Genomic DNA, 144,179 nt, shown 5'->3' on the forward strand with positions numbered 1-144,179 from the left:
AAAAAACGCCATACTATACTATGACGTTTTTTATGACATTTTGAGGTCGAAAAAAATTTTGACTTTTTTTGGCCGATTTTGACGCCATACTATACTATGACGTTTTTTATGACTTTTTGAGGTCGAAAAAAATTTTGACTTTTTTTGCCCGAAAAAAACGCCATACTATACTATGACGTTTTTTATGACATTTTGAGGTCGAAAAAAATTTTGACTTTTTTTGCCCGATTTTGACGCCATACTATACTATGACGTTTTTTATGACATTTTGAGGTCGAAAAATATTTTGACTTTTTTTGGCCGAAAAAAACGCCATACTATACTATGACGTTTTTTATGACATTTTGAGGTCGAAAAATATTTTGACTTTTTTTGGCCGAAAAAAACGCCATACTATACTATGATGTTTTTTATGACATTTTGAGGTCGAAAAAAATTTTGACTTTTTTTGGCCGATTTTGACGCCATACTATACTATGACGTTTTTTATGACTTTTTGAGGTCGAAAAATATTTTGACTGTTTTTGCCCGAAAAAAACGCCATACTATACTATGACGTTTTTTATGACATTTTGAGGTCGAAAAAAATTTTGACTTTTTTTGCCCGATTTTGACGCCATACTATACTATGACGTTTTTATGACATTTTGAGGTCGAAAAAAATTTTGACTTTTTTTGGCCGATTTTGACGCCATACTATACTATGACGTTTTTTATGACATTTTGAGGTCGAAAAAAATTTTGACTTTTTTTGGCCGAAAAAAACGCCATACTATACTGACGTTTTTTATGACATTTTGAGGTCGAAAAAAATTTTGACTTTTTTTGGCCGATTTTGACGCCATACTATACTATGACGTTTTTTATGACATTTTGAGGTCGAAAAAAATTTTGACTTTTTTTGGCCGAAAAAAACGCCATACTATACTATGACGTTTTTTATGACATTTTGAGGTCGAAAAAAATTTTGACTTTTTTTGGCCGATTTTGACGCCATACTATACTATGACGTTTTTTATGACATTTTGAGGTCGAAAAAAATTTTGACTTTTTTTGGCCGAAAAAAACGCCATACTATACTATGACGTTTTTTATGACATTTTGAGGTCGAAAAAAATTTTGACTTTTTTTGGCCGAAAAAAACGCCATACTATACTATGACGTTTTTTATGACATTTTGAGGTCGAAAAAAATTTTGACTTTTTTTGGCCGATTTTGACGCCATACTATACTATGACGTTTTTTATGACATTTTGAGGTCGAAAAAAATTTTGACTTATTTTGCCCGATTTTGACGCCATACTATACTATGACGTTTTTTATGACATTTTGAGGTCGAAAAAAATTTTGACTTTTTTTGCCCGATTTTGACGCCATACTATACTATGACGTTTTTTATGACATTTTGAGGTCGAAAAATATTTTGACTTTTTTTGGCCGAAAAAAACGCCATACTATACTATGTCGTTTTTTATGACATTTTGAGGTCGAAAAAAATTTTGACTTTTTTTGCCCGATTTTGACGCCATACTATACTATGACGTTTTTTATGACATTTTGAGGTCGAAAAAAATTTTGACTTTTTTTGGCCGAAAAAAACGCCATACTATACTATGACGTTTTTTATGACATTTTGAGGTCGAAAAAAATTTTGACTTTTTTTGGCCGATTTTGACGCCATACTATACTATGACGTTTTTTATGACATTTTGAGGTCGAAAAAATTTTTGACTTTTTTTGGCCGATTTTGACGCCATACTATACTATGACGTTTTTATGACATTTTGAGGTCGAAAAAAATTTTGACTTTTTTTGGCCGAAAAAAACGCCATACTATACTATGACGTTTTTTATGACATTTTGAGGTCGAAAAAAATTTTGACTTTTTTTGGCCGATTTTGACGCCATACTATACTATGACGTTTTTTATGACATTTTGAGGTCGAAAAAAATTTTGACTTTTTTTGGCCGAAAAAAACGCCATACTATACTATGACGTTTTTTATGACATTTTGAGGTCGAAAAAATTTTTGACTTTTTTTGCCCGATTTTGACGCCATACTATACTATGACGTTTTTTATGACATTTTGAGGTCGAAAAAAATTTTGACTTATTTTGCCCGATTTTGACGCCATACTATACTATGACGTTTTTTATGACATTTTGAGGTCGAAAAAAATTTTGACTTTTTTTGGCCGATTTTGACGCCATACTATACTATGACGTTTTTTATGACATTTTGAGGTCGAAAAAAATGTTGACTTTTTTTGGCCGATTTTGACGCCATACTATACTATGACGTTTTTATGACATTTTGAGGTCGAAAAAAATTTTGACTTTTTTTGGCCGAAAAAAACGCCATACTATACTATGACGTTTTTTATGACATTTTGAGGTCGAAAAAAATTTTGACTTTTTTTGGCCGAAAAAAACGCCATACTATACTATGACGTTTTTTATGACATTTTGAGGTCGAAAAAAAATTTGACTTATTTTGCCCGATTTTGACGCCATACTATACTATGACGTTTTTTATGACATTTTGAGGTCGAAAAAAATTTTGACTTTTTTTGCCCGATTTTGACGCCATACTATACTATGACGTTTTTTATGACATTTTGAGGTCGAAAAATATTTTGACTTTTTTTGGCCGAAAAAAACGCCATACTATACTATGACGTTTTTTATGACATTTTGAGGTCGAAAAAAATTTTGACTTTTTTTGGCCGATTTTGACGCCATACTATACTATGACGTTTTTTATGACATTTTGAGGTCGAAAAAAATTTTGACTTTTTTTGGCCGAAAAAAACGCCATACTATACTATGACGTTTTTTATGACATTTTGAGGTCGAAAAAAATTTTGACTTTTTTTGGCCGATTTTGACGCCATACTATACTATGACGTTTTTTATGACATTTTGAGGTCGAAAAAATTTTTGACTTTTTTTGGCCGATTTTGACGCCATACTATACTATGACGTTTTTATGACATTTTGAGGTCGAAAAAAATTTTGACTTTTTTTGGCCGAAAAAAACGCCATACTATACTATGACGTTTTTTATGACATTTTGAGGTCGAAAAAAATTTTGACTTTTTTTGCCCGAAAAAAACGCCATACTATACTATGACGTTTTTTATGACTTTTTTTGGCCGAAAAAAACGCCATACTATACTATGACGTTTTTTATGACATTTTGAGGTCGAAAAAAATGTTGACTTTTTTTGGCCGATTTTGACGCCATACTATACTATGACGTTTTTATGACATTTTGAGGTCGAAAAAAATTTTGACTTTTTTTGGCCGAAAAAAACGCCATACTATACTATGACGTTTTTTATGACATTTTGAGGTCGAAAAAAATTTTGACTTTTTTTGCCCGAAAAAAACGCCATACTATACTATGACGTTTTTTATGACATTTTGAGGTCGAAAAAAATTTTGACTTTTTTTGGCCGAAAAAAACGGCATACTATACTATGACGTTTTTTATGACATTTTGAGGTCGAAAAAAATTTTGACTTTTTTTGCCCGATTTTGACGCCATACTATACTATGACGTTTTTTATGACATTTTGAGGTCGAAAAATATTTTGACTTTTTTTGGCCGAAAAAAAACGCCATACTATACTATGACGTTTTTTATGACATTTTGAGGTCGAAAAAAATTTTGACTTTTTTTGGCCGATTTTGACGCCATACTATACTATGACGTTTTTTATGACATTTTGAGGTCGAAAAAAATTTTGACTTTTTTTGGCCGAAAAAAACGCCATACTATACTATGACGTTTTTTATGACATTTTGAGGTCGAAAAAAATTTTGACTTTTTTTGGCCGATTTTGACGCCATACTATACTATGACGTTTTTTATGACATTTTGAGGTCGAAAAAATTTTTGACTTTTTTTGGCCGATTTTGACGCCATACTATACTATGACGTTTTTATGACATTTTGAGGTCGAAAAAAATTTTGACTTTTTTTGGCCGAAAAAAACGCCATACTATACTATGACGTTTTTTATGACATTTTGAGGTCGAAAAAAATTTTGACTTTTTTTGGCCGAAAAAAACGCCATACTATACTATGACGTTTTTTATGACTTTTTTTGGCCGAAAAAAACGCCATACTATACTATGACGTTTTTTATGACATTTTGAGGTCGAAAAAAATGTTGACTTTTTTTGGCCGATTTTGACGCCATACTATACTATGACGTTTTTATGACATTTTGAGGTCGAAAAAAATTTTGACTTTTTTTGGCCGAAAAAAACGCCATACTATACTATGACGTTTTTTATGACATTTTGAGGTCGAAAAAAATTTTGACTTTTTTTGGCCGATTTTGACGCCATACTATACTATGACGTTTTTTATGACATTTTGAGGTCGAAAAAAATTTTGACTTTTTTTGGGCGAAAAAAACGCCATACTATACTATGACGTTTTTTATGACATTTTGAGGTCGAAAAAAATTTTGACTTTTTTTGGCCGAAAAAAACGCTATACTATACTATGACGTTTTTTATGACATTTTGAGGTCGAAAAAAATTTTGACTTTTTTTGCCCGAAAAAGACGCCATACTATACTATGACGTTTTTTATGACATTTTGAGGTCGACAAAAATTTTGACTTTTTTTGGCCGATTTTGACGCCATACTATACTATGACGTTTTTTATGACATTTTGAGGTCGAAAAATATTTTGACTTTTTTTGGCCGAAAAAAACGCCATACTATACTATGACGTTTTTTATGACATTTTGAGGTCGAAAAAAATTTTGACTTTTTTTGGCCGAAAAAAACGCCATACTATACTATGACGTTTTTTATGACATTTTGAGGTCGAAAAAAATTTTGACTTTTTTTGGCCGATTTTGACGCCATACTATACTATGACGTTTTTTATGACATTTTGAGGTCGAAAAAAATGTTGACTTTTTTTGGCCGATTTTGACGCCATACTATACTATGACGTTTTTTATGACATTTTGAGGTCGAAAAATATTTTGACTTTTTTTGGCCGAAAAAAACGCCATACTATACTATGACGTTTTTTATGACATTTTGAGGTCGAAAAAATTTTTGACTTTTTTTGGCCGATTTTGACGCCATACTATACTATGACGTTTTTTATGACATTTTGAGGTCGAAAAAAATTTTGACTTTTTTTGGCCGAAAAAAACGCCATACTATACTATGACGTTTTTTATGACATTTTGAGGTCGAAAAAAATGTTGACTTTTTTTGGCCGATTTTGACGCCATACTATACTATGACGTTTTTATGACATTTTGAGGTCGAAAAAAATTTTGACTTTTTTTGGCCGAAAAAAACGCCATACTATACTATGACGTTTTTTATGACATTTTGAGGTCGAAAAAAATTTTGACTTTTTTTGGCCGATTTTGACGCCATACTATACTATGACGTTTTTTATGACATTTTGAGGTCGAAAAAAATTTTGACTTTTTTTGGCCGAAAAAAACGCCATACTATACTATGACGTTTTTTATGACATTTTGAGGTCGAAAAAAATTTTGACTTTTTTTGCCCGAAAAAGACGCCATACTATACTATGACGTTTTTTATGACATTTTGAGGTCGACAAAAATTTTTGACTTTTTTTGGCCGATTTTGACGCCATACTATACTATGACGTTTTTTATGACATTTTGAGGTCGAAAAAAGTTTTGACTTTTTTTGGCCGATTTTGACGCCATACTATACTATGACGTTTTTTATGACATTTTGAGGTCGAAAAAAATTTTGACTTTTTTTGGCCGAAAAAAACGCCATACTATACTATGACGTTTTTTATGACATTTTGAGGTCGAAAAAATTTTTGACTTTTTTTGGCCGATTTTGACGCCATACTATACTATGACGTTTTTTATGACATTTTGAGGTCGAAAAAAATTTTGACTTTTTTTGGCCGATTTTGACGCCATACTATACTATGACGTTTTTTATGACATTTTGAGGTCGAAAAAAATTTTGACTTTTTTTGCCTGAAAAAAACGCCATACTACACTATGACGTTTTTTATGACATTTTGAGGTCGAAAAAAATTTTGACTTTTTTTGGGCGAAAAAAACGCCATACTATACTATGACGTTTTTTATGACATTTTGAGGTCGACAAAAATTTTGACTTTTTTTGGCCGATTTTGACGCCATACTATACTATGACGTTTTTTATGACATTTTGAGGTCGAAAAATATTTTGACTTTTTTTGGCCGAAAAAAACGCCATACTATACTATGACGTTTTTTATGACATTTTGAGGTCGAAAAAATTTTTGACTTTTTTTGGCCGAAAAAAACGCCATACTATACTATGACGTTTTTTATGACATTTTGAGGTCGAAAAAAATTTTGACTTTTTTTGGCCGAAAAAAACGCCATACTATACTATGACGTTTTTTATGACATTTTGAGGTCGAAAAAAATGTTGACTTTTTTTGGCCGATTTTGACGCCATACTATACTATGACGTTTTTTATGACATTTTGAGGTCGAAAAATATTTTGACTTTTTTTGGCCGAAAAAAACGCCATACTATACTATGACGTTTTTTATGACATTTTGAGGTCGAAAAAAATTTTGACTTTTTTTGGCCGAAAAAAACGCCATACTATACTATGACGTTTTTATGACATTTTGAGGTCGAAAAAAATTTTGACTTTTTTTGGCCGATTTTGACGCCATACTATACTATGACGTTTTTTATGACATTTTGAGGTCGAAAAAAATTTTGACTTTTTTTGGCCGATTTTGACGCCATACTATACTATGACGCTTTTTATGACATTTTGAGGTCGAAAAAAATTTTGACTTTTTTTGGCCGAAAAAAACACCATACTATACTATGACGTTTTTTATGACATTTTGAGGTCGAAAAAAATTTTGACTTTTTTTGGCCGATTTTGACGCTACACTATACTATGACGTTTTTTATGACATTTTGAGGTCGAAAAATATTTTGACTTTTTTTGGCCGAAAAAAACGCCATACTATACTATGACGTTTTTTATGACATTTTGAGGTCGAAAAAAATTTTGACTTTTTTTGGCCGATTTTGACGCCATACTATACTATGACGTTTTTTATGACATTTTGAGGTCGAAAAAAATTTTGACTTTTTTTGGCCGATTTTGACGCCATACTATACTATGACGTTTTTTATGACATTTTGAGGTCGAAAAAAATTTTGACTTTTTTTGGCCGATTTTGACGCCATACTATACTATGACGTTTTTTATGACATTTTGAGGTCGAAAAATATTTTGACTTTTTTTGGCCGAAAAAAACGCCATACTATACTATGACGTTTTTTATGACATTTTGAGGTCGAAAAAAATTTTGACTTTTTTTGGCCGATTTTGACGCCATACTATACTATGACGTTTTTTATGACATTTTGAGGTCGAAAAAATTTTTGACTTTTTTTGGCCGATTTTGACGCCATACTATACTATGACGTTTTTATGACATTTTGAGGTCGAAAAAAATTTTGACTTTTTTTGGCCGAAAAAAACGCCATACTATACTATGACGTTTTTTATGACATTTTGAGGTCGAAAAAAATTTTGACTTTTTTTGCCCGAAAAAAACGCCATACTATACTATGACGTTTTTTATGACTTTTTTTGGCCGAAAAAAACGCCATACTATACTATGACGTTTTTTATGACATTTTGAGGTCGAAAAAAATGTTGACTTTTTTTGGCCGATTTTGACGCCATACTATACTATGACGTTTTTATGACATTTTGAGGTCGAAAAAAATTTTGACTTTTTTTGGCCGAAAAAAACGCCATACTATACTATGACGTTTTTTATGACATTTTGAGGTCGAAAAAAATTTTGACTTTTTTTGCCCGAAAAAAACGCCATACTATACTATGACGTTTTTTATGACATTTTGAGGTCGAAAAAAATTTTGACTTTTTTTGGCCGAAAAAAACGGCATACTATACTATGACGTTTTTTATGACATTTTGAGGTCGAAAAAAATTTTGACTTTTTTTGCCCGATTTTGACGCCATACTATACTATGACGTTTTTTATGACATTTTGAGGTCGAAAAATATTTTGACTTTTTTTGGCCGAAAAAAACGCCATACTATACTATGACGTTTTTTATGACATTTTGAGGTCGAAAAAAATTTTGACTTTTTTTGGCCGATTTTGACGCCATACTATACTATGACGTTTTTTATGACATTTTGAGGTCGAAAAAAATTTTGACTTTTTTTGGCCGAAAAAAAACGCCATACTATACTATGACGTTTTTTATGACATTTTGAGGTCGAAAAAAATTTTGACTTTTTTTGGCCGATTTTGACGCCATACTATACTATGACGTTTTTTATGACATTTTGAGGTCGAAAAAATTTTTGACTTTTTTTGGCCGATTTTGACGCCATACTATACTATGACGTTTTTATGACATTTTGAGGTCGAAAAAAATTTTGACTTTTTTTGGCCGAAAAAAACGCCATACTATACTATGACGTTTTTTATGACATTTTGAGGTCGAAAAAAATTTTGACTTTTTTTGGCCGAAAAAAACGCCATACTATACTATGACGTTTTTTATGACTTTTTTTGGCCGAAAAAAACGCCATACTATACTATGACGTTTTTTATGACATTTTGAGGTCGAAAAAAATGTTGACTTTTTTTGGCCGATTTTGACGCCATACTATACTATGACGTTTTTATGACATTTTGAGGTCGAAAAAAATTTTGACTTTTTTTGGCCGAAAAAAACGCCATACTATACTATGACGTTTTTTATGACATTTTGAGGTCGAAAAAAATTTTGACTTTTTTTGGCCGATTTTGACGCCATACTATACTATGACGTTTTTTATGACATTTTGAGGTCGAAAAAAATTTTGACTTTTTTTGGGCGAAAAAAACGCCATACTATACTATGACGTTTTTTATGACATTTTGAGGTCGAAAAAAATTTTGACTTTTTTTGGCCGAAAAAAACGCTATACTATACTATGACGTTTTTTATGACATTTTGAGGTCGAAAAAAATTTTGACTTTTTTTGCCCGAAAAAGACGCCATACTATACTATGACGTTTTTTATGACATTTTGAGGTCGACAAAAATTTTGACTTTTTTTGGCCGATTTTGACGCCATACTATACTATGACGTTTTTTATGACATTTTGAGGTCGAAAAATATTTTGACTTTTTTTGGCCGAAAAAAACGCCATACTATACTATGACGTTTTTTATGACATTTTGAGGTCGAAAAAAATTTTGACTTTTTTTGGCCGAAAAAAACGCCATACTATACTATGACGTTTTTTATGACATTTTGAGGTCGAAAAAAATTTTGACTTTTTTTGGCCGATTTTGACGCCATACTATACTATGACGTTTTTTATGACATTTTGAGGTCGAAAAAAATGTTGACTTTTTTTGGCCGATTTTGACGCCATACTATACTATGACGTTTTTTATGACATTTTGAGGTCGAAAAATATTTTGACTTTTTTTGGCCGAAAAAAACGCCATACTATACTATGACGTTTTTTATGACATTTTGAGGTCGAAAAAATTTTTGACTTTTTTTGGCCGATTTTGACGCCATACTATACTATGACGTTTTTTATGACATTTTGAGGTCGAAAAAAATTTTGACTTTTTTTGGCCGAAAAAAACGCCATACTATACTATGACGTTTTTTATGACATTTTGAGGTCGAAAAAAATGTTGACTTTTTTTGGCCGATTTTGACGCCATACTATACTATGACGTTTTTATGACATTTTGAGGTCGAAAAAAATTTTGACTTTTTTTGGCCGAAAAAAACGCCATACTATACTATGACGTTTTTTATGACATTTTGAGGTCGAAAAAAATTTTGACTTTTTTTGGCCGATTTTGACGCCATACTATACTATGACGTTTTTTATGACATTTTGAGGTCGAAAAAAATTTTGACTTTTTTTGGCCGAAAAAAACGCCATACTATACTATGACGTTTTTTATGACATTTTGAGGTCGAAAAAAATTTTGACTTTTTTTGCCCGAAAAAGACGCCATACTATACTATGACGTTTTTTATGACATTTTGAGGTCGACAAAAATTTTTGACTTTTTTTGGCCGATTTTGACGCCATACTATACTATGACGTTTTTTATGACATTTTGAGGTCGAAAAAAGTTTTGACTTTTTTTGGCCGATTTTGACGCCATACTATACTATGACGTTTTTTATGACATTTTGAGGTCGAAAAAAATTTTGACTTTTTTTGGCCGAAAAAAACGCCATACTATACTATGACGTTTTTTATGACATTTTGAGGTCGAAAAAATTTTTGACTTTTTTTGGCCGATTTTGACGCCATACTATACTATGATGTTTTTTATGACATTTTGAGGTCGAAAAAAATTTTGACTTTTTTTGGCCGATTTTGACGCCATACTATACTATGACGTTTTTTATGACATTTTGAGGTCGAAAAAAATTTTGACTTTTTTTGCCTGAAAAAAACGCCATACTACACTATGACGTTTTTTATGACATTTTGAGGTCGAAAAAAATTTTGACTTTTTTTGGGCGAAAAAAACGCCATACTATACTATGACGTTTTTTATGACATTTTGAGGTCGACAAAAATTTTGACTTTTTTTGGCCGATTTTGACGCCATACTATACTATGACGTTTTTTATGACATTTTGAGGTCGAAAAATATTTTGACTTTTTTTGGCCGAAAAAAACGCCATACTATACTATGACGTTTTTTATGACATTTTGAGGTCGAAAAAATTTTTGACTTTTTTTGGCCGAAAAAAACGCCATACTATACTATGACGTTTTTTATGACATTTTGAGGTCGAAAAAAATTTTGACTTTTTTTGGCCGAAAAAAACGCCATACTATACTATGACGTTTTTTATGACATTTTGAGGTCGAAAAAAATGTTGACTTTTTTTGGCCGATTTTGACGCCATACTATACTATGACGTTTTTTATGACATTTTGAGGTCGAAAAATATTTTGACTTTTTTTGGCCGAAAAAAACGCCATACTATACTATGACGTTTTTTATGACATTTTGAGGTCGAAAAAAATTTTGACTTTTTTTGGCCGAAAAAAACGCCATACTATACTATGACGTTTTTATGACATTTTGAGGTCGAAAAAAATTTTGACTTTTTTTGGCCGATTTTGACGCCATACTATACTATGACGTTTTTTATGACATTTTGAGGTCGAAAAAAATTTTGACTTTTTTTGGCCGATTTTGACGCCATACTATACTATGACGCTTTTTATGACATTTTGAGGTCGAAAAAAATTTTGACTTTTTTTGGCCGAAAAAAACACCATACTATACTATGACGTTTTTTATGACATTTTGAGGTCGAAAAAAATTTTGACTTTTTTTGGCCGATTTTGACGCTACACTATACTATGACGTTTTTTATGACATTTTGAGGTCGAAAAATATTTTGACTTTTTTTGGCCGAAAAAAACGCCATACTATACTATGACGTTTTTTATGACATTTTGAGGTCGAAAAAAATTTTGACTTTTTTTGGCCGATTTTGACGCCATACTATACTATGACGTTTTTTATGACATTTTGAGGTCGAAAAAAATTTTGACTTTTTTTGGCCGATTTTGACGCCATACTATACTATGACGTTTTTTATGACATTTTGAGGTCGAAAAAAATTTTGACTTTTTTTGGCCGATTTTGACGCCATACTATACTATGACGTTTTTTATGACATTTTGAGGTCGAAAAATATTTTGACTTTTTTTGGCCGAAAAAAACGCCATACTATACTATGACGTTTTTTATGACATTTTGAGGTCGAAAAAAATTTTGACTTTTTTTGGGCGAAAAAAACGCCATACTATACTATGACGTTTTTTATGACTTTTTGAGGTCGAAAAAAATTTTGACTTTTTTTGGCCGAAAAAAACGCCATACTATACTATGACGTTTTTTATGACATTTTGAGGTCGAAAAAATTTTTGACTTTTTTTGGCCGATTTTGACGCCATACTATACTATGACGTTTTTATGACATTTTGAGGTCGAAAAAAATTTTTACTTTTTTTGGCCGATTTTGACGCCATACTATACTATGACGTTTTTTATGACATTTTGAGGTCGAAAAAAATTTTGACTTTTTTTGGCCAAAAAAAACGCCATACTATACTATGACGTTTTTTATGACATTTTGAGATCGAAAAAAATTTTGACTTTTTTTGGCCGATTTTGACGCCATACTATACTATGACGTTTTTTATGACATTTTGAGGTCGAAAAAAATTTTGACTTTTTTTGGCCGAAAAAAACGCCATACTATACTATGACGTTTTTTATGACATTTTGAGGTCGAAAAAAATTTTGACTTTTTTTGGCCAATTTTGACGCCATACTATACTATGACGTTTTTTATGACATTTTGAGGTCGAAAAAAATTTTGACTTTTTTTGGCCGATTTTGACGCCATACTATACTATGACGTTTTTTATGACATTTTGAGGTCGAAAAAAATTTTGACTTTTTTTGGCCGAAAAAAACGCCATACTATACTATGACGTTTTTTATGACATTTTGAGGTCGAAAAAAATTTTGACTTTTTTTGGCCGATTTTGACGCCATACTATACTATGACGTTTTTTATGACATTTTGAGGTCGAAAAAATTTTGACTTTTTTTGGGCGAAAAAAACGCCATACTATACTATGACGTTTTTTTATGACATTTTGAGGTCGAAAAAAATTTTGACTTTTTTTGGCCGAAAAAAACGCCATACTATACTATGACATTTTTTATGACATTTTGAGGTCGAAAAAAATTTTGACTTTTTTTGGCCGATTTTGACGCCATACTATACTATGACGTTTTTTATGACATTTTGAGGTCGAAAAATATTTTGACTTTTTTTGGCCGATTTTGACGCCATACTATACTATGACGTTTTTTATGACATTTTGAGGTCGAAAAAATTTTTGACTTTTTTTGGCCGAAAAAAACGCCATACTATACTATGACGTTTTTTATGACATTTTGAGGTCGAAAAAAATTTTGACTTTTTTTGGCCGAAAAAAACGCCATACTATACTATGACGTTTTTTATGACTTTTTGAGGTCGAAAAAAATTTTGACTTTTTTTGGCCGAAAAAAACGCCATACTATACTATGACGTTTTTTATGACATTTTGAGGTCGAAAAAAATTTTGACTTTTTTTGGCCGAAAAAAACGCCATACTATACTATGACGTTTTTTATGACATTTTGAGGCCGAAAAAATTTTTGACTTTTTTTGGGCGAAAAAGACGCCATACTATACTATGACGTTTTTTATGACATTTTGAGGTCGAAAAAAATTTTGACTTTTTTTGGCCGATTTTGACGCCATACTATACTATGACGTTTTTTATGACATTTTGAGGTCGAAAAAATTTTTGACTTTTTTTGGCCGAAAAAAACGCCATACTATACTATGACGTTTTTTATGACATTTTGAGGTCGAAAAAAATTTTGACTTTTTTTGGCCGAAAAAAACGCCATACTATACTATGACGTTTTTTATGACATTTTGAGGTCGAAAAAAATTTTGACTTTTTTTGGCCGAAAAAAACGCCATACTATACTATGACGTTTTTTATGACATTTTGAGGCCGAAAAAATTTTTGACTTTTTTTGGGCGAAAAAAAACGCCATACTATACTATGGCGTTTTTTTCGGCCAAAAAAATGACGTTTTTTATGACATTTTGAGGTCGAAAAAAATTTTGACTTTTTTTGGCCGATTTTGACGCCATACTATACTATGACGTTTTTTATGACATTTTGAGGTCGAAAAAAATTTTGACTTTTTTTGGCCGAAAAAAACGCCATACTATACTATGACGTTTTTTATGACATTTTGAGGTCGAAAAAAATTTTGACTTTTTTTGGCCGAAAAAAACGCCATACTATACTATGACGTTTTTTATGACATTTTGAGGTCGAAAAAAATTTTGACTTTTTTTGCCCGAAAAAAACGCCATACTATACTATGACGTTTTTTATGACTTTTTGAGGTCGAAAAAAATTTTGACTTTTTTTGGCCGAAAAAAACGCCATACTATACTATGACGTTTTTTATGACATTTTGAGGTCGAAAAAATTTTTGACTTTTTTTGGCCGAAAAAAACGCCATACTATACTATGACGTTTTTTATGACATTTTGAGGTCGAAAAAAATTTTGACTTTTTTTGCCTGAAAAAAACGCCATACTATACTATGACGTTTTTTATGACATTTTGAGGTCGAAAAAAATTTTGACTTTTTTGGGCGAAAAAAACGCCATACTATACTATGACGTTTTTTATGACATTTTGAGGTCGAAAAAATTTTTGACTTTTTTTGGCCGAAAAAAACGCCATACTATACTATGACTTTTTTATGACATTTTGAGGTCGAAAAAAATTTTGACTTTTTTTGGCCGAAAAAAAACGCCATACTATACTATGACGTTTTTTATGACATTTTGAGGTCGAAAAAAATTTTGACTTTTTTTGCCCGAAAAAAACGCCATACTATACTATGACGTTTTTTATGACATTTTGAGGTCGAAAAAATTTTTGCCTTTTTTTTGCCGATTTTGACGCCATACTATACTATGACGTTTTTTATGACATTTTGAGGTCGAAAAAAAATTTGACTTTATTTGGCCGAAAAAAACGCCATACTATACTATGACGTTTTTTATGACATTTTGAGGTCAAAAAAAATTTTGACTTTTTTTGCCCGAAAAAAACGCCATACTATACTATGACGTTTTTATGACGTTTTGAGGTCGAAAAAAATTTTGACTTTTTTTGGCCGAAAAAAACGCCATACTATACTATGACGTTTTTTATGACTTTTTGAGGTCGAAAAAAATTTTGACTTTTTTTGGCCGAAAAAAACGCCATACTATACTATGACGTTTTTTATGACATTTTGAGGTCGAAAAAATTTTTGCCTTTTTTTTGCCGATTTTGACGCAATACTATACTATGACGTTTTTTATGACATTTTGAGGTCGAAAAAAATTTTGACTTTATTTGGCCGAAAAAAACGCCATACTATACTATGACGTTTTTTATGACATTTTGAGGTCGAAAAAATTTTTGACTTTTTTTGGCCGATTTTGACGCCATACTATACTATGACGTTTTTATGACGTTTTGAGGTCGAAAAAAATTTTGACTTTTTTTGCCCGAAAAAAACGCCATACTATACTATGACGTTTTTTATGACTTTTTGAGGTCGAAAAAAATTTTGACTTTTTTTGCCCGAAAAAAACGCCATACTATACTATGACGTTTTTTATGACATTTTGAGGGCGAAAAAATTTTTGACTTTTTTTGGGCGAAAAAAACGCCATACTATACTATGATGTTTTTTATGACATTTTGAGGTCGAAAAAAATTTTGACTTTTTTTGGCCGAAAAAAAACGTCATAGTATAGTATGGCGTTTTTTTCGGCCAAAAAAATGACGTTTTTTATGACATTTTGAGGTCGAAAAAAATTTTGACTTTTTTTGGCCGAAAAAAACGCCATACTATACTATGACGTTTTTTATGACATTTTGAGGTCGAAAAATTTTTTGACTTTTTTTGGCCGATTTTGACGCCATACTATACTATGACGTTTTTTATGACATTTTGAGGTCGAAAAAAATTTTGACTTTTTTTGGCCGATTTTGACGCCATACTATACTATGACGTTTTTCATGACATTTTGAGGTCGAAAAATTTTTTGACTTTTTTTGGCCGAAAAACACGCCATACTATACTATGACGTTTTTTATGACATTTTGAGGTCGAAAAAAATTTTGACTTTTTTTGGCCGATTTTGACGCCATACTATACTATGACGTTTTTTAAGACATTTTGAGGTCGAAAAAAATTGTGACTTTTTTTGGCCGAAAAAAACGCCATACTATACTATGACGTTTTTTATGACATTTTGAGGTCGAAAAAATTTTTGACTTTTTTTGGCCGAAAAAAACGCCATACTATACTATGACGTTTTTTATGACATTTTGAGGTCGAAAAAATTTTTGACTTTTTTTGGCCGATTTTGACGCCATACTATACTATGACGTTTTTATGACATTTTGAGGTCGAAAAAAATTTTGACTTTTTTTGGCCGAAAAAAACGCCATACTATACTATGACGTTTTTAATGACATTTTGAGGTCGAAAAAAATTTTGACTTTTTTTGGCCGAAAAAAACGCCATACTATACTATGACGTTTTTTTTATGACATTTTGAGGTCGAAAAAAATTTTGACTTTTTTTGGCCGAAAAAAACGCCATACTATACTATGACGTTTTTTATGACTTTTTGAGGTCGAAAAAAATTTTGACTTTTTTTGGCCGAAAAAAACGCCATACTATACTATGACGTTTTTTATGACATTTTGAGGTCGAAAAAAATTTTGACTTTTTTTGGCCGATTTTGACGCCATACTATACTATGACGTTTTTTATGACATTTTGAGGTCGAAAAATATTTTGACTTTTTTTGGCCGAAAAAAACGCCATACTATACTATGACGTTTTTTATGACATTTTGAGGTCGAAAAAAATTTTGACTTTTTTTGGGCGAAAAAAACGCCATACTATACTATGACGTTTTTTATGACTTTTTGAGGTCGAAAAAAATTTTGACTTTTTTTGGCCAATTTTGACGCCATACTATACTATGACGTTTTTTATGACATTTTGAGGTCGAAAAAAATTTTGACTTTTTTTGGCCGATTTTGACGCCATACTATACTATGACGTTTTTTATGACATTTTGAGGTCGAAAAAAATTTTGACTTTTTTTGGCCGAAAAAAACGCCATACTATACTATGACGTTTTTTATGACATTTTGAGGTCGAAAAAAATTTTGACTTTTTTTGGCCGATTTTGACGCCATACTATACTATGACGTTTTTTATGACATTTTGAGGTCGAAAAAATTTTGACTTTTTTTGGGCGAAAAAAACGCCATACTATACTATGACGTTTTTTTATGACATTTTGAGGTCGAAAAAAATTTTGACTTTTTTTGGCCGAAAAAAACGCCATACTATACTATGACATTTTTTATGACATTTTGAGGTCGAAAAAAATTTTGACTTTTTTTGGCCGATTTTGACGCCATACTATACTATGACGTTTTTTATGACATTTTGAGGTCGAAAAATATTTTGACTTTTTTTGGCCGATTTTGACGCCATACTATACTATGACGTTTTTTATGACATTTTGAGGTCGAAAAAATTTTTGACTTTTTTTGGCCGAAAAAAACGCCATACTATACTATGACGTTTTTTATGACATTTTGAGGTCGAAAAAAATTTTGACTTTTTTTGGCCGAAAAAAACGCCATACTATACTATGACGTTTTTTATGACTTTTTGAGGTCGAAAAAAATTTTGACTTTTTTTGGCCGAAAAAAACGCCATACTATACTATGACGTTTTTTATGACATTTTGAGGTCGAAAAAAATTTTGACTTTTTTTGGCCGAAAAAAACGCCATACTATACTATGACGTTTTTTATGACATTTTGAGGCCGAAAAAATTTTTGACTTTTTTTGGGCGAAAAAGACGCCATACTATACTATGACGTTTTTTATGACATTTTGAGGTCGAAAAAAATTTTGACTTTTTTTGGCCGATTTTGACGCCATACTATACTATGACGTTTTTTATGACATTTTGAGGTCGAAAAAATTTTTGACTTTTTTTGGCCGAAAAAAACGCCATACTATACTATGACGTTTTTTATGACATTTTGAGGTCGAAAAAAATTTTGACTTTTTTTGGCCGAAAAAAACGCCATACTATACTATGACGTTTTTTATGACATTTTGAGGTCGAAAAAAATTTTGACTTTTTTTGGCCGAAAAAAAACGCCATACTATACTATGACGTTTTTTATGACATTTTGAGGCCGAAAAAATTTTTGACTTTTTTTGGGCGAAAAAGACGCCATACTATACTATGACGTTTTTTATGACATTTTGAGGTCGAAAAAAATTTTGACTTTTTTTGGCCGATTTTGACGCCATACTATACTATGACGTTTTTTATGACATTTTGAGGTCGAAAAAATTTTTGACTTTTTTTGGCCGAAAAAAAACGCCATACTATACTATGACGTTTTTTATGACATTTTGAGGTCGAAAAAAATTTTGACTTTTTTTGGCCGAAAAAAACGCCATACTATACTATGACGTTTTTTATGACATTTTGAGGTCGAAAAAAATTTTGACTTTTTTTGGCCGAAAAAAACGCCATACTATACTATGACGTTTTTTATGACATTTTGAGGCCGAAAAAATTTTTGACTTTTTTTGGGCGAAAAAAACGCCATACTATACTATGGCGTTTTTTTCGGCCAAAAAAATGACGTTTTTTATGACATTTTGAGGTCGAAAAAAATTTTGACTTTTTTTGGCCGAAAAAAACGCCATACTATACTATGACGTTTTTTATGACATTTTGAGGTCGAAAAAAATTTTGACTTTTTTTGGCCGAAAAAAACGCCATACTATACTATGACGTTTTTTATGACATTTTGAGGTCGAAAAAAATTTTGACTTTTTTTGGCCGGAAAAAAACGCCATACTATACTATGACGTTTTTTATGACATTTTGAGGTCGAAAAAAATTTTGACTTTTTTTGCCCGAAAAAAACGCCATACTATACTATGACGTTTTTTTATGACATTTTGAGGTCGAAAAAAATTTTGACTTTTTTTGCCCGAAAAAAAACGCCATACTATACTATGACGTTTTTTATGACTTTTTGAGGTCGAAAAAATTTTTGACTTTTTTGGCCGAAAAAAACGCCATACTATACTATGACGTTTTTTATGACATTTTGAGGTCGAAAAAATTTTTGACTTTTTTTGGCCGAAAAAAACGCCATACTATACTATGACGTTTTTTATGACATTTTGAGGTCGAAAAAAATTTTGACTTTTTTTGCCTGAAAAAAACGCCATACTATACTATGACGTTTTTTATGACATTTTGAGGTCGAAAAAAATTTTGACTTTTTTTGGGCGAAAAAAACGCCATACTATACTATGACGTTTTTTATGACATTTCGAGGTCGAAAAAAATTTTGACTTTTTTTGGCCGATTTTGACGCCATACTATACTATGACGTTTTTTATGACATTTTGAGGTCGAAAAAAATTTTGACTTTTTTTACCCGATTTTGACGCCATACTATACTATGACGTTTTTTATGACATTTTGAGGTCGAAAAAAATTTTGACTTTTTTTGGCCGAAAAAAAACGCCATACTATACTATGACGTTTTTTAAGACATTTTGAGGTCGAAAAAAATTTTGACTTTTTTTGGCCGAAAAAAACGCCATACTATACTATGACGTTTTTTATGACATTTTGAGGTCGAAAAATTTTTTGACTTTTTTTGGCCGATTTTGACGCCATACTATACTATGACGTTTTTTATGACATTTTGAGGTCGAAAAAAATTTTGACTTTTTTTGCCCGATTTTGACGGCATACTATACTATGACGTTTTTTATGACATTTTGAGGTCGAAAAAAATTTTGACTTTTTTTGCCCGAAAAAGACGCCATACTATACTATGACGTTTTTTATGACATTTTGAGGGCGAAAAAAATTTTGACTTTTTTTGGGCGAAAAAAAACGCCATACTATACTATGATGTTTTTTATGACATTTTGAGGTCGAAAAAAATTTTGACTTTTTTTGGCCGAAAAAAACGTCATAGTATAGTATGGCGTTTTTTTCGGCCAAAAAAATGACGTTTTTTATGACTTTTTGAGGTCGAAAAAAATTTTGACTTTTTTTGGGCGAAAAAAAAACGCCATACTATACTATGACGTTTTTTATGACATTTTGAGGTCGAAAAAAATTTTGACTTTTTTGGGCGAAAAAAACGCCATACTATACTATGACGTTTTTTATGACATTTTGAGGTCGAAAAAAATTTTGACTTTTTTTGCCCGAAAAAAACGCCATACTATACTATGACGTTTTTTATGACATTTTGAGGTCGAAAAAATTTTTGCCTTTTTTTTTGCCGATTTTGACGCCATACTATACTATGACGTTTTTTATGACATTTTGAGGTCGAAAAAAAATTTGACTTTATTTGGCCGAAAAAAACGCCATACTATACTATGACGTTTTTTATGACATTTTGAGGTCAAAAAAAATTTTGACTTTTTTTGCCCGAAAAAAACGCCATACTATACTATGACGTTTTTATGACGTTTTGAGGTCGAAAAAAATTTTGACTTTTTTTGGCCGAAAAAAACGTCATAGTATAGTATGGCGTTTTTTTCGGCCAAAAAAATGACGTTTTTTATGACATTTTGAGGTCGAAAAAAATTTTGACTTTTTTTGGCCGAAAAAAAACGCCATACTATACTATGACTTTTTTTATGACATTTTGAGGTCGAAAAAAATTTTGACTTTTTTTGGCCCGAAAAAAACGCCATACTATACTATGACGTTTTTTATGACATTTTGAGGTCGAAAAAAATTTTGACTTTTTTTGGCCGATTTTGACGCCATACTATACTATGACGTTTTTTATGACATTTTGAGGTCGAAAAAAATTTTGACTTTTTTTGGCCGATTTTGACGCCATACTATACTATGACGTTTTTTATGACATTTTGAGGTCGAAAAATATTTTGACTTTTTTTGCCCGAAAAAAACGCCATACTATACTATGACGTTTTTTATGACATTTTGAGGTCGAAAAAAATTTTGACTTTTTTTGGCCGATTTTGACGCCATACTATACTATGACGTTTTTTATGACGTTTTGAGGTCGAAAAAAATTTTGACTTTTTTTGGCCGAAAAAAACGCCATACTATACTATGACGTTTTTTATGACATTTTGAGGTCGAAAAAAAATTTGACTTTATTTGGCCGAAAAAAACGCCATACTATACTATGACGTTTTTTATGACATTTTGAGGTCGAAAAAAATTTTGACTTTTTTTGCCCGAAAAAAACGCCATACTATACTATGACGTTTTTATGACGTTTTGAGGTCGAAAAAAATTTTGACTTTTTTTGGCCGAAAAAAACGCCATACTATACTATGACGTTTTTTATGACTTTTTGAGGTCGAAAAAAATTTTGACTTTTTTTGGCCGAAAAAAAACGCCATACTATACTATGACGTTTTTTATGACATTTTGAGGTCGAAAAAATTTTTGCCTTTTTTTTGCCGATTTTGACGCCATACTATACTATGACGTTTTTTATGACATTTTAAGGTCGAAAAAAATTTTGACTTTATTTGGCCGAAAAAAACGCCATACTATACTATGACGTTTTTTATGACATTTTGAGGTCGAAAAAAATTTTGACTTTTTTTGGCCGATTTTGACGCCATACTATACTATGACGTTTTTTATGACTTTTTGAGGTCGAAAAAAATTTTGACTTTTTTTGCCCGAAAAAAACGCCATACTATACTATGACGTTTTTTATGACATTTTGAGGTCGAAAAAAATTTTGACTTTTTTTGCCCGAAAAAAACGCCATACTATACTATGACGTTTTTTATGACATTTTGAGGTCGAAAAAAATTTTGACTTTTTTTGGCCGAAAAAAACGCCATACTATACTATGACGTTTTTTATGACATTTTGAGGTCGAAAAAAATTTTGACTTTTTTTGGCCGAAAAAAACGCCATACTATACTGTGACGTTTTTTATGACATTTTGAGGTCGAAAAAAATTTTGACTTTTTTTGGCCGATTTTGACGCCATACTATACTATGACGTTTTTTATGACATTTTGAGGTCGAAAAAAATTTTGACTTTTTTTGGGCGAAAAAAACGCCATACTATACTGTGACGTTTTTTATGACATTTTGAGGTCGAAAAAAATTGTGACTTTTTTTGCCCGAAAAAAACGCCATACTATACTATGACGTTTTTGTGACTTTTTGAGGTCGAAAAAAATTTTGACTTTTTGAGGTCGAAAAAAATTTTGACTTTTTTTGGCCGATTTTGACGCCATACTATACTATGACGTTTTTTATGACATTTTGAGGTCGAAAAAAATTTTGACTTTTTTTGGCCGATTTTGACGCCATACTATACTATGACGTTTTTTATGACATTTTGAGGTCGAAAAAAATTTTGACTTTTTTTGGCCGAAAAAAACACCATACTATACTATGACGTTTTTTATGACATTTTGAGGTCGAAAAAAATTTTGACTTTTTTTGGCCGATTTTGACGCTACACTATACTATGACGTTTTTTATGACATTTTGAGGTCGAAAAATATTTTGACTTTTTTTGGCCGAAAAAAACGCCATACTATACTATGACGTTTTTTATGACATTTTGAGGTCGAAAAAAATTTTGACTTTTTTTGGCCGATTTTGACGCCATACTATACTATGACGTTTTTTATGACATTTTGAGGTCGAAAAAAATTTTGACTTTTTTTGGCCGATTTTGACGCCATACTATACTATGACGTTTTTTATGACATTTTGAGGTCGAAAAAAATTTTGACTTTTTTTGGGCGAAAAAAACGCCATACTATACTATGACGTTTTTTATGACATTTTGAGGTCGAAAAATATTTTGACTTTTTTTGGCCGAAAAAAACGCCATACTATACTATGACGTTTTTTATGACATTTTGAGGTCGAAAAAAATTTTGACTTTTTTTGGGCGAAAAAAACGCCATACTATACTATGACGTTTTTTATGACTTTTTGAGGTCGAAAAAAATTTTGACTTTTTTTGGCCGAAAAAAACGCCATACTATACTATGACGTTTTTTATGACATTTTGAGGTCGAAAAAATTTTTGACTTTTTTTGGCCGATTTTGACGCCATACTATACTATGACGTTTTTATGACATTTTGAGGTCGAAAAAAATTTTGACTTTTTTTGGCCGATTTTGACGCCATACTATACTATGACGTTTTTTATGACATTTTGAGGTCGAAAAAAATTTTGACTTTTTTTGGCCAAAAAAAAACGCCATACTATACTATGACGTTTTTTATGACATTTTGAGATCGAAAAAAATTTTGACTTTTTTTGGCCGATTTTGACGCCATACTATACTATGACGTTTTTTATGACATTTTGAGGTCGAAAAAAATTTTGACTTTTTTTGGCCGAAAAAAACGCCATACTATACTATGACGTTTTTTATGACATTTTGAGGTCGAAAAAAATTTTGACTTTTTTTGGCCAATTTTGACGCCATACTATACTATGACGTTTTTTATGACATTTTGAGGTCGAAAAAAATTTTGACTTTTTTTGGCCAATTTTGACGCCATACTATACTATGACGTTTTTTATGACATTTTGAGGTCGAAAAAAATTTTGACTTTTTTTGGCCGATTTTGACGCCATACTATACTATGACGTTTTTTATGACATTTTGAGGTCGAAAAAAATTTTGACTTTTTTTGGCCGAAAAAAACGCCATACTATACTATGACGTTTTTTATGACATTTTGAGGTCGAAAAAAATTTTGACTTTTTTTGGCCAATTTTGACGCCATACTATACTATGACGTTTTTTATGACATTTTGAGGTCGAAAAAATTTTTGACTTTTTTTGGCCGAAAAAAACGCCATACTATACTATGACGTTTTTTATGACATTTTGAGGTCGAAAAAAATTTTGACTTTTTTTGGCCGAAAAAAACGCCATACTATACTATGACGTTTTTTATGACATTTTGAGGTCGAAAAAAATTTTGACTTTTTTTGGCCGAAAAAAACGCCATACTATACTATGACGTTTTTTATGACATTTTGAGGCCGAAAAAATTTTTGACTTTTTTTGGGCGAAAAAAACGCCATACTATACTATGGCGTTTTTTTCGGCCAAAAAAATGACGTTTTTTATGACATTTTGAGGTCGAAAAAAATTTTGACTTTTTTTGGCCGATTTTGACGCCATACTATACTATGACGTTTTTTATGACATTTTGAGGTCGAAAAAAATTTTGACTTTTTTTGGCCGAAAAAAACGCCATACTATACTATGACGTTTTTTATGACATTTTGAGGTCGAAAAAAATTTTGACTTTTTTTGGCCGAAAAAAACGCCATACTATACTATGACGTTTTTTATGACATTTTGAGGTCGAAAAAAATTTTGACTTTTTTTGGCCGGAAAAAACGCCATACTATACTATGACGTTTTTTATGACATTTTGAGGTCGAAAAAAATTTTGACTTTTTTTGCCCGATTTTGACGCCATACTATACTATGACGTTTTTTATGACTTTTTGAGGTCGAAAAAAATTTTGACTTTTTTTGCCCGAAAAAAACGCCATACTATACTATGACGTTTTTTATGACATTTTGAGGGCGAAAAAATTTTTGACTTTTTTTGGGCGAAAAAAACGCCATACTATACTATGATGTTTTTTATGACATTTTGAGGTCGAAAAAAATTTTGACTTTTTTTGGCCGAAAAAAACGTCATAGTATAGTATGGCGTTTTTTTCGGCCGAAAAAATGACGTTTTTTATGACATTTTGAGGTCGAAAAAAATTTTGACTTTTTTTGGCCGATTTTGACGCCATACTATACTATGACGTTTTTTATGACATTTTGAGGTCGAAAAAAATTTTGACTTTTTTTGGCCGATTTTGACGCCATACTATACTATGACGTTTTTTATGACATTTTGAGGTCGAAAAAAATTTTGACTTTTTTTGCCCGAAAAAAACGCCATACTATACTATGACGTTTTTTATGACTTTTTGAGGTCGAAAAAAATTTTGACTTTTTTTGGCCGAAAAAAACGCCATACTATACTATGATGTTTTTTATGACATTTTGAGGTCGAAAAAAATTTTGACTTTTTTTGGCCGAAAAAAACGTCATAGTATAGTATGGCGTTTTTTTCGGCCAAAAAAATGACGTTTTTTATGACATTTTGAGGTCGAAAAAAATTTTGACTTTTTTTGGCCGAAAAAAACGCCATACTATACTATGACGTTTTTTATGACATTTTGAGGTCGAAAAATTTTTTGACTTTTTTTGGCCGATTTTGACGCCATACTATACTATGACGTTTTTTATGACATTTTGAGGTCGAAAAAAATTTTGACTTTTTTTGGCCGATTTTGACGCCATACTATACTATGACGTTTTTCATGACATTTTGAGGTCGAAAAAATTTTTGACTTTTTTTGGCCGAAAAACACGCCATACTATACTATGACGTTTTTTATGACATTTTGAGGTCGAAAAAAATTTTGACTTTTTTTGGCCAATTTTGACGCCATACTATACTATGACGTTTTTTATGACATTTTGAGGTCGAAAAAAATTTTGACTTTTTTTGGCCGATTTTGACGCCATACTATACTATGACGTTTTTTATGACATTTTGAGGTCGAAAAAAATTTTGACTTTTTTTGGCCGAAAAAAACGCCATACTATACTATGACGTTTTTTATGACATTTTGAGGTCGAAAAAAATTTTGACTTTTTTTGGCCAATTTTGACGCCATACTATACTATGACGTTTTTTATGACATTTTGAGGTCGAAAAAATTTTTGACTTTTTTTGGCCGAAAAAAACGCCATACTATACTATGACGTTTTTTATGACATTTTGAGGTCGAAAAAAATTTTGACTTTTTTTGGCCGAAAAAAACGCCATACTATACTATGACGTTTTTTATGACATTTTGAGGCCGAAAAAATTTTTGACTTTTTTTGGGCGAAAAAAACGCCATACTATACTATGGCGTTTTTTTCGGCCAAAAAAATGACGTTTTTTATGACATTTTGAGGTCGAAAAAAATTTTGACTTTTTTTGGCCGATTTTGACGCCATACTATACTATGACGTTTTTTATGACATTTTGAGGTCGAAAAAAATTTTGACTTTTTTTGGCCGAAAAAAACGCCATACTATACTATGACGTTTTTTATGACATTTTGAGGTCGAAAAAAATTTTGACTTTTTTTGGCCGAAAAAAACGCCATACTATACTATGACGTTTTTTATGACATTTTGAGGTCGAAAAAAATTTTGACTTTTTTTGGCCGGAAAAAACGCCATACTATACTATGACGTTTTTTATGACATTTTGAGGTCGAAAAAAATTTTGACTTTTTTTGCCCGATTTTGACGCCATACTATACTATGACGTTTTTTATGACTTTTTGAGGTCGAAAAAAATTTTGACTTTTTTTGCCCGAAAAAAACGCCATACTATACTATGACGTTTTTTATGACATTTTGAGGGCGAAAAAATTTTTGACTTTTTTTGGGCGAAAAAAACGCCATACTATACTATGATGTTTTTTATGACATTTTGAGGTCGAAAAAAATTTTGACTTTTTTTGGCCGAAAAAAACGTCATAGTATAGTATGGCGTTTTTTTCGGCCAAAAAAATGACGTTTTTTATGACATTTTGAGGTCGAAAAAAATTTTGACTTTTTTTGGCCGATTTTGACGCCATACTATACTATGACGTTTTTTATGACATTTTGAGGTCGAAAAAAATTTTGACTTTTTTTGGCCGATTTTGACGCCATACTATACTATGACGTTTTTTATGACATTTTGAGGTCGAAAAAAATTTTGACTTTTTTTGCCCGAAAAAAACGCCATACTATACTATGACGTTTTTTATGACTTTTTGAGGTCGAAAAAAATTTTGACTTTTTTTGGCCGAAAAAAACGCCATACTATACTATGATGTTTTTTATGACATTTTGAGGTCGAAAAAAATTTTGACTTTTTTTGGCCGAAAAAAACGTCATAGTATAGTATGGCGTTTTTTTCGGCCAAAAAAATGACGTTTTTTATGACATTTTGAGGTCGAAAAAAATTTTGACTTTTTTTGGCCGAAAAAAACGCCATACTATACTATGACGTTTTTTATGACATTTTGAGGTCGAAAAATTTTTTGACTTTTTTTGGCCGATTTTGACGCCATACTATACTATGACGTTTTTTATGACATTTTGAGGTCGAAAAAAATTTTGACTTTTTTTGGCCGATTTTGACGCCATACTATACTATGACGTTTTTCATGACATTTTGAGGTCGAAAAAATTTTTGACTTTTTTTGGCCGAAAAACACGCCATACTATACTATGACGTTTTTTATGACATTTTGAGGTCAAAAAAAATTTTGACTTTTTTTGGCCGATTTTGACGCCATACTATACTATGACGTTTTTTAAGACATTTTGAGGTCGAAAAAAATTTTGACTTTTTTTGGCCGAAAAAAACGCCATACTATACTATGACGTTTTTTATGACATTTTGAGGTCGAAAAAATTTTTGACTTTTTTTGGCCGAAAAAAACGCCATACTATACTATGACGTTTTTTATGACATTTTGAGGTCGAAAAAATTTTTGACTTTTTTTGGCCGATTTTGACGCCATACTATACTATGACGTTTTTATGACATTTTGAGGTCGAAAAAAATTTTGACTTTTTTTGGCCGAAAAAAACGCCATACTATACTATGACGTTTTTAATGACATTTTGAGGTCGAAAAAAATTTTGACTTTTTTTGGCCGAAAAAAACGCCATACTATACTATGACTTTTTTTATGACATTTTGAGGTCGAAAAAAATTTTGACTTTTTTTGGCCCGAAAAAAACGCCATACTATACTATGACGTTTTTTATGACATTTTGAGGTCGAAAAAAATTTTGACTTTTTTTGGCCGATTTTGACGCCATACTATACTATGACGTTTTTTATGACATTTTGAGGTCGAAAAAAATTTTGACTTTTTTTGGCCGATTTTGACGCCATACTATACTATGACGTTTTTTATGACATTTTGAGGTCGAAAAAAATTTTGACTTTTTTTGGCCGATTTTGACGCCATACTATACTATGACGTTTTTTATGACATTTTGAGGTCGAAAAAAATTTTGACTTTTTTTGGCCGATTTTGACGCCATACTATACTATGACGTTTTTTATGACATTTTGAGGTCGAAAAAATTTTTGACTTTTTTTGGCCGATTTTGACGCCATACTATACTATGACGTTTTTTATGACATTTTGAGGTCGAAAAAATTTTTGACTTTTTTTGGCCGAAAAAAACGCCATACTATACTATGACGTTTTTTATGACATTTTGAGGTCGAAAAAAATTTTGACTTTTTTTGGCCGAAAAAAACGCCATACTATACTATGACGTTTTTTATGACTTTTTGAGGTCGAAAAAAATTTTGACTTTTTTTGGCCGAAAAAAACGTCATAGTATAGTATGGCGTTTTTTTCGGCCAAAAAAATGACGTTTTTTATGACATTTTGAGGTCGAAAAAAATTTTGACTTTTTTTGGCCGAAAAAAACGCCATACTATACTATGACGTTTTTTATGACATTTTGAGGTCGAAAAATTTTTTGACTTTTTTTGGCCGATTTTGACGCCATACTATACTATGACGTTTTTTATGACATTTTGAGGTCGAAAAAAATTTTGACTTTTTTTGGCCGATTTTGACGCCATACTATACTATGACGTTTTTCATGACATTTTGAGGTCGAAAAAATTTTTGACTTTTTTTGGCCGAAAAACACGCCATACTATACTATGACGTTTTTTATGACATTTTGAGGTCGAAAAAAATTTTGACTTTTTTTGGCCGATTTTGACGCCATACTATACTATGACGTTTTTTAAGACATTTTGAGGTCGAAAAAAATTTTGACTTTTTTTGGCCGAAAAAAACGCCATACTATACTATGACGTTTTTTATGACATTTTGAGGTCGAAAAAATTTTTGACTTTTTTTGGCCGAAAAAAACGCCATACTATACTATGACGTTTTTTATGACATTTTGAGGTCGAAAAAATTTTTGACTTTTTTTGGCCGATTTTGACGCCATACTATACTATGACGTTTTTATGACATTTTGAGGTCGAAAAAAATTTTGACTTTTTTTGGCCGAAAAAAACGCCATACTATACTATGACGTTTTTAATGACATTTTGAGGTCGAAAAAAATTTTGACTTTTTTTGGCCGAAAAAAACGCCATACTATACTATGACTTTTTTTATGACATTTTGAGGTCGAAAAAAATTTTGACTTTTTTTGGCCCGAAAAAAACGCCATACTATACTATGACGTTTTTTATGACATTTTGAGGTCGAAAAAAATTTTGACTTTTTTTGGCCGATTTTGACGCCATACTATACTATGACGTTTTTTATGACATTTTGAGGTCGAAAAAAATTTTGACTTTTTTTGGCCGATTTTGACGCCATACTATACTATGACGTTTTTTATGACATTTTGAGGTCGAAAAAAATTTTGACTTTTTTTGGCCGATTTTGACGCCATACTATACTATGACGTTTTTTATGACATTTTGAGGTCGAAAAAAATTTTGACTTTTTTTGGCCGATTTTGACGCCATACTATACTATGACGTTTTTTATGACATTTTGAGGTCGAAAAAATTTTTGACTTTTTTTGGCCGATTTTGACGCCATACTATACTATGACGTTTTTTATGACATTTTGAGGTCGAAAAAATTTTTGACTTTTTTTGGCCGAAAAAAACGCCATACTATACTATGACGTTTTTTATGACATTTTGAGGTCGAAAAAAATTTTGACTTTTTTTGGCCGAAAAAAACGCCATACTATACTATGACGTTTTTTATGACTTTTTGAGGTCGAAAAAAATTTTGACTTTTTTTGGCCGAAAAAAACGCCATACTATACTATGACGTTTTTTATGACATTTTGAGGTCGAAAAAAATTTTGACTTTTTTTGGCCGAAAAAAACGCCATACTATACTATGACGTTTTTTATGACATTTTGAGGCCGAAAATTTTTTTGACTTTTTTTGGGCGAAAAAGACGCCATACTATACTATGACGTTTTTTATGACATTTTGAGGTCGAAAAAAATTTTGACTTTTTTTGGCCGATTTTGACGCCATACTATACTATGACGTTTTTTATGACATTTTGAGGTCGAAAAAATTTTTGACTTTTTTTGGCCGAAAAAAACGCCATACTATACTATGACGTTTTTTATGACATTTTGAGGTCGAAAAAAATTTTGACTTTTTTTGGCCGAAAAAAACGCCATACTATACTATGACGTTTTTTATGACATTTTGAGGTCGAAAAAAATTTTGACTTTTTTTTGCCGAAAAAAACGCCATACTATACTATGACGTTTTTTATGACATTTTGAGGCCGAAAAAATTTTTGACTTTTTTTGGGCGAAAAAAAACGCCATACTATACTATGGCGTTTTTTTCGGCCAAAAAAATGACGTTTTTTATGACATTTTGAGGTCGAAAAAAATTTTGACTTTTTTTGGCCGATTTTGACGCCATACTATACTATGACGTTTTTTATGACATTTTGAGGTCGAAAAAAATTTTGACTTTTTTTGGCCGAAAAAAACGCCATACTATACTATGACGTTTTTTATGACATTTTGAGGTCGAAAAAAATTTTGACTTTTTTTGGCCGATTTTGACGCCATACTATACTATGACGTTTTTTATGACATTTTGAGGTCGAAAAAAATTTTGACTTTTTTTGGGCGAAAAAAACGCCATACTATACTATGACGTTTTTTATGACATTTTGAGGTCGAAAAAAATTTTGACTTTTTTTGGCCGAAAAAAACGCCATACTATACTATGACGTTTTTTTATGACATTTTGAGGTCGAAAAAAATTTTGACTTTTTTTGGCCGAAAAAAACGCCATACTATACTATGACGTTTTTTATGACATTTTGAGGCCGAAAAAATTTTTGACTTTTTTTGGCCGAAAAAAACGCCATACTATACTATGACGTTTTTTTATGACATTTTGAGGTCGAAAAAATTTTTGACTTTTTTTGCCTGAAAAAAACGCCATACTATACTATGACGTTTTTTATGACATTTTGAGGTCGAAAAAAATTTTGACTTTTTTTGCCCGAAAAAAACGCCATACTATACTATGACGTTTTTTATGACATTTTGAGGTCGAAAAAAATTTTGACTTTTTTTGGCCGAAAAAAACGCCATACTATACTATGACGTTTTTTATGACATTTTAAGGTCGAAAAAAATTTTGACTTTTTTGGGCGAAAAAAACGCCATACTATACTATGACGTTTTTTATGACATTTTGAGGTCGAAAAAAATTTTGACTTTTTTTGGCCGATTTTGACGCCATACTATACTATGACGTTTTTTATGACATTTTGAGGTCGAAAATTTTTTTGACTTTTTTTGGCCGATTTTGACGCCATACTATACTATGACGTTTTTATGACGTTTTGAGGTCGAAAAAAATTTTGACTTTTTTTGGCCGAAAAAAACGCCATACTATACTATGACGTTTTTTATGACTTTTTGAGGTCGAAAAAAATTTTGACTTTTTTTGGCCGAAAAAAAACGCCATACTATACTATGACGTTTTTTATGACATTTTGAGGTCAAAAATTTTTTTGACTTTTTTTGGCCGATTTTGACGCCATACTATACTATGACGTTTTTTATGACTTTTTGAGGTCGAAAAAAATTTTGACTTTTTTTGCCCGAAAAAAACGCCATACTATACTATGACGTTTTTTATGACATTTTGAGGTCGAAAAAAATTTTGACTTTTTTTGGCCGAAAAAAACGCCATACTATACTATGACGTTTTTTATGACATTTTGAGGTCGAAAAAAATTTTGACTTTTTTTGGCCGAAAAAAACGCCATACTATACTATGACGTTTTTTATGACATTTTAAGGTCGAAAAAAATTTTGACTTTTTTGGGCGAAAAAAACGCCATACTATACTATGACATTTTTTATGACATTTTGAGGTCGAAAAAAATTTTGACTTTTTTGGCCGAAAAAAACGCCATACTATACTGTGACGTTTTTTATGACATTTTGAGGTCGAAAAAAATTTTGACTTTTTTTGGCCGATTTTGACGCCATACTATACTATGACGTTTTTTATGACATTTTGAGGTCGAAAAAATTTTTTGACTTTTTTTGGCCGAAAAAAACGCCATACTATACTATGACGTTTTTTATGACATTTTGAGGTCGAAAAAAATTTTGACTTTTTTTGGCCGATTTTGACGCCATACTATACTATGACGTTTTTTATGACATTTTGAGGTCGAAAAAAATTTTGACTCTTTTTGCCGAAAAAAACGCCATACTATACTATGACGTTTTTTATGACTTTTTGAGGTCGAAAAAAATTTTGACTTTTTTTGGCCGAAAAAAAAACACCATACTATACTATGACGTTTTTTATGACATTTTGAGGTCAAAAATTTTTTTGACTTTTTTTGGCCGATTTTGACGCCATACTATACTATGACGTTTTTTATGACATTTTGAGGTCGAAAAAAATTTTGACTTTTTTTGGCCGATTTTGACGCCATACTATACTATGACGTTTTTTATGACATTTTGAGGTCGAAAAAAATTTTGACTTTTTTTGCCCGAAAAAAACGCCATACTATACTATGACGTTTTTTATGACATTTTGAGGTCGAAAAAAATTTTGACTTTTTTTGCCCGAAAAAAACGCCATACTATACTATGACGTTTTTTATGACATTTTGAGGTCGAAAAAAATTTTGACTTTTTTTGGCCGAAAAAAACGCCATACTATACTATGACGTTTTTTATGACATTTTAAGGTCGAAAAAAATTTTGACTTTTTTGGGCGAAAAAAACGCCATACTATACTATGACGTTTTTTATGACATTTTGAGGTCGAAAAAAATTTTGACTTTTTTGGCCGAGAAAAACGCCATACTATACTGTGACGTTTTTTATGACATTTTGAGGTCGAAAAAATTTTTGACTTTTTTTGGCCGATTTTGACGCCATACTATACTATGACGTTTTTTATGACATTTTGAGGTCGAAAAAATTTTTTGACTTTTTTTGGCCGAAAAAAACGCCATACTATACTATGACGTTTTTTATGACATTTTGAGGTCGAAAAAAATTTTGACTTTTTTTGGCCGATTTTGACGCCATACTATACTATGACGTTTTTTATGACATTTTGAGGTCGAAAAAAATTTTGACTCTTTTTGCCGAAAAAAACGCCATACTATACTATGACGTTTTTTATGACATTTTGAGGTCGAAAAAAATTTTGACTTTTTTTGGCCGAAAAAAACGCCATACTATACTATGACGTTTTTTATGACATTTTGAGGTCGAAAAAAATTTTGACTTTTTTTGGCCGATTTTGACGCCATACTATACTATGACGTTTTTTATGACATTTTGAGGTCGAAAAAAATTTTGACTTTTTTTTGCCGATTTTGACGCCATACTATACTATGACGTTTTTTATGACATTTTGAGGCCGAAAAAATTTTTGACTTTTTTTGGCCGAAAAAAACGCCATACTATACTATGACGTTTTTTTATGACATTTTGAGGTCGAAAAAATTTTTGACTTTTTTTGCCTGAAAAAAACGCCATACTATACTATGACGTTTTTTATGACATTTTGAGGTCGAAAAAAATTTTGACTTTTTTGGGGCGAAAAAAACGCCATACTATACTATGACGTTTTTTATGACATTTTGAGGTCGAAAAAAATTTTGACTTTTTTTGGCCGATTTTGACGCCATACTATACTATGACGTTTTTTATGACATTTTGAGGTCGAAAAATTTTTTGACTTTTTTTGGCCGATTTTGACGCCATACTATACTATGACGTTTTTATGACGTTTTGAGGTCGAAAAAAAATTTGACTTTTTTTGGCCGAAAAAAACGCCATACTATACTATGACGTTTTTTATGACTTTTTGAGGTCGAAAAAAATTTTGACTTTTTTTGGCCGAAAAAAAACGCCATACTATACTATGACGTTTTTTATGACATTTTGAGGTCAAAAATTTTTTTGACTTTTTTTGGCCGATTTTGACGCCATACTATACTATGACGTTTTTTATGACTTTTTGAGGTCGAAAAAAATTTTGACTTTTTTTGCCCGAAAAAAACGCCATACTATACTATGACGTTTTTTATGACATTTTGAGGTCGAAAAAAATTTTGACTTTTTTTGGCCGAAAAAAACGCCATACTATACTATGACGTTTTTTATGACATTTTGAGGTCGAAAAAAATTTTGACTTTTTTTGGCCGAAAAAAACGCCATACTATACTATGACGTTTTTTATGACATTTTGAGGTCGAAAAAAATTTTGACTTTTTTGGCCGAAAAAAACGCCATACTATACTGTGACGTTTTTTATGACATTTTGAGGTCGAAAAAAATTTTGACTTTTTTTGGCCGATTTTGACGCCATACTATACTATGACGTTTTTTATGACATTTTGAGGTCGAAAAAATTTTTTGACTTTTTTTGGCCGATTTTGACGCCATACTATACTATGACGTTTTTTATGACTTTTTGAAGTCGAAAAAAATTTTGACTTTTTTTGCCCGAAAAAAACGCCATACTATACTATGACGTTTTTTATGACATTTTGAGGTCGAAAAAAATTTTGACTTTTTTTGCCCGAAAAAAACGCCATACTATACTATGACGTTTTTTATGACATTTTGAGGTCGAAAAAAATTTTGACTTTTTTTGGCCGAAAAAAACGCCATACTATACTATGACGTTTTTTATGACATTTTAAGGTCGAAAAAAATTTTGACTTTTTTGGGCGAAAAAAACGCCATACTATACTATGACGTTTTTTATGACATTTTGAGGTCGAAAAAAATTTTGACTTTTTTGGCCGAGAAAAACGCCATACTATACTGTGACGTTTTTTATGACATTTTGAGGTCGAAAAAATTTTTGACTTTTTTTGGCCGATTTTGACGCCATACTATACTATGACGTTTTTTATGACATTTTGAGGTCGAAAAAATTTTTTGACTTTTTTTGGCCGAAAAAAACGCCATACTATACTATGACGTTTTTTATGACATTTTGAGGTCGAAAAAAATTTTGACTTTTTTTGGCCGATTTTGACGCCATACTATACTATGACGTTTTTTATGACATTTTGAGGTCGAAAAAAATTTTGACTCTTTTTGCCGAAAAAAACGCCATACTATACTATGACGTTTTTTATGACATTTTGAGGTCGAAAAATATTTTGACTTTTTTTGGCCGAAAAAAACGCCATACTATACTATGACGTTTTTTATGACATTTTGAGGTCGAAAAAAATTTTGACTTTTTTTGGCCGAAAAAAACGCCATACTATACTATGACGTTTTTTATGACTTTTTGAGGTCGAAAAAAATTTTGACTTTTTTTGGCCGAAAAAAACGCCATACTATACTATGACGTTTTTTATGACATTTTGAGGTCGAAAAAAATTTTGACTTTTTTTGGCCGATTTTGACGCCATACTATACTATGACGTTTTTTATGACATTTTGAGGTCGAAAAAAATTTTGACTTTTTTTTGCCGATTTTGACGCCATACTATACTATGACGTTTTTTATGACATTTTGAGGCCGAAAAAATTTTTGACTTTTTTTGGCCGAAAAAAACGCCATACTATACTATGACGTTTTTTTATGACATTTTGAGGTCGAAAAAATTTTTGACTTTTTTTGCCTGAAAAAAACGCCATACTATGACGTTTTTTATGACATTTTGAGGTCGAAAAAAATTTTGACTTTTTTGGGGCGAAAAAAACGCCATACTATACTATGACGTTTTTTATGACATTTTGAGGTCGAAAAATTTTTTGACTTTTTTTGGCCGATTTTGACGCCATACTATACTATGACGTTTTTATGACGTTTTGAGGTCGAAAAAAATTTTGACTTTTTTTGGCCGAAAAAAACGCCATACTATACTATGACGTTTTTTATGACTTTTTGAGGTCGAAAAAAATTTTGACTTTTTTTGGCCGAAAAAAAACGCCATACTATACTATGACGTTTTTTATGACATTTTGAGGTCAAAAATTTTTTTGACTTTTTTTGGCCGATTTTGACGCCATACTATACTATGACGTTTTTTATGACATTTTGAGGTCGAAAAAAATTTTGACTTTTTTTGGCCGATTTTGACGCCATACTATACTATGACGTTTTTTATGACATTTTAAGGTCGAAAAAAATTTTGACTTTTTTGGGCGAAAAAAACGCCATACTATACTATGACGTTTTTTATGACATTTTGAGGTCGAAAAAAATTTTGACTTTTTTGGCCGAGAAAAACGCCATACTATACTGTGACGTTTTTTATGACATTTTGAGGTCGAAAAAATTTTTGACTTTTTTTGGCCGATTTTGACGCCATACTATACTATGACGTTTTTTATGACATTTTGAGGTCGAAAAAATTTTTTGACTTTTTTTGGCCGAAAAAAACGCCATACTATACTATGACGTTTTTTATGACATTTTGAGGTCGAAAAAAATTTTGACTTTTTTTGGCCGATTTTGACGCCATACTATACTATGACGTTTTTTATGACATTTTGAGGTCGAAAAAAATTTTGACTCTTTTTGCCGAAAAAAACGCCATACTATACTATGACGTTTTTTATGACATTTTGAGGTCGAAAAATATTTTGACTTTTTTTGGCCGAAAAAAACGCCATACTATACTATGACGTTTTTTATGACATTTTGAGGTCGAAAAAAATTTTGACTTTTTTTGGCCGAAAAAAACGCCATACTATACTATGACGTTTTTTATGACTTTTTGAGGTCGAAAAAAATTTTGACTTTTTTTGGCCGAAAAAAACGCCATACTATACTATGACGTTTTTTATGACATTTTGAGGTCGAAAAAAATTTTGACTTTTTTTGGCCGATTTTGACGCCATACTATACTATGACGTTTTTTATGACATTTTGAGGTCGAAAAAAATTTTGACTTTTTTTTGCCGATTTTGACGCCATACTATACTATGACGTTTTTTATGACATTTTGAGGCCGAAAAAATTTTTGACTTTTTTTGGCCGAAAAAAACGCCATACTATACTATGACTTTTTTTTATGACATTTTGAGGTCGAAAAAATTTTTGACTTTTTTTGCCTGAAAAAAACGCCATACTATACTATGACGTTTTTTATGACATTTTGAGGTCGAAAAAAATTTTGACTTTTTTGGGGCGAAAAAAACGCCATACTATACTATGACGTTTTTTATGACATTTTGAGGTCGAAAAATTTTTTGACTTTTTTTGGCCGATTTTGACGCCATACTATACTATGACGTTTTTATGACGTTTTGAGGTCGAAAAAAATTTTGACTTTTTTTGGCCGAAAAAAACGCCATACTATACTATGACGTTTTTTATGACTTTTTGAGGTCGAAAAAAATTTTGACTTTTTTTGGCCGAAAAAAAACGCCATACTATACTATGACGTTTTTTATGACATTTTGAGGTCAAAAATTTTTTTGACTTTTTTTGGCCGATTTTGACGCCATACTATACTATGACGTTTTTTATGACATTTTGAGGTCGAAAAAAATTTTGACTTTTTTTGGCCGATTTTGACGCCATACTATACTATGACGTTTTTTATGACTTTTTGAGGTCGAAAAAAATTTTGACTTTTTTTGCCCGAAAAAAACGCCATACTATACTATGACGTTTTTTATGACATTTTGAGGTCGAAAAAAATTTTGACTTTTTTGGCCGAAAAAAACGCCATACTATACTGTGACGTTTTTTATGACATTTTGAGGTCGAAAAAAATTTTGACTTTTTTTGGCCGATTTTGACGCCATACTATACTATGACGTTTTTTATGACATTTTGAGGTCGAAAAAATTTTTTGACTTTTTTTGGCCGAAAAAAACGCCATACTATACTATGACGTTTTTTATGACATTTTGAGGTCGAAAAAAATTTTGACTTTTTTTGGCCGATTTTGACGCCATACTATACTATGACGTTTTTTATGACATTTTGAGGTCGAAAAAAATTTTGACTCTTTTTGCCGAAAAAAACGCCATACTATACTATGACGTTTTTTATGACATTTTGAGGTCGAAAAATATTTTGACTTTTTTTGGCCGAAAAAAACGCCATACTATACTATGACGTTTTTTATGACATTTTGAGGTCGAAAAAAATTTTGACTTTTTTTGGCCGAAAAAAACGCCATACTATACTATGACGTTTTTTATGACATTTTGAGGTCGAAAAAATTTTTGCCTTTTTTTTGCCGATTTTGACGCCATACTATACTATGACGTTTTTTATGACATTTTGAGGTCGAAAAAAATTTTGACTTTTTTTGGGCGAAAAAAACGCCATACTATACTATGACGTTTTTTATGACATTTTGAGGTCGAAAAAAATTTTGACTTTTTTTGCCCGAAAAAAACGCCATACTATACTATGACGTTTTTGTGACTTTTTGAGGTCGAAAAAAATTTTGACTTTTTGAGGTCGAAAAAAATTTTGACTTTTTTTGCCCGAAAAAAACGCCATACTATACTATGACGTTTTTTATGACATTTTGAGGTCGAAAAAAATTTTGACTTTTCTTGCCCGATTTTGACGGCATACTATACTATGACGTTTTTTATGACATTTTGAGGTCGAAAAAAATTTTGACTTTTTTTGCCCGAAAAAGACGCCATACTATACTATGACGTTTTTTATGACATTTTGAGGGCGAAAAAATTTTTGACTTTTTTTGGGCGAAAAAAACGCCATACTATACTATGATGTTTTTTATGACATTTTGAGGTCGAAAAAAATTTTGACTTTTTTTGGCCGAAAAAAACGTCATAGTATAGTATGGCGTTTTTTTCGGCCAAAAAAAATGACGTTTTTTATGACATTTTGAGGTCGAAAAAAATTTTGACTTTTTTTGGCCGAAAAAAACGCCATACTATACTATGACGTTTTTTATGACATTTTGAGGTCGAAAAAAATTTTGACTTTTTTTGGCCGATTTTGACGCCATACTATACTATGACGTTTTTTATGACATTTTGAGGTCGAAAAAAATTTTGACTTTTTTTTTCCCGAAAAAAACGCCATACTATACTATGACGTTTTTTAAGACATTTTGAGGTCGAAAAAAAATTTGACTTTTTTTGGCCGAAAAAAACGCCATACTATACTATGACGTTTTTTATGACATTTTGAGGTCGAAAAATTTTTTGACTTTTTTTGGCCGATTTTGACGCCATACTATACTATGACGTTTTTTATGACATTTTGAGGTCGAAAAAAATTTTGACTTTTTTTGGCCGATTTTGACGCCATACTATACTATGACGTTTTTTATGACATTTTGAGGTCGAAAAAAATTTTGACTTTATTTGGCCGAAAAAAACGCCATACTATACTATGACGTTTTTTATGACATTTTGAGGTCGAAAAAATTTTTGACTTTTTTTGGCCGATTTTGACGCCATACTATACTATGACGTTTTTTATGACGTTTTGAGGTCGAAAAAAATTTTGACTTTTTTTGGCCGAAAAAAACGCCATACTATACTATGACGTTTTTTATGACATTTTGAGGTCGAAAAAAAATTTGACTTTATTTGGCCGAAAAAAACGCCATACTATACTATGACGTTTTTTATGACATTTTGAGGTCGAAAAAAATTTTGACTTTTTTTGCCCGAAAAAAACGCCATACTATACTATGACGTTTTTATGACGTTTTGAGGTCGAAAAAAATTTTGACTTTTTTTGGCCGAAAAAAACGCCATACTATACTATGACGTTTTTTATGACTTTTTGAGGTCGAAAAAAATTTTGACTTTTTTTGGCCGAAAAAAACGCCATACTATACTGTGACGTTTTTTATGACATTTTGAGGTCGAAAAAAATTTTGACTTTTTTTGGCCGATTTTGACGCCATACTATACTATGACGTTTTTTATGACATTTTGAGGTCGAAAAAAATTTTGACTTTTTTTGGGCGAAAAAAACGCCATACTATACTATGACGTTTTTTATGACATTTTGAGGTCGAAAAAAATTTTGACTTTTTTTGCCCGAAAAAAACGCCATACTATACTATGACGTTTTTGTGACTTTTTGAGGTCGAAAAAAATTTTGACTTTTTGAGGTCGAAAAAAATTTTGACTTTTTTTGCCCGAAAAAAACGCCATACTATACTATGACGTTTTTTATGACATTTTGAGGTCGAAAAAAATTTTGACTTTTCTTGCCCGATTTTGACGGCATACTATACTATGACGTTTTTTATGACATTTTGAGGTCGAAAAAAATTTTGACTTTTTTTGCCCGAAAAAGACGCCATACTATACTATGACGTTTTTTATGACATTTTGAGGGCGAAAAAATTTTTGACTTTTTTTGGGCGAAAAAAACGCCATACTATACTATGATGTTTTTTATGACATTTTGAGGTCGAAAAAAATTTTGACTTTTTTTGGCCGAAAAAAACGTCATAGTATAGTATGGCGTTTTTTTCGGCCAAAAAAATGACGTTTTTTATGACATTTTGAGGTCGAAAAAAATTTTGACTTTTTTTGGCCGAAAAAAACGCCATACTATACTATGACGTTTTTTATGACATTTTGAGGTCGAAAAAAATTTTGACTTTTTTTGGCCGATTTTGACGCCATACTATACTATGACGTTTTTTATGACATTTTGAGGTCGAAAAAAATTTTGACTTTTTTTGCCCGAAAAAAACGCCATACTATACTATGACGTTTTTTAAGACATTTTGAGGTCGAAAAAAATTTGACTTTTTTTGGCCGAAAAAAACGCCATACTATACTATGACGTTTTTTATGACATTTTGAGGTCGAAAAAAATTTTGACTTTTTTTGGCCGATTTTGACGCCATACTATACTATGACGTTTTTCATGACATTTTGAGGTCGAAAAAATTTTTGACTTTTTTTGGCCGAAAAAAACGCCATACTATACTATGACGTTTTTTATGACATTTTGAGGTCGAAAAAAATTTTGACTTTTTTTGGCCGATTTTGACGCCATACTATACTATGACGTTTTTTAAGACATTTTGAGGTCGAAAAAAATTTTGACTTTTTTTGGCCGAAAAAAACGCCATACTATACTATGACGTTTTTTATGACATTTTGAGGTCGAAAAAAATTTTGACTTTTTTGGGGCGAAAAAAACGCCATACTATACTATGACGTTTTTTATGACATTTTGAGGTCGAAAAAAATTTTGACTTTTTTTGGCCGAAAAAAACGCCATACTATACTATGACGTTTTTTATGACATTTAGAGGTCGAAAAAAATTTTGACTTTTTTTGCCCGATTTTGACGCCATACTATACTATGACGTTTTTTATGACATTTTGAGGTCGAAAAAAATTTTGACTTTTTTTGCCCGATTTTGACGGCATACTATACTATGACGTTTTTTATGACATTTTGAGGTCGAAAAAAATTTTGACTTTTTTTGCCCGAAAAAGACGCCATACTATACTATGACGTTTTTTATGACATTTTGAGGGCGAAAAAATTTTTGACTTTTTTTGGGCGAAAAAAACGCCATACTATACTATGATGTTTTTTATGACATTTTGAGGTCGAAAAAAATTTTGACTTTTTTTGGCCGAAAAAAACGTCATAGTATAGTATGGCGTTTTTTTCGGCCAAAAAAATGACGTTTTTTATGACATTTTGAGGTCGAAAAAAATTTTGACTTTTTTTGGGCGAAAAAAAACGCCATACTATACTATGACGTTTTTTATGACATTTTGAGGTCGAAAAAAAATTTGACTTTTTTTGGCCGAAAAAAACGCCATACTATACTATGACGTTTTTTATGACATTTTGAGGTCGAAAAAAATTTTGACTTTTTTTGGCCAAAAAAAACGCCATACTATACTATGACGTTTTTTATGACATTTTGAGGTCGAAAAATTTTTTGACTTTTTTTGGCCGATTTTGACGCCATACTATACTATGACGTTTTTTATGACATTTTGAGGTCGAAAAAAATTTTGACTTTTTTTGGCCGATTTTGACGCCATACTATACTATGACGTTTTTCATGACATTTTGAGGTCGAAAAAAATTTTGACTTTTTTTGCCCGAAAAAAACGCCATACTATACTATGACGTTTTTTATGACATTTTGAGGTCGAAAAAAATTTTGACTTTTTTTGGCCGATTTTGACGCCATACTATACTATGACGTTTTTTAAGACATTTTGAGGTCGAAAAATATTTTGACTTTTTTTGGCCGAAAAAAACGCCATACTATACTATGACGTTTTTTATGACATTTTGAGGTCGAAAAAAATTTTGACTTTTTTTGCCCGAAAAAAACGCCATACTATACTATGACGTTTTTTATGACATTTTGAGGTCGAAAAATTTTTTGACTTTTTTTGGCCGATTTTGACGCCATACTATACTATGACGTTTTTTATGACATTTTGAGGTCGAAAAAAATTTTGACTTTTTTTGGCCGATTTTGACGCCATACTATACTATGACGTTTTTCATGACATTTTGAGGTCGAAAAAAATTTTGACTTTTTTTGCCCGAAAAAAACGCCATACTATACTATGACGTTTTTTATGACATTTTGAGGTCGAAAAAAATTTTGACTTTTTTTGGCCGATTTTGACGCCATACTATACTATGATGTTTTTTAAGACATTTTGAGGTCGAAAAATATTTTGACTTTTTTTGGCCGAAAAAAACGCCATACTATACTATGACGTTTTTTATGACATTTTGAGGTCAAAAAAAATTTTGACTTTTTTTGGCCGAAAAAAACGCCATACTATACTATGACGTTTTTTATGACATTTTGAGGTCGAAAAAAATTTTGACTTTTTTTGCCCGAAAAAAACGCCATACTATACTATGACGTTTTTTATGACATTTTGAGCTCGAAAAAAATTTTGACTTTTTTTGCCCGAAAAAAACGCCATACTATACTATGACGTTTTTTAAGACATTTTGAGGTCGAAAAAAATTTTGACTTTTTTTGGCCGAAAAAAACGCCATACTATATGACGTTTTTTATGACATTTTGAGGTCTTAATAAAATATGACTTTATTTGGCCTATTTTGACGCCTTACGGCCGTATGAAATTTTTTATAACATTTTGAGGTCTTACTAAAATATTACTTTTTTCGTCTATTTTCATGCCTTACTATACTATGACGTTTTTCTGACATTTTGCGGTCTTACTAAAATATGACTTTTTTTGACCTGTTTTGACACCTTACTATACTATGACATTTTTTATGACATTTTGAGGTCTTACTAAAAGAGAATATTTATTACAGCATCATGTAAAATTAACAATAATTATAATAATATTAAAGCAAACAGAGCTCTGGTATCGGAATAGTATCCGTATCGGCAGATATCCAAATTCAGGGATCGGGATCGGATCGGAAGTGAAAAAATGAGGATCGGATTGTGAAAATATTCCAAGACCCACGGACTTGAATTTCGGTACACAGATGCATCATGTCCATACGAGAAAAAAAAGTCTCTTGGAGGAAAGTTCTACGATTTACAGGAAGTCTGCCATTTTATCATTTTTATTTTTCATGTAGTTCACTGGAAAGCAGACCAGATGAAGAGGGAGAAATTGATCAGCATACAAAAGAGAACACAATGACATACTTATATTATGCTACACATATACAGCACCAACTGGGGGAGAAGACATGTCTTTTGTACATGTGTATGTCTCTGTATATCTGCAGAGCAGATGAGATTAGGGCTGTTGGAAAGAAGAGAAGATATTGGAGGCATTGGTGCAGTTGGGCTCCTTTTACTTGCAGCCATAAATGTTATATAATGGAAATGCATTCTACATAGATGTGTTAACATGGAGTTTTCATGACAAGCTGTGTAGATTTAGGATTTTGTGTGGATCTTACATCATCAATCTATTAGCAGGCACTGCAGGGAATTGAACCCCACCTTAGTGTACTAGGTGTACCATAACCAGTGCCTTTTGCTTTTTGAAGTTATGTAAAGGTAAAGCAAAACCTATATTTCAACAACATTTCTTAAATATTATGTTATCAACATATCTAGTTAGGAGATATGGCATTCGTGGAAATGCTGTTGTAATGTAGGAAAGAAAACCTTACTTTGAATAATGTATATAACATATATGTACAGTAGGTATTACTGCTATAGAATCAAAGCATGGATTTATGACATATAATCTATAATGTGTTATGTATTTTTGCGTTACTTCTGTGGGTAAGTGGTGATGTACATGATTGTATATGATTTGAAATAGTTCTTTGTTGAAAAAGTAGAGAAAGCAAAGGATTTGGACATGTAAAGAGCACACAAACACAGTAGAAATGTAGAAAATGCACCAGAGCTCTGTTGTGCTCCAGCAATAAAAACACAGTACATATAAAAATATAAGTTCAGAAAAACAGGTAAAAAAGATTGCAACATATCTCTGTTCTGCATCACCAATAGAAATACAGTCAAAATAAGAATATTAATAAGGACAAATGCTAAAAATGGCAGCGCACATCTCTGTTGTGCATGACAAAAAAACTATATAAGTAAAAAAGGCTGCGCCACAGCTTTCTTGTGCACCAGCTATATAAAACAGAGGAAAAATACAAATTTCATTAAAGAAAAAAAGAGATTAAAAAGGCTGCGACACAGCTCTGTTGTGTATCAGTAATAAACACATAGTAGAAATAAATTCTACTAAGATAAGGAAAAAAGGGCTATGATGCACACCTGTGTACATCAACAAGCCACAACCATTGTAAAACTGCTTTTAATCACTAAAACATTCTCAACCTCCATCCACAAATTCTAACCAACACTAAGGTAATTTACAAATAACACACTGTCCATCAAACCAAACTACGTTTTTTACGTTTTACTCTTAACGTGCAACTTTCTTGTAACCACATTACACATGTAGTCACATAAACACAACTCATTCAAAGTACAAATGTCCATTAAAGTTAACCTTTTCATATATATATCCACAGATATATTTAACCAACATCATCCTGGTATTCTTAACATATGTGGCTGAAAATAACACCATTGAAATGTCTACACAAACTCTAAACAACACTAAAGTAATTTACAAATAACACACTGTCCATTAAACCAAATTACAGAAAATTCCGGACTATTGAGCGCACCTGAATATAAGCCACACCCACTAAATTTAAAAAGAAAAAAAAAAAGTACATATAGGCCTATAGGCCACACTTGACTATAAGCCGCAGGTGTCTACGTTGTAAAGTGAGATATTTACACAGAAAGCTGGTACACCAAAAGATTTTTTAACTTTTGATTAAATAAATGTTTTTTCCCAACAGTGCCTCTAACATGGCAGTAACACGACTGGTTTTAAAAAAAAAAACAAAAAAAAAAAAAAACAAAACAAAAAAACAAAAGAAAAGTCATTGATGCTATCTTCCTCTGACTCCTGCGCAGTAAAACCACTATAGTCTTTTTCAGTGTCGGAAGTGAACAGCCTCAGAATTACCTTGTCACACACTGTCTCAGTCTCTCTTTCATTGGCGCAGCAAGGGCGGCTTTGGACCGGCCTGAGATCAGAGGATCGAAACCCACAACCCTCCGCCTCACAGCCCTCTGCCCCAGCGTCTCTAGTGCATGTGCATGCTTGTGTGTGTGTTTCGTTCACTTGGTGTGGGTAAAATGCAGAGAGTAATTTCTCCAGGAGGAATTGATAAAGTAATTAAAATTAAAAATTAAAAAAATTGTTGTCATCGTTCTCTCTCGTTAACCCGTAAAAATCTATAAATTAGCCGCCTCATTGTTTAAGCCGCAGGGTTCAAAGCGTGAGGAAAAAAGTAGCGGCTTATAGTCAGGAAATTACGGTACATGTTTCCTCTGCACAGATAATCTTCACACTCTCAACTCATTTATACTCATATGGTGATACACTCATAGCGCCCCCTGCTGGGAGGGGGCCATGTCTTTTCTGTTGCTGTATACTGCTGTGCTTCTCTGGGGAGAAGAGCAGGAGAGAGGAGAGTACATAAGAAGACTCTTGCGCGTGGCTGTGCTGGCTGCGACTCCCGCGGCTCCCGAGGGCCCGCCCATCGCTGCTTGCAGCTTTAATTTGATTTGCAGTCACAATTTGATGCTTCAACAAAGTTATATATATATGTAATCAGTTTAAATAAAGAATACCAGCTATGCATGGACCTTTTCTTTGTATTTAAAGAATATGAAAACAGTGCAGTAAATTAAGATACTGCTACAGTGAAAAAAAATTCCATTGTAAAATGTTAGTAAAAAGGATTTTTTTTCTGCCTACTCAAAACAATGCTTTCATAGGTTTTATTGTGGAAAATAGAAAAGTACTTACAGCGAAGGCATGTGGAGGAGTTTCCAAGGCAGGGGTTAATTACACACTCATGCACAATTACCATACAGTCCATAACTATCACACTGAGCAGTTTTATTGCTCTACAGCTCCTCAGTTACCTTCGTAGTATCGTGCAACCTCATTTAAAGCATTAACTGTTTTACTGGCATGAACATTATAAATGTATTTGGCGTTACAACAGAGTTAAATGCACTGCAAAAAGTGAACATATATCAAACAATATAAAAATACTATAAAGTAACCAGCAAGTATGACTTTGTTTTTGCATAACATCAAAAAGGAAACACTCCCTGTGAAGCTCTAAACAGCTCAGTACTTCCCCCTGAGCGTACGAGGGGTGGGGACGGGGCTAGGAGGTGGAGACTGTTGACGAGACCGCAAGATCCGTGAGTAAGGGGTCACATTTGCTTCCTCAACTGCCCGAGGGTTGTATTTACGTGTTGGAGTGCGTGTCGGGAACAGAGACTGGAAAAAGGGCCGTTTCTGTGGGGGCCGGTTTTCAGCATCGCCTGCTGCGGCAGCCCCACAGCCCCTCTTCTTACACGAACCTGGTGTGGTAGAGACAGAAAAGCCAGAAGGGGGCAGCTGAGGCCGTGTGGCCTGTGTCTGAGCCAGGGCTTCTGCTTTCCGCCTTAATTCGGCTTTGACCATCATCAGGCCATTCTGGAGCTCCACCAGGATCTGGTCCTAAGAAGAAGTCAGTCAACAGGGTTAGACAAGACCACAGAGGGGGCAGTGAAGGTGAAGGATAAAGTTTGGAGCTTCAGTGACAGAGTGTGAGGTAAAATGCAGCTCTTTAACATGCTTTAGCACTTATCACCTGGTAAAGATGTTAGAAACCTAGATTTAGTTTGAAAGCTGGCTGTGCATTGAGATTGTTAGAGAAGAAGAGTAGAGGGAGAGAAAAACAAAGAATTTTAAATTGAGAGTTGCACTGTCAACAAACAGACGCTGCTTTAAAATTCTATTAATTGCAGCTTTCCTAAAGTTAGAGCATCCATAATTGGCATCAAAAGGGAGGAAAAACAGAATTACTGTCAAAACTCTGCCCTCACTGAAATTTTAAACGCAGGCATTACAGGGACAGTAGTAAATCACTTTCAATGATTCTTCAGATGAGCTTTAGGGACTGTTGCTTTACATCTGCAGCAGAGCAATAACTTTTTTATATTCCAATTTGAGGTCTTATCCTAACAAAATGATAAACGAGACCTTTAATGAATAAATTTAATTTACAACCGAAGTAATTTAATTTTGCCAACTAACAATTTATTGACATTTGACATGATAATTATTGTTTGTGCAGAATTGTTTTAGTTGAATGTTTTTGGGCGCCTTTTCTCAGAACACAGAAGATAAAGCACCCTGGCTAAATGTTAAGATAAGTTTATTACAATAATATAGATTGCATAGTTTAATGTCATTCATATCTGTGCTTGTACCTGTTTGGCAAGTGTCTCATCTGCAGCAGTCAATGCCTGGCGCAGCCGTTCCCCTCCTGTGTTGCGACAACAGGCTCGTTCACCGGACTGCAGGTCCACCCCCAGCCTCTGCAAATCCAGACGCAGTTGACGCAGGTTCTGTGAGGAAAGAGTCCAAATTTTAGTCTTTTTCAGGGTGAAGACTCACATGCAGGAAAAACAAAAGTTAGTTTATTATGGTGCAGCAGTAACTGACCCTTTGGCCTTCTTCCAGCTTGCGGTCAGCAGCACCACTGAGGGTGCCCGCTGAGCCCGGCACTTCTAGCTGCATCTTTAGCTTTGTCAGCTCTGTATAGATAAACAGAACAAGACAGTCAACTACCATTAACAATATCCTAACACCAACACAAAGCAGCTTTCCGGTCAGACTGTACCTTGCGTCTTTGTGGACAGCTCAGCGCGGCACTGGTCGAGCTCAGCGCGAAGTCGGCCCAGTTCTGTCTGAGAGGTGAGGCGCTGAGAACGTCGAAGCCCGTCTCCCTGTGGCACCAAAGTGGGGACAGCCTCAGCTCCTTTGTTTTGCTCGAGGGCAGCAGACAAAGCTTCAATCTCCTGATCACGCTCCTAAGAGAAACGATGAAAAGAAGCGACAGATTCAAATATCTGAGCACAGATACAGCAGCATTACGAACAGTGCATGAATGCATTATGGGTACTCACTGCATTTGGGAAATATCTCATTTAACTTTCACAGATGTGTTTATTGAAACAAAGTGTCTGAAAGTGATGCAAACAGCAAAAGTTGATTATGAACTCTCACCTTCAGCTCCTGGCTGTAGAATTTCTTCAGATGTTTCTGCAGGTTAGTTATCTTGTCCTCGTACCTCTCTTCAATTAGAGCCCTCTCTGCCTCCAATGTCTCGCTATCGGGTAAAAACACATCACAACTTAATACTGGTATTCACCTCAAAGTCCAACATTTAATTAACATTTCAATTTTATGATTTCCTATAGAGTGAACTTTAAAATAGTTTCATAAATAACACTATGTTCTAATCAGGTTACATAACTACACCATCAATAGCAAGTTCATCAAGAGGGAACTGTTAGTTTCACACTGAAACCACTGCAAGACTTTCAAACCAGCATTTTCATTTAAACAAACCACACACACCTGAAGCCCTCCTGCATCCCAGAGATGACCTCCATCATCTCAGAGACCACCTGCTCTCTCACATTTGCCTCAAGAACCTCTTTCTCTTCCCGTTGGCGCCGCACCTCTCTCTTCAGAACATCGATGGCCTGCAGTAAAGCCTAAATAAAATAGAGTCAGCGTTAGGGATAGGGATGCACCGATCCACATTTTTTCACTTCCGATCCGATCCCGATCCCTGAATTTGGATATCAGCCGATACCGATACTATTCCGATACCAGAGCTCTGTTTGCTTTAATATTATTATCATTATTGTTAATTTTACATGATGCTGTAATAAATCTTCTCTACATCAAGTATGATATGTATGAATGTATGCATGTATGTCCCAAAAGGCAACTTGAGGTATAAGGTCAGAAAAGAAAGTAAAAAAAAACAACAACAAAAAACAGGAAATCCTGTTAACAGTCAATATTTATTAAATTCAAGACAGATACCCATAAAGGGTAACCTTCTTTTAGACTACCCCTCTCCAAATAAAATAGAAATAAAAAGGGCTACTTGATCTGATCAGCACAAATTATTAAGTATACTGGCTCTTGTAGCAGCGACAAATCAAGGTTTTTCAAATCTCAAATATCCTGAGGGGCGGAAGCTCACTCATGGTTCATTTTCTTCCTGCTGTACCTAGAAGGGACATAAGCTACTTATTACAACTTGTAGTTCGCGACGGAGCCTCCGCCCTTGGTACAACGGCATTGCAAACGTTGCAAACATTGCACGTTGTTGTCTTGCTTTGTAGTGTTTTTAGTGCAAAATATCTCCACACAGTGGACATGTTGTGCTGAAATGTTGGTTAGCCACGGTGCTGCTCAATGCTCGTCTGCTAGCTGGCTGCAAACTGTGGAATGGATTTCCTGAACGGCGGCGTGTCTCATTACTCCGTGTCACATTGAGCCACGCCTCCGTTCAGGAAATCCATTCCACATTTTGCAGCCAGTTAGCAGAGCAGCCGGCAGGGAATCACTTGTGGAGTCATTTCAGCAGACAACATTAAAGCACAAGAAATTTCCGATCCGTGAAATATGTTGGTATCAGAACCCGATACCGATAATGGATCGGATCGACCCCATCCCTAGTTATGGCACTGCACAAGTCTTTTCAAGACATTTTAAATGCCCTGTTTACACTCTCACTGTCTGAGTTGTTACTGGTTTTAGATGATCTTAAGTGACATTTACTGCAAGTTAAGAAAAATGGTTTTTGAAGTGGTCGTAGAAATTTAAAAAAAAAATGGTAGAGGACGCTACCTCAGTATTTAACATGGTGATGTCTCCATCTTCAACGTCACTCTCATCCTCTTCTTCTTCCAGCACTGTTCTTTCGTTACCGTGCCCTGCTGGCTCATTCAGTAGAGACAGGATGTAGGCCACTCTGGTCTTTGTGGATGGGCCATGGACCAGCTGAAATGATATGAAGGGGTATTTTATTTGTCATTGGTCTTATCCCTAAATCTGTCACTCTAAGAATCACAGAAGTTATACAAGATATACAAGAGTGTTTCTTACTTGGGTAGCAATGGCAGAGAATTTAAGGGCTTGGAGAGTCTCGTCGTAGACGGAGGCACATGGGTTGATGTTGACCACCATGCTGGAGGTTCCTCGGCCACAGAAGAAACCCTGCAGGACCCGGGTCAGTTTACTGTCCCTGAATGGCACCACCTGAGGGGGTCGTGATCTGTGGATGCATTCGACAGATTTCAAAATACAACTTTCCAAACAAATCTCATCCAAATATATCATATGATGAAAAGGAAAAAAAAGTGTTTGTGTGACAAAATAATCTCTAAACTCACAGGTTCACTGAGTAGATTGCTAGAGAAGTTATATATGGTTCCATGATTTACTACACCATCACTGGCACATAAAAATGTTAAAGATGATCACTAGTGGTGTGTCTTCACTCAAAGTTACGGTTAAAGACGTACTTGTTGTTCTGGTTGTGCCTCAGAGCTGCAATACAGCGGCCCAGTGTTAAAAGTGAGGTGTTGATGTTGTTGGCCTCCTTCATCCTCTCGCCATTACGCTGCTCTTTACAGCGTTCAGACCCAGCCAGATCACACACAGTCAGTCTAAAAAGGAGACACAGGACTGTTTTTACACGTTTACAAACTCCAAATATAACAAAGTCAAAGTCAACCAAAATGGAAATCAGGGTTTCTGCAGGGCTTCCTAAGTTAATTTCAATATGTTTTGAATTTTTTTTTTTTTTTTGTGATTTAATGCAATAATTCTTAGTAATATCATTAATTTACTATTCGACACGGCCTGGATAAGCAGCAGAAAATGGTTGGATTAACCAACAAAAAAATAACCAATTAATATAAAGTTTACAAATGACTTTCACATAAGATCAGAGGTCTAGAATAATAGTACTTGGAATTTAGGGACAAGGGACAGCTTTTGCAAAAATCACATTCACAAACATTTTATAGCTAACACTGCTCCCTATGATGGGCTACAAGGAATATTTAAGACCTTTGTTCAATAGATTTAAGACTGTTTTGGGGAAGCGGAAATCAATAGTTTTTAAGACTTCAAGACCTGCAGACACCCTGTGAAATTTACGGACATTTGAGTATTTAACGTACTCGCTGATGTGCATGGCCTGGCCTGAAACTGCCTCTGGATGGATGTGCAGGACACGGATGGAGAAGATGCTGTGACTGAGTAGGTGATAAATTGACGATCAGAGATGTTTTAAGAGCAGGTCAAACAATCCATAAAAATATTAATCAAAATAAGGTTTTTAAACGGCAAATGTTCAATGTGCTCCTACCTGCGGCTGGAGTTTTGGTTGAGGTGAGTGCTGGCGAAGCTCTGGTTCCGACGTCCGGCCTTCAGAATCTTCCATGCCTCCTCAGCACTGCGGACATGGATCCAGGTGAGGTCTGACATAACAAGAAGAGGCAAAAAGTTATATTCATACAATATGAAAAGCAGCAGCAGGAGCAAGAAAACATGTTATATATTGCTATATATTATTCCAGTGACTGAGTCAGTCTACCTTTCACGTAGGGGTTGCCCTGCTTGTCGTCACTAAGCCGCAGTGTGACTCTTTTTCTGGGCTGCAGGGAGGGTGAAGCATCCAGCAGATCATACAGGAACTCGTTGTAGATCTCATAGAAAGACACCCAGATAGAGAACTGCACCCCTTCCTCCAGGTCGTCCTCTCCACTGTTTGAAAGGCTGTCTGGCTCCAGACAAACACTGTCAATGTCTATGGAGACAGTAAAAAAAAAAAAAAAATCACACTATTGAACTATTTCAAAACACGATTAAACACTTTTCAGAATCTGATCTGACACAGTAGTACACTACCGCATCTTTATGAAGATGACATTCAATTACTTTTCATTTGAATTTGGACTATGTCCAACCCAACACCCTGACTGTCCTCCTCACCTTCCAGCGGACTGGCAATGTTACTTGTGGAGGAGAGTCCTCCAATGCCGCTGTCCCAGATCGTAGAGGTACCACCTCGACGAAAGGTCATATTCTCATCCTGTAACGCACAAGAGGAGTTCATCAGCCTATGTCCTTGCAAAAAGATGTTCAAATTCCTTATGAGTAGTGCGGTTACCCAGATCAGCCAATATAAGGTGAAAAGAACCTAGATATGAAACATTAACACTAAGACTTTAAAAAACAAAAATGGCCCAATGAAATAGCATTGGGATTGTAATTGTCTTTCACTGTTTTATGTGTAGCTTGTTTATGTAACAGGTGCTGGAGATCTTTATTTGAGATTTCCATACCCAAGTTCAGGGTGAGTTTAAGTTAAAGATGAAGATTAAGTTAAAAATGTTGCTTTGCATTATGAGAAAATGCCAGGATTATTATCTAAATATAAAAAATACATTATTCACATATAGTTGACATAAAGCAATAGACACAGCCTGGAACACATTGTAACAACAAAGAAATTGTATTTTTTTTTATTTCATAAGACCTTTGTGACCTTAAGTGGCTCTGTTTACCTCTTTGAGCAGAGAGTTTCTGCGGATTTCCTCCACCTTGACCTCACTGGGTTCAAGCTGTCTCACATCCTGATACATCACAGGCTTCAGGTCCATGGCACCATAGAGACGACCCTGCAGTTTCCTGAACAGAGACGCTAGAGCTCGGGGCAGGAGGCCAGCCTCTCGACCACTGCCTGTAAGCCAAAGCACAAACAAACCCATTTCACAGCTTTGTAAACTCTAACATTGCAACCAAACCTGGGCCTTATACTGATGTGTCTGAAGTGGTATTATTAATACGAGAATAAAACCTCACCCTGAATGGTGTACGTTTTTCCAGAATTGGTGACACCATAAGTGTAGAGGAGTCTGTTTTCGCCCTGAAGAACGTCTTTCACCATCTTTTTCATCGTGCACTCATAAAACTGCTGCTGCGTGGTCTCTGGTCCAAAGATCTATGAAAAACGGATGATAGATTAAAAAACAACAACAACAAAAAACATCAGTATGTGATACATAAATATTATTTTTACTCTAGCATCCTTGTTGTTTATTACTGACATTGGCTACTAGTCACACCCATCAGCCAACAAATGTCATTCAGCAGTATTAATAAAAAAAGCCTGTTTGGAATATTATTCACTTCCACTCAGGTCATCACTGCCTTTTTTTTAATATTAAATCTGGTCAACAACCAATCGCATGCACATTATGTAAACACTGAGCACCACTGTACCTTAGAGAAACTGAACTTGTGCATGCTTTGGGTGATGCCCCTCTCCGCCATTCTCATGTTCTGAGACTCCTTTGGAGCCTTGAGCAGCAGAGTCTCTTCATCTTGGACAGCAACACAACCCTAAAAGAAGAGTGAACATTCAGCACAATGAACATGTTTACTACAACCAATGAATGCACTTTATTTACAAAAAGATCTCAGTTTATCAGTTAGTACACATGCAGAGTAACTGAATTCATTGCAGATACCTGAATGGTGACATTTGATTCTGCAACTGAAAACCTTACCTCTTCTTCCCCCCTCTCTCTCTCCATCCCAGTGAGTGGCCGGATGCGCATATAAACCTTCACTCTCTCAGTATTTCCTTCACCACCACTTCCTTGTCTCACCAATCCAGGTTTCACTGCCATTTTCTAGACACAGAAATTTAAAGCATCTTTGATGGCTTGTAGCTGGTATGGTTTTGTTTGATCGTCAGAATATACACAATGTGTCTTGGTGAGAAATGTGGAATGTAAACAACTCTCATTTGTACAGTGAAAACTACACTAAGTACATTACAGAGACATTCACACAAAGCATACTTCTGTCAACTCTCACCGGTTCTGCAACGGACAGCCGGGGGTCCAGGCCAGGGGAAATGACAGAGATCTCAGGTAGCCGTGGTCTGGCCAGGCCTCCATACTCTGCTGCCGTAGACTCAAACACAGCTATTTCCTCCTCCTCGTCGGAGGGGCATCCACATGGGGAGGACAAAGTCAGCGCCATGCTTACCTGTTGCAAGAAGACAAATCTTGATGAAAATGATGTAATCACAACATACTTCAAACTTAGCTATGAATGATTAAACTCCATGTCAAACGCTATTTTGTGATGCCCTTTTGCATTAGGACACAATATGAAGAAACTGAGAACATAAATACAAATAGGACTCAATAAGACCTGTCTTAATTGCTCTGTTACACTTTAATAGGCTGTAGGCAGCACCTCACTGTAGGGGAGGATTAGTCAAAATAAGGGTGTGTCATGAGACAAGCTGAGAAAACACACAGAAACTGCATGCCCTTCAAAGCCAAATAGTACCTGCCTGAGAAGTCAAACAGGAAAAGTGTTTCACAGGCTATCACCTGTCCTGACAGGGTTAGCATTGGTGCAGAAAATTTAACCACTGAAATCTATAAAAATGTTAATGAATCTTTTTTTTTTTTAAACTGAAGCGACATGTTCCGATTAGATAAATGTCCTTCAACGTATTTACAACTTATGTAGGGCACAGCAAGTTTTTCAAGATTACAATGACAACTTCTATGTAGGTTTTATGCAGCTAAGGATATGTGTCCCTCAGTTACTTGAAACATGATAAATAGAGAACACACACATTTCAACAGGAGATCAGTGCGTGAATACATATGATTAACGCTGTGTATTAACGTATACAATAAGCTGTATCGTTATTTCACCAAACACTAGAATAATAAAACCCTTTTCTATCATCTATCATCATGGTGTATTATTATACAGCTTTACAGCGACTGATAGCTTTATTGTTGTTTAGCATGGAATGACCCATCTTTAAGCAAAAGTTGATTTAACTTACCTCGAGGGTCCAAAGTGCACCTGGTTTCCACTGACTAAATGTTCTTAAGTAACCGAGTAAATCGCCTAAACTCAAGTACTTGACTGAAACTGGATCAAAACTGCATTAAATCAAGCATCAAACTACCTGTGACTGACTAACTCTCTGAGCCTCAGCTGAGTAATTTTACCCGACAGCGTTTGGCTTTTTGAACAATGCGCTTCCTCTTCAGAGCGAGTCAGCGATTGGCTAAAGCACCCAGCTGTCTGCCCTGTGATTGGCTAGCATAGGCTCAACACGGTGGGCTGTGTAAACTGTGCCTACTTGAACTGGGGTGCCTTTCGTGAGTTCCTATCACGTGTTGTAAACATCGACTGTTTCAAAAAAAAAAAAAAAACAACGGCATTTTATACAAAAAAAAAAAAAAGAAAGAAAGAAATGTGTAGGAAGTAACAACGTTCTCTTATGGATTTTAATACATTGGAAATACTTGGAAAAAAGAAAGCTAATAAGAAAGAAAGCGTTGGAGGAGGAAAGTCATTATTCTATGTGAAACGTACAAAGTACGGAGGCCGAGAGAGCCCAACACATGGGAATGGACAACACACAAGCAAATTAAGAAAACATGTTTTACAATTGACAACACAAGCACTGCAAATATACCACACAAGCTGCACTGTGCAGAACTCTCTTGGCCACCAATAAATAAATAAATAACAGAAGAAGAAGACTTGCTTACCCAAAACCCAAAACTTACAATGTCATGTTTATTTCACCTGCATAACACAAAAATTGTGACATTTTCCATGATAATAGAAGGTAATACAAACACAGCAGTAGGCTACATGGGAGTTAGGTGCAGCAGGTAACAAAAGAAATCATTGCCACCAGCATTTTACTGTATATAAAAATATGAGACATTTAAACCACATAACTGTGGAATAACTGAGTAATCATGACACCTATAAAGGAAATGTAGGAAACTTAAATACTATAGTTTATTTGACAGAATGTGAGATATTGATTACAAAATAATTCATTACACATTGCAAGAGCCATATTTATTTACAGAATCTACTTCCTCACACAAAGTCCTAACTATAAGAGGTACTTGAATAGTGGCACTTTATCATGGGGCATTATTCTTTATAAAATCTTGCACATTCCTGGACTGTGATTTATCAATGCATTCATCAAAATTAAAGCACAATCTTACATGCCTTATGTATACAAGTGTGGTTTAATGACAGTTTTTAATTATCAAAAGTCCAAAGTCTAAATATTCTTTCCTAGACATTAGAGATCAGAGGTCAGAGGTCATGGCTGAAATTTCTTTTTTTAATTTTTCATTTTTTAAAAACTTTCTAGACATGGCTACATTTTTACTGAAACTAAAACTCTTTTTCTTTGTACCCACTGGAATCAGTCAATCAATCTTGACATTGTTTAGCCATCATAATCTTGTCCAGGTTCAGTGTTTTGCGCTATAGTAGTGGTGATGCTGTGAATACTGACTCGGTTCTGTGAATTTTGAAGCCTCTGTTTCTGCACACTGTTCTGAACACCATAACAAAAGTAAATGATTAAACCTGTTGAAAAAAAAAAACACATTTATTTGATGTTTTTTGCACATTTTGTGTAAATTGAAAATGTGCATTTTGAAGTGATATTCTTCTCATACCTACTGCCATCCACACTGCATAGCGGATCCATGTGTCTGATCCGAGTTGAACCATAAGATAGACATTGACAGAGGTGCTGAAAATAGGAAGCAGTGGTACAAGAGGAACCTACACATGTGAAAAGCAGAAACATTATGAAAAAATACTAAATTTTCCTTCTTTAAGACTTTACAGTTGCAATACATAAAATGTTACTGGTTTGCTGTTCTTTTCTTTAAGGAATGATTTAAAGTTATTACTTTTAGTAATGACATTTCACTGGATGAAATAAATTTTAAACAATATAATTACATGTTTTCCCAGAAAACCAGCTCTTAAGATAGATGAGGTATACCATAAAAGCAGCTTTTGCTGTACTTTGTGGTTGCCTCCAGATGATCACAATAGTGAGGACCAGCATCAGTGCGATCACAGAGACAGAAAGTAAACTCCACCACTTGGGGGCCTGCAGAGAGTCTACAACCCCAGATATGAGGAGGCTTAGGAGGACCGCTAAAAAGACTGAGGAAAACAATTTAAGTTGCAATGAATATTAGAAATGGAAATTATTTTTATGCAGTATAACACTTGAGGATGGTGTTAAAAAGATCACTTACTAATAAAAACAGTTAAGACAGACACATTTTTTGATGTCCGTGTGGTGGCTTGTGAAGGAGGATGTAATAGTCCACTAACTGTAAAAGGATCTGGCTTGCTGAAACTTGAATCCTCATTGAGATCTGATTGGTATCTATAAAAATGAAGAAACATAAATAAATATAACCAGGCTTAGGGTTAATTTAACATTTATTACTACATATCGATATGACATAAACAGGGTTCAGTGGGTTTTATTCTTGTTTCTTTGTTATTTCCTGGTTCACATACATTTATGTGAATCCCTGTCTGTAATACTGTTTTTGTGCTATAAATGTTTCCAACACAAACCAGGCCAGTGTAATTTTATTTAACAATCTTGTGTGATTATCTGAAGTAGTTAAACTGAACCATTTAATCCATTTAACTAAAAGTAGTTAAATGGAAATAATGCAGAAGCTGCACTGCATCATTAAGCTGGTATAGAGAAAGTTAATCATACATTTTGACAATAGCACAGAGGAGATTCCAGTTGTGTTAATCTACCTAATTTTAAAACACATTTATCTGTTATTGGAGGCATTTCTTGTTCATATTAAATCTAATCAAGGGGTCCATTCATTCCCAACAGTACCATTATAGGATTATTGTTGCAACCTATATCTATACTCTACTGTTACTCATGAACAGCAGCATTTTCTATAGTCCAACCAGGTTTTTCTTTGCACTCAGAAACCATGAGCTGTTTCACAAACAAATACAGCAACTATCAAGATAACAGTAATAATATCATACGTTTCATTATTGTGAATACTTATGACGACTCGTACCTTAATATGAGGATACATATAGCAACAAGTGTGTAGGCAAAGAGGGTTCCAATCGACATCATGTCAACCAGCGCCTTCAGGTCGAACAGTAACGCCATTATAGCTGAAAAGGCATGAACAATAATAAGAATAACAATTTGCATAAACTTAAAGAATGTCTTCTTACAGTCATTTCAGTAAATTATATTTCAAATCTAACTTCACCCTTGGTCTAAAATTTTTGATTTACAAAATTCATGTAACACTGAGAGAGAGATATTCAGTTTAGACATTTTTTGTGAATAGTTTTTAGGTCATCAACACCTTAATTTTCCTATCAGTAAACTTTATGTAGCTGTAACTTTTAGAGGACATATATGTTTCTACTGTTGTTGTGGAAAGGGCTAACATATCAAGACAGGGTTTAGAGAGAAAGTGTATTTGCAGTTTGAGATGGACTCTGCGCATGAACTCATCAGTTAACACGTAAGCGTTTATTCTGCAGATTTATCCTGTTCTGTACTATACAGCTTGAAAAGGAAAACATTAACCTTTTGTCAAATATTGTCCCTCAACTAAATAAATACATTTAGACGTTTAGAATCAGTGTGGTGTACATGAACCATTTTAGCAGTGAGAATGGGAATGAACACCTAGGGTCAAAACAGGAGGGGATTTTTTTCGGACAAAAACAAAATAGGAACTGACTAAAACCTCCACAAACAAACAGAGAAAAGACTTCAAACTATTAACTATTTGTACTGGAGGATTTACCTGCTACAACCCCTGAAGCCAGTGTTGCTATGACAGGGCTTTGTCTGTCACTCATTTTGCTGAGAGGTCTGAAGAGAAGGCCATCCCTGGCCATGGCAAAGAGAACACGGGGCATCGGGAACATTGATCCCAGTAGACTGTGGGGAAAAAACTCAAAAAACTTCATCAACAAAAATTTTGTCATTTATGCTAATAGCGAGTCCAGTGATCTTCATCTTCATGTAGATCTGTCAGTGTAAATGTAGATATGTCAGTCAATTGTAAACAACACTGTTTCATACCTTGTTGACAGTGCACAGAGGGATCCCACAGCCACTGCATATTTTGCAGGGCCCCAACCGATGTATGTAAAAGCCACAGGCAGTGGGCTGTGAACACTGAGCAAATAGTACGGCATCATAAGAGTCAGGGCAGCAGACACACCGAAATAAGCCAAGAAGCAGATGAGGAGGGACGCCACAATACCGAGTGGAATCGACTTCTGAGGGTTTTGAACCTCCTCTCCTAAAGAAAAACACATTTTAATTTATACTAATTCATTGTGTTTTATATTGTACTATGCCCCTATGTGCACTTACAGTGTGCTGTGTAAATTCAATGTATAATCCAACAATGTATTTACTGTTTACTGTAAACTAATGTAAATAAGACCTCTGTCTACACTCTATTTTCACTTCAGGCTTTCTGTTATTTGCACAGAGAAAACCTGAAACATATCCATTTAACATGTCTATGTTTCAGTTATGTGTCACCCTGGGCTGAAAGTCATTCTGATCCTTTATGTTTTTTTTTTCACTTTCCTTCTGGCTCATAACTGAGAAAGAAATTGTCTTGCAGCACTTCCTGTAAAATTACCTGTTGTAGCAATGCAGTCAAATCCAACAAATGCATAAAAGCAAGTGGCTGCTCCTGCTAATGTTCCCTCAAAGCCAAAAGGGAAAAATCCTCCACTGCCATATTTGGTGGTTTCATTCAGTGATGTGTGGTTTCTGCAAAGAAGAGACACAATGATGTTTGGTCATTCAACAATAATCGACAAAGTGATTGATTATTATGTATTTTAGACCCATATTTTGCCAGGGAAGTCACTTGAATAATTCTTATTGAGAGTAACAGCCTGGAAAATACTTTTTACTAAACACAGCAGTGCAAAAAAACATGGCACAACATTATTAACACTAATGAAGCATTCCTTTTTTTCATTAATGATACATACTCATATCCATTCAATGAATCTTCACCGCTGTACCAGTTGTTGATGTTCCCCTTTATGAAGCCAGAGAGGATAACAAACAGCAACACCAGGATGTTAACTGCTGTGAAAACCTTATTTACGATGGCTGACTCTTTCACACCAAATGCAAGAATCCCTAGAAAGCAAACATACAAAAAATATAAAGTTCATTCTCGCTTTGAACATAGTCAAGCTTTGTTCATCAAAAACAGAAAAACATTCAATACAGATCAAAAGTGTATTTCAAATTGTTATTATTTAATGATTTTCCCCCCATTCATTTTTACACATGAATTACAATAATAAATTAGATTATGAAACTTGCCTGCCAAGAGCATTATGAGGCCAGCTGCAAAGAAGTCTGGGTAGGGAGCTAATCCGGGTAAATCCATCACAGCCTGTTTGCCCAGGGAGCTGGCAATGACATTTCCAATGAGGTCATCGAAGGTCCCGCTCCAGGCTCTGGCTACGCTCGATGTCCCTTAAAAACAGTAAACAAGAAGAAAACACAAAATGAATGAATTCTCATAGATTCACAAATGATTTCTTCTTTTTCTTTTTTCTTTAGACATGGGACTCACAAAATCAAGACAAATTTTATAAGGAAAGAGATTTTTCCCAAGATGACAGTTAAAACATCCATCACTTACTGAAAATGTATTCAAAGAGACATTATCTTTACCTATGACATAAGACAGCAACAGGTTCCAGCCAGTGATAAAAGCCCATATCTCTCCCACAGTCACATAGCAGTAGAGATAGGCAGAGCCAGTCTTGGGAACACGTGCTCCAAATTCAGCATAACACAGTCCTGCAAAAATGGAGGCCACTGCTGCTATCAGGAAAGAGATTATGATACTCGGACCAGCAACGGCTCTGGCCACTTCTCCTGACAGCACATAAACACCGGCCCCCAGTGTGCTGCCAACCCCAAGAGCCAGCAGGTCGAGGGTGGTCAGGCACCGCCGAAAGCTGGACACTTCACCCTCAGGCTCCAGAGGTTTCCTACGCGACAGACTCTGCAGGAACAGCAGAATCTTTGCACCAGACATCCTATCAGTCAAGACATTTTGTGTGGTATTGTTAGGATTGCTCAAGACAAAGCACACAAAAAAATTTTATAGTTGAGGACTGACAAACATATGAAACCATAAAAAAGGTAACAAGATCACTTTTCACATATATTCACTAAGCTACAAGCTCATGCACACACTAACTCACCCTTTATTACTGTACACTTAATATTTTACTGTTTAAATAATGTATTAGTGATTCAGATGAGTCAGAGCTATAGAGCAAACTTCAAGAGGAACTGAACAAACCTTTTATACAAACTGTGGACAGTTTGATGAGATTATTAAAGAAAGACGTCCTTACCTTTTCAGCTGAAGGCAGCAGTGTGTTCGACTGTTTTGATCTGTCGCAGACCACACCATATGTGAGGATAAATCCATCCACTGTGAACTCCTCACAGCTCAACATTTTTGACACATTATGTTACATTTCAGACATACGTGCCATTTCTGAAAAACGTCAGGATCTGAATGATTTGTTTGAGGACACTGCTGGCATGTCAAACAATGTCAGACATTTCACAAAGCAAGTGATAAAACGTTCAGTTTGGCTGTTCCTTCATTCATGTGTGGAGGATATGGTTTGAGGTCCACATACCAGTTTGCCCACATACAAGTTTGCTTTCATTTAGCATCAAAAACTGTGTTTTCTGACATTTGAAATACACAACATAAAATATTGTTTTACATATTATTTTAAGTCTTATTTGTGATTTTGAAAGACAACAAAATCAAACTGTGCAGTCATGCCTGTTATTGCCTTGCATTATTCATTTAAACTAAACACAGAAATCTATTGAGACGTTTATAAAGTACTTTTAGTGTTGTAAAATGCTACTTATTTCTTGTGTGATTTCCACAATACTTTTTAGATTTTTGTTATTTTTGTTTTTCTATTTCAAGCCCAAAAATTAATGTGTGTGGACACGTGTCACCTCTCTTCTCTATTTTCCCAGAACTTTCTTATTGCCCAAGAAAGTAGATTACATAGAATGGCAATGTAGCAACTCTGGGAATTCATTTCAGTAATGTGTAATACATAAAACAAATCCTTCATCTAAATTCTGATCATTGATGTTTTATCACTGGCCTCATCCTCCACATGAGGGCAGTGTTTTCAGCTTTGCCAGCGAACACAGTCTCTGGAAAGCTCTTTCTGAATCTCATGCTGCTGATCAAACAGCTCTAACATACTGAAGTCTGCATTCCAAATTGAGTTTCTTTATTTAATTAAACTCTTTTACTGATGGAAAGAGGCTGGTAATTTTCTTCTTGCTGCACAACAGTTAATTGAAACAAATAAGAAAACTATTAAGGAAATTCCGAGCGCAGACTTTTTATCCTTAACCTTTTTAAGATCTCCCATGTGTCTCATATCTCGTGAACACAGTGTTGGGTTGGGACACAGTTAAGTAAACATGTTGTAAAACGAAATTGTTTTCACTGGAGACATCTGCTCAGCAACAAATTGAAGACTCGTTCATCAGAGCATAAGGAGACAACTAATTGTTTGAGGAACATAATGGTGCAGTCCATTGCTTCTAGGGGTTCCTGGTATCACGCTGCAGCTCTGCTGGTAAAACGACAGATTAAACCGGCCTGAAATACTGATCACTGGGTGTCAAGCACAAGCAGACACAGGCACCAAGAACCTGAGGGGTAGAGAAATTTTTCTGTGTGTCCCAAGAGTACTGAGAGGCATGTATGTGATTTGATTTTTTCACTGATGAAATGAACATGGCTATGTTGCTCTGTGGCACTTTGGACTTGATTTGACATGTTTGAAATTTGATGAGCTTGAATAAAAGTCAGTGGTTTTGATAGAATCACTGATTGTAATTCTTGAAGTATACCATCATAAAACTTGTGCTTAAAGAAGAACTTTTTGTTGGATTTGTAAAAATTCAAACATCTAGATACACAACTTGGAATGAGTACTAATGAAGGGGGCAGACAAAGATAGAAAGTTAACAACCTGTCACTTTTATTGGATATTGTAGATGTTGTCAGTGAAAGTAGTTACAGAACTATAATAAGAAATAGATAATTACAAATTGACGTAACCTCCCCAGCACATTTTCTGCCACTTTAGGTTGTGGTGGCTTTGGCTCAGGAGGAGTGAACTGTGCGTGGACTTCATTAGCTGAAGGAAATGGACTACCCCTTTCTCTGTTAATGATTCATCTGCAGAAAGGTTCAGAAGCTAAAACCATTGTCCAGTAAATTCATTCAGTGTTCTGGATATTTTGGGAAAAGGCTTTAAAATCAGTCTAACGCTACAGATTAACTGCTTCAAGTATATCAAAAAACACACTCAGGCATTCAGGTTGGTAAGTTTGACCCTATGTTATTGTCCATGTTTAACATTTTAATTAGTTTTAATTTGTAAGTTAAAAAGTGCTGAAGAAGTGTTTTAGAGAATTCAGAAATAGTCAGATTACTTTGCAATGTAGCCTATCAATAATTTAAAACAAGATTACAATGACTTTGCTGACAGTACTTTGCTGGGAAATTTTGTGTTTTTCATCTATTTCCATCAGTTTGGAACAAGTGGAATTTACGTAATTTGTATTTTTTATGGTTAGTTATAAAAAGAATACTTATGGAATTTAGGGGATACTAACACTGGATTAGATGATTATATAATTATTTTCTACAGTACTTTTGTTGTAAATATATATATATTTTTTTATTACCAAATGTGTTTTCCATCCAAATTAATGGCAATGATAAATGAAAACAGATTTTACATAGCTGTGCGTCAATAATGGTTAATGTGGCAAACTGTGGCTCTTAAAGGTGTTAGTTACTTCATTATCACAGCTCTGCTCCAGCATTTTTCCAGCAGTATTAGCCAGATGCAGTGAGGCTGCTATGGCTTTTCTCCATGGTGACTGGGTTCACTGGCCACAGCGTGAGACCGAGCATTTGCAGGAAGGAGGGTCATTAGAGTGTGACTTCACTCTCGGCTCATGTAAATCCTGCATCTATTTTGGTTCACATGGATATTTCAAGCAACATAACCAGGCCGTTACTTGGATGTTAAATGTTCAAATTCATCTCTTTTTAGAAACCTTACAGAAGAAGTCAAATCATTAAAAAAAAAGAAAGAAAGAAAGAAAGAAAAAGAAAAAACTGAGTAGTTTTGCCAGGTAATAACAGCCTTAGGTCGTGTTGGTTTCTAACACCATTTCCATTCTGTCCTTGTTTATATGGGAGAGTGAGCTGGAGTTTATTAGATGGCAAAGCACACTGCTACAAGAATAATGTTTATAACTTGTTGAATTAACAGGAAAATGAAAGGCTTTTTCCCAGTCTTGATTATTTTTAGCCAAAATAAAATTTCAGAAAAAATAAAATTTCCATTTGTACATGTTTATTTTATAGAAAAAAGAAATAGATGTGTGATGTGATTGTAGCCCCTTTGAAAACTCTTCAACAAATTCATTACACGTTTTTTCCCCTTTTTTCCTGCAGGTAGGCATTCTCATCAGTGCAAACATGAATCACACAGAACAGCACAGCAGACAGATTGGTGGGAGAGAATTATACTGAGAATATCTTCACTTTGGGGAGTTGTGGAAAATAATCCTACTCATCTGATAAAAAGAAAAAAAAGATGAGACTAGTTCTGTGTTATCTGATCCTCTTGGGGTCCAGTTGTGTAATTTCAACTTATGGGCCCCATCAAAGAGCGCAGATGACCGGTGATATTTTACTCGGAGGTCTTTTCCCCATACACTTTGGTGTTTCATCCAAAGACCAAGACCTTGCAGCCCGGCCAGAATCCACACAGTGTGTCAGGTAAAGTCTTACATTGGTGTATGTGTTGATTTTTGAAAACAGACTGTGTTCAGCTCTTCTAAATTAATGCCACGTTGTTTTTGCAGGTTCAATTTCCGTGGTTTCCGTTGGCTACAGGCCATGATTTTTGCAATTGATGAGATTAACAACAGCAGCACTCTCCTGCCCAACATCACTCTGGGCTACAGGATATTTGACACATGTAACACAGTGTCAAAAGCCCTGGAAGCTACGCTTAGTTTTGTGGCCCAAAATAAGATAGACTCCCTGAATTTAGATGAATTTTGTAACTGCACTGATCACATCCCATCAACCATTGCAGTAGTGGGAGCTGCTGGATCTGCAGTTTCCACAGCAGTTGCAAACCTGCTGGGTCTTTTTTATATTCCTCAGGTGAGTAACCGAACAGCAGCTTTAGCTGCACCACATCAATTCCTCAACTGAGTTATGGGCTTAATTTAGAGCAAATATCACATATCCTGAAAATTATGTTCTTATACAATTAATTTGCAATGGATAATGCTTTTAACATGAAAACGAATACCTCCTGGATGATGTGCTTTATCAGCAGAATGACAAAACCCTCATATTGAACAGCAATAAGCCGGACACAATGAAAGCCTGATAGATTAACTGAAATCTCTCCTGTTTCAGATCAGCTATGCTTCTTCTAGTCGTTTACTGAGCAACAAGAATCAGTACAAGTCCTTCATGAGAACCATTCCCACAGATGAGTACCAGGCCACAGCCATGGCAGACATCATTGAGTACTTCCAGTGGAACTGGGTCATTGCTGTGGCCTCTGATGACGACTATGGACGTCCAGGAATTGAAAAGTTTGAGAAGGAAATGGAAGAGCGGGACATCTGCATTCACCTGAATGAACTTATTTCTCAGTACTTTGAGGATCATGAAATCCAAGCTCTGGCTGACAGGATTGAGAACTCCACAGCTAAAGTGATTGTTGTGTTTGCCAGTGGCCCAGACATCGAGCCTTTAATCAAAGAGATGGTCAGGAGAAACATCACAGATCGCATTTGGTTAGCCAGCGAAGCATGGGCAAGCTCCTCCCTTATTGCTAAACCAGAGTATCTTGATGTTGTGGCAGGGACTATTGGCTTTGCTCTCAAGGCAGGGCGTATACCTGGCTTCAGAGAGTTCTTACAACAAGTCCAACCAAGGAAAGACGGTCATAATGAATTTGTCAGGGAGTTTTGGGAGGAAACCTTCAACTGTTATCTGGAAGACAGCCCAAGGCTGCAAGAAAGTGGCAGTACTAGTTTCAGGCCTTTGTGTACTGGTGAGGAAGACATCACAAGTGTTGAGACACCATACCTGGACTACACACACCTTCGTATCTCCTATAATGTGTACGTTGCAGTGTATTCCATTGCACAGGCCCTGCAGGACATACTCACCTGCACACCTGGACATGGACTTTTTGCCAACAATTCCTGTGCCGACATAAAGAAAATGGAGGCCTGGCAGGTAAAATATTGCACTTTTCCACAACCAAAGATCTTAAATGCCTAATTTCTTGAAATGTAAATTGCCCAAATATGTACTTCTGCTTCACAGGTCCTGAAGCAGCTCAGACATTTGAACTACACCAACAGTATGGGGGAAAAGATGCACTTTGATGAGAACGCAGACCTAGCAGGAAACTACACTATTGTAAACTGGCACAGGTCTGCTGAAGATGGCTCTGTGGTGTTTGAGGAGGTTGGATACTACAACGTGCATGCTAAGAGAGGAGCCAAACTGGTGATTGACAAGACTAAAATTCTGTGGAATGGCTACAGTTCAGAGGTCAGTCAGACTGTTTTGTGGTGGATGCTCTCATCAGTGTATTCCTTTGTTTCCTGTCATCTGGTGTTTGTTGCTCTCTCCTGGGATAGTATCATTAGAATTGTGAGCAGGTAGTCACAGCAAGGAAGGAAAGAACTGCTAAATGCTCCGATATGGTCACTGATTACTCACTAACTTTGCCTGGGCAGGTAGCATCCATCTGTTCTATCAGCGCTGGAAAAAAGATTGATGAGAGCAGAGATAATGAACTTAACAGTATATTTGAGGGCTGTAAAACCAAAACAGTGAAAACACTTAGAGCTTAGAGCTTAGGGTTCATCAGCATGAGGGACCGCATTCGTGCAGCTTTATGTTGCTTGGGAAATGGAAAAGGAATATTTTGTTTTGTTTGTATAATGGATATTTACATCTATTCTAAGTTTATTTTCCAAACTTTCTCATGCAACTTTTCTGTCCATCTCACAACCTATAGGTGCCATTCTCTAATTGCAGTGAGGATTGTGAACCTGGCACAAGAAAAGGGATCATAGATAGTATGCCCACATGCTGCTTTGAATGCACTGAGTGCTCAGATGGAGAGTACAGTAATCATAAAGGTATTAAGAAGTCAAACATACACAATCTCATTGTACTAATGTTAAACCTTGCTGCAGTTGCAGTAACTTGTTTTTTTTTTTTTTTTATACAGATGCCAGTGTTTGCACCAAGTGTCCAAATAACTCCTGGTCCAATGGGAACCACACATTCTGCTTCCTGAAGGAAATTGAGTTTCTCTCCTGGACAGAGCCTTTCGGGATAGCTTTGGCCATATGTGCGGTACTGGGTGTTGTCTTAACAGCCTTTGTTATGGGAGTCTTTGTCAAATTTCGCAACACTCCAATAGTGAAGGCCACAAATCGGGAACTGTCCTATGTCCTCCTGTTCTCGCTTATTTGTTGCTTCTCCAGCTCTCTTATCTTCATTGGAGAGCCGCAGGATTGGATGTGCCGTTTACGTCAACCTGCCTTTGGGATCAGTTTTGTTCTCTGTATCTCCTGCATCCTCGTGAAAACTAACAGAGTACTTTTGGTATTTGAAGCCAAGATCCCTACAAGTCTCCATCGTAAGTGGTGGGGATTGAACCTACAGTTTTTGTTGGTGTTTCTGTTCACATTTGTCCAAGTCATGATATGTGTGGTCTGGCTTTACAACGCCCCTCCTTCCAGTTACAAGAATCATGACATTGATGAGATAATTTTTATCACCTGCAACGAGGGCTCTGTGATGGCTCTTGGGTTTCTTATTGGCTACACATGTCTCCTTGCAGCCATATGTTTCTTCTTTGCATTTAAATCACGGAAACTTCCTGAGAACTTCACAGAAGCCAAGTTCATCACTTTTAGTATGCTTATATTCTTTATTGTTTGGATCTCTTTTATCCCTGCCTATTTTAGTACTTATGGCAAGTTTGTTTCAGCTGTAGAGGTCATTGCTATACTGGCATCCAGTTTTGGGATGCTGGCCTGTATCTTTTTCAACAAGGTCTACATCATCCTCTTCAAACCATCCAGAAACACCATTGAGGAGGTCAGATGCAGCACCGCAGCCCACGCTTTCAAGGTGGCTGCCAAAGCTACACTAAAACATAGCACAGCTTCAAGAAAAAAGTCCAGCAGCATTGGTGGATCCTCTGCCTCTACTCCGTCCTCATCCATCAGTCTCAAGACCAACGGCAACGACTGTGACCCGACTTCAGGAAAGCATAAGCCAAGGGTGAGCTTTGGCAGTGGAACAGTTACTCTGTCCTTGAGCTTTGAGGAGTCGAGGAGGAGTTCTCTGATGTGATAGCATAAATGTGGATGTGTCAAATTTCAGCTTCATCCGTCCCGTTTATGGGATGTATTTTGGACTTTATTTTGAAAAGCAGTTACTTGTAGATGTTTTCATCTTCCCATTTTCTTAACATTTTGTCAGAAAAAAATAATATTTCACTTGTGGAAAACGACATCACACCAACTAATATACTGTACTATATCTGACTCACTGATGTAAACTAAGCCTTCTAATAATAATAAAACATTTTGTAACACAAGACCAAGAGTATGTCAATCCTTATGTCCTCCATTTTCTTAAGTGTAACTGATATTTACTGTTATAGGAGCAGGGTTAAAGGAAGAGAATTTACATTTAAAAAAATAAATTCTTGCTTAGGACAGGCAAGTCAGGTTTGCTGACTAATCAACTGTGGAGGTAACAGACAATGTTGAGCACAAAGGCCTGGCTGGTAATATGGAACAACATTTAACCAGTGGACACACACTCAGTTGGATGAGAGAGACCAGAGGATGCATGAGTCATACAAATACACAATTACTGGATGTCGACAAAATGTTCCATATTTAGTTATTATGTTCTACTGTGGTCAGTCACAAGACAACAAAAGAAATAGAAATATAGTCCCTCAACATAACACTGCAAAATCCCCATCTCCTTATTTGGGGTGTTTGGGGGCAGTGCTTACATTTCAAGCAAAGTGAGAAACTGTAGACTTAAATTATTAGATTAAATGTAAACTAGATGTAATAAATTAGATACATTTTTTGGCTTAATAAAGAAAGTGTAACAGCTGTCATCAGAGTCTCACGGACAAATACTAAACCATGGCATCAAGATTGACACCATGTTTGGATATTCTCTCTTTTGTAATATTAATTTTTTATTTTTTTTATGCCATTTGCACATGACACAGACTCATGACTCGGAGGGGGCTTGCTGTAATACAACCATAAAAAGCACATTTGTGGATCTTGCATTAACTATGATAAACGTGTAAACAGTGTGACAGTAAAAATAACTATAATTCTTTCTGTAATAGCAATCTCAATAAAAGAAAAACCCTAATTAAAAAAAGAAAACAATGAACATGCTGGTGGAGGTCTATGGGGTATTTTGGTGTAGAGTTTTCAGAGAACTTTCTCTGCTTGCTTTTCACGGGTCTCTGACAACTGCAAATAGTGCAAGCCTATCTCACATGTTAATGTCATTCTCACCATAGGACTATACCACACACAGTCATGTTCTCACAGTAAGGAGGAGGTATATGGAGGTGAGCGGAGCTGGGGGAAGCACTGTTTATTGTACCCCACTCTGTCACTGTTGTCATGAACCCTAAGCTGTAACTATTTCCTGACTTGAAAAGACTCTTGGCCTGTGAAGTAATAAAACAACAATAAAATAACATGTGTGTGTGTATATATACATACACACTATATACACATGTTCATGTGTGCTTTTAATACAGGACATTTACTTGTTATGCATGTTTCTTTTTTTTTTATAAATACCAAGTTAAGTTATGACAGTTGAAAACAGAAATACCCATCAATATTGTTTGATCATGCTTTGAAAAAAATAGGTTAAGTGTTTAGCCTAAATGGTAGTCAAAGCTTGAACATTTATAGCTCAACAACGCCACCCCGGCATTGTATTCAAGGAAATATTACTTGGGAAGAATCTGTGGCAAAATCCACAACACGGATCTTCCCTAAAGGGAATATCTCAGCAGATGAAGGAAAAAGTAGGTAAAAAGGCATTTTGAGGACTGCAGCACCTCCCACATTGCTTAACAAGAAGATGACATGCTGAGAAATTGAGGATCATGGCTGACCTGAAGCAGGCTGGAGCAGCTGGACAACTGCCTCCTCTGTTAGCAGAAGGAAGACCTTTATCCTCAGAGCCAGTGTAGCCCAGCAGAGAGACCAGCATGTTATCTATGTCTGATCTGCAGGGTGCAGAGAGACAAGATTTTAGGACAAAATTTCCAGGAAGCGTGATGGGAATGTTTGTCACAGCCCCAGTTGTGGTAAAGAAGGAAAAGAAGAGGACAAGTCCAACAAGGGCTCTGACATTGACCTACAATCATTCCAGATGAAAAACCATGAGTATACTGACATGTGCACACAAATTCTCATAGCTCAGACTTTCTCATAGCTATGCAGTATTTGTGTTGCCCTGTTTAGCATAAAGTGTGTGTGTAACACTGACATTGAATAAGGGGGTTTTCATCAGCAGTGAGCCAATGATGACTATTGAAAAACATTTTAACAAAAACTGGACAGTAGCTGCAATATGTATTGGAGTACTTATTTTGTGATATTTCGCCCCATGGTGGTTAAAGCGAATGGGGGTCCCAGGAGTGGCGATGAATATTTTGAAAAACACCCACCGGAAGTATTTACGCAACACACGTACCAAGAGTTTTATCAATCGACCTAAAAAAGAAAAGGCATTTCCTGTTTGTTGATGCTGCCTTCAAAATCAAAGCTTTTTTTGTGTAACTCATGGTTACAGCATAAAAGTAAAATAGGTTCACAGACGTTCTAATGTACCCGTGAATGCTGAGCTAATTTGACGAAGCGCTTTTGGAGCCTATTTTGAGCACTAAGAATACGTAACCAGTCAGAGCTGTTAGCTCAAATCGTCTCTGCTAAACAGGCAACGCACATTATTATTATGTCCCTAGATATCTCGTAAGTAGACACCCACAGGTTGATAAGAAGAAAGTTATTTTTTCTGAAACGGGTTTCACTTTCCCAATTCCCACAGTTCATAGCCAAGGCTTTTAGTATGAAAGACATCCAGTGGAAGTGCGTGTATATTTGTTAACTTAACAGTGTGTTGTCGTTTGGTCCTGGATTGATACTGGATGCTGATAACTGCAGTAGCGTTAGCTTGTGCAAACGGTAAAGTGTGCCAACCGAGCCACGCCTCTGTTTTAGGAAAGAATCGTAATCACTTGCGCTTCACTGTCATAAAGTCATACTGTATATGGCCTCCGCAGTGTGCAACATCTGAAGCTAATATTCAACTTTTCCAGCACTTTACAGTAACTTAGCGCAACATCCGTGTTCGTCAGCTAGCTAACAGTTACGTTAACTGCGAGTTCATCAGGGCACATTTACAGTCAGTTCACGGAACAAATCAGAGATTGGACAGTAAGCTGCAAAAGGAGCTATCGGCGATGTGAAAAGGTAATGTCCTCCCTGGAGTGTTTTTACTGCGGTGCTAAGAGCTAGCCAATGTTAGCATGTGACTGTCCCCAAAATTAACATCAGCACACAGGGTGATGGATACGTTGTGAGAGAAAAAAAATAGCTAAAAAAAATGTCAGAGCTTTAACGCTTTAATTTCATTGCGTTTTCCCGTGAGAGACAGCAGGCAAGACTTGACAATGAACATTACTAGTTAATTGTGTGCGCACTGTATTTGCTTGTTGTGGGCTGCTCCAGCAAGTTTGGCTGACGTTACAGTGTTAACGATTAAAACGTCTCAATAATCTGCCTTCGTTTTAACTGTTAACGGAGCAGTTTTTGCCATTTTTACTATTATTAAATAAGAATATTAAAGTTAAGTTTTATTTTATTTTGATAAGATCATTGTTCCTGGTCACAGTTGGGTGTTGGCAAGCAGAGATTAATGGTGGTGCTGGAACGATTATCCGATTAACTTATCGATACACAGAAAATCAGCAAACGTCAGTTAACAGCCTACAACTATGATTATCAATCTTTCAATCTCTCATGTCGTCATTCTGTTCCCACAATGTTCAGGCACTTTATAGATCACTGTTTAACTTGTAGGACAATCTACAAGTTGGCCGATAATAAAAATACATATTAGCTGCAAGCCAACTTAATAAGTTAAACTGCCCTGTGAGATAACAGCAGTCATATATGAAGGGTTCAGTTTCATTGTGGACAAGAGAAGAAGAAGGGAAAGATGAGACTGAACAGCCGGGTGATGTGACATTGACACAACTTAGTCAAGTGGCACAGAAAAAGACAGGTATACGGTTACTGAGTGTAAGTTTACCTTTCAGCAAGCAAGCAAGTGCTTTCAGTGACGAGTTAGAGAATAAATAGCTCTGGACAACAAAGACAAGAAAAAAAGGAAAGAAGAAACTTGAAATAAAGACATTTGACCGATATCTGTTGTTTGTTATCTAGGATAACATCAGATCTTTTTTTTTTTTTGTATGAGAAGTAAAGGATAATAATGGCTATATCTCGTTAAAACTGTGACCTGCCCTCTCAGGGTGTAGTATGTGGATGTGATAGTTTCAGATTGTGATGCAAATGTACTCATTCTCGTTAGTAATGTGTTTTCTCTTTTAATTAATTTACAGATCACAGAGAGCTACATTTTTTGGCTTCATTTCCTCAAACTGGATTTTGAGTATTCAGCGATGGAGTTTAACCGATAAGTTTTTGCTACTTCACAGTGATCATTTCATCGGTCGACTGTCCAGATCAGCAGCATGTTTCATTGCCATGGGATGACTGCTCACTTAGTCTGTGGCTGTCAGTATTTCTGCTGAAATGTCCCACACAAAGGAAATATCTTAAACTATAACTACTTTTGCTACTTCCACTGTTTCACATTAGTAAAGTCAAACAGCAATGGGCGTCTGTTCGCCTGTGTGCAAGATTTTGCGCAGAGGGAAATATTTTGTACTGCTGTTTCTCTCGCTCTCGCTGCTGGTATGGATTGCAACTTTTTCAGGCGAAACAGGGAAATCAATTCAGCCTTCATCCCCAACAACACAAACTCTTGTCAATGGAGACAGTGTAAGGGATAAACTCAACTCGTGGACATCCGCACCTGATCGCTTAAATACTCCACCACCAAAAGGCAAATGCCCTCAGGAGTCACCATTGCTTCGTAAGTGTGCATCAACATGTAGGCTAAAGAGGTGACAAAGTTATTGTTTTTGTTTTTATTTAACTTGGTTAATTATCTGCCTGTGATGTGTACTTGCTAAACAAGAACTATTTGTCTCTGTTTTCTATTTCTGGTAAACTGGTTAACTTATTAAACTGGTAAACCTTTTTTTTATTTGTTAGGTAATCATAGCTGGAAGAATGTTATAAACTGTTTATTCAGTACAACCTCATTTACATGTGCTACTTTGCTTGTGACTTAATCTGCTTGCTGTGCAATGAATCGCTTATAACAGAAGACTCACATTTCTGTTTAAATATGATAACTCTGTTTCAACAGAGGGAGCTGCGAAGCTGTCCTTTGAGTCCTCTCTGAAACTGAAGGATGTAGAGAGTGAAAATAAAGAAGTGGCTAAAGGGAAGTACGAGCCCCCAGACTGTACAGCCAGGCAGAGCGTAGCGATCCTCATCCCTCATCGCAACCGAGAGAGACACCTCCTCTACCTCCTGCATCATCTGCATCCCTTTCTGCAGAGGCAACAACTACATTATGCCATCTATGTCATCCAGCAGGTAGGACCACACATCGAGCACAGTTTGATGTCGATAGTTTTCATTCTTTTTCAAATGATCATATCAAGGAACTAATGTGAAGTTGTAAGAATTCTCAATCAGTAATACAGTTTTAATTTTGCTTTAACATATTGGCTAAAATTCCAAATGAAAATTGGCACGATTGTACATCAGCTCATTCTTTGAAAACTATGATTGTCAGCCCAGATTATGTCCTGTTGATGTTTGAATGACCAAATGTGATGCAACTGCACCTTAAGGGCGCAAAAGCACTTTTACTCCTAAAAGAGAAAAATCTGTTGCCCAGCTGTTTTTATATCTGTGTTTTCCTTCTGGAGACAAAATCTTGTAATTCCTGTTAATTTCACATAATGCAACAAGTCATGTTTGGTGATGCACAAAATAATGAAATGAAGCAAAACAGGTTCACACACCTAAGGTAAAGTATGTGCAACCAAATAATGTTGTCAGTAGTCAAAGAGGAAGTATTATCAGTAGGCAAATCAGAGAACAGGTAATTACAACAATTGCTGGTCTATGTTGGTGTTGTACAGATGTGTTAAAAAAAAAAAACAAATCAACAAGATACAAGAGAAGAACAGAAACATCTACACTAGGCTTTTAATTGCACATAAGCAATAAGGAACAGTAGGCCACTGTGATTTTATGATGTTTTCTGTGTTTTAAAGGCTGGTGAAGCAACCTTTAATCGTGCCAAGTTACTGAATGTTGGGTATTTGGAGGCACTGAAGGACTACAGTTGGGAGTGCTTCATCTTCCATGATGTGGACCTGGTTCCTGAAAATGATCACAATTTATACGTCTGTGACAAGCAGCCCAAACACTTGGTGGTGGGCCGGAATGCCACAGGATACAAGTGAGTGTATTAGTATGATTAAATTCCTGTAAGTTATGAGTCAGCAGTTAAACTTTGTATTATTACCGCTCTGAAGAAACAACGCAGCGTTAATGATCAACAGTTTGCTCAGGCATGACATTACCTCAAAAGGCCCGATATCACCTTTAAACAAATAACTGAAATTTTTCTTCATGATCTTTTACTCTCAGGCTGCATTACAAAGGCTACTTTGGAGGAGTCACAGCCATGACCAAAGAGCAGTTTCATCAAGTGAATGGATTCTCAAACACTTACTGGGGCTGGGGAGGAGAAGACGATGACCTTCGCATCAGGTGAGACAGATACAAGTGCAAACAGTGTTTAAAATTATTAGTGTTTGTTTGCATCAATCTGCAGCAGATTGGTAGCGGTTCCTATTCCTTCATTCATTCACTGATACATGCTGGTCGGCTGTCTTGCGCAGGGTCGAGCTGCAGAAAATGAAGATTGTGCGGCCGCCTGCTAACATAGCTCGCTATACCATGGTGTTTCACAAACGGGACAGCGGCAATGAAATAAACAAGGACAGGTCAGTAAATGTAGAGATGGGGATAATGTGCTATGCATGTTTCAGTACATTTTAGGTCAACTCAGATTTGTGCTGTAAAGTTCATCTCTTCAGTGAACTTTTTTTGTTTTCCTCAGGATGAGATTATTAGGACGGACACCACAGGTATGGAGAAAAGATGGACTCAGCAGCTGCTCATATAAGACTTTGTCAGTGGAGAGGCTCCCTCTTTATGTGAATGTCACTGTGGACATCGGTAAGCCACAGAGTTGAGATTTCAAACACAAAGCCCTGCTGTGACCAAAAAAATATGTTGTGGTGTATATTACATAGTATGCCAGGCCTCTGAGTGCAGAAATGCAGAAATGTACAACAGAGCATGTTGAGCACACAAAATGCACATTGTTTTTGATGAGTTTACATATTAAAATTACGTTCAGCTGGCAGCCACACTAGCTGGTACATTTTTGCACATTTTTTGCATATCACAATGCCTTCATTTCTTCATGTCATTACCAGACTTTGTTCATAATGTGCCGGAGCAGCCTGTAGTAAATAAATAAATAAATCATATTATGATTTTTATATTAGTTTCCTTCCAAGCAATGATTGGCTGAGATCAAGTACACAGGTTGGCCATAAATATTCCTGGTAATATTTGAAATACATTGCTAAAACATTCAACTTTCAGACTGCAATTAATTTGTGCATATGCCTTATTATTTGCCTGCATGATATTACATCATAAAATATGGTGAAATTTTGTGTATAAAAGCATGTAACACATGCACAGTGTGTATTTTGCGTGCTTCATAGTGTGGGTATATTGAGGTTCTGCAGACCTACACAGAACACAAGTGTAGATCTGCAGAGCCTAAAGGAGTAAGTTAATGTTTAGGTTTGATTCAAGGCTGCTTGGACTCTTCGAGGAAATGGTATGTGTGATTAGTAGCTTATTAGACTTCTTGAAACTGAAATGTTCATGACAAATTGTAGACAATGTGTAATCTGATGTAAAGTGAACACTGGATCAGTTCACAAGAATAATGTGCATTAAAGCTGTATTCATTGATTTTTGACTTTTAGGTGGCAGAAACAATTAACAGCAACAGAGCAATAGCTTATTACAGTTCCTATAAAAAGAAAGTAATCACTGCCCTTAGACTTGATATGATATAATTAGGCTTTTTTTTTTAAATCAACAAAAATAATTTGTAAATTCTAAATAAACCTAATTATGAATTTATCTAAATTAGGTCTAAATGATCTTCATCATCCAAATCTAAAATTTCTTGGTGTTTGTTCATAGAAGGAAAAGTGAACATATCGGTAAAATCTGAGAAATCTTCACAATGCTAGATAAGCAAGGTCTTTCTCATCTCATTGTAATATTACTGCTCTGTGTCTTAAAGTGAGTGATTTAAAAATATAAACATAACTAGTTTGGGTTTAGTGTGACAATATAGTTTTGGATCAGTCCGTCAGGAGACAACAGATGAACCTTGAGATGAAAAACTCAAAAAGCAATATTAATATGGGTGAATGGGTGATATCAAATGATATTAAATTGAAATATGCTATTTTAAAAACTATTGATATTGGTCAGCTACATGTTTTACTTATCACAGCAGGAAATACATAGGACACCTGAAACTGTCTCACATGAAATGCATCCTTGTTAAAGTTATTTATTACACATGCGTTTCCTGTTATGATATGTCAAACGCTTTGCTGTTAGAAGGTTAAATGATTTCCGCTCTTAGGTTCTGGTCTGCTCTTAAACCTCTGACTGCTGTTTTTAGCATTGCTAACTAAAAAGACTTGGACTACCTTGGTCCAACTGGCTTTATCTACAGATCTTTGGATGAACAATGATTTGTCTTGAAAAGTAGTTTTGTGAGCCATAATGATAAGATGATTTCTTATACTGCATGTTTTTTTTTGTTTGTTTTTTTTAATAGTAGGCCTTACATGCTTGATTTTTAAGCAGAAAGTAATGGGGGGTGGGTTATTATTTATTAGTTTAACATTTTTTAAGATTATAATTGTAGCCTTTTGAGACCATCAGTATATATTTTTCTTATTATCGTCGTATGGGAAGAAGTTTCAGCTGAGAAAAATCTGCATACTTAAGCTCTGATCACTGCATGCTGCTTAGAAATGTGTGTGTCTGACAGACTCATATCAAATTTGTGAAACAGTTATATATTTTTCAGGTAGTCTAGCTGCAGATATGTGACACCTACAGTTTGTTTTGTCTTTATTTAACTGGCCAGTGAGTCTTTCAAGACAGAGCAATACGACTAACTATAATGGCAAGCACGGTTACAGTTTCCTGGAGCCACTCATTATATTTTCATATTCATAACTTTTGGACTCAAGCTTCATAATAACTACAGTTTGCTCGAAATTACAACAGTCTCTCTTTGTGTGTGTGTAAATTGTTGCTCGGTTGATGAACTGAGCTCCTCTTCATAAATCTGCAGCATGCTGTAGCCATTTTGAAGCTCCTAGCATTGTTTTACATCTACATTTGAAATACCAGAAGACAAGTTCTCTGTGTTGTTTGTGGCCTGACTGCCTGATAATTTCATGGTCTCATTTCTCCACTCCTGAATGAATGTTTTGTTTTCTACTTGTTGGGTTTAAAACTTTCATATATGAAAATATGTGTGCACAGGTTGAACAACCGATTATTTTGTAAAACGATTCCAACCAAGAAAACTTGTGGTAGTGTGGAAACATCAAACATGAATTTATGATTTATATGACGGATTCATTTCCAGTGTCTGTATGTTGATTTTGGATGATGTGTCATGCGTTGTTTGTGACGAAGGGAGAACGTTAATCATTACAGAGAAGGAGATTATGCATTTCACTTCTAATAGGATTATTTTCTCTTTCACGTTTAATAAATAGTATTTTTTCTTATGAATTGTCTCATGGGTTTATTTGTTCTAGGGGAAGCATCTCGAGTTTTGGCAATTCTGGTCTATCTGATAAGAAATGCACCAACATTTAATAGTGTCTGTTTTATTTGTGTCGGTCGTAAGTTTAAAAATAACTGACAAGTAGTTCAAAAAATATATTTTCTGGGATATATTGGTTGTAACAGTCAGTACAATTAAAGATTTGTTTTTCATGACCAGTTCCTGCCCCGTTTGCCTGATCCCTTCCTATGAAAGGATAATATGTTCTACAACACCACTAGGATGATAACAGCCTGCAGTGACTGAATCTGACCAGTGGAGGGCCTTGAGAGCACAACCAACTGTTGGAAAAACATTTTGTGGTGTAGTTTCTTGTCCTTAATTTCAGAAAGACGACTTTTATTGCCTGGCATTTTGTGCATCATGGTGACAAACCTATTAAGTCTTGTTTGTCTGTTATATTTTATTCTCCAGGATTTGTAAGTGAATGTACAGTTACATATGTTACCAGTTTCAGAGGAGGTGCAATTGTAAGAGGTCTTGGGTTAGGTCAAAACACCTACTAAATGAATGAAATTAGCTCATCGCCTCTTCCCACATTTCCTTTAAAAGCAGTTTAGTCCCTCTGTGACACATTGTTGCTGACAGGAAAGATATTGGGTTTGAATATAAGCCATCATGACACTGACTGGGCCAGTGTCATGCCCCAAATATCCCCCTGAGGATAAGTGGTATCTCTTTTAAAGATTTTCATAATGTTTTCTTTGCATAATGATTCAGCTTAAATTATTTAAAGTCACACAATAACCACATCATGTGCAGTGTAACAGTGTGTTTGAACCTGGGCTTCTTGAGGTTCAAACACACTTTATGTTGTTGGTTTCCCTTTAAAGATTAGACAGTTACACACTAGCAATTTGTTGAAGTATTTATATCAAAGTAGGAGGTCAAGTTTATAGGTCTAATTTTTTTTATAGGTCTAATTTTTGATGCCACATGCTGTTTGTGCAACAAAGTGTAATCAGAAGGAGAAAATGCACTTGCGTCTAACTTTGTTACTGATGTGCTACTGATAGCTCTGCGTGATCTGCTGTCAAATAAACATTTTACATATAAGGTGGAGTATTTTGTCTGTTTGCCACATTGCATCATTTCCACTCTCTCTTACAGCTTACAGAAGCTAAATTATGCTGCAGACATACCAAGACATTGCATCACTCTGAGGACATGTACCCAAAGTAAGGACAAGAATAGCCCCTTATTATTCAGATACAATGAAATGTCTTCTCAGCTTTTTTTTTTTTTTTTAACTAGTGAGCAAAGAAAGAGCGGGACGGACAAAATGATGTCATCTCCCCTTCCTATGGTGCAGAAAGAAAGCTTTGTCTTGTCGAGGCCAGGCCTGGTCATCTAGCTCACATGTGACATTCACAAAACACTTTTAGCCAAAAATAAATAAATAAATAAAAAATAAAAATCAACCCCTGCAAGTCAGAACTCTTCTATGTTAAAAGAATGTGTTTACAATGTGTACTGTTTGGTTCCCACTGGTAAATATAGTAAGCTTTGTGTGCAAGAGGGTAAGAGGGTAAGAATTTACTAGTGGGATGTTCATATCTTTATCTACAACAGCAAGGAGAGCAATAAGTTATGGGGAAGCAATGCCTCAGTGCTTTAGATTAAATATAAAATCCAGACTTAATTAATATGTCCAAACTTGCTTGAATTCACACATGATCTAAATCGTAAATCTTTAACTGTTGGTGGAAAGTAAAAGCTGCCTGACAATGTCACTGCAGTACATTAGGGAAGCCACTGTACACTGTCCAAGGTCCTTTCTATGGGGTCCTAAACTAGAATATTTAAGCAGCAAATTTAAAGCCACTATAATGAAATAAAATTATAAATATGATTATTTATATCTGAAAATGGGTCATTTGCAGTGAAGAATCCACACAGAATTATCACCCAACTCAGTCGTTTTTTGTCAGCTCTACTGATGGCTTCAGCATCTGTGAGTTCATTGTTTTTGTTTTCCGGCCTGCAACTTCACTGTTTTGGTTCACTCAAAACTTCACTCATCAGCTTTGTTTGTTTGCTAACAAATGCACCATACCAACTCAAAAAGTAATGATACATCAGTGTTGTGTTTACAGCTTGTTTCCACTGCCGTAAAGCGGCCAAAAAAAATCTATGATTTCAGGTTTTAGTGTGCTGAGCCAGTTGTGCATCATTTGACTCTGTAAGTTTGACAATTTTAATGATGCATTCGAGGTACTGGATGAGATCAGGAGCATCAAATCCACAGACGCTTCCTTTTCACCTCTTGAGGGGTAAACCATATTTTGGCCTATGGAAAGGCTGGTTGGACAGAAAACATGTTTAAGTAAACAAATAACCAGCCTGGTTTAGTATTGTGTCACATTTGTGAGCCAGAATGGTTTGAGGTGGTTTGACAGTGGTCCAGCAGGGGTAGCTATACTGATATTAGTGATTAGGTCTTAAAATATCACCTCAGGGAACATTCAGTATTTTACAGCTGTAAAATTTCAGACCACAGTTTATGGACATAGGGTTTCTGGGTCTGTGATTTTCCATGTGAAACTGTTAAAAGGCTACAAATACGAAGAATACATCATCACTACCCACGGATTTTTACATGATCCTTGTCAGGCAGTGGGCTCCATTGCAGGGATGCAGTTACATTACATTTACTCAAACAGGAAGCAAAAAAGATATTACTGCTTTATAAAATTATCATCAAAGACATACATTGAAAGCATTCACTAATTATGTATTTGCTATAAAGCTGCAGTCCAGTTTTAAAAAGAAAAAGATGACATGCATGGCAGTTAGTAACAAGAACCATGTGTCGTCCATCTCCTCACCCCCTACCCCCCCGGTTTCCCCCCATTTCCCATCTGTGCCCTTCAGGCCCTCACTTCAGTCACCTCCCACTTCCCTCTTCCTTCAGAACCCGTCTGTTTTTGTTTTCGAGCCCGGGCTCTTTGCACAGGAAATTGTATACATTGGGAGCATTCAGGAAGGCAGAGAGCAGCTTTCCCGTTAGCTCTGAGTTTGGGCACATGAAAAAAAAACCAAAAAAACGGGGGATAAAAGAGGTCAGTAATTCCTAAACCAGGAGAGAAACAGAAGTCAGCTGTTCTCCTCCCCTCACTTCACTTCCCTCCCCTTTACACAGTCTCAACATTTCAAAAACCCCTGCCACACCACTGCCACGAATCCATCTCTAAACATAGAGTGTTTGAAAAATCTTAAAGGGAAATCAGATTAAGAATAAAAACTACTGTCCCTGAGGGGATTTGCCTGTCTTGATACATGTATGCCTCCTCAGCCGCAGAGAAACTAGTGAAAAGGGAAGACTGTGTGGAATGAAGGAAAAGAGGAGGAGATAAATAGGAGCAGAGAGAGACTGGCTGGGGGTAAAAAAACAACAGGAAACCAACCGATTCTAATGCTGTTTCTGCAAATCCTTCAGAGATAAAGCAGCGGACTGCCACGTCCCAGCCAAGCAGCAGTCACACCATGTCTTTTCTCTGATCATCACTTGAAATAATGTCAATCTAAAGGACTTAAAGCTTAGAAGGTGACGTTACTTCTGCTCTCAGCCTCCAACAGTGTGGTTAGTCAGAATGTGAGCGGATGCAGAGTTTTTGGGAGCTGATTGCTGGGATTTCTATGCGGCTGCTTTTTGACCTACAAACCCAACCTTTTTCTCGGGGTCATATGGATCGATCGCTGTGCTTTCAAGGATCTTTTTGTTTTCATCATCTGGACTACTAACTGGAGCCACATGAAGAATAAAGGGACTAAGCAGAAGTCCAAGAAGAAAGGAAGTGAGAATGCGTTCGGCTGTGACCTGACAGAACATCTCCAGAATTCAGGACAAGATGGTAAAATTAAACTTTTTAAAAATTTGCTTTCTTTAAAATCTCACAATGTTCAAAAGCAGCTATCATCAAACTACACATTATTTCTTTCAACAGCGTTTTCTGACACATACATAGAGGACAACATTTAAATTGAAAACTGAACTTTGTTGGTCATTTCCTAGATTATCACAGCTATTCTAACCTTTTACATGCACATTATGTGGTGAAAATAAGACAAAAAAGACAAAAAAGGGCCTTTTACGTAACATATACAGGCTTTGTTCAAAAGCTGCATTTTTGAGTTGTAGGTATACATGTGTTTTACATTTAGGAATAGCATTCACTCACCCATTGGCTGTATTAAATGGTCATTTGTGACTTTGGGTGTGGCTCTTACATTTTTTTGTGTCTGTTTCCTACAGTGTCTATAGTTCCTATGACTAATTTTGTGTCTGACAAAAGACTGGGCGGTGCTGCGGCTTATAGATGAGAGAAAATAATGAGCCAAGGAAAAAAAACTACAGAAAAAAAACCCCAAAATGTAACATAAAATATCCTAATCTGTAAGCAGGTTTGTTTGAGAGGTTTCTAGTCTTTTATCCCTTTTTCTTTCTCCTGGTCATATGTCTTTTTCTTTTCTTACAACCATCATGTGTGATTTTTCTGGGAGCACCAGAATATGTGAAAAAAAAGAGAGTGAACACAAGTCTCCCACGTGCAGAGGCCTATGAATAGCTGTGTTGAGGATAACTTTAAGGAAGACCTGTTGAAGTGGACATTCTGTAAGGCGGGGCATTCAGGGGCAGGAAGTGAGGGAGGAGGTGTGGGTCATAGCCCTTCGTTATAGATGTCCAGCAGACATATTGTGGACTGCCTTTTAATGAGAACAACAATACCACTGGAAGCTTCTGACAAACTAAGAGAGACATAAAGTCGATGTTAAGTTTGGATAGTGACCATCACAAAATGGGTGTTAAAGTGTACCTGATGCCTTTGTGCTCTCTACAAATCTCTATCTCTATGTCTTTATAGTTAGAGTCAAAATGGATCCTGCTTTAGCATCACAGCCTCACTAATTAGCAACTGAGAGTGATGAATTAAAAGTCTACATCAAAGTCAAAACCTATGATGGGCCCAAAAAAGGTATGAAACTCAGTCCACTTCCTGCCTCACACAGACAGAAGTGATCGTGATTACACAGCTCTGTAAGTTGCTGATAACACTTGTGTTATGTTGCCATTTTAAAACTACAATAACTTAAAAATAAGCAAGACACCCAGAACAGTTCCCTCAAGACGAAGGAAACTGTGGAACTACAAAAACGTTTCACCTATTTTAGAATAAGGTTTTGTTAATCCAGCCCTGAATCTTTAAAGGTACTTTGGTCGACATTTGACTATGTTTCTATAAAAAATGTGTTTATAAAGCCCAACAAATAAAGAAAGACTGCAGGGCTGTCCCACAAAGGTTTTTGTAAAGCCAACCACTGAGAAGCAGCTGCAGTTTCAGCATTTAATGGAACATTGAACCTTACTGCAGAAACAAATAACTTTCATCTGTTGACTCTGAGTCATATTTTAACTTGAAATGTTCCTCGCCACGCATCACGCATTGATTTAATTTCATGTTACCTTATAATATTTGTAAAAACAAGTACAAAGTCAAACTGTAGTTCGTTGCTATTCCAGGAAGCAGAAATCTTCCCTCAGTGCAGAAACTCAGAGACTCTAAATGAAGGCTGCAGAGTTGTTCATCATCCAGCATTTGACCACAGGCATGTCACTGAAAGTTCAATTAAGTCAAATAGATCAGCGTGTAAATGGAAGATTCTTGGTCCACAGTGATTACTGAGAAAATGACCATTGCCAAAAATATTCACACATTCATTTTGTGGAGGATGGATTCTACTTATTTTTGGCAGGATGTTCACTTTTTTATACTTATACATAAATAAAAGAAGTCTACAAAAGACAAAGTAACTACCAATAGAATAATCCATTGTAGATCATGAAATAAAATCAAATAATGTTCATTCAACAAGCCAAAAGGTTTAAAAATTTAAGTCAGCATGTGGCACATAAACACTCAAAAGATTAAAAAAAGATATATTTCTTTACACATTTTTTTTTTATCTGTGAAAGAACATTATGTCATATTCACCACTGATTTGCACATGTGAATATCAGGTTAATGCCTTTAAACTTGCTCTGATGCCCAGTTAATTTCTCATCAATGCTTTATGTTATGCTCTGCTTAGAGCTTAAAAATCAGCTTATTGGTCTATGGGAGAGTCTGAAAATGTGAGAACCAGTTTAATGGAGTTTCATGTTGTCCTTAATCTCTGAAGAGAACCACACTTAATCAAGATTTGCACCAAACCAAGATAAATCTTGGTAAATACTTTTTGCTCATCTGTACAAGTCTTTTCTTAAAAGTCTGCTGATCTTATGTTTTTTAAAAGAAAGCAAGTCACAATCCGGTCACAAACAGTCAGCTTTTCCTTTAGCTCTACATTTTTTCCCAATGGTCAGTTTCTGTATCTGAGCATGCATGCATGCATCAAAACCACAGAACATGATTCAAAGGGATCAGCTTTTTCCAAGCAAATTTGCAATCAATTGTTATTTTCAGTATTAGCTAAAGGGAAGTTGTGGTCTGACTGAATCAGAGCATGTGATTCAAAGCCACGGTTAAATCTGTTAAGATTTCTTTAAAAAGTGTGGCCAAACACAGTTGTGTACAGAAGATGATGTACTCCAGTTCAGAAAGCGGTGTAGGTCAGTGGTAACATTTCAAAAGCCGTTTTCTATTAGAGGAAATGTCGTAAGTAATACCAGCTACAAGGACTGGGTGTGTCAACCTTCCTTTGAAACAAACAAACCATTTTTAACTTCCTGTCAAAGTCCACCTACAATCAGCGGCCCTAAGGAATAGAAAACAGCCATGGTGGAACAAACCCATACCATGAAGTCAACCCTATGCGCATTGTTACCGCAGAAACATTACATTTAAAAGTGTTTCCTTGTCCTGCTTTCAAGATTTAACGTGAAATTGAGCCCAATGAAGCTGAAACAGGAGAAAATGTGTTTTAAAGTTCTCTGACATGTTTCTCAAACAGATAATGACTAACACTGTTTATTAACTCAAGTTCCTCAGGTTCTGAAGAAATGTGCAGAGTTTATTGAGGAGTATGGGATTGTGGACGGGATCTACAGACTGTCAGGGGTCACCTCAAACATCCAGCGTCTCAGGTACTCATGCAACATGTTTATTGTGTCAGTATAAAACACCATCTGATGATGCTGTGCAACTGCATGAGGCATCAAAACCCACAAGTCATAAAAAATGTGAGACATCAGGTGATTTTTATAACAAAGCATGAAGGTTTAAAATCTTGGGCTACTGTGTATGCACTGTGTGTATCACCTCCATGTACATTTTATAGAAGCACTGGTGCATACATGTATATCCTGTCTCTAGCTGCTCCAGTTATTCAGCAAAAACTGGTGCGGCGCCAAATCTAATATTATTATCTCAAATCATGCTCATGAAATTAGTCAGTCCATTTATTTTTTTTTATCTGTGCAGACCAAGTAAATAGTCATGGTATATTTAATTCACATAATATCATTTTCTCATTTCAGTATTGAGTTTGTTTAGCATCCTTATTGCTTTTTTTTTCCACAATAATGTCAGTCAACTGGATAGATTTCAACATAACAAGCTACATACTGCAACAGTAGTTAGCAGGCAGATCGAACAATCAAAGCATTCAGCTAACTCTGTGTGTGTGTGTGTGTGTGTGTGTGTAGGCAGGAATTCTGCTCCGAGGCGTGCCCTGACCTTACAAAGGAAGTGTACCTCCAGGACATCCACTGTGTGGGTTCCTTATGTAAGCTGTACTTCAGGGAGCTACCCAATCCTCTGCTCACATATGAGCTATACAGCAAATTCACTGTGAGTACATTCAAATCACATTCGCAGTAATTTTTCACAAACAGTAATTAGTTACAGACAGAATGGCAACCCCAACACTAGAAATCAATAAGCAGTACTTTGTGCCAGCACCATACAGATCTTATTTATTATCTTATTTTATCATTTCCCTGGAGAATACAGCACCATTAGCAGATGTAAGCTGAACTGTAAAGCAAAGAACATTTTACATACAAAAAAAAAACCCATCCTTCTACCACAGAATGATTTACTATCATTATCATCTTCATTATTAAAAGTGGTTGTTTTGTTCCCTTATAATCATAAAAAGATGACTCTGCATATGCTGTGTAACAAAACTGACTGTAAGAGACTGTTTAATCTTTATGTGCGTTTTTCTGTTTGTGTTTTTTGTGGGTTGCCCTGTTGCCAGTCCGTCTGGCCAAATAACAGTTTGTCGTGTTGCTCTGTTAAACCGAGGAGCTTAGTTTAGAGATGAAATTCTTTTATTTCTGGTCCTTCTGCATCAGAGGGATGGTTTAAAGTTTGTAACCAATCAAGAGTAAAATCATTAAAAGTATAGTGAGATCCTAAAATCAATTCACAATTTAACTGACAATCTATGAGGGTAACACAACATTTATATTTAATACCAGAGAGAATCTTTGTGGCTAAAGTTTCTATGTTCACTGCAGATATGAAAGTGACTTTGTACAGAAGCAGGATGGAAGGGAATAGGAATACCAAACTGTAAGACCTGGTTCATGCTCTCTGTGTAGCTTTCTGTGTACCTTGACGGGTCATTTGCATACCTTGGCATTCATACATCTCATGCCGCTCATGCCTGCTTCATTCCTGAAAATTCCAGTTGTTCGGTGTTTTAGGAAAAATCAGTTCCTCACATGGTGTAACACGAAGAAAAACATAACACTGGGACACTGCTTCTTGTCATCTTGGAAAGAATGAACCCAGTCTTAAGTTTTTAGATGGGTCACACACGTGATGACAGCCATGTTTTCATTTCCACATTTATTTGAATGGACACTTTGCTGTAGATTGTTGCCTGTTTGGATGTACTGTACCATTTTGGCTTTAACTTTTGTACTTCAGCCATTAGACATAATAGCACAAGGAACTGCACAAGAGCACATTTTGACGACCTCACACATGACTAATAAATGCTGTTCAGGCTTCAATCGCATTAGCTTGACTGCACGCTCTCCAGCATGTCTGTTTACATTTGTTCAGCAGCTAAGCTGGGTTGGGAGTTCTGCAAGACCATACAGTGCAAACATAGTGCCACGCAGTTCATTATACAGCATAATGAACTGCAGGGTTAGATGTTATGTTGATGTACGGGTATGTAGGCCGGTTTTGCAGACAAATTAAAGATTATTATCAGAAAAATAAATAAATAACAGAGCTGCAGAGACCACAAGTGCAAGAATTTTTAGTTCATATTTGGGGTTAAGCAGCTAAGTCCACTTCAGAATTCAAACAGTTTTCTAAACCATAATCATGAGCTGGAAGAGAAATAATTAACACAATCCTGGTTAGGCACAGGGATCAGTCATCCAAATCTATTCATTATCTTTACCAGATTCTTCATGCAAATTCTCTTCATATGGAAATCTGTCTGTTTTATATGCAGGAAGTGGTCTCAGTCCAGGGGGATCATGAGAGACTTTTATACATTCAGAAGGTCATCAAAGAACTGCCGACCTCTCACTTCAGGTGAATTTTTCTATTTAAGCCCTTTTTTTATTCTCAGCAACTATCCCACTGATTGTCCTATTTCTAACAAACAAAGCTGCAATAAATGTGACAAGAAGTTTTATGGACTGTCCTCAGGACTCTGGAGTACCTCACTAAGCACTTGGCCCACCTCGCCACCTTAAGCACTCAGACAAACATGCATACACGTAACCTGGCCCTGGTGTGGGCTCCAAATCTGTTAAGGTGAGTTTTGTTTCATGGATGTGCTTGAAATACTTCCCTCACATATTTCAGTAAATGCAGAAGGAAATACAGAGACACTTTACAACCATAAAATGGGATATTGACTTTTGTTGCTCATTGAGCTTTGAAATAAATAAAAACTCTAACGAATTTCAGCAGATGGTACTGGAAAATATGAAAAGATAGGACTTGAATATTTCTCATTTTCTTATGTTATTTTTCCTAGATCTAAAAACATTGAAGCTTCTTCTGGTAACGGAGACATGGCTTTCCAGGAGGTGCGGATACAGCAGTCAGTAATTGAGTTTATCCTAAACCACACAGACCAGATCTTCAGCAGTGGTTCACTGCAACTCAAACCCAAAGAAGGTATGACATTCAAGAAATACAAACAAATTCAGCTGTGGGAGATTTTGGAGGCCACTGGATTATCATTATTACTATCTACTGTATTATATAACCACATGGTTCCAAAACTGACTTATTCCACTTCTCCAGGGCCGACTTTGATGTGTGGGGAGAAGTACGCCACACTACCGATCAGTGGCCAGTGTGGGCCGATGAAACTCATGAGCCTGGAAGAAGCTCAGGCCCGCTCCCTGAGTCCAAACCATCCCGTGCACAGAGAACGTCAACGAGAAAACAGTCTTCCTGACACCAGCACTGCCACGCTCTACCACACCGTCATAGACATATCAGACAGCAAGTATGACAGATTTGAGTTCAGTCTATTGAGTCACTATGAGTATAATATGTAAACAATACTGAGTGAGCTGTGGGATTGCACTGGGCTTAATCATGTCTTTTTGCGTTTTAGGAGAAAGTTTTCTGGGAAATCGAAGAAGTGGAAGTCCATCTTCAACCTGGGAAGGTCTGTGGACTCGAAGGGAAAACTGAGCCGAAACGGTAGTGTGTTCATAAGAGCACAGGGGATGACAGGTAAAGTGAAATCATTCAAATGAAATAATCTGAGAAGGAAATCTCATGTTTTGGTTGAACTCTGCTCAAGACCATTTCCTTATCTTGGATACTTGTAGATGTCAATGTACATTTCAATATGCAGGAAATATTTTTGACTCTAAAGGTCCCCCCAAAAAGCATGTGATTATATTACTGGGACTTTTTTCCCCACAGAAAAGGCAGCTCTACGTCCGTCCAGGAGCATGGAGTCCTTGTGCTCCTTACCAACAGGTGGGGCTAAACATACTAATTTTTAAAATCTAAGCATAGTAATTTGCATGAAAATTGCCTTTGCATAAAAACTGCAAATTTACAAACTACAAGCACTGTCTTTGCCTCATTATAAAATGGTGTTGTTGCATCTGTTACAGTTAACTGACATTTATTACATGTTTTACTCATCACCACTTATTTTTACTGCCCAGATGATGACAGAACAGGAAACAATAGTCCAGGTGGTGGACCCGGCAGCATTTTTGTTCCAGATGTGAAATCCAGAACACTGGGATCTGACTCGCTCTATGACCTGAGTGAACGCGACCAAAACTGGGAGTTTAAAGGGAAGAAAGCCGGCGGGGCAACAGGTGGCTGGAGCTCTAGCATGAACCAAAAGGGGTCACCAGGTGCTTCTGCGCCCCCTCAAAAAACACTTCCAGAGCAACTGAAGGTGTTCAAAGGGGATGACCTCAGCGGCTACAAGCCCACGTCTCCGAAAAACAGGAGGATGTTGTACTCGGGCTCCACCCATAACAGCTCATCTCGGCCCTCCTTCCCAGGAAGCTTCTTCCCGCTGGAGTCCTCGCCGAGGCATCAGCGGCGAGCTGTCAACATATCTGAGCCTTTTGCTGTGTCTGTACCCCTGCGTGTGTCAGCTGTTATCAGCTCTAACAGCACGCCATGCAGGGGGCACGCCAAGGACAAAGCAGCTGCTCTGAAACCCTGCAAAGAAACCTCAGAGCAGAGCAGCAACAGTGGAAAGAGCAAAACTTTCCCCCAACTGGAACCAAAGAAGCAGGAAGGAAAGGAGAAGAAAAATACAGAGGAGCCGACCTCTAGAGTACCGCCAGAGGGTGACTACATCTCCCTTTATCACATTATGAAAGTGCTTGTTCAGGTCAAACATGTAATAAGATGTAATGACAACAGGTTTTTTTTTTTTCCACAGATACAAGCAAGGAAGTGGTACCAGAAGGTCAAGGAGGGATGAGTGCTTCTGAACTGGAACAGCCCTGCCTTGCAAATGCAAGAGAAGGCAAAGATGCAGCGCCATCTCCTGGGAAAGAACTGCACAAGCATCCCTTAGCAATACAACTGGTAAAGTGTAGTTTGCTGTTAAAACGTAGTTAGTAGTGCTGCCACTGGATCAGAATTACGTTTATCAAAATGAAAAAAAAAAAAAAAAACGTAGTTTTTTTTTTTTTAGTAAAGTAAAAGTCAGCAAATCAAAGACCACTTGACGTAAATATTTGGTTACTTGTTGGTGCCTTCAGATTTATCACTGTTCCATCCAATTCTCAGGAGAAACAAGGTCCAGTCAAATTAAATCGAATTACTGGTATTTTCAGGTGAAAATAGAAGCAACATCCTTTGAATCCCCAAATCCCTACTTTAAAGTTGGAGAAGACACCTTTGTTTGCGCTTTTTCAATTGTAATTACGAAATTTCCAAAAATCCCTTATTATTCAAATTCAGGATGATTATGGTTGTTTGTTTCAGAAATGAAGGGTGGAAAATCTTTGTTTATATTTAATCCTGTCTGTTTTTGTTTATCGTTTATTCTTTCTCAGGACAAGGGATGTTCTACTGGGAAAGAGCTGTGGTCCGACCTCCACCAAGAACTGAAGATAACTGAACCTGAAACTGACCTGCTGGATGAGACAGTTAAACCAGTTTTCAGTTCCAGGAGCACTTGTGAGGGCACAAAGTTAACGATGGATGTTAAGTCAAAGAGAAGCCGCAGCTCTCCGTCTCTGTCCTTGTTATGTAGGGAGCAGTTTTCAAATACCTCTCTGAGTGATCATTTAATCGCCACTGGATCAGACTGTGCAAAGAAACAACAGTCAGAGTCAGACATCTTATTTTCTCTTCACAAAAACTTTGATGTGATTGTTGGTGGAAGCCCAGAATATTCCCGGCCTGCTGATACGGTGGACGAGAAAGAGAAGAAAGTGCATCAAGAAATCACACCCTTAAACAAAGATGAGCCAGCTTTCAAGCAGTGCCACCTTGCTTTGAAGGAAACGTGTTTAGATAAAGTTATGATTCCTTTGACAACAGAGGATGCTCCAATAGTCGGAGGCTTCTCAGGAGCAAATGATACAGATAAGTCACAAAAACATGAAATCCCTCGAGAAGACAAACACATCTCCTGTCATGGAGCAAAGAGTGTGATTCCTGGGTTGGAAGTTATTCAGAGGCTTTCAGTGTGTTTGGAGGAGAGACGTCGCGCCTTGGAGCTTCCAAACCTTGACGATGATGAAGGATGTGGAGGAAACTCAGAGGAGCTGGACCTGGTGGAGCCCTGGGAGGATCTTAGCTCCACCAAACAGTGGGTTACCAGTCCACTCCACTCACCCGACGTGGAGGAGTTGTTGAACCAGCTGTCGCCCTTCAGCACTCGTGGGGAAACTTTGAGCTCAGAGGAGGGAAAGATTTCATCTCAGTCGGTTGATAGTAACAAACAGCCTGCCGTTAAGAGCACTGAACGCTTCTCAGGAAACCCTCCTCAAACATCCAGCTGCAAACCAGAAACTAAATGGATGTATTTGCCGTCAGTACCTACACGGGTCAGTGTGAACAGCCACAACGCAGCACAATCTCACATAGGAAAATGCAGCACTGCAAAACAGAAGAATACAGTGTCATCTCATAGGTTTTACAGACAGATGTCTTACGAGGCAGCTGCTCCAGAGAAAAGAGAGGAAAAGTGCTTTTCTAAGCACAGACCATATTCACTGAATTTAGACCTGGGGCCTAGATGCATCAGAGACATTTCTAATCAACAAAACCGTAATTCGTCAGAGTTTTCATCTAGTCAGAGAGGATTACTAACATCGACTGGGGCTGTAAACAATGGGTTGCCCTCAGAGTTGGAGCTGTTTCTGAACGATCGGCAGGCGCCTCTACGCCGAAATTCAGCTCCAGTCAGTGTGTCATCGGTGCGAACAGCCTTCATGATAAAAACGTGCCAGGCCAAAGCTGTGCCGGTCATCCCTCCGAAGGTGCAGTACAGTCAGATACCTCACTCCAGACACGAGAATGATTTTGATGCATTGAAGGAACAAGAAAAGGAACATCCTAAAATGAGCACGGAGAAAAGCAACGCTGTGCCTCAGGTGATGTCAGATCTAAAGGAGGAGCTGGAGAATAAAGAGCCTGCCCCCAAACACCAGAAACACCCAAATGTTGAGAAATCTGCTGAGTCCATGAAGACCACATCTACTCCAGAACTGCCGGTCATAACAAGGAGACACGCTCCCAGTCTGGAAGTGTTTGTAGACTGTCCCAGACCTAACAGAGGGAACGTTTTACAAAGACCATCCTTTAGGAACAGGCAGAGACCTCAGAGTCTCATCCTGCTCAGTCCTCCTTTTCCCATCATGGACTACCCACCATCAGGGGACGATGGCAAGCTCCTTTCATCCATCAAGAGCCTGAATGAAACGTCAGCGGTGAACGTCTTTTCTAAAGAGATGGGGGAGAACTTCAGGACGTCGGAGGGGATCACTCTTCAAAACAAAATGACTATTCCAAAAAGTGGACAGAGACTGGAAACGTCAACGAGCTGCTTCTACCAGCCACAGAGGAGGTCCATGATATTTGACAGCAGGAGCCACAGGCAGATTGAGTGACCAGCGGTGCAGTCAGTGATTGTGAGACTGAGTGTCTGTAAATAGATGCAGTTTATGAGGAAACCTATTGTTGAAACTGAAAGGAAGGTGATATGACAACCTGTTGCAAATCACATGGTTTTGTTTGCAATGATTTAAGTGATTCTTGAGGGATGAAGTTATAGTAAAAATTCTTTCTACTTTTGCAAAAGTCATTAAGTATTTGAGAAAGATTTGGGGAAACCGTGGTGAATGTGAAAGCCATTTAAGCAACTGATGATTTTTGCCAGTATCCATTAATCTGCTGATTGTTTTCTTGATTAGTAGATTAATTCTTTCATGTTCATGTCAAGTTACAGTACATTTGAGATATGGAAATCAAAGTCTACCCTGTCACTCGCAGGATGTGGTACTACACAGTCATAGTGCATCACTGCCAGATCTTCTCAAAAGATTTAGAGATTTAACAAACTAACTGCTGCCATAGGTCTCGGAAGAAATGCCACCAGACTTTATACTGCACATTCAGGAAGATGGGGCAGGAAACCTAATTTTTGACCTTGGACACAGCAGCTTGACAAAAACAAGAAAGAAAGAACAGATCTTGAACTCAACCTGCTAGCTTTTCCAGAGGTTTCAATCAGTGGTGGAAGACGTACTCATATATTTAAGAAAACGTGCCAATACGATACTGTAAAAATACTCCATTACAAGTAAAAGTACATACATATCATCTGAAAATTGTACTGTGAAACGTTGCCTGTGACTGACATAATAATGGTCGAGTAAAACTACTCAGTCACTTTCCGCCACTGGTTTCAACGATATCTCACATTTCTTTTCCTCAGTGGACGGAGGTTGCTCATTCGTCAGGTTCCATTCACTGAGGAAGACTAACACACAGTTGAAATGTCCAGAAAAAGCCAGAAGTGTGAGCTTAAAGGTTTAAATTTAGGCTTTAAATTAATCCTAAATTTGTGTTCATAAAGATTTGTTGTTTAAACATGCACCTTTCTCTTTCTTGTTTTGTATCATTTTATGTTGCTCTTATCGACAGCCAAAGTTTATACTGTATTTGATTTTAACCTCTTCACATAAAATTTCACATCTGAATCTTTAAATATATCAGAAGCTTGAATTTATCCCTGGACTTTGAGGACTCTGAATACAGGAAGTGTACAGTTTAAGTTAGCAAAACTTAATTTAACGCTAAACTGAAGAACTGAAGATAAACTGTTAAACGGTTTAACAGCCATGCATTTGATCATGAAGATGTGTTTATTTGTCCCAATTACTAAAGTAAACTTGATACCTATGATGCATTATACTGTATGTAGCTGTTGGCTCTGTGATAAGCTGATGTCAATGTATTTTTTATATATACATTACATATTTAAAAGGAAATTCCTCTTTCTGATTTAAATATATCAGAAGTTTAATTAATAGTATTTACCCACAGAAGGACTTTAATGTGTATCTTTATTTTCTGTAATTACTTTGTATTTTATGGAAGTTTGAGAGAGAGAGAGAGAGAAAGAAACGATGTTGTCAAAGGAGCTGCTCTCGTTGTAGAGGCTGACTTTGTGCACACTGACTGTTCTCAATGTGTTTGGACCTCGATGGTGCTTTGAGTCAAAGTCAGACGATGGCATCTACAGGTTTTGTGTCTTTTCTTTGCATCTGATATAATTACCTTTTGTGTTATTTTTTGGGTGAGCACCCATGTGCGTAACATAGTCTGGACATTAACGGAGGTTACAGTATTTTTTTAAAGGTGATTTGGATGTTGTTGAAGTTGCAGTGTGTTTTATGCTGTAGTTTTGATGGATTGGATGAATGATTACACTGTTAATCAAAAAAACAGTTTGGATGTTAATGGTGATTTCCATGTTTTTGTTTTGTTTTTTTTTAAATCTGTTTTGTAACTTTTGTACACTTGTCTATAGTGCAAATTATTGTGTATTCTGGGGAAAAACACAAATTGAGAATTGTGAGACAAGCTTTTTGCCTCAGTTGTCTGATGATGGTAATGTACATAAGACACTTGAGTTTTGTTACAACAAAAAGTTATGAGAATAAAAATTTATGAAAGTCGTTCTGTTAACATGTCACTTTCATTAGAATACTTAATGCCAAACTTTGAAATTCTCAGTAAACTGTAAACTGCAACTCACTAGTTGAAAATGAGATTGTATTTGGTTAAATGTTACTTAAGGTTTTGATGCTGACAAACAGATATCAACATGAATATCAGGTGTCATCGGTTAATTTTGGTCATATGGACATAAAATCACACAAGTTATGCATATTCGAAGATGCTGTCAAGGTAGCATAGTCATGGCGTGAGTGACTGTCTGTTGGTTAGTCAAACTGTTGATAACTGTCATTCAACTGAGGTATTTAAGATACTTGATGAATATACTTGTTTTTTCCTCAGAGCGCAGAGAATTTCAAAACACTCAGTTCACCTAGAGGGTCTAGATAAAAGACGCTATGGAGCTGCTGTGTGAATAAGGAGCATTCAAGGGGCCCCCTGAGAGGGATGGGGCCCTGTGGAAATCAGATGTGATCTTGCACCCAGTTGCATTTGTTGTGTTTGGGAACTAAACATGCTTGCTTTTCTTTTCTTTTCTTTTTTTACTCACTTGCTCAACACTTGCTTGGGATAATCTGCTATACAAAATGAATACCATAAGCTAATTTTAACAAAACAGCGAGTTTAAAAAAAAAAAAAAAATCAAAATTCTGGTTTCATGTTGATCAGCTACTCTTTGCCACTAGATGACGCTGCTGCTCCACACTGCGGGACCTGAACCAGCCACTAAACTGGGGGATAAACAGGCAGACCTGCTGAAAACAGTCTGTGTATTCAGGTACACGAAGTACTCCAACTACTCTACATACACTGTGGCCGAGAAGATACAGTAAACACGTGTTTATCTGTAGACCAAAACACCACCAAAAGTGTTTACGTGCGTGTAGGCGTGGGGCCGTGCACGCGGAGTGCGTGCGTGTGGCTCCCCTTCTCTAAAAAACTTGCCTCGTTATTATCGTCTATTTTAATTTAATCTAATTACATTAAACTGCATGTTTCCATATTGCAAAACCACAACAAAACCACATCCATTCAGCGCCACAGAGCAGAGTAATTCAGCTTTAGGCCTGTAAATCAAACGTCTGCTGTTTCCTACAGCACAGAGGAGGCTGCACAACAGCACAGTAACTAGGCTACGTACAGGAATCACGAGTCACGATGTACAACAAGTGTTTAGATTAACTCATACGTGGAATAGATATGGTGCAAGAAATACATCCTGTATCCGATATATCTTTACTTTTTTTTCAAAACGATTTATTTATTTATTTTATTTACCTGGACGTTAAAATATAAGAGATCACCATCTGCTTTGTTGCTTTCAACAAATGTGTCAGTAACCAGGTAGGTTCTCTTGGCCCCAGTTTTCTACTCTCAGATGAGCCCTGTTTACGTGTGGATTGGCTGCAGGTGACAGTAGTCAAACGGTGATAGAAGAAGCTCCACTGCAATTTCATCCAAACGTCACATTGAATATTTTGAGAGACTAAAAATAAATAGATGCCATTCAGAAGCATTCGCTTTTTTAGACTAGCGTTGGCGCTTGCAGAGGTCACTTCCATGTCTGCGCAGTTCATTATTTCTCGACCTTTGACACTGCTTGTATTTTCTCTCTCAGCACACTGAGGAAAAAAAAAAGGCAAGCAGAGCACGGTGCGCGCGTTGAATATTCAGTTTAGAGGAGGGGGGCTGAGGAAAAGTGAAGCTGCGTGCCAGTCCTTCATCTTACATTACTGATTAGCTGTTAAACAGATTATATACAGCTGAATGGGTTCAAATGTTACAGCAGAAAACAGTCGCAGTTCAAGGCAATGACGAGCGGTTTCCTTCCCTGCCACTTGAGCTGGCTGAACACACTTTGTCTCCACTAACAGCTCCATAATGAGACATGTTGCTGTTCCATTTTTCCCCACTTTAACCACAGTCATGAAAGGAAAACAAAAACAGTTACAGAAACTTTTTCCAGTTCATAATGCAGGTCGAGTTGTTGGTGTGAAGCTGCACCAAAAAAATAGAAGAAAACACCTGTTTATAAAGACTGTGGATGTAATATTTGGCTACCTTTCCGATGCTGATGCAAAATTAAAACGTTGCCATTTTCACACAAACATGCTCAGATTTCTATATTCACATCACTAAACCATTTCCCTGCAACAGACTACTTATTGGCGAAAAAAAAAAAAACAGCTACACGTAAAATAAAAACGTCACCACAAATCACGAAGTCATGAAGTGTGAAGTTAAAAGTGCATTAAACCACTAAATGCTTATTAAGAAATATCCTCTTGAAAACTGAAAATAGTTTGCCCTTCTCCAACAACAACCCAGTACTCTGCATGAACAGGCGACGCTGGAAGCCTGGAGCTGCAGGAACTTGTCCTTTAAAGATTAGAAAACAAACACTTTATAAACGTGATAAAGTGTTTTAAAGTTTATAAACTATTTTGTTAAAGTTGGTAGGTTAATGTGTTAGGTTTACTACACACATTTACTAAGCGGGACAAGTTTAAAGTAGTTGAATGTGCAGTGCCACAGCAAGCCACGCGGGTCCAAAAGAGCTCTCATTGAGAAGCCACGTGTCCGTTTCCAAAGCCTCTCCAACTTAACCACCTCCTTTGTACGACTAACCCACATCGGCAGCGTCCCTCCACATAAAGGGATTTGCAATTTCAAGATATTTCAGCTTAAATGTTTTTGACAGTTCCCTCGCTTTTACCTCGGCTTGGTTATTTTAACTGTGCCAAATGGGTCACCTTGGGTTGCTGTCTGCGCGCAAAGGGCTTTTGCGCGCATTCAGTCTGAATTTTTTCCAACTTTCCTTGACGGGGAAACCAGCTGCTGGTCGTGAAAAGACGGCTTATTAATTGTCCTTTGTCATGCAGAATTGCTTGATTTCTAAAGAAACGTACAAAGGCTCTTTTTCAGGATTCAAGTATTTTGTTTCGTGCGTATTTTCAAACCATCGAATCAGCTGCAGCGCCGCGCCGTCTACCAGACTCTCAGGTACTGACTGCCTGCTCCCTTTGTCCCCTTTTAATGCTGTTGTAAATCGTGCAGACTGATTTGTTACAAGCTGTTCTTTTAATCTGATAGATAAGAGACATGTCAAAGAAAAGCCGTAAATAAAAAATTAGCCGGAATAAAGACAAGGGCGAGTCTGCTAGATGGGCGCCTGTTGACTCAAGCGGCTCTCCAGCGTCAGGGGAGCCCTCTCCTCAGCTCCGTCAAGGTTACGTCCACAATTCCCTTTTCTTCTTTTTAAAAAGACACCGTAGTCCTTTTAGCTTCAATGAATTGATCGGCACAAAATTAAGAATAAATAAATTGAGCATTTGGAGCACCGAGCGTATAAGCTCCCCCAGGGCGCATACCCCCGGGCTATTGAATGGATAAAGGGCGCTTTGCAGAGGACGTTGTGAGCAAAATGGGGCTCTATGGTGCAATTAACAAAATAGTCTAATCCCATATCTTAACAAATGCAAATATTAGAGTTTTGTTAAAATAGTTAAGTGAACAATTAAATGAAAGTTTACAAGTGAAACTTCACGTCCAAAAAAGGCACAGTGATGCAGATAATGTGCTGTACGCAATTTAAGAACAGTTTTTACTCCCTTTAAAAAAGTCTAGAGATACGTTTCAAAGAAGGGAAATATCATTTAAAGCCTATTCAACATTATATATATAATTTTGAGAACCAAAGCTTCAGTCAGAGAGCAGCTGTAGCGGTGCGTAAAATAGGCGAAGAAAACTGGAACTCTTTGCTAAGCTCTTGGCTCGATGTTTTTGGAGATGTTTTAGTAATGAGATGACATATTTGTAACTACAGTACAAATATAAATATATTTTCTTTTTAGACTAATTTTAACCCGAAGAGCCAACAGGGGGGAAAAATGCCTAAAAGTTCAAGTTTATATTTGAAAATGCTGAGTGTTATTTGACTTGGCACACTATTTAATTTTGTGGTTTAAAATGTTTACATTAAAAATGTATTTGCAAATTGATAAGTGTGGGATATTTTTATATTAAAATAATATTAGCTGAGTTGGAGAGACTTGGATTAAGTATAAAACACACCTGGAACTAATAAATCCGACCATAAACCTGACCACACTGGTGCGTTAACAACATGAACAATATGGGGTCATGGACACCAAACTGTGTCTTTTCCTCATTTATTTTCATGTTAGATCGATATCTTAACATATGCAAACTCCTGATGCCCCATTATGCACCAACAGTGATTATTAACCCAGTCACACGAGACGGATCATTTCAGCTTGGGATGGGACTTGAAAAGAGCTCCAAAGGGCCAGGCAGTGATATCTGGACAGAGTGTCCCCCTGGGAAAGCACATAAGAGGACCCAATAACAATATCTTTATCCCCTCTGAGTGATAAAGATTATTGAGCATTTGATTTACTCCTTCAACTCACATGGCCCTCATGTGCTCCTTAGGTGCACAAGCATATTTTTGTTTTGTCTGTAGTGTGCAGTGCAGTCTGGGAATCTCAGAAAAAAAAACTAAATTTGTTCCCCAAATATGTTTGGCTCCTTAAGCATAAATTATGAATCTTGTCAATCATTTTTTCAATCTTTTTCTCGTGGCCTGAATAACAACCATCCCTTGCGCACAGCAGCTTTACCCCTCGTGTAAGAGAATATATATGTATATATTTTAAATAGCAAAGAAACTGAACTGAATCTTATGTCTGAATTAATGCACTGACAACCTACACACGTTTCCACATGCAGCGCAGCCAGGGACAGTGAAAATGTGTGGAGATGTAATTCATGTTACCATTTTGAGCTAATACTATCACACAGTATTTGCCATTATCTAATACTCTTCAACATCCCTTTTTTAAAAAAAAAATCTAATGTCCAAAGTACTAATATTAACCTGAGGTTACGTGCGCCAAAGTGCGCACTCAGCGTGCGTAAAAACCAAAATATTTAACTCACACGACAACGTTGTCTACCGCTCAGAAATATTTTTATTTAAGTATTAACATTTTTAAATAAATAAATATTTTTCAATTACACTGAAGATATAATTTCAGAGTGATCTCAGCAATGTGACAGTGAGGGAATTTCTCTCCAGTTTTCCATATTTTAAGTCACAGTTCCATCCACATAGAAGGAATCTAACCAGTATTCACCATGTGTACAAAATTCTGTCTTCCCCCAAAAATACTAATAAACAATGCTATTGTTTTTGTTTTGTTTTTTGTTCGTTTGTTTGTTTTTTTGTCACTTGGGTTTTGTCTTTACAAATATGCCTACGATATTCATCGAATTGGCAACAACAAATGGACCGTTTTCAGAAAAAAACTACATACAAAACGTACAACATGTATACAGCTATACAATAATTCAGAGCAATTCCCTGATTAAATATTCTCTGTCTATGTACAGAAGTCTGAACACAAGCGGAACAGTCTCTTTTTCTTTTTGGCTGTATTCAAAATCATGAGGACCAAAATCTTTCAGAGGGGAGGCAAGAAGAGGTGGAGGGAATTCAGGGGGAGACGGACAGGTCCACATCTTCCTTTTCGGACGAGGATGGAGATATGGGAATGTCATCCTCCTCTTCCTCCGAGCATCTCGCCGTTGACAGGGACGAGCATTTGCAGTTATGTGATCCAGTCCTTTGACCGCTGCTCTTGCCTTCCTTTTTGTGCTTCACTCTGCGGTTCTGGAACCAGATTTTCACCTGTTTCTCCGACAAGTTCAGGTATGTGGCGATCTCGATGCGCCTCAGTCTGGACAGGTACATGTTGGAGGTGAACTCGCGCTCCAGCTCCAAAAGTTGTGTGCTGGTGAAGGCGGTGCGCATGCGCTTACTGCTCTGAAGTTTGCCGTTGCTGTTTTCTGTCGAAAATAAGAGAAATTGTCAGCCACGGTGATTTTATGAAAACGCGTCAAATGTGGCTGCGTCCACTTTATCAAAACTTAAATCTGCTTCTACTCACCGATGGAGATGCAGTGGAACTGCCGCGGGTCAGGGACCGAGTACGCTGCTTGGTAAATCCCCGGTCCGTGGCTGAGATTGACGCTGTTAGATGATGAGTGTTGCCTCGACAGAGCTGAGTGGCAGTACTGTGAGCTGAAGGGAGGAAATGATGCCTTGAGGAGCGGCAGCGTCGGTGGAGACGGATGGAGCTGGGACGCGGCCATGCACAGCGGGCAGAAGCACAGCAGTCCTGCTTTCCTGGAGTGGCAGGACGCCGGCAGCCCGTGCGGATGGTGCGGCGAGTGCACGGCGTACGGGAATAAAGGTGGGTTGTTCTCATTTCCTTTGTCGTTGGCCTCCCTTAAAATCAAGGAATCCACGAGAAAAGACCTCGGCATGTTTGCAAACTTGTTGCTCAGTGTGGTTTCAGTGAAAGCCGGCGCGTCGTGTTCGTAGTGTCAGCCTGCTCTCCTCGGGACTGTGGACAGCGAAGTGGTGCTGAAGGCGCACCGCCGCTCCTTAAATAGCCGACGTGGACTCGGTTCGGCCATGTGACGGTTACGCTGTAAGCGGCCAAGAGCTCTCAATAGGGTTTTGTGCCTTTCTCTCGGCATTCCCACTGCACGCTTCCCCATTATTTCACTTGTTAACTAAATGAACTGCATAATGTAGTCTATTCTTGTCAGCCCCACCCACGCCGCAAGAGGCGGCACTGCCCATTCTCCCTTTTATCATCACTCTCATTTTATCATGGAGCAGAGCTTAAATTCGCGAGAGAAAACGTTTCTGTCACGTTCGGAAAGCCAGTCTGTGCATTCAAGTTTTGTTTTAGACATTAAGCAGCCTCTGTGCGTGCAGAAGTTCAGGTCTGTGTAACTGAGCCCAGGGGGGGGGACGAAATACTCGTGGAAACTTTCAGAAAGACGCAGAACTGTTAATGTGCATTTACTACATTTTAAAAACAGCAGGTAAATTAGAAAATCATTTCCCATCGCCTCTTTTAAAATCATGTGCTCATTATGCATGTGTGTGATGAGATTATCAGTCAGGTTTTTTTAACAGGCCATTTGGTTGGATGTGGGTTTATTATTATTATTATTATTTTTTTTTTTTTTATCATTTTCTAAATAAACATCATCAAACGTCAGCAATTCCTATATCACTTTTTTTTTTGGTATATATGTTGCACATAGCTGTTGCTAATCATTTGTGTGTTTCATGTGCACCCCTCCCTATCGTATGGCACCTGCATGTGTGGCTACTTCACTGACCGCGTGGAGCGCAAACATAAACGCAACAGCTGAATGTAAAGTTTATGCATATCCATTTTAAGGTTAATGTGTCATTTCTGGGCACAAAACAGGGACAAGTCATTGCCTGAAGGCAGTGCTGTTAAAGAGCAGTGATTAATTCCTTTGCTCGGGCCCCTGCCGAGTCGGGAGGGGTGGGGGCGGAGGGGAGGAGGTGGTGGTGGTGGTGGTGGTAGGGGGGGAAAGAATATGTAAAAATAACCAGGTTTTCACTCTGCGGCCCTTATTGAATGTCATTGTGGAGGGTTTTCAATGAGAGAGAAAGAGAGTCGAATTAAAGTGTGTGACAGCGGCGGATAGACGCAACAAAGGCGACTCTGTCATAGAGGAGCCCAGTGCGCGGCGCGTGAAGCCCCCGCCTCGCGCTCTGATTGAATTAAGTAATAGGAAAACATTTTCTTTCACTTTAAGGCTTTCTGAACAAGACCTTCAAAGCGACGGGAGCCGTAATGTGTGAGTAAATAGTGGAATGTGATTTCTCTTCCTCCGAGTTTTCTTTTTGCGCCTCTCTGAAGCGGACAAACACCAAACGAGTCTGTTGATGTTGTAAAAGTAATGATAAATGTGGCATCATAAACAAACCCAGCTGCACGTTATGTTTGACAGGGCAGTGATGTTAGGTTAGTCCTCACAAAGTTACTACACACCTACATAATCTGTTTTTATGTAGTTGCTTTAATGTTCTTACTTTGTGTTTAGTATGTAAAGCTTTTTTTTTTCCTGACAGAAACAAAACCCTTTTCCCTTGTCTGTTTATCGTTTACATGCCATCGACTTTTGGCATTATTTGCCATAAACTGTCAGCTGCAGCGAATGAGCTCTTCAGCTCCAAAGCACGTCCACATGACGGTGTGATGCTATCTGTTTTCTCCTCATGAAAGAGGCCTAACGCGCTCAGCTTCACACCACTAATCTTCCATAAAGGCAAGACCTGTAATTAGGCTGCGCCATTAAAGGAAGCACAAATTAGGAGCAGTTAAACCCTTTAATGACATCTTTTTTTTTTTTTTTTTTCGGACAAAAACCTGTTATATCTGCCAGAGCCATTTTCACATTTTGTATCACTGTGTACTTTCATTTCCTGCCAGAAATTAGCCATTAACTAGTCCGTCAATCTTGCTGCAATCTCTGACACCTGTAAATACAAAATCTATCGCTTTTATTCAGATTCTTAATTAGGTAATAGGTTAATGACATGTTTACGTTAAAAGCAACTATTATTCCCGTGAAGGATTTGCCAGAGTGCTCTGAAACCCAAAATAAAACAGGCGAACTGTGTGTAATTTTTATTATCATTAAACGCTGCAGATTTAAAAAGAATTAGATCGCAAAGCCAGCCTTTTACAGCTGCAGGTAGCCTGTACGCGGTGGCAGCTTGATGTATTGCTCAACATAAAGATGTTATCAAAGGCCCTAATTTTCAAATTATGTACAGCAGTCACCCCGTGGATAGGAATAGAGGTTTCATGGGTCGTCACGCAGGGAGGCTCATCCTAATTTGCAATCCCAACTGGAGACTGACAAATAGTTTTGACCTCCCTCTGGAGGCGCGGGCCAGAAGTGCAAAGAATCTCATTCTCTATAATCACTTGTTACTGAGATAAATAATCGAGAGAAATAGCCCACTCACATTATAACAACTCCATTACGTTATTTTTTTTGCACTAGTTCCAAGCTTTGAAAAAAAAAAAAAAAATTACACATCTATTGCCACTTATAGGTTCATGCATCATCACCTCCATATCTGTGTTTTCCCTCACAAACCAATGACACCAGACTAATTCAGCACAGCTTCATGCGTTCAGTGACTAGCATACAGCTGTGGGTTGGCCAAGCTTCTTAACGTTAATGTTTTGATAGGGGGGAAAGCATTGCCCCTGAAATAGTAAATTATTTATAAGATATTAAGTTGGAACAATTGCCATCATTCAAATTCATCCCCGATGATAACACTGACCAGTGCCTGCTGTGCTGTTGGAGAAGCACATTTTCAGGGGCTTTTATGCAATTATACCCAAAGATCTCGTGCCTGATGACATAAAGAGAGCAGTCTGTTTATGGAGATGTAGTCAATATCTCCTTTTCTTTTTGGTATGAATAATTCATAGTTTAAGACACTATCCCCCCTCACTTAATATGTACACACACTTAAACACCCACACATCTCTAATACAAATGATGGTTTTAGCTGACAGTGTAACAGGATTTAAGGTCCCAGTGGGGTTTGGGCCCAGCCGTGGATGGGCGCTGTGACTGTCGACGTGACACAGAGGGCCGGCTGCCCCTCCTAATCTCCCCCTGAGGCAACATCACAGACTGCAGATCCTGCTGCACCTCTATGGACACACAAAGGCCTGATTATCATTCATATGCTCACCAGAAACACCAGTCCAATAGATAACAGATGACACATAAGTACCAGCTGAATGGTGCAATATGTTTAGGCTGCTGGAGTCTATAGGGACTAATGAATCCTTAAGAGAGAGGCAGGCTGACAAAGAGATGCAGTCGTTTGAGGTACCATAACATGACAGATATAAGTCTCAACAGGTGAATTTGGACTTGAGTGAAGCAGAGATGTATGCTAAACATTTTTTTGTTGCAGTTTTAAATTTTAAAAAAGGACCAATATCTTTTTAATATCTCTAATGTGTTTTATCATGCTGAACAGAGACTGATAACATCTAGAAATTGGGGACGTTTCACTGATTATTTTGGGATGAGAAAATATTTAAGTAATCATTTCAAGATGATAATTATGTAATAGTACTGTTTAACTCAACACAGCCTCACAATTAAACTGATCTAATAGTAATTTTTATTTTACCTGAAGTTATAAGAAACATGTGGCATCAAGCAAATCAAAGCCAAACCAACATTTCTCAACACGCAAGAAATTGTTTTCAGATATTCAGTTTTTGAAAGTAGTATTTTATGTTTTGTGCTTGAAAAGGCTTTTTTACTGGCTTAAAAAAATGAATGCTGTCTGAAACGTTTCTGTCACAGTTCCCTTCCTCTGTGTTACCATACCATCTTTCAGAAAACAGAAATCTATTCCCCGGACGGTTATTTAACTCTGACTCACGTTTACACTGTCATCTTGTTGCAACAGCTCACCTCCCATGAGATTTCAGTGTGAGATTCATCCTTGAGCAAAACTTCCGCTACATGATAGACACACGTCTGTCCCTGTAGGAATCCTCTCCATAATGTTGTCAGACACTTGTAATAACAATCTGAGCCTGTCAGTGGCAAAAACAATGTCCACTTTCAGTGGACGTATTTTGATGCAGACAAACGTCCCTTTGGATTACACTGAAGCTATTTTGTGATTGTAGATTTTAGCATTCTTGCTCAATAAAACACCTGAATTATCCTTTAACCTTGACAAACTATATGTTATTTGAAAGCACAAAACGTCATAATTCAAGCTATATGAATCTTTTTACAATCCCAGTTCCACTGCTGTCATACAGTTACTTATTATTATTATTATTATTATTATTATTATTATTATTATTATTATTATTATAACAGGAGCAAAAAAAGGGAATATTTGTTAAGCAATTCTCAGGAATTGTGGGGATTAAATTCAGATCCTCCACCGCCAGAACGAATGATGTTATATTTTGTCACAATCGAGAAAATACAGCTTTGTAAATTCTTAATGGCAGTGAAGAAATTCTTCTCTACAGTGCTGGTTGGCGCCACTAAATAATAATACAGGCAACAGTAACTTCAGATGCCTCTAAAGAAGAGGTCACAAGTGCAAAAGACTGTTTTAGATGCTATTTTGACATGTTTTGTTTGAGTGTTTGTTTCAGTCCTATCCAGTAAAAGTGATGATTAAGCTGAGAAGCTGGGAAAGTGTTAATAATTTAGGTTATCGTAAACACTTTCAAATGCAGCGTTACTCTGCTCCTTTATTCATATTCTTTTTGGTTTTTCATTTGCTTTCTGATTCTCTGAACTGTGGCCATTTATTCGATGCTGCAACAGCCTCTCCATTCACAATACAAAGCAGAGCCAGCCAGTAATACGCCCTCTAATCATCAGTGACCTGAGCACTGTCACTATCGTCCTAGCCAGTTTGACACTTCAGTCAGTATCTACATATACAGGAATAAGATTTGATCCCAAACACTAACCCAGTAAGGATGCTACTCTTTGCTTGTGTTAACATATTCACAAATATGTAAACATATTAAATCTTATGGGAAATGTTGGAAATGGGAAAAGTTACATTTGATACACACTCAGCACACAAGCTTCAACTTAAAAACATGTCCACTGAAAAGGAAGAGCTGCGCACTGAAACATCACGGTGGTGTGTCGATATGACAAATGGCACATAATACGTCATGCTGACATGAGTCCGAGCTGCGATTCATTGAGGTGCATCGTGAAAATTTCCCAGCAACCTCCATCATAGAGGTCAAATTAGAGAGAAAGGCTCCTGCAGTGCGGATGGATCATAGGTGTGAGCATATAAACACAACGACTGGAATCAGTAGTGTTGGAAAATTCACTATAATTTACTTCTAAATATGGGGCTTGAATTTATTGTTTCAAATGAAAGTAACTATGAAAACTACCAAACATCAATGAATACTTTTTCACATTTTAATGCAAATGGAAATGTGTTAAATAAAGTGGAACAAAACATCAGGCCTATATTTAGAAATCTGCACCTTGCACCACTGATCCTAACGAGGAGAAATGTCAAACAAGAGAATATTGAAAAGGAGAACACTGCTGTAACTGAAATGCTGCAAAGATTTTTACTTGTCTTGCTCATGATTTCTCCCCTGATGGCGACTCTGTCTGCTGAATTTATGCCTCAGTCTGCCGTGTAGAGCCTTTCTGGTGTGGTCCAGGTCAAGTGCTGTTGCTAGGTGCATCACCGGAACTATGCCTGTCTCTACACAGCTGGCAACACTGACAGTCTCAGTGAGGCTGTCAGATCTGAAAACTATAATAACTGAGCGCAGCCAATGAGTAACTAATAATCAGAGAAAAGCAGCTACCTGGAAAGGAGCCATGCTTGTGGTTGGATGTCTACAGTCTGAGAGTGAAGACTGTCTTTCAAAATAATGGCTAAAAAGCTACCAGGCTTGTTTGGTGCTGGTTGTTAATCCAAAACTACTTTCAGTTGTAATTCTTTCTTTAGTCAAACCATAACGTTTGAACAGCTCAGTCGGCTGAAATGAGCAAAATATTAGAAGTTTCAGAAATCTCTGTTCTTTTTTTTTTTTGCCTTACTGTCAGAGCCACACTTCAGAATTTCAAGCAGTTTAAAATAAACAACATAAGCAGATATAGTATAAAAAAATGTTTAAATTATTTATTGAGCACCCCTCAAAGTCCTGATTATAAAGTGATTGGTTTCTGTATACTTATTATGTACATGAATGTGTAGATGAAGTGGACTTAGATGTATTTTGTGTCATTCCCAGGGGACACCATCTTTGTCTGAGCCCACTCTAAACCCTGACAACATGGGGACGGAGCAGCCACCACACCAACCATTGCACTTGAAAAGCATTATAATTGTCATCCATTTCTATGTTTATAAAAAAAAAATCTTTATCTTGGAGTTACTTTTGCACCTTTATACCTTCTGAATTACCCACTTACTTCTTTGATCAGTGGCTGTGAATTTTAATAAATATGGCTGTTTTCAAAGGACACTTGAAAAGGATTGTAACTGTCATTCATTTCTGCCCTTGTTTTTTGAAAAAAACTCTTTGCCTTGGAGTTACTACCTTTTTACCCTCTGAATTACCTACTTATTTCTTTGATTAGTGGTTGTAAATGTTTATAAAAAGATAAATAGTTGTATTCAAAGAACACCTAAATATCATAGCAATTGTCATTTATACACTTTGAACTTTGAAAACAAAAAAAAACTCTACCTTGGAATTACTTTACCATCTTTTTCCCTGAATTGCCCACTTACTTCTTTGATTAGTGGTTGTAAATTTTAATACACTTGACTCTACAAATCATTGGTCTGGTAATATTAGCATTCACTTTTTAAGTGTAGCTGCTGCAATTTAAAATAAAATTGTAATTTCTCTGATCTACATTCATACTTGAGCAGGAAAATGCATGCTGTGGACTCTGGCCTGTGTTTGACAAGAATAAATGGGAAATAGATGCAAACCTGATCGCCTGCCCTCTCTAATGAGCCTATTTACATCTAAATGTGATGCTGTTATGGGAACGAAAATGGCCGAGTACATTTTCCCCTGAACTTTTTTGGCTTCGGAATAAGACAGCTAGTACAAACCAACACAATTTACCATCCAATGGCCTTCAGACTAACATAAAAAGCATGTGTTCATTAATGAATTGTTCAGCTGTGTTGTTCGACATGAAAGTTTCATCAGCCCTCACACTTAAAAATGATTAGAAACTGGATTTTTCTCAAAATATTGTTCGAAAAACTCCACAGAGCCATTAGAGGTCTAAATATCTTTGGATGATTTCAAATTCCCTTTTGATGTAAATCCATTGGTTCTGCTATAGATATGTCTCAAACTTCCCCTTTGACCCCATTCATATAAAAGCCTTGAAATGCTCTTCAAAAGGGTTTGTTACCCTGCTGAGGTCAGTAGGCTATTACGTATGGCTGACTCACATTTTTCCAAATCAGCAGACTTTTGGCCTAGAAATAACAGGTCAAACCAATGAATTTAATGAACTCTCCCAGACACAATGAATGCCTCTTGCCATTTGAACCCCAGTAAAGGGATATGGGCAGGTCAGCAAGCCCTTTCAAGGGGTTTGTACACAAATGTGACAGAATGCAGTTGCTTCAGTGTCTGCGCTGACAAGTTGTTCAAAGTACTGGGGATGTCAGTGATAGTGCCTTCATCCACACTGCGTCCTTTGTTCCCTATTTTGTGTCTGCTGCTCTTTCATGAACAGTCCCACAAGTACAAAAGCGAAAGAATGCAAAGCGTCTTTTGCGATGTTCTGTTTGCCTCATTTCTCTCCGCCGAATGTTCTGCTGTTGGCCAACATGTAGGAGAGTTTATTGTGGAGAAAACAAAGCCGAATGGCGGCGGAGGACAACTTCTGATGGTGACTCGCAGCCCCTCCCTCCTTTTCAGTGCTTTAGGTTTCCGATCCTCCCCTCTTTCACCTTTCCCTTCATTCATTATCACTTTTCTCTCTCTAATTTCTTATTTTCGAGACTCTTGTGTTTCCAGTGGCTTCTCCTCGACAGTTAATTCAAAAACGAAAAGGAAACAGAGGAAGGAAAGAAACTGAATGTCCTACAATTTTAAGGTTCATCTCAAACTTTTTGCAAAAGTATCTTCATCAAGTTGGTTTCCTCAACGCAGCTGCCTACTTGTTTTGTGCTCAGTTGAGAAAAAACATCTTTAAGCATATGGTATTTGTGTGTTCACTTAATTGAATCAATTGGAGGCCCATGGGAAACCACAGAGGGGGGTAAGGGTTAGGGAGGAGTGAGGTCAGAGAGTTAGAGCGGGGGGTGGGGGGGTAAACACTCCAAAAACTCCTCATGTAACCATTACTTACTCATCTTCAGCTCAGCAGTTCATGATTACCTCCTTCTCAGTGTGTTTCTCTAAACAACAGGATGAGGATGTGCTTGAGGAATAAGTCTTAAAGGAAGCAAGGGACTAAAACCAGTGTGAATCCTTAAAGTTTATGGTTTTCTCATTAATGACCTCCTGCAGTTTGGCCCATTTCCTCTCCATTCATCTCACATTAGCCTCTTTTCAGGAGTCACCATTGTTTTGGGATTGTTTTCATTTTAACTGTCAGCACAAACGTCTTGGTATTTTGACAGTTAGGGTTAGGGTTTAAAGCTAAACTTGTGTCTTTCTTTTGGCTTTTCAGCTACGTTATTTAGACAAATCTGAGGGTACATTTTAATGAATAAGAAAATAACTGAAAAAATAATGTCTGACATTTTACTTTTGAATGTCGAAAGAGGTTTTACTTTTCCAAGTATTAACCCATGCCCATCCTTCTTAAGGATTGACTGGAGTGTGTTTCCTGGGTGAGAGCAACACTCTAAGGGCAATGAATGAGAAATTTAGGGACATTTGCATGAGTAAGACCAGACCCCCTGTATGATTTTCATAACCCAATATCCCCTTTTCTTCTCAAATTTCTATTGCAGTCATTGTGATTAGGAGTCAGCCTTTGTTTGATTTTTCTTTTTCCCCCCACTTTGTGGTTGTTGCATTTTACTTGCCCCCTTCCCTCCTCAGTCTAATGACCTCTGTGACAGCTTTTTACTCCATCTCACACTCTGCTTTTGACAAAACGGGGAATATATGGCTCGGTCTCAACTTTTTCTCAAGAGTTATGACGTAAGCAGTGAGAAAAAGAGGTTTAGGCTAATTCAGTGTCTATAAATGACCATATATGTGAGAGTCGGTGTGATGACGGGTCACTGCCCATCTCACAGGGTCCCCCAGTTTTCTGCAGATGCGCTTTATTGAGGAGGCGACACGCGGCGGGACGCTGCTGGGAGGTAGTTACTATTTCTCCATTACCATAGAAACTAACACACTAGCTTTCAGCTGGTCGAGGCCAGGGGTCCACTGACACCAACTTTCACACTCCTCTAAGTCCTGACAAAACCCCAAATGGATCTCAGCACTCTGAATAATACCCATTTGTACACAGCTCACTTACAAAGTGAGCTGCCAGCAAAACGCTATGACAGCCCGTCTGCACACATGACACCAAATAAAAATAAAGAGGCCTCCTTTCTAGGACACTTTCCGTAATGAACACAAGATGGGAAAACACTCAGCCACTAAGCCACTGACATGGAGAGAAGCAGTCGAGGAAAAACTACAGCACTTTACATATTATGATGGGAAACGCAGGCAACAGGTTACCAGCATCTTGTCCAAGAGCAATGCAGTGTAATAGTCTTATTGTTTATGCAATGTCAACCCAATGGAAAAGTTTGACATTTTGGAAAATATATATATATATATTTTTTTGCTTTGTTTAAATATGAATCTACAACCTGTTAGTGTAGCTTGGCATAAAGACTGGAAACCAGAGGAAACAGCTAGCCCGGCTCTGTCCAAAACTAACAAAATCCACCGACCAGCACCACCTCTACAGCTCACTACTTAGCAGGTTATTGTACAAAATCTGAAGTGTAAAAACAAGTTGTGGCTTTATGGGCAGGTTATGTGCCTTATGGAAAAAAATCTACTGTACATTCACGGTTATCTTGTAGTGGGAGAAAAGTGCAGATTGCATTTCTTTCTCTGGTAGTCAGATACCTTACATCCTACTTTCTCCCCACTTGTACAAAGTGTGTTTTGCAGCTACACAACTATGTGACTTTAATGACAGAAGATGCTTTTTTTTGCACTCATTAATATATGATGTAGATATTACAAGGTATGCGTAACAATGGGGTGTTGTGGAAGGTACAGGTACAGGTAAACAAAAAACTGACACTCAGTCACTGATATGAGTGAAGTGGTCATGTAAAAACTACAGCAGTTTACATATTATGATGCAGCAACAGGTTAGCAATATTTAGTCAATGTTTATCTTGTCTAATGGAGAAAACAGTGTAGGTTTAATTAGTTTCTCCTCGAGCCTGAGTCCTTTTTCCTGTCCAGTTGTGAGAACTCTTTCTGCAGCTGCTCAACTATCAATGCCAGAAAGTTTAATTTTTTTTTTTAGTCCACCCTTAATGTATGATGTATATATTACATGGTATGAGTAATAATTGGGCATTGTGGAAGGTACAAGGTCAGAGTTCACAATTGATCCCCTCACCCCTGGCAGGTGCAGCTCACAGGAGTGAGAGGAGGCGGCCCCTCATCTCTCCCACCTCTTCACGCTGCTCAGCGAGAGAAAGGGAGGAGTGTAAATGAGTGCTCTCCAGAAAAGCCATCACCTGCTCCCTCCACCCTAAAATCCCCACTAACTCTGGCAGACAGAGATATCCTACAACCCCAGCTCAAATTTCTCCAACTCCGATTAATGAGAGAGACAGAGAGAGACGGACAGAGAGAGGGAGGGAAAGGGAGGGAGGTAGAGAAGGGGAGTTAAAAATTTTAACTATTAGCATCCATGCCGTGATTTTGTTTTTCGTCTGTTTTGTTGTTTTGAGAGTATGAACGCATTCATCGGGAGCAAAATGTACATTTGTCATGCCTATAGAGGGAACTGAATTGGACTGGAAGGGGCATTGAGTTTGTGCGCACAGAGAGCCCAAGGGTGAGGTTGTGTATTGATGGGTGCCCCTCCCAGCTTCTCCCAGATTCCCCCTCTATTGTGACTTTGAGTGAATGTATCCTCTTGCTATGGGCACTGGAATGTGTCTTCTCAACTCGTGTGATGGATGGGGCCTTGTTTTGCACTCCTCCGCCCCTCCCTCTGAATCCCTCTTTCTCTCCCTCAGCCTTTGACTCTTTCATCACATCCTTTTATTCGGCACCAATAAAAGTCAGTGATTCTTCATCAGCCGTTGTGCAGATCTGAGGGCTGCTGTTATTTTTCATCAGGAGTGTGTCACACATCACCATTCAGCCCCTCCGTCACACAAATTCAGACACTGGCACAGAGGCAGAAGCAGGTGGAGATACAGCATCAATGAATTATTCAAATGAGACACTGGGCATATCCTTTAAATTTAATTTAAATACTTGGTTAATGTTGTTTGGGTCTCTATTGCCATTTATGCACAAGGGTGATATATTGTTTTAGCCTGAACGTGTTATAATAGTGGTTGTAGCAAACAAAATACTCATACTAATACTAGTACTGTGAATTCAAATAATAATAATAATAATTATTATTATATTTAAAAGACTTAAAACACGAAAAATTACACAAATCTTATGGAAACATTATTATTAAGGGCATAAAATTTCACAATAAAATCAACTCATATGAAAACACTGAATCACACATGCTCTTTGCTCTATATCACATTCTTAGCCAGTATATTTTAACCTTTTTGTAAAACTTTACAGGTGTGTAAATGAGATCAACATGAAGGCTCGAATATCCACGTATGGGTGTGGCCTAAGCAAAGTAAGGGTGACTGCACAGTACAATAAAACAAGTCAGAATAATGACCTAAAAAGGAAAAGCCAGCTAACAAAGTTACTTTAGAAAGTTCTCAAATGATTTTATAATCTTCTGCTTAACATTGCACATGATGAAGAACACCTAAAAGTTATATGCAGGTTTATTGCATTACAACCCAGTGCAGCCCTTCCTGTTTTATAATGACAAATTCACTCACCAGTCACCAAATTTAAAGTATAAAATATAATTAAAAAACAAGTGTTCACTATGTCATGGTGATTCTTTAACAAGTATTTTGTATCCCTTATTCTTATTATTTTCCTCTTTGCATTGGAACATCCTAAGATACCTCACACCCAGACATCATTTCCCATCAGTAGCCTTGTGGAAAGCAAGAGTGTCTCTATTTAAAAAGTATTATTCAACAGAGTGTTACATAAAAAGCTCCAAACAGGAGTCAGGCCTCACAAATGAATCATCAGCTCAGTCATCATGTCAAACAACGATCCTCTGGCACTTACAGCACTTTATGACATTTTCCACAATCCAAAAAGACTCATACACACCTAAATACAGACAGGAGTATCACTTAGATGAATATTAACATATTTTACTTCCAGCGTTAGTGTATGGACACAGAAATGTCAATACTAACGCAGTAATTGTAAGCACATCCTTTGCAGTTATAGTAAAAGAAAATGTATCAGGTATAGATTCAGTTAATGCGCACTGATCACGATTCTGCTTTTACTTCAAAAGCAGGTCAAAGGACGAAAAAACAGTTGAGAGTTAAATAATGTACACGTCACAAAATATTAAAGATCACAGACAAATGTATCCTGTTACCAAACTTGAGAAAATATAAAGATAATATGAGTATTTTGGAATAACTTGTCATTTAGTCGGAACAAGACACTGGAATTATTGGATTTGTCATTTCCCTAATCAGCTAAAATAGTTTTTTAACAGCTAATTATGAGTTTTTCCATAAGGAACAAAAATTGTTTTGACCGATTTTGAAATGCAATTCTTACAATATAAACTTACATTACAGATTATAGACAGAGCCGCACACACAGCTTTCTTGTGTCTCCTTGTTGAAAATGAAATAATTTTCCTGCCTCTGATTGCAGTGTTTGACAGCTGTGGGATCTGTTCAGATTTTGGTGCATCCAGCCAGCTGTTTGGCTTTGAGAGGGAAGTTGCTGCACAAAATGCTGCCATCTACTTCTGTCTAAATAGGCTGGTGACACCTGCCAGCACCACTCCAGTGGATGTCCTGGAAAACATTACTGCACTGACTTATCAGTTTATTAGGCACACCTGAATCAACATTGTGCATATTAGCAAAGTCAGTGGTATTGAATGTCGTCTCTAAAGTTGCGTCCACCATCATTTACAGAAACAATATTATAAACATTTCTGTGATTATGATGAAGACATCACCTGAAGTCCAACTAGGATTTATCCAAATCTGTGTCATTTCAGCCTGAACTATGAAGAAATGCATGTGACTGGATTATTGTTGATGATGATTAAAGGAGAAAGCAGAGTCAGTCTGTCAGACGCAGTACACTATTTAAAGTATAAAGTCTTTTCAATAATTGTTTATAGAAGCTACAGTCAGTAGTACAGTGTTTGGTATGTTGGGATAAAAAGCAGCAGCACACCTCCAGGTGAAATAAAACTGGGCCCGGCAGCAGAGCTGCACTGAACTACCAAGAAGAAGATGAAGTAATGTGGTCAACACATGTAGTTCTAACTTTTTCCATGTTTTGCATGTAAAAAAAAGCCAAAGCACTGCAGGTGCACAACATACACACACTAAGTGTGAAAGCACTGTTCAAGACAAGATATGGAAATATTGTTTGGTGTCAAGGGTGAAGGGGATAAAATTTGGGTCTTAAGGTCTTTTACATGTAGAAGAATCAGATAGAGTCAGATATCAGATAAATCAGATAATCAGACGTCAGTCATTTTCTGGCATCATTAGTTGGCACATAAGAGTTTGACCTATAGATATTTGTCATCCGATGGAAACATCACATGAATATTTCTCCTCCAGGCACCAGAATTTGGCTGCAAACTTAGTGGGAATATTCAGGTTATAAATTTATTCTTGAAAGGGAATCAGAAAGTTAAAGAATTTCGCTTGAAGCAGTTAATTTCTTTTAATTAAAACAATGAATAGTGAAATCTAGTTTATCAGATCACTATTTACTCATTTACTGTATTTTATTACTTTGCGTTTGAGCCCTGTACACTGATCTTTAAGTGTTTGGTTTGCCCCAAAAAAAAAGTTTTGAAAGGAGGACAAAATAATCTCATTTATGTGATATTTTTCCTCTAGAGATTTACATAAATCATTGAGCTCTTAAGTATTTTATCAGTATACCATCACATTTATTTTGTGAATATGTTGAGTCTGTCAATTTCAAATTCAAAACAATCCGAAAAAGTTATATATTTCTTGCTCCATTTTCTAATAAGAAAGCATGGCACACTTACTGTACACTGAAGTCATCATGGACCAACACTTTCAATATCTAACTTTCAATAATATGTCATTTCATCTTTACCAGCGCCCTCTGCAGGCTGCTAAAATCACCAGTGAAGGGAGACTTCATACTGCATACTGAGCAGGGTCACCTATAAATTTGAAAGATTTTCAATATAATTTATTAATTAAATTTATTTATTAATTAACAATTTACATGGTATTCGTTAAAGCTTTTCCAAGAAATAACATTTAAAATTTGAATTTTTGTCCGGTGATGTAAACTGTGAAATATCAGTGGAGTCAGGCTGTGCATTTTTTGTAGAGATGATTTTGGCCAAAGTAAAATTTATTTAAATTAGTGTGTGTAGAAGTGTAATAAAAGGATTCTGGGGGAAAAAAAAAACCATTAGAGCTCTCTAAAATCAAAATTTATACCCTCAGTTTTGATGAAATTCTCAGATTCATGAGACCAATCCCAGAATTTAAATTCTCCTCTTCTGCAAAATTTCATCTCTAATAAACCAACTGCTATGGTGTATAATTTTACATCCTCGGAATAAAGTTGGTACATTTTCATCCTGGTGTCAACAGGAGCTAAATTACAGCTCAGCATTTTAACCTGTTTGTTTTGGACATGTCTTTTCTGTTAATAGAAAGCACATAGCATTATTTAATTCTATCTGGACAATGAGCTAACATTAGTTTTGTGTTCGTCGTGCTGTCATTCTCTTCTTCGTCCTCCCTTCACAACACTGTGCTGACTGTTGGAGGTGTGATGGAGGAACGGGATGAGATATTGCTCATCTTGCGTCTCTATTTCAGCCACGGAGGACACTTACTTTGTGCACAACTTCAGGATAATTGGAACTGTTTTGTCCCGGTGATGCTGGATGTCAGATACAGGCAGGGAACAGATTTAATATCACCTCCAGCTGCCTCTGTTTCATCCTATTTTTCATCTATCTGATTCTCATTATAAAACATATGATTTAATCCACTTCAATTTTTATTTCTTTCTTCCCTCAACAGCTTTTGGATTGTTTACCTGGTCTTACATTTATGACAATTTTTTATAATCATGCATTTTATCCATTTGAATTGTTATGTACTCCATTTTTTCTCTACAATAAAAATAAACATAAAGAAAAATTTTAAATGTAGATAAAAATACGACTGTGGCTGAGCAGTCATTTAATAGTTGTTACAATATGACTTAATCATACTTTAAATACCCCTGAACTTATGGATAGTTAATTCTTGGTCTGCTTTGTAGTGACGAAGTGACTGTAATTTTTCAGTCACATATTCAGAAAAAAAACTGAATCATCACAAAACATACATTTTTGGAGGCTGATATAAATAATTGTTTTTTTAATAAATTAATTTTCTGAATTAATTTATGATCAGTATTATGAACTAAATGTTTTACCTTCATAGATCTTCCAGTTCATCTCCACACGGCTTCATTTAAGTTCATATTGTGAAGTATTTATTTGAAAAAAATAAAAATTAATCTACTCTAATTTTCCAAAAATTAAATATTAAAGAATTGAACAAAAACTATCTGAATATCGTCTGGATGCAATCAACAGCAGTTAGAGTAATATTAATATGTGAAAAGTAACTGATTGTATGTGGGATTTCTCAGGTTTGCAAAGAAAATATAAACTCTAACATTAAGCTCCAAATCAAATTGATGAATTACAACATAAGATCCCCCTCTGTTGACAGTTACAGTAATGTTAAATGAAACCGAGAAGCTAATTTTTCTACAGATTATTTTACTTTTGTCATTTAAAGCAAGAATTGTCAGTGAATCACTGACTGAATGTAACCCTGTCCTGACAAACTGAATTGATATTTCAGGTTTAACAGACACTTCAGTTGTTTAGGAGGAGGATTGATGGCAGGCATATCTTACAGATGTTTTAAATGATGTGCATGTGTTTATACGTGTGTGCCCGCGTGTGTGTATGAGGCAAAAGTCTAAATGTGCATGTTTTTAATCAGTCCTGGTAACCTCTTGAAGCACAGAAAAATGGCAGAGGCATTAAAAACATAAAAGGGAAAAAGGGCAGTAATGAATTTAGAGGAAAATGGACATTAATGGTATTAGCATTACTCATGTTCCATATAACAAATTATTGGAAATTTGACAAGCACACCAAATTATCTCCTCATGCCTGACGGGAGTGTGGTGAAGTCCTCTCTACCTGCTGAGGAAAGACAATTTCTGCTCATTTTACTATTTTTAACAATAGAACCAACCCATTAAGACAAATTAATGTCATTATCAAGTCTCTATGAAAATGACAAATACCACCGTTTCGAGCAGCTTTAGAGGCTATTGACAATAATGAAATTCGCTGTACAGGTACTGAAAAGAAACACTCCAAGTAATTATTTTCTAGTAGCTTGTTTGTCTGCCATCCGTTCATTTGCTTTCAGCTCAATTATCTGACTCTGTGAGCATGTGGAGGCGCATAGTGCTCTGCGGCCCACAGAGCGAGGGCCCTAATTGGGCAATTACCGTTCTGTTTCGGGGCTTTTAGCTCCAGTGGAGAGTGGAGGGAGACCGCAGTGTGTAAAACCATGAGGACCTTACATGCACAAAACTGCACATATACACTGTTTAAACAAAAACAAAACCCCACGTCCTCTATACACATAACACAGACCTATATGGTGCAGCTTTAGTGCAGCTCGTGCAACAAACACTATAAACATTAAAAAAAAAAAAAGTGAGAGGAGCTACAGGCCAACACGCAGTTATTTCAGTGACACATAATGCAGGTGCAACACTGAATTATGTGTATTGTAACTTTTGAAACATGTGATTATGTCATTGCAGACTGACCAATCTCATGTACATATGCATTCTTCCAGGTTTCCCTTTAAACACCATCTCATCAGAGTAACCACCTGCTATAAATAGCTGAGAGTGCTTTATGTATAACCCTGCAGAGTTTTTGGGGGAGGTGGGCTGAGGTAGCAGGGCTGCAGATGGTGTATAGTGACAACAAGGTCAACAGTAGGTACCACTTAAAAGTGTTGTGCATCATCAGAAAGCTGGAAACTACAAGATGCATTTCAGAGCTTAACAATCAGGTTGCAGCAATGCTTTTGCTGTTTGCTGTCATTTCAACTGGAGGTCAAGGATGCGTGTGATGGATTCCTCTGTCACCATGTCAGTCCTACACAACCTTACAAACACTATGGAAAACACATGGGAGAAATAAAGTAAAAGAAAAAACTGAATAAATGAGCAGAGAAGCAACATGAACAGGTACTTCCATATGTTTCAGGGTATGAGGGGTAAGTAGATGGTTTGATGAGTGTGAAAATGATGTGACTCATATGCTGTGGGCTTCACAGACAGCACATCTAAACCCAACTGAACAGCTATTGTTTGTTAGTTAGAGAAAGTCATCTCAAAGAGCAGTGTTCATCACTCCAGTAATGATCCACAGACTTTAAGAATGTGACTCATCTTGCGGAAAACACCTTAAGAAGACTTTCAGATTCTAGCTTGGTTCCAGAACTCTGAATCAACATCCACGTCTCAGATTCTTTTCATGTAATTCCACTAGGTTTGGTGTTGTCTTTGTTTATTGCTAAAGCAACTGAGCCAATCACAGCACTGCAGGCACGATTAAGAATGGTGATCTTCCTGTGCCAGAGCCAGAAAAAAAAGCCTCAAAAACCAGCCAATACAACTTTGCAAGTTGTTGTTAGTTAGCTTACAAAAGAAAAACCTAAAAAAAATTCCATATATATTTGTCTGACATAACACTTGTGTATATGCCTACTGGAAAAGATGTCTACAGGACTGATATGGATTGATAACAAGAAAAAAAAAAACGGTGATCCAGTCTGATCAGATTAGAAAGAGCCTGTAGATTTGTTCAAAATTTGCATTTAAAAAATTTCCAACATAATCAGCTGGAAAAGTAATCAGCAGCTCCCAGGATTTTAACAGACTCTGATTTTATTTCACTTTATTATCAAATCAAATTTTCTAAGCAGAACAAATATGCAGTTTGACATAATGCAGCTTGTTGATGTTTGGGGACACAGATGCTCCTGCATCTGTAGTAATGTGCAAAAACAGGAGCAAATTCTAGACTTTAAACCTGTGAAATAAAAGTTGGCACCTCAACCCCCTTCCCTTCCCATCTCAACCTCCTCCTCACTAATTTTCATATTATCCCTGTGTGCTCTCCCCCTCACTTTAACATTCTGTCATGCGCTCCCTGGATCATGTAGCTTGTGTTAATTAAACCCTCTTTCAGATCATTTTCTTGCTCAAGTGGCCTCAGTGCAGCACCCATTAGGCAGAAAGCTCTGTTATCTGAATTTCCAAATGTAGCTCAACATTTATTAAAGTGAAATTCATCCAGTAATTGCCCGCCTCGGTATGCCCCATGTCTCCCTCTTACCTCCAGGGCCACCTGCTCAGAGACACCTCCAACTATTTACCAGCATGACGCAGGGTAATTAGACCTCTCTGACCCCGTCCACTAAGAGCCCCATAATTGCGTTAATAAAAAAATTAACAGCAGCAGCATGAGGATCATTATGTAAAAATACCCGGTAATGAAGCATTAGCCTTGATTTTATTTGGATTAAAAACAGCTATAGGTATTTAAAGGTTACAGTGTCTGCTAAAACAATATCAGAGGAGTAAAAGTTCTTTTTTTCCTTTTCATTAAATCTCTGTGTAACTATATGACACATAGTAACACACACACACAGTTCAGAGGTGAGATGTCAGCTTCAGAACATCATCAACATCTTATAACTCTATCAGTCTTATTAACAGTAATGGGTAATGTGTGGAGAATTATGTAGTTTCCACCAAAACTTTGAAACAAGGACATTTTAAATGATGCCATATATGTATTTACATACACTTGTATTCATATATATCACATATCATTCTTTCCTTTATATATAAACTTTATTACAGGCTCAAGGCCCACAACTTGATCACAATACAAACATCAATTACACAGAACAATTCACACTTATTTACGTACAAAACAAAAAAAAAAAAAAAAAAAAAAAAAAACAGTATATAAGCTAATGAAGGAACTCATACCAGCACTCCCAGATTACAGACAAGTACCTAACAGAGCTACAACTTGGATTTACCAATTGTACAATTAGCTTATTTGTAGAGCGGTCCAGCCTGCCCATAAATTTAAAAGTAAGGTTTCTTAGCAGTGCCATGAATGTAGTTTATGTTCATCATCACAACAAACTTCAGGAAGCTAACAACAACAGGTCAACAAAAATAAACCTCATCTCACTGGATTCAACAACTGATTCAAACTGTTGAGAAGTCAACACTACATGTCTACCCTCATCCTGCTGACAGCATAATATATGAATGGGACAGGAAAAGGAAAGTGATACAGCGGCACTGCAAAGTGAGTAAGGGAACAACATGAACAGCAGTGAGGATGAACAATCAGAGACTGGGGGGGGATTCAGCACAATGGAGCCACAAGGACATAAGTTGGTATTCACACTAAACTTTCTCTTGATTTGATATATTTTTGTGGAACAACAAGAGTAATATTAAATCTAACGTGATGTGCTTAATGTACTCCTGCCTGAAATATACAGCTGGGACAACATCATTTCCCCTTCCAAGCAAAGCTTCAGCTTCCATGGCTGCAGAAAGTATCTTATCTCTTTATTATCTGAACTCTGAGAGGGGCAGATCAGATATTTTGACACATGGTGCCGTGGGTTACTAAGTGACAGCGATGCTGACCCAACCAGCCGGTGGACTAAAAATAAAAAAAGCACCAAACAAAGCCAACTGTTTCTCAGCTGTACTACAGCATCAGGTGGAGTCAGAGGAATCAATAATTCAATAACTTGTACTTTGTTTTCTTGACTAAATTTGAGCCAACCTGCCACCGCCATTATTTTAAGCAGTGCATTTTTAGCAAGTGCTATTTGCTGTTCTCATTATAGGCTTTATTATGACAGCAGCTTTTGACTGACTAACAGTGGGTTTAGTAGTGTTGGGCCTAGCTCCTGCACTCAGCTGTTATGTAATGTCTCTGGTTATTTTCCTGTATGTTTTATCAGTGCTACTCCTAAGACAATATGGTGCATGTCCTTTTGTAGAACTGAAACTACTGATATCAATCAATAGAAAAATAATTGGCAACTGATGGAACAGATGGCATAAATTATTGTAAATGTAATTGTTTTATACCATCTTAAAAATACAGTAATATTCAATATTTACATCCCTATACTAGGTTTAAGTGTGTATGAATGACTTGTTCATTCATACACACATACATATTTAAATGATCAAGTTTGCTCGTGACCACATTAACTTGCCACACACAGATACTGGACGCCACAGATGCTTTAAGATAACCGTCTATATAGTGACATCCTATGGGCGAATAGTGCAACTGCAATTGACTGCAGTTAAAGAAATGTGCTGTGTGAGAATGTGAGTTCAAGTATTAACCTGATAAGTGCTCAGTTGTACACTCTTTTGATATGCAAAGACTGCACCTAAAATCTATCGTTACCATCGTTGAGTAACAAAAAGCTGTGCAGAGATCTGTCAAACCTACTGTACTGCACCACTTCAAAAAGAAGCCTTTCAGAATAAATTGTGGGACATGTTTTTTTTTAACATACTGTGGTAGAAATGTCCTCTTTGAACGTGTATCCGCTACATTAAGCTCAGTCTTGACAAGACTAAGCTGCATGTCCTCCTGGTTAAATCCTGTTTTCAGTATGACCATCTAAGCTCTCACTCTGAGAGCTTCAGCTGGGACATGATTAACTTTAAGATGCATTTTCTTTAACTACCCAGTAATGAAGCATACCTGGAGCTAAATACTCACAGCTGTTTTTATTTTTATTTTTTGGTTGTTTGTTTTAAATCCAGATAAATATCAAGACTAATGCCTCATTAGCATATGAAGGTATTTTTACATAATGATCCTCACGCTTCATTTAACATCAGTCCTGCAGATCAGCCACAGGCTGCCTGTGGTTTTCTCACATCACACTGAAAACACCAGTGCTCCATCAGCAGTGCTCCACAAAGGAATGTTTCTTCTTTCCAATGGTTCTGCAAAGGTGCAAACCTTCCCACTCCAGTCAAAGCAACAGTCATTTACTAGTTTCTCTCATAGCCCAGAAAGTCCCCCCCAAAAAAGAAAGAAAAAGAAAGAAAGAAAAGTGGTATTTTTGTTGCTGCTGCTGCTACTTCTGTGGTTGTTTTAGATGGCTATGGAAAGTGTACTAAACTTATCTGAAACATCTCATTAAAGATCTGCTGATTACTTAATGCATAAATCAGAGATGACCTTGCTATAGCAGACAAGTTCAAAGGCAAAAACCATCGCCATTAAGTCCACAAAACCTCTCAAACGGCTATAAATGTGAATTATCCAGTATCCTTTTAAAAAATAATAATAAATTAGAATTAAAATGTTTCTTTTTTCTTTCATTAATAGATAATGATAGATGTAATTCTTGATAAGATCACTGATCACATCAGCTTCAGACACAGGCTTTTATCATTGAAAACATAATGCATCCTTCCAAGCTGTGAGCATTTTAAACGTTTATCATGATGGGGTCGCCTGCTCGCCATGGTCTCTTTATTCCTTTAGAAAGTCCCACAAAACTCCAGCAGCTGAAGTTTCAGACAAGATTAATGTGAGATCAGTGACAATTAGTTTCTCATTTTGTCTGTTGTAAATGTATCTCTTTTTTTATTTGTACCTTTGTTCACGAAACAACACTGTTCCCTGTTCAGTTTCTTTGCTTAAAGGCTTGAATAGAGAGCTGGGCCACGGCCTCACTCATTACCAACCGGTCCTGTTAGTATTTACAGCATCACGGTGGGTTGACCTCACAGTATTCATAGCCTCACACCTCACACCCATTCACTGTTAGAAAATAAACACGGCTGCACTGGCCCCTAAAAAAGGAACCGTTTCCTCTGAAAAGATACAGAAGGTTTTGTGGCCTAACTCAACTTTTTTGTTGGTTTGTCGCAACAATGCGGGGGATGCAGCACAAGGAAGCAGAATCCAAACGCTAATGAGGAAATGAGGAACATCGCCTTTCCCATCTTGAATGCTCTTTCTGGCATCTTTTTATTTCTGATCGGTCAACCATGCACAATCATCCACCTGCTACCTCCGAATGATGGACGTTTTTTTGTTCAGATTCTTCCTAAAAGAATTTAAATGCGTTTTCAAACATGTGAACTTTGTTGTCCAAAACATGGAAAACACTGCTGGGCCACTGGGGTGCTGGATTGTTGTGTTTGGCAGCCTACAAAAACCCTGTAGTGTAAATAATGTAGTGTGTGTTTTCAACATCAAGTAACTTTATCGACCAAAATAAAAGCTTACAGAATAATAGACACTCTAAACAAGTCTGGATAATTTGGAAGTGATACAGTGGAATGATTGAATGTTTTTTCAAGTAGTATCACATGCAAACATAAACACTACAAAGCCAAAAAAAGATAATTAGAAGTAGCTGAAATGTTTGAGCTGATTTGTGGCTGTAATGACAGCAAATAAAAGTCTGACGCTGATCTGAGTTTTACTAAATGTGTCAACCTGCTTTTTTATTCAAAACACTGAAGCGAACATGTGAGGGAAAACTCAGTGAGAAGACACCTGTGTTACGAGCAGGTGACAGTGCTTTATTTAAAACAGCTGTTTAAGACACTCCACTCCATCGCCTGACGCTGAGGTTAAAGCCACAGAAGAAAGCAAAGATTAGACTCTCTTTGTGCTGATCAGCATTAAACATATTAATCTTTTGCTGTTCATTTGACTGTGAAATCTCTGGAATCACTGTTTCTAAAGACCAATGAGTGAAGCTTAACACTGAAACCTTCCTCATGGAAAGTTTACCAACATTTCAGAGTTCAAGAAATGTGACCCAAAATCCAACACGGAGTGTTTTATAGTTGACGTTAAATTAAAAAAAAAAAAAAAGAGATACAGTCTTAAAATTTTCCATATTTTGAAACATCTAAGTTAAGCTAACAACAATAGCCTCTTCATTGAAGCCTCCAAAAGGGGCTTTTCCTTTGATGACTAGGCCGAGAGAAACAATTCTGTCAGACCCCCAGCCTCAGCAAAGGCCTACAAAGGGCCATTTCTGAAAGGACGAGGAGTTCTGAGAAATAATGGAAAAGCAAATGTTGAGAAATGAGAGCTTAGAAGACTAGAAAATTTTATAGAATGTGTAAGGAAAGTATTAAATGCAATTCCCGGGAGAGAACGCGAAAACAAAGGCCAGCAGAGAGGGGTATCGGCTGAGGTCAAATTGTGTCAACCTGAGTTACGTTCAGATGAGTGCACTGAAGCTGACCTGTGTACCAAGTGTATGCCTGCACCGGCCTGTTTAAAAAGCCCGCTTTCATTCCAGTTCCTTGATGTCATTATATCTCCAGTGGGCCATGTGCCTTTAGTTGACAGCCTCCTGGTTTGACGACATTATTTTTTCACAGCCACCCATCGGTGAAAGCGTCCCCGAAACCAGCCGCGCTTGTGAAATGGCACATTTGTGATCTGGCAACAAATTAGGCTATTCATAAATTCACAACAATGACAAGAATTCCGGTATTCAGAGTATAACTTTCAAAAGCCTGTTTCAGTGAGGGAGCACAGGCATAAATGACTGTGTCCTCCCTGTATAGGCACGGCTCGAAATTGTTTAGTATATAACCACAATTTCTTGATGTGATCCAAAAATTAACATTGCATTTATACACTCTATAAAACTGAACTGAACTTCCTCAATAAGGACAAGTGTTGTGCAAGTGAACCTGTAGCTCAAACTGATTTTTTAGTCAAGAAAATGCCTATGCAAACCTTGCTAGTCAGCACCGAACTGAATGAAAAAGACTTGAATTGGCAATAAATGTGTTTTGAAATCATGCCTGTATTACATAAACATCATGCTGCTGCTACCGTTAATAGCACATCCCTGCAATTACAGTATCAACTCAGTCACCTGATCATGGGAATTTTTCAGCCATAATCATGCATCTATACAGGTGGTGCTGATAGACTCTGTTACCTGTGGACAGAGCCAGTCTAGCTGTTTCGCCCCCATTTCCACTCTTTGTGCTGAGACTTCTACCTCTTCCCCAAGATGAAGAAGGAGCTCACTTGTTGCCAGTGGCAACTCTATTGAGAAATAAAAGTGTTACGTTTTGGAAAACTGACTACATCTACCTTAGGCCACAAACTTATCAATCACCCCTCATAAGCACTTAAACTGAGAGCTGTTCTCTTCTTCATACAGGTTAACCTCTTTAACACCCACAGGAACTCACCAATTATTAGTTTTCTAAGACACTGCTTGCTTGTCTTATTACACATTATCCAAACAAAAATGAATTAGTCAAGGAACAATTTGACAATTAGGGTAGAAATTTAGCACTTGAAAATAATAACTGAATACTTCAGTCCCACTTTAGTAACACCAGCATTTAGGGATCCCCCATAACGGGACTGTCTGCTGCTGTAATGAAGAGGATGTGACCAAAGATGTGAGAAGAAGGAAATGCCACTGTAATTCAGTAAGACATCAACAGTAAATGCCACAGCAGACAACAGAGGCCATATCAAGAGCCTTGGAAAAGAGCTGAGTGGCTGGCAATGCTTCACTGAAACACCAAACTGCAGTCGTGTCGCCGTTTAATGTGGGAGATATCACGTATCACAGATTACATATTGACCAAGAACTCTGTGCCATATACTTCAAGCCTTAAGCCTAAAGATTCAAGAACGAGCTTTGACTGTCAAACAGTATTCACCACTAAGTATAAAAAAGAAGTCTTGAAAAAAATTTGATAATTTAAGAGACTTGTTCTTAAGACTCTAAATAAAACCACGCAGCAAAAGAAGTTTTAAAAAAAAGAACTGCATTGACTCATAGTTTTGTTACTGCCTCTGAACAATAACAGAATATTAAAGTAAAACTCAACAGTTACTACAAGAAGCTGATAAGTGCATTAACAAGGAAACATTTCCACCTAGTGATGATGCCCTGTTCATTTAGTTAGATATCCACCTTGTGGTTAAAGCATAGTACTACACCTATTACCATTTTAATGAGGGTGCATGTGTCAGAATGCTGACCTCTTTTGCATAACTACATCACTCATAGAGACTGGATTATTGGTGAACATTGCCAAGAAAATATACAATTTGGTTAGCAGATGTTATACATCAGAGAAGCAGAGACACATACGGAATTAAAAACAAAGAAGTCAGTCCCTCAGTTTCATGCGTACCTGTTCATTGTAAGTCTGATTTGCTTTGGTGACCCTTTTACTGGCACTGTTTTGAATTACTGAGCTAAAATATACTTGTGAATGCTGTGAGTACTATTGTCTTTGGCTGCAAAAAAGCCTCTACATGTTGCTTGTAAGAGGAAAGTGTTTGTGAATAATCCTTAATGAATTTTGGCTCCAGAGTTAAAGGAACCCATGATTTCAAACAGTCTGAAAAGGGGGTGGGTGCTCTAGATTCCTTATGTTGCCATTTAGAATGGATTGCCTGAATACAGCTAAAGTTTACCTGGCCAGTGTGATCTGTGGGGTGCATCAAATAAAGTTGCCCGCTCATTTTCTCCTCTTTATATCTCTATTTGAATTTAAGTGCCTGAAACTCTCCATGGCCTCATGTGCCCCCTAAGATCTGCAGTGATGATGGACGTTTTTTTTTCCCTTTCCTTTTTTCCAGGCTGCACTTCATGGCCTCGTCTACTTTGCAGCAATATTGTCCTTTCTTCCTGCCACCCCACACACACGATGAGATTCCTCGGCGCACACAGTCACACAGGCTTTTAGACACTCATTAGCCCCTGCTAATACAATAAGTGTCACCTTCCATTACATGGTGCAGGGTTGGATATCAGGATTGGAAACCCACCAAATCTCCACACAAGGGGCGCTACCCCCTCATGCACGGTATTGTCTTTCAACTACAATGTTGAATTGTTTTCTCTTTGGTCTTTCACTAATGCCCAAAACATAAATAAATACACTTAATACAGATAAATGCACATACTGAAAGTTTTCTCAGGCACACAGCCCATATCGCAGACTCTATCTTTGAAGGTATAACTAAGGTGGCACACATTCCTTCATCGTGTGGATCTTCATTTTAACTTTGGGGGTTCATTTCAGAGCAGGCAGCTGTTTACGGATCCACCACACCCCACCCCATTCAGGCCTGTTGTCTTGCATATGAACAGCACATGCAAAGTTGTGAAAAATCTTAATTAAGACTCCTAATTCTCCGTGCCGTCGCCTGACCGAGGCTGTGCGCTCACGTGAAGCACTGCTGAACACAGCATGAGGGTAGATGTTGTTGGATAGAGACTGTTGTTTTGTTGCTTTCAGATGTCAGGGCGTGAGGAAAATCTGCCTGTAATCTTTAAAAACAAAACAGGTCTAAGTCAGTTAAGCCGATATTTTATTTTCTACAGAGACGTGAGAGTATTTTACAGAGTAACACTGTTGTTTCCTACAAACTCAAACTCAACACTTACTACAGCTCAAAATGTTTGTTTTTTTTTGTCCTTTGAGAGGACAAAAAAATAGAATTTGAGCAGAAATGATAACAGGAATAGGTCGGTTGCGATTTTTTAATTGGTTGCGTGGAATTTCTCTAAAAATTAAACATGAGCTTTCACTTCTGGAGTCCTCAGCTTTTCTTAGAGGAGTCTGGTTTGTTAACGGATGAAGAGTGTACATGCACATGTTAATTAATTTTCCCCTTTATACCGAGAAGCTACAGTATGCTGTACATCACCGCACAGATAAAAACACGAAGTGACAAGTGTTTGCCGCTGTAAAGGTGATTTCAGCTCTGGGTTTTGTATGTAGCCCTTTGGTTCGGAGGCTTCTCCCTCTGAGCGGTGGCAAAGGGCATGTGGTCCTCTGCGTGCAGCAGATGCCCCGAAGAAGACTTGCGACAGATGAGTCGAAAATGAGCGTGACATCTGTTAAACAGGCGAAGCCCCACAACACTGACATTTGACAAGATGATGGGCGTAGGCAATCATTATTGTCTCCACTTAAGCAAGCAGTAAATATTCAGTGCAGAATGCTTTGAAAGCAAAAGCCAGAATACAAATCAGCCTTAACAGATTTTCATTAATGACAGAGGCAATCAAACACAACAGACTGGTAAAGTGAAACCAAGCTTCCAAACACGCAAAAAGCCTTGTGGATTAATATTTGAGATCTCAAGATGAGAAATCATCTAATGTTCATTTTCTTTAAAACTGTTTTCTTAAGTTTCAATTGTAAGTGTCAGAGTCTATGGATTCTTTCATCAGCCACTTGTACTTCTCTCCACACCCTAACAGACCTTCGACCTGGGCCCTTCCTTCCTGACAAAGGTGCCAATGATGGTGAGTCAAGCATGGGGAGGAACATGCCAGGGAGGTGCCCCCCACCCTCTCTCCTTCTCCCCCTCCTCCCTCTACCCACCCTCCAGAACCATTTGGACCACAGGGAATGGGTTAATCACATTAGAGGCCCAGAAGAGAGATGGGAAGTAGACAGTACCGTGACAGCCGGGGTAGCACTGGCACGACTAATCCCGTTAGGCCAAGGAAAAAGGGGGACGCCATCGCGCCTACAAGGCTGAGAAAGAAAAAAACATTTTCCCAGGAATGAGTTCACCTGTATGGTAACACAGAGAAGTTGGTCTGTTGATGCCTATTAGAAGAAACAATTGCACTTGGCACATACAAATGTTTTTTTTCATGCTGGGCACCACTTTTTTGTCAGCGGCTGAAAAAAAATCAGCAGCAGACAGTGGCATTGCATGAGATCCTCTTTCATGCCACAGTGAAGCAGCCCCTTTCAACCCAGTGCTATCAGTCTCCCAAACAGTGAGAAGATGGGGAGGGGTGCTGTAAGAAGGATAGAGCTTACTTCATCTGCCATTGTAAGTGCACCCGAGTTCAACCTTAATGTAAACCTTTGCAGGCAGGATATGAATAGGATGCTCTCTATAAAAATATATCCTGCTGGGTAATCCGGCAGATGGCCACAGCGGCGGACACTACAAGCGCGGCTGGCCACTGCAGGGGTAACAGGGAATGTCCGATCAGCCGCCACTCCTCAGCCTGGGAGATGTGGAATCAAGATTCTTAACTCCCCTTGGCAACGCTGGGAAACAGAGCCGTCAGTTTAGATCCATCAAGTTTCTACTTAATCTCGCCCACCATTTTTTTCTCTCCATTTTCTCTCTTTTTTTTTGTATCTTCCCCTTTTGTTGTGGGGATTAAGCCAAGTGGTAAAACAGTGATTTAATGATCTTTCCATGGCTATGTGCACCACTTAAACCATGAGACAAACAAGCTGAGGCATTCTAAGAGTCACCCCCTCTAAGGGCGGCTGCTCAGGAACTGTGAGGCTTTTGATACGGCATTAAGCTCTGGCTGATTATTTTTCCCACTGTCGTGTGATGTGCTGCGCTTTGCTATGGGAAAATTTAAGGTTTTGTGTTTTGTAAAGGCCCATTGTAAACAAGATGAGAAGAAAACAGTTGGATAATTACTTGATGATAGCTTTATAATGCTGAGGTAAGGTGAATTTTAATGATTTGTTAACACAGAAAAGAGATGGTGATCATTACTGTGCAAAATAATTTGAAAATTAGACACAAACTACAACTATTTTTTAGAACAGCAGGTGGTTAATTCCTTTAACTCACTGATAAACTTCAGTTATCAATAAGCTACCAAACAAACCCCCAAACAAGCTCCCTAAAAAGCTAATAATTGGACTTTTTGAGTTAGGTTGGGATTGTCATGATCATTATGACATACAAGTTCAAGAATATATTTGAAACCTTAACTTTAAATCACATGGTTTACATGTCAGCAGATCCATCTCAATGACAACTGCACAAACTGCTGCTGATGAAGACGATGTGATATTGTTGAAAGCTCTGAAAAAAGCTTCATGAGTGGACCTATATTTAGAACTGTTTGGTCGCATCCCCAAATACTGAAGGAAAATGTGCCTTTTTCCTGGCATTTTATGGCCATAAACATTTAAGTTTTATATGTAATAATATTATAGGCCCCTCTGGCCCATAACTCAAACAGTACATATATCCAAACAATGCATAAGAACACAGAAGATAAAACAAACAATCAACTATTGGGCCCCAGTAGTTAGAAAGGCAAAAGGAGGAGACAGAACCACGCAAGTTTTAGTTTCACTGAAAATCATTTTGTTTGGTTTGTGAAATATAAATCTTCACAAATGTTTTTATAAAAAATTATCTAAAATTATTTAGATTATTCAGGTCTTTCAAAGGTGGATAGGTGGATCTTTTACCTGGGATTGCTGGCTGTTCGAGAAATGCCTCAGCTCAGGAGAAGAGAAGAACTCAACAGGTGCTGCTCCTCAACTTCCTCCTCATCGCTCCCAGAGTTAATCAGCAGCAGAATCTCTTCTGTGAGGAAATATATTCATTTAGACACAGTTTTCTTTGGGCAAGACAAGGTCTTTTTCCCCCCAAGCACTAATAATGAGTGATATATTTAGAAATCATCTAAAAGGACAGACATTTTAACCCACAGATGAACTGCTCATTTCCTTGTGCTACTAACAATAACCAACAGATGGCACCAAGTGAAAAGTGGCAGAGTGTGGGATTCAGAGCATTATGCTGTTTTCATTTACTTTCGCCCAAAATTGACTCCAAAAAGTTGATTAATTTCACTACTTAAACTTGTTGAAAATTAAAAGATTACAGATGAATTAACAAGTTGGATACCAGAACATTATGTATTTTTTCCCATTTCAGTTAACGTTGTTGAGTAACATGACAATTCTAACTTTAAACCTAAATATTAACATGAAAGAGGAACTGATTTTTTTTATTGTACACTGATGCTTATGACACAGCTGAAGTGTGCGTGTGTATGTCTAGCACTCACACTGGGTAATAACTGACAAGGCATTGGCAGTGATCAATGTAGAGTATGACTAGAAAGCCATAATAGGAGGACAAATATCAGAGGAAAGGCAGTCTGGGTGTCAGTGTGTAATGGATGATAGAGGTGTTAGTGTTTGGGTCGGTGTGTGAGCACTAAGTGGATGAGCCGGTGGTCGGCTACATTGTCTGAAACCAGCAGGGTCAATGATGGCGATAATGGGGAGGGTAAGTACTGTATTGGGGTTAATACTTCTGAGCTGGCCAAGAGATTATGGCACCATCTGAAATATGGAAGACCCCTCAGTGAAATACTCTGCTTTAACACCTGCAAACTGACACCATCAAGATCTCATGTACCAAATAACAGCCACAAACAGAAAACTGCTTTTAAATCACATATTAGAAGGCCTGACTGAAAAAAATGGTGGATCCTAACTCAAAAAACAAGGTTATTCAGCTTCCTCAGAATAGAAGTTCCTGGATTTAATACCTAAATAATCTGACAGACACCCTGCCAGGATGATTCTTGGTGTTTTGATTTGCTGAAACATTGTCTAGTGTTATGTGGCTGCTCATCCTGTATTTGCGCGGGGGGGGGGGGGGGTTTCCTCACTTTATCATTGTTTTCTGGTCAGTGGGGTCTATTCTTGTGCGATTTACTGCAAGGAAAAAGGACCCAAATGCACCCAAGGTGTTAGAGAACCGAAGATATTTTAAACACCAAAAATGGCTTACAGGATGATCGGTACAGAGACCGGAGTCCATGCAGGCGGGAACAAAACAAAGAAAATCCACAAAATCCATGCAGGAAAAAAACAACTCAGAAGAGAATAGAAACTCGATTAAAACTACAGAACTCGTCAATGAGCAAAACAACGAGGGAGAGAAATCCACACACACGAACGGGAAACGAACACAGACGACCTGAAAAGGAGCGACGAGAACACAGAGACTTAAATACACAGGAGGTAACTGGGAACAGGTGAAACGCTTTAGGGCGGGGCCGACAATCAGCGAAAGGCGGGAAACTTGGAGATAGGAAGTAAAAAAAAACACACGATACACAAGGAAGGTAATTTCAAAATAAAGCAGGAAACAGTAAACAGCGTCCACAAAAACAAAGAGTCACAAGAGAGTCCAAAAAAGGTCACTGGAGAGTCTGATCATGACATGTCGTCATGTTACGCTTTTAAAATAATTTTTAAATAAATCAAGATAACACATTTTTTGTTTGTTTAATCCAGGCACAAAGTGAAGTTTAAAAATGGCGTACTGTGGTGCTATGTGGAGTAAATGAGTTCCAGCTGTTTTATTTTTCTTCATGCTATTATTTCCCCAAAAGTCAAGATATTCCTTGTTCCAACTTAAAACCCATTTGCTGTCTTGGAAATTTTCTTCATTTTAGGACTTAGATTCTGTGAATTTTATAGATTTATACGTCCTCCCTGTCTTCTTATTCTCCCTCCTTTTTTCCTAAAGATTGCTATCTTGCTTAAAATTCACACTTTCCACTCATGACAAAAACCCATCATGAGTTATAGTTTCATGGTGTGCTACTTATAAAGGTTTAAGCCCCCATATCTAGGTTACACTGCTCTCTCCCACAATCTGATGCCATCTGTGAGAAAAGAGCAGTGTGTGTGTGTGTGGGTGTGTGTGTGGCTTTCAAATCAAATATTGAGTGTCTCATTTCACTATTAATCCAGGTCATCCCCAATGAGATGTTCACAGACCAGCTGGGACTGACATGCTGCTGTAAATGCAATGTCAAAAATTTGAAGAAGGTTAAATAAAAAAAATAATAATAAAACACACACTCATTTCTGATGAATAATTATGAGAGTGCATGGAAGAAACCAAAAGGTTGCAGGACAAGGTTGGACGAAGAAGAACATTTTGACTTAATTTTAGCGCTTCTTCATAAGTGAATAAATGAAGATTTGCATTTCTGTGTTATATCGCACTGAAAATTGATTATTTTTTGCTTTTGGACTCTTGGACTAATGTTAAAATTTCACATTTGGCTGTGATTGGACTCAATGATTAATCAAGAAAAACATGACCTAATCATCACATTAATAGATAATGAAAGTATTCATTAACTGCCTCATTGATTTAATTAGTTGTTACCATTACTATTAATTATTAGAAATTGCCATATTCATATCCAGTTCATAGAAGGCAGCTAATGACTTATAGTCCATGCAAACAGGACTAACATCCTGAAATAAAACACTGGATGTCAAACGGCTGGCATGACAACTGTGATTGGATGACAGGAGTAAATCTGCTGACCAAATCCCCTCATGGCTCAAGCTGTGATTTGGACCAGAGAGATTTGTTTTCAGAGCGAATTCCGCCCTGCAGAGATGACTACTGCCACCGTCCAACACACGACTGCAGTAGGCCAGCAGAGAGTTTGTTTAATTTGGACGAGACAGCTTGGACTCAACCGTCACTGCTCCTTCCCAGCGTGCTGACGTGAAAAAAAAAACAAAAAAGTACGTTGAACCAAGGAGCAAGCAAACCCATCGGAAACTCCATGGTAGGATAGATGTACAGCTGTGCTTTTAAGCTTCTTCTGGTGCTGCTGATTTATTGTTGTATAGCTCATGTATTGAAGAAGTTACCTTTAGTTAAAAGACTAAGATGCGACTTTGAAAAAAAGATTTTTTTTCTGTGTGCTTATAAATAATGAACAAATTCACTGAAACATAAATAGACTTGTGCATATCCCTGACTTGCCTTTTATAAGTGCCACAATTTATTTGTAACTCACTGTTTTGTCAGATAACTTTTAAGTTACGATTATCTAGGAAACACATTTAGATTTAAGATTCTTGTGTTGTAAATTGTCAGTTTGTTGCATTAATGCTCTCATATTAAAAGATAGGTTCACATTTAAGATCCAGCTCTTAAAAGCAATTTTTTTTTGTAAGCTTTGGGAAACAAAATCCCCAGTCTATGCAAAAATTCTTCTTAAATTCATCTGAATCTAATATGAGGCTTCAGCAGTCTGAATCAGACAAATCAAGTGGGGAGGGCTGAAACTAACAATTGTTTTCACAATTGATTAATCTGCCCACTATTTGTTTCTTTTTTCAATTAACAGATTAATATTTCTTCTATGAAATATTCACAAATAGTGAAAAAATCAATTTTGCATAACCCAAGGTGACAACTTCAGATGTCTTTTTTTTTCAATCAAATGTTCAAAACCCAAAGAAATTAATTTACACTAATATATGACAAAGAGCAAGCAGCAAACATTATCATTTGAGAAATCAGAACCTGAGAACGTGTTGACCTTTTTCACTAATTTTGCTTCGAAAATGACCAAAACTTTGAAACGACTCATCCAATCAATCTATCGACTACACATTTCAGCTCTACAAGTGGGTATTTTCCAAGTTACAGTCTTTGTGTTTCTTGTAACTGGCGGCACAATAATAAGAAACCAAAGAACTGACCCCTGAATTTGTGAATTAATGGTTTATACGTCTTAAAAATGCTACAATGTGAACTTCATTTTGATGTTACAGGTCCAAACTCCTACTCTCACTGTCAGTGAAGCTGCGCCATGTGCTCTCCTGTGTAATCAAACATGCAGGGGTTCTCTCTTACTTGTTTGCCTTGGTGCACACAATCTGAAAATTATGGTAGTGATGGGAAGTTGATGCTCTTATTGTTACTAATGTGCCAGCTCACCCCAGCCTCTAATTACTGGCTCTCACTAAATCCCTTGTTTCAAGACCATTTGATAAAGGAGTGTAAACTGACTTGCAAATTCACTCAAAAATGTACCCTCCTCTATCACAAAGCTTGTATAAAACAGCCCAACAATGTACAATAGATGCACCAATTTGACAGGTGGTGATAAATCGTGACTTTCAAAAGGAAATGGTCCAACACACAATACAGCAAATATAACAAAATCACAAAAGCTTTCATTTTGATTTTGATGTGGTCCATTTCACATGTTTGCCTACTTAAATGTTAAATCCAGTTTAGGTTAAATAAACCTTTTTTTTACTTACTATATCTATCATTTTTATCTGATACATGTGAAGTTATTAACTTACAGAATGTACAGAAATACTGAAAATCATCATCTCATTGTGAGAAAATCAATAATAATAATACAGTAACAGTTATGTACATTAAACCTGAAATATGCTATAGGTTAGTGTAACCTATGCATTTAGACGCCATGTTTGATTTCCATTGATGCTGCTTCCTAAATACGGATTAAAGTGTTGATAACTGTATTCTCCAGTGAGCTGTCAGCGTTGTCCTCTGTCTCCCAGCAGGTGCTGTGGTCGAGATGTGAGAAGGGGTCATGCCTCTGGTCAAGAGAAACATTGAGCCTCGGCACCTGTGCCACAGCACAGTGCCTGATGGAATTGGCAACGAGCTGGAATGTGTAACCAACAACACGCTGTCCGCCATCATCCGCCAGCTCAGTAGTCTGAGTAAGATCACATTTACTCATATTCAGCAATGTTTATATCATCATGTTGAGATGCTTCTTTAACCTGAGATCACTGCAGGAAGCTTTCCCTATTCCTGTCACTGCTACTGCTAATGTAAGAATGGATTTACAGAATGGTTTTGGTTTAAAAGTCAGTTAATATTCCAGACCCATTTGCACAAACGCAACACACATACCCACCAGAAATCTCAGAAGCTGATCAGAGTTTCATTGTGGGTTTTCTGATGGTTTGAACAAGACATACTGACTTACACCTACTTTGCATTAGGAGTGCTTACATTTTCTTAATCCTTGAAAGGTGATTATCAGAACACAACAACTAAATATCCCATCATTGGTAAGCATTTAACCAGCACATTCAAAACAAAGCAAATATCACCTGTCTGAGTTAGTGTACGTTATTATCATTGCTTACTATGGTTAGTACTAACATGTATCTACTGCACACTCTAACCAGCCTATTTGTACAGAAGAACAGTGGTTTAAATTGTCCATTTAGTGTGGCAAACAAGCATTAGTGGAAAAACGTGTGTTCCTGTTGTGTAGGTACCAGAGTTGTTTAACTGAAAAATTAAAGACAGAGAAAAAAGTGTAGGGGCGGGGGGGCTATTTTAGGAAGCAAATTTACTCCTGGACATCTGGCCCATGGTTACTCTGATTAGTGTGTGTGTGTGTGTGTGTGTGTGTGTGGATTTAGCAAAGTTACAGGAGCTTAGAGCTTACCGTAAAGCTTTGTATCGCAGGCAGATAAGATGGAGAGTGAGTGGGCGGAGACACAAACACAGGCAGTCTAATGAAAGCTTCCACATTAAGTGGATCTGAGCTGTTTGACATGTGCCATTCATGCTGTTACGTGCAGGGACCAAAATACTTAATGCTAGAGTATAATCCAGAGAATATAATGGATTCAGAAATTCACAAATAAAGAATCCCTAGGTTATAAGATAGATGTATATTTATAGCTACATAGCCAAATAAACAGAAAAATGTAGTTACTCAGACAACCTGTTAATAAGGATATTGACTAAAATAAGTGTAAATAATGGGAAGCAACATGTAAAAACAGATTTAGTGTTTTCCTTGCATGGCTCTTGGAATATTTTCTTGGGTCATTTAGTATGGTTTCATTCCTTCTTTACCTTTAAAGGCTCGACACACTTTTCTGTTCATTAACAGCTCCTTTTCCTTCCTTCCTCTCCTTCTTGTTTTTGCTCTGATTTCAGGTAAACATGCAGAAAATGTATTTGGGGAGCTTTTTAATGAAGCCAACACCTTTTATGTGCGTGCAAACTCTCTCCAGGACCGTATCGACCGCTTGGCCGTCAAGGTCACCCAGCTGGACTCCAGCGTGGAGGAGGGTTAGTTCACTGGGAATCATCTGTCTCTTGATTTAGCATCTTATTTTCTGCTCTGTCATTCATTCTCTTAAGCTTTACAGTTAACCTAAAACCCCTGTCCTGCTGTTTTTGCAGTCTCTCTTCAGGACATAAACATGAGGAAGGCATTCAAAAGTTCTACTGTCCAGGATCAGCAGGTTTTGTCCAAGGGCAGTACACCGAACTCGGTGGCTGACATGTACAACAGCAGTGACAGGCCCCCTCCCCTCAGCAATCTCACAGCCTACAGGTACTGGGTGTGTTTTAAGCATCATCTGGTTACATTGTCAGTTAATTTCGTGTGGGAAATGTGTGATTTTTTTTTTCTTTAAATACAGAGAGGATTCCACTGATGCGATGAAATTCTACTCAGACCCATCGTACTTTTTTGACTTGTGGAAGGAGAAAATGCTTCAGGACACAGAGGACAAGAGGAAAGAAAGGAGGAGGCAAAGGGTGAGGACATACTCGACGCACTTCTTTATCTGCATTTATTTCAGTTTTCATTCTCATGTTCTGTCCCTGCATTCACCTTCCCCAGGAGCAGAAGCGATGTGTGGAAAGCGGCACTCTTCAGCGAGAGGTGAAGAAGGTGAGAAAGGCCCGAAACCGCAGGCAAGAGTGGAACATGATGGCCTTCGATAAAGAGCTTCGCCCAGACCACCAGCATCCGCAGACTCTACGGCGAGGGGCATCGTCTGAAGGCTCCCTCTCCCCGGATGGCAGGTTAGTGCCTTTCTTTTCTCACAGCAAGTAGAGATGTTTTGGCCTTGTTTTTTTTTTTTGTTTTTTTTTAATGATAGTACTGTAAAATTTAAATTAATTCTTTTAAATTATAAGAATTGTCCTGAGAGCCTGGTCACATAAAATGTTCTCTATGTCTCTGTCCATTTGTTTTCTTACTTTTAAATATCTAAGAAAGGCAACATTTATCTCGAAGACACACCATTAAAACAACTGTATAACTGTTTTATACGCAGATATATGATAGTCAAAACAAATTTATAGTGAAATTTAAAGAGAAAGTAGGAGGAATAAAATCTAAACTGGACTTGATAATAAGGGTTTTGATTTAGTGACAACAAATCCACCATCTGAATATGTGAAGGCATCTGCATGAGAAGCTCTCCGTCTTTCATTGTTTACCCAGGCCTGACCTCCCAGACTACCCCGTCCCTCCACTGCCTGCCCACGCTGCTTGTAACTATGCCAAATCTCATGATTACGTCCCCGGGAACGCACACCCCTCACCACCTGTGGAGCATGAATACCACAGCATTGATGTCAACTACAAGAGAGTAACCTACGCCACAGCAGAGTCTCACACTGCAGAACGAATGAACGGTTCAATACGTCCACCTGCAGATTACAAGTAGGTTTCTTTGTCTCTTTTGCAAAAGCAGAGAAACAATTAAATATCACTTTTCCAAAATAACCCTCTTTCTTTCACTGTCAACCAGCTTGGTTCCTCCACCTCCCGTCCCGGGCCCACCCATCCCGTCGGCACAAACAGCCTTTGGATGTCCTCTGGGTGCACTACCACCGACACCACATAATGGAGTTTTGCATGTAGGCCCAGGTTACGCACTCCCACCTGTGCCTCCGCCAGGACCTCGCATCATCCCTCCTCCCCCAGGTCCCCCACCTCCGCCTCTCCCTCCCCCAGCTGCACCCTCACACCTATCAGGACACAGTGAAAGCAGCAGAGCTGAGACTAAACCTGTGAGAGATGCAAGAAGTGACCTGTTGTCCGCCATTCGCATGGGTGAGTCGGGGCATTTCCAGACAGCCACATATGATTTGGCATTGTTTTCTGTTTTGTCCATGACCCTGTAGTCTGAGTTGGGTGTACAACTGCCTGTGTGATTTTACTTTAATATACTGCATGTGTGCCTATTAGGCATCCAGCTGAAGAAAGTCCAAGAGCAGCAGGAGCAGCAGAACAAGCGGGAGCCAGTGGGGAACGACGTGGCCACCATCCTGTCCCGACGCATTGCTGTGGAGTACAGCGACTCTGACGACGACTCGGAGTTGGACGGAAATGAGTGGTCAGACTGACCAGAGGCCAAGTGCAGTATACAATGGAAGTTTTGCTTTATGGGATCTTGAAGCAAAATCATGAATCACTCTCTTTGGCTCCATCTAGTGGGCTCTACAAGCCAAGCCAAGGCTTCCAGAGTACAATTACTTCATCTTGAATTATTAATACTGGGCTGCCTTTTTAAATTTTCATGAGGGAGGTGTATAAATGAGCAGCTTGTAAACAGTTTTCAAAAACAGATTAGTTGTATTATAAATAAATGTTTGGTTTTCTACCACTGATGAAATGTGAACCACCACTAAAGTTATCTGCTCCTCTGCTTTTCAAGTCAAAATGTCTGCTATGAAAAAGGCCTACTATTTATAAATTAGTGCAGCATTATAAAGTAAAACTTAGTATTTGTTTTAATTATTTTCTGGAATTACACATTCCTGATTATTTTGGACTCAATGTACCTCTCCCTATATTATGTGAGTATTTGATGAATAATAATTAGATATTTTTGTAACTGCTACCTCAATTTGTGACATTTCACTGCCCCACAGTATGTATACTAGGCAATGAATTTTCGTTCTGTTATTTGTTGTGATGTGTCTTTGAAAATGTTGACATGTCATTAAATTTTCTTTTTCATTATTAGCCAGACAATCGTGTTGTTAGTGTCTCCTCTTCTAGCATCTTCCTCCTCCTTCTTATCTTTATTTTCAACATATAGCATGAATAGCAATGTTATAGCATAAAGAGTATAACAAATCTAGCATTCTGTAGTGTATTTTACTTAATATACAGACACGCAGAAGTTTTCCATAGTGTGAGTGTGCAGTGACAGCAGCAGGGGTTTTGTTGTTGATGTACCATTCTTATCTACCTTGTTATGTTATAGCTGTTATGTATTTTTAAATTGGTTATTTACAGCACTTGTAGCTGATTAACCCATAAGAGATGCCAGTCAATGCTTGAAGGAAAATATAGTGTAAAGTTATTATGATGGTGGTTGTGGTTGTATCCATGTAAGGATTACTGATTAGGCCTTCCAGGCACAGGCCCTGGGGCCAACTGCGTCAGGGCCTTTGTTTAAAGTAACATATCTTGTTGGAAAGTCAATGAAGGGGACGCAAAGACAACAAACAGGCACAAACTAACTACAAAAATACGCAAAACAAACACTATGGGAGACTAATTGAGCACAAAGACACAAAATAATCACCAAGATACGCAGAACAATCACAAGCCTATTTCAGTCTGGGTGTCTTGACGGGGCTTTAATGATATCGCCGTCGAGGCTCCCATTTTCTCACACTCAGTCCTCCGTTCATATATTTAAAAACTGTTGGAAACTAAATTAGTTGGAAGGTAACGTTTCATATATATATATATATATATATATATATATATATATATATATATATATATATATATATGCAGCAGAGGTCAGTAACGCGCCTGCATGACAGTGTGTATACCGACGGAACTTATCGTTGACTAGGAAACTGTTGATTACCGGACGCCATGTTGGCTCTGCAGATGGCCAATCACGTCAGGACGGAGGAAGCCCGTTGAGCCACAATGGAGATGTTTTCTTCCCGTGACAGTCCAGTGCCTGGCAGGTGATTAGCAGAGTGAAGCTCCTCCTCAGTCAGCTACGCGAGAGACAAACCTGGACAACTGCACATCAAAACCAGGTAAGGTATTTCTTTTAACTTTATAATGTGATGTTTTGGATTTACTACAGTCTAAAATTTTCTTCCAGTCTTGGACTAAAGACTGTGTTAATATTCGGTAATTTAGCTTAACCTATACGTGATGGTGATGATGATGATGAAGACTGCTAGTGTTTGCTAGCGAGTCACCTGACTTATACGCGCACACGCACAAATCAGCTTTGCTCTCAACGCTACGTGTGTGTAGCAGCAGACATAATGCTGCCATCTGTCTAGAGAACATATCCCCATCGACGTCAAATAACTTACTTTAACTTTACCTTACGTTTTGAAACCTCAGCAGAGTTAGCTGTAGCTGACTGACCCTCCACGGCTGGATTTAGCCATTCATTTCACATCTGTGCTGGCGCAGTATGTTATAGTGCACAGATAAAGAAATGTAGGCTGACGCGTTTGCACCTGTAACTTTAGCCTGACACTTATGATTATTATTATATTATTATTATTATTATTATTAGCTATGGCACTTACCATTATTAGCTTAGGGGAAGTATGTCAGTGCGTGATGTGAAATTTCATCTGTGCGCGTTGGAAACATGACAGCATCTGTGTCTCATGTTCATTCCTCAAGGGCTTTTACAGGACTGAAACTATCAAAATGGACACCTCAAAACTTCCTAGGATCCAGGATGAGGAGCGAGAAAGCCAGTTTGGATATGTACATGGGGTGTCTGGGCCAGGTCTGGTTTGTTGCCCTTTACTTTAAATGGCTAAAATTGCATTTTTTAGCATCTGATTGGTCAAAAACTACTGAACTGTAAGTCAGTTTATCCAGCTGCCATAGGGTAGGCAAGCATCAGCGTCTGAGTTTAAACCCCTTTCAGTCTTGGTGATTGTAAAACCTGTAAACATAAAATCACAGAGCAAATATAAAAATGACACAGGCATCATTTCAGTGACTTTGTCCACAGAACAAATGAGTAAAATATAAATACACTTGTTTTCATTTAAATCAAACCAATTCATGTGTTTATCAGTTTTTTGTATCAATCTCTGATTTTTCTTTTCTTTTGTTTTCAATTCCACCCAATCATCAGTGGTGACAGCTACTGCGATGGCAGGAGCAGCCATGTACGAGCTGGTTCGTGTCGGTCACAGTGAGCTAGTTGGAGAAATCATCCGTTTAGAGGGAGACATGGCAACTATTCAGGTCTATGAGGAGACTTGTATCCTTTCTGCTGCCATGTTACATTTCTCTGTAGTCAAACCTGTAACAAAATGATCTGATTTCACATAATACATTTTACAGAAGACAGGTTTTAGAGCTACTTTAATGGAATCAGAATTTGGTGGCAAGTCCATTGTGTGTAAGTACTTGCAGTTTGTTTTGTTTTTCCTGACTTCATGCTGCAGCCGGTGTGTCTGTTGGTGACCCCGTCCTTCGAACGGGAAAACCCCTCTCTGTAGAGCTGGGACCAGGAATCATGGGCTCCATCTTTGACGGTATCCAGCGTCCACTAAAAGACATCAATGACCTCACTCAAAGTATCTATATCCCTAGAGGAGTAAATATTGGTGCTCTTAACAGAGACATCAAATGGGAGTTTTCCCCCGGCCAGAATCTTCGGGTAAGAAAAATACATTTTCAGTGAGATGTGGATTTGGATGTCTCTCCTCTGCAACTGTTGTGACTAATTTCACACGATCCCTTCTCCAGGCTGGCAGTCACGTCACAGGTGGTGATATGTACGGCATGGTGCATGAAAACTCCTTAATCAAGCACAAGCTGATGCTTCCACCTCGCAGCAGAGGCACCGTCACCTACCTGGCTCCTCCTGGACACTACGACATTTCTGTGAGTGTTTGTCCTAAATCCAAACTCTCTTCTGTTCGATCAAAGTTTCTATGAAACTTATTTTCTGATCTTGTTGTGTTCAGGATGTGGTCCTGGAGCTTGAATTTGAAGGCGTGAAGGAGAAGTTCACCATGGTGCAGGTGTGGCCAGTACGACAAGTCCGCCCAGTAACAGAGAAACTACCAGCTAATCATCCGCTGCTGACTGGTCAAAGAGTTCTGGATGCACTTTTCCCGTGAGTAATCCTGTCAAGATAAAATGATGCATTTCCATTAATAACTACAGACGTTAAACGATTGGCCCTCAGATTTGGAGGCAAGAAAATTTATATAACTTGTGATTTTCTCTTTTGAAATACACTCATAAAGCCAAGCACTTTGTTCTGTGTGGTCAAATTTGTAAGCCTTTTGTGCTGTACAGTTGCGTGCAGGGTGGCACCACTGCTATACCAGGAGCCTTCGGATGCGGAAAGACGGTGATCTCTCAGTCCTTGTCGAAGTATTCCAACAGTGACGTCATCATCTACGTCGGCTGCGGAGAGCGTGGAAACGAGATGTCTGAAGTGCTGAGGGATTTCCCCGAGGTTGGTGGATTTCTGCCGGATAAGCACACGTGTTATTCAGGGA

At 36.8% G+C, this 144,179-nt stretch overlaps 8 protein-coding genes across 9 annotated transcripts in view; 5 read left to right on the plus strand and 3 right to left on the minus strand.

The window, feature by feature from the left end:
• Window positions 1-45,012: 45,012 nt before the first annotated feature.
• Window positions 45,013-55,440, minus strand: kif20a (kinesin family member 20A). Of its 2 annotated transcripts, XM_041051871.1 has the most exons (20): window positions 55,287-55,440; window positions 54,290-54,463; window positions 53,977-54,102; window positions 53,690-53,809; window positions 53,270-53,408; window positions 52,972-53,147; window positions 52,397-52,496; window positions 51,999-52,211; window positions 51,771-51,882; window positions 51,583-51,657; window positions 50,920-51,063; window positions 50,501-50,669; window positions 50,243-50,395; window positions 48,953-49,092; window positions 48,599-48,701; window positions 48,213-48,402; window positions 48,035-48,126; window positions 47,800-47,937; window positions 47,178-47,219; window positions 46,904-47,044 (listed from the first exon to the last, which is right to left on the minus strand). In XM_041051871.1, exons 2-19 carry the CDS (start codon window positions 54,455-54,457, stop codon window positions 47,190-47,192), a joined length of 2,388 nt encoding a protein of 795 aa, XP_040907805.1. In that variant the 5' UTR covers window positions 54,458-54,463; window positions 55,287-55,440; the 3' UTR covers window positions 46,904-47,044; window positions 47,178-47,189. The 2 variants fall into 2 exon arrangements, with proteins under 2 accessions (XP_040907804.1, XP_040907805.1); XM_041051870.1 differs by lacking the exon at window positions 47,178-47,219 and having other exon boundaries at window positions 45,013-47,044.
• A 1,271-nt stretch (window positions 55,441-56,711) lies between these two features.
• On the minus strand, window positions 56,712-61,398 carry zgc:175280 (cationic amino acid transporter 2 family protein). Its single transcript, XM_041051873.1, has 11 exons — window positions 61,023-61,398; window positions 60,666-60,821; window positions 60,323-60,476; window positions 59,962-60,095; window positions 59,388-59,610; window positions 59,107-59,243; window positions 58,354-58,456; window positions 57,544-57,677; window positions 57,282-57,448; window positions 56,947-57,055; window positions 56,712-56,854 (listed from the first exon to the last, which is right to left on the minus strand). Exons 1-11 carry the CDS (start codon window positions 61,390-61,392, stop codon window positions 56,712-56,714), a joined length of 1,830 nt encoding a protein of 609 aa, XP_040907807.1. The 5' UTR covers window positions 61,393-61,398.
• Window positions 61,399-65,032: 3,634 nt separating this feature from the next.
• Window positions 65,033-68,850, plus strand: casr (calcium-sensing receptor). The gene is made up of 6 exons (XM_041051872.1): window positions 65,033-65,217; window positions 65,304-65,610; window positions 65,872-66,705; window positions 66,796-67,026; window positions 67,499-67,622; window positions 67,715-68,850. The coding sequence occupies exons 1-6, from the start codon at window positions 65,033-65,035 to the stop codon at window positions 68,848-68,850; spliced, it is 2,817 nt and encodes a 938-aa protein (XP_040907806.1).
• A 2,851-nt stretch (window positions 68,851-71,701) lies between these two features.
• On the plus strand, window positions 71,702-78,638 carry b4galt4 (UDP-Gal:betaGlcNAc beta 1,4- galactosyltransferase, polypeptide 4). Its single transcript, XM_041052096.1, has 7 exons — window positions 71,702-72,035; window positions 73,190-73,725; window positions 74,065-74,297; window positions 74,987-75,174; window positions 75,366-75,488; window positions 75,620-75,724; window positions 75,841-78,638. The coding sequence occupies exons 2-7, from the start codon at window positions 73,464-73,466 to the stop codon at window positions 75,974-75,976; spliced, it is 1,047 nt and encodes a 348-aa protein (XP_040908030.1). The 5' UTR covers window positions 71,702-72,035; window positions 73,190-73,463; the 3' UTR covers window positions 75,977-78,638.
• A 3,266-nt stretch (window positions 78,639-81,904) lies between these two features.
• Window positions 81,905-95,305, plus strand: arhgap31 (Rho GTPase activating protein 31). The gene is made up of 12 exons (XM_041051690.1): window positions 81,905-82,547; window positions 85,675-85,777; window positions 86,339-86,483; window positions 88,114-88,196; window positions 88,314-88,421; window positions 88,648-88,790; window positions 88,920-89,127; window positions 89,239-89,360; window positions 89,556-89,612; window positions 89,807-90,451; window positions 90,547-90,695; window positions 91,169-95,305. The coding sequence occupies exons 1-12, from the start codon at window positions 82,448-82,450 to the stop codon at window positions 93,230-93,232; spliced, it is 3,927 nt and encodes a 1,308-aa protein (XP_040907624.1). The 5' UTR covers window positions 81,905-82,447; the 3' UTR covers window positions 93,233-95,305.
• A 5,519-nt stretch (window positions 95,306-100,824) lies between these two features.
• gsx1 (GS homeobox 1) lies at window positions 100,825-101,657 on the minus strand. The gene is made up of 2 exons (XM_041052007.1): window positions 101,279-101,657; window positions 100,825-101,177 (listed from the first exon to the last, which is right to left on the minus strand). Exons 1-2 carry the CDS (start codon window positions 101,655-101,657, stop codon window positions 100,825-100,827), a joined length of 732 nt encoding a protein of 243 aa, XP_040907941.1.
• A 34,810-nt stretch (window positions 101,658-136,467) lies between these two features.
• On the plus strand, window positions 136,468-140,054 carry wasf3a (WASP family member 3a). Its single transcript, XM_041051806.1, has 8 exons — window positions 136,468-136,600; window positions 137,844-137,978; window positions 138,093-138,246; window positions 138,335-138,452; window positions 138,538-138,722; window positions 139,147-139,368; window positions 139,457-139,761; window positions 139,897-140,054. The coding sequence occupies exons 1-8, from the start codon at window positions 136,468-136,470 to the stop codon at window positions 140,052-140,054; spliced, it is 1,410 nt and encodes a 469-aa protein (XP_040907740.1).
• Window positions 140,055-141,588: 1,534 nt separating this feature from the next.
• Window positions 141,589-144,179, plus strand: part of LOC121191171 (V-type proton ATPase catalytic subunit A-like) — a 5,440-nt gene continuing 2,849 nt past the window's right edge. Inside the window, exons 1-7 of the mRNA XM_041052278.1 lie at window positions 141,589-141,719; window positions 142,330-142,438; window positions 142,796-142,924; window positions 143,112-143,326; window positions 143,416-143,553; window positions 143,637-143,788; window positions 143,974-144,136. Of these exons, the coding sequence (XP_040908212.1) occupies window positions 142,357-142,438; window positions 142,796-142,924; window positions 143,112-143,326; window positions 143,416-143,553; window positions 143,637-143,788; window positions 143,974-144,136 (879 nt within the window). The 5' untranslated portion in view covers window positions 141,589-141,719; window positions 142,330-142,356. The remainder of the gene's footprint in view (window positions 141,720-142,329; window positions 142,439-142,795; window positions 142,925-143,111; window positions 143,327-143,415; window positions 143,554-143,636; window positions 143,789-143,973; window positions 144,137-144,179) is intronic.

Source organism: Toxotes jaculatrix, chromosome 12 (genome assembly GCF_017976425.1).
Source record: "Toxotes jaculatrix isolate fToxJac2 chromosome 12, fToxJac2.pri, whole genome shotgun sequence".
Lineage (NCBI taxonomy): Eukaryota > Metazoa > Chordata > Actinopteri > Toxotidae > Toxotes > Toxotes jaculatrix.

Excerpts from the sequence above, each read along its gene's own strand:
- arhgap31 (XM_041051690.1), top strand. The coding sequence starts at position 82,448 with ATGAAGAATAAAGGGACTAAGCAGAAGTCCAAGAAGAAAGGAAGTGAG. Across the intron at positions 82,548-85,674 it reads CCAGAATTCAGGACAAGATG|TTCCTCAGGTTCTGAAGAAA; the intron begins GTAAAATTAAAC and ends TATTAACTCAAG. Across the intron at positions 88,791-88,919 it reads GCAACTCAAACCCAAAGAAG|GGCCGACTTTGATGTGTGGG; the intron begins GTATGACATTCA and ends CCACTTCTCCAG.
- kif20a (XM_041051870.1), bottom strand. The coding sequence starts at position 54,457 with ATGGCGCTGACTTTGTCCTCCCCATGTGGATGCCCCTCCGACGAGGAG. Across the intron at positions 54,103-54,289 it reads GGCTGTCCGTTGCAGAACCG|AAAATGGCAGTGAAACCTGG; the intron begins GTGAGAGTTGAC and ends TTCTGTGTCTAG. Across the intron at positions 51,658-51,770 it reads AACCAAAACTCCAGCCGCAG|TCACAGCATCTTCTCCATCC; the intron begins GTAGGAGCACAT and ends TCACCTACTCAG.
- gsx1 (XM_041052007.1), bottom strand. The coding sequence starts at position 101,657 with ATGCCGAGGTCTTTTCTCGTGGATTCCTTGATTTTAAGGGAGGCCAAC. Across the intron at positions 101,178-101,278 it reads GTTCCACTGCATCTCCATCG|AAAACAGCAACGGCAAACTT; the intron begins GTGAGTAGAAGC and ends TATTTTCGACAG.
- zgc:175280 (XM_041051873.1), bottom strand. The coding sequence starts at position 61,392 with ATGTCTGGTGCAAAGATTCTGCTGTTCCTGCAGAGTCTGTCGCGTAGG. Across the intron at positions 59,244-59,387 it reads CTCTGTGCACTGTCAACAAG|TCTACTGGGATCAATGTTCC; the intron begins GTATGAAACAGT and ends TTTTCCCCACAG. Across the intron at positions 58,457-59,106 it reads GGCTTCAGGGGTTGTAGCAG|CTATAATGGCGTTACTGTTC; the intron begins GTAAATCCTCCA and ends ATGCCTTTTCAG.
- casr (XM_041051872.1), top strand. The coding sequence starts at position 65,033 with ATGAGACTAGTTCTGTGTTATCTGATCCTCTTGGGGTCCAGTTGTGTA. Across the intron at positions 65,218-65,303 it reads GAATCCACACAGTGTGTCAG|GTTCAATTTCCGTGGTTTCC; the intron begins GTAAAGTCTTAC and ends TTGTTTTTGCAG. Across the intron at positions 67,027-67,498 it reads GGAATGGCTACAGTTCAGAG|GTGCCATTCTCTAATTGCAG; the intron begins GTCAGTCAGACT and ends CACAACCTATAG.
- wasf3a (XM_041051806.1), top strand. The coding sequence starts at position 136,468 with ATGCCTCTGGTCAAGAGAAACATTGAGCCTCGGCACCTGTGCCACAGC. Across the intron at positions 136,601-137,843 it reads CCGCCAGCTCAGTAGTCTGA|GTAAACATGCAGAAAATGTA; the intron begins GTAAGATCACAT and ends CTCTGATTTCAG. Across the intron at positions 139,369-139,456 it reads CGTCCACCTGCAGATTACAA|CTTGGTTCCTCCACCTCCCG; the intron begins GTAGGTTTCTTT and ends ACTGTCAACCAG.
- b4galt4 (XM_041052096.1), top strand. The coding sequence starts at position 73,464 with ATGGGCGTCTGTTCGCCTGTGTGCAAGATTTTGCGCAGAGGGAAATAT. Across the intron at positions 73,726-74,064 it reads TCAGGAGTCACCATTGCTTC|AGGGAGCTGCGAAGCTGTCC; the intron begins GTAAGTGTGCAT and ends CTGTTTCAACAG. Across the intron at positions 75,175-75,365 it reads CGGAATGCCACAGGATACAA|GCTGCATTACAAAGGCTACT; the intron begins GTGAGTGTATTA and ends TTTTACTCTCAG.